This window comes from Hylobates moloch, unplaced genomic scaffold (assembly GCF_009828535.3).
Source record: "Hylobates moloch isolate HMO894 unplaced genomic scaffold, HMol_V3 SCAFFOLD_4, whole genome shotgun sequence".
Classification (NCBI taxonomy): Eukaryota; Metazoa; Chordata; class Mammalia; order Primates; family Hylobatidae; genus Hylobates; species Hylobates moloch.
Window position 1 is genome coordinate 48,740,959 of NW_026652279.1, and position 144,179 is coordinate 48,885,137.

A 144,179-nucleotide genomic window follows, 5' to 3' on the forward strand; every position below is an offset into this window, starting at 1 on the left:
AAACAGGATGAATGGGAGACAAGTAAGTTTGTAGGGTTGGTGTCAGAAAGTTGAGAGAGTTCTTATCTAAGGGTTCTGCTTTTTCTGGAATCCCAGAACATTCAGAGAGTAGAATTATTATAGAGTTGGGCATTTGCCTGGCAAACCTCACGGAAGTACAATGGGGTGAGGGAATTGAGAATGCTGGCAAGAAATGGACTGGGGACAAATAAAGATGAAGGTGGGGGTACTGATGAGAGAGAAGAGGGTGCTGGGGACTGGTGATTCAGTGCAGTTTAAGATCAGATTTATAGGGAGTAACCTGAGTAAGGAAGTTGGAAAATAGGAAACTATTGTCAGAAATGGAAATGTCTGAATTCATGATTTCAGAGAAGGAACAACTCTGGTTGATGGTAAGATTTGGGATATGGCTGGAGAGCGCATGCCTGCAGTGAGGTCGATATGAAGGTTACTGGAGATGAGGACACTAAAGGAAGTGGGATGATGGAGGACTTGGGATGGAGAGGAACCAAAGTCTCTAAGATGGCTGCTTCCATGAGGGGAAAAGTACATGAGGAAAACATTTCTTCCCCATCCTAGGGGTCCCTGACATCTTCCTAGTCATCCCAATGTAACATCCCATCACCTGTCTCCTTCAGGACCATGCCTGGTGGGAGCCCCTGCCCCAGGCCTGGAAGCAGCTCCCTTCTGCCTCCGTGCTCCCACCATGGCAAGGCTCATTGCTGAGGAAGTCCCAGCTCCCACTTTCCACATGGTGAGGAAACTAGTTCTAGTCAAGACAAGATCTGGACCATTGAAGTGAAAACACAGTGGAAAGAGGGACCAAAATGACCTTCCCCAAGCAAAGAAGGAGACCAAACCTCTAAAAACATTCCAGCTGACATCATCTTTGTTTTAAAGGACAAACCACATAGCATTTTTAAGAGAAATGGCTCTGATGTCATCTATCCTGCCAGGACCAGCATTTGGGAGGCTTTGTGTGGCTGCACAGTGAACATCCCACTCTGGACGGAAAGACCATATCCATCATTTTCAAGGAAGTCATCAGGCCTGGCATGCAGTGAAAAGCCCCTGGAGAAGACCTCCCTCTCCCCAAAGTGCCCAAGAAATGTGGGGACTTCATTATTGAGTTTGAAGTGATCTTCCCCTAATGGATTCCCCAGATGTCAAGAACTGTACTTGAGCAGGTTCTTCCAACATAGCTACCTGCATTCCCCAAGGACTAACCAGGAAGCTTTCCAGAGCTCAAGGATTTCTGGACCGTTCTCCAGTTGTGGACCATGAGAGGACAGGTGGGCCCAGGGAAGGCTTTCAGACTGCCGAATGTTTTCCATGGACTATATTACAATCTTTCAAAGTCATGCACTTGGGGGGGGGTGGGGGGAGGCTCCCACTTTGGCTTCCAGGGCTTGTTGGGGTGGAGGGTGACACAAGATGAGGAAAGATATGCTCCTGCTATCTTGCCCTTGACCATGGAAAGCACTTTTTTGTAGCAATCCTGGGATCCAGAGTTGGTCTCTATGGAACTGTTGGTAGGAATATTGTGTCTGGTTGCAGCAGAGTGGCTTTGGTGGGCTGGCCCTGGATCCTTATCATCATCCTTTACGTTAATTTTGTTGGAGAATGCATTCAGCTTCAAACAATGGACTTAGAAATGGCTTTTGTAAATTAGGGATTGTGTTAAATTGCATGCTGGCCTCTGAATACCTCAGAAAATAGATTGCTATCAACAGGTATTTTTTCTCTATGTTTCTATGAGGTTCTAGGAGTTGAGATAGGAGATGGATTGTCAACAATGATCCTTGCTAAATGAGCACTTTGTGTTTATAATTGAGATATTTTAACATTTGAAAAATAATATGTCATCTTATAGAGGTAATTTATGTTCACTGAACAATTCAGAAAATTAAAACAATAGAAAATAAAACTCTTCTGTATTCCCACTAACTGGAAATAACTATTATTAATATCTTAGCATCATTTTTTACTCTGGTTACACATCCCCATTTGCCCCTTTCCCAACTTGGAGTCATCATGTATATCCAGTTTTATTATCTCCTTTATTCATTTAATAAAATGTGAGCACTGTGGAGTCCTGTTAAGATGAGTAAGCAACAATGGAGAAGGGGTCCCATGTCGGGGAGAACAATTGTTCTAAGACAGCTAACCACGAACAACCGCTGGTACAACTACCTCGCTCTGCACGTAGCACCAGCAGTATGACCTTGTTCTACACATACCCCTTCCAGCACAACCCTATACAACTTTCCTCCAGCCCCTGCCTCTTTGCAGACAGCCCCTTCTCTGCTGTGCTGCCCATTGCACCCTTGCAATGTATCTTCGTACTTTCTCTAATAAACCTGCCTTTCTTTACCTATAACAGTCTTGGTAAATTCCTTTACCACCTGCAACACCAGCCCCAGCCAGTCAGACCTGCAACAAGCACTTCTCTGGGCCATTAAAAATTTCTTTCTTAAAAAATAATTGTAGCAAAGTCTTCTAGTTGTTCACTATTTTTTTCTTTCTTTCTTTTATTCTTTTTCTTTTTCTTTTTTTTTTTTTTTTTTTGAGGCAGAGTCTCACTCTGTCACCCAGGCTGGAGTGCAATGGTGCAATCTCGGCTCACTGTAACCTCCGCCTCCTGGGCTCAAGTGTTCCTCGTGCCTCAGCCCCCCAAATAGCTAGGATTACGGGCATGCACCGCCATGCTTGGCTAATGTTTGTATTTTTAGTAGAGATGGGGTTTCACCATGCTGGCCAGGCTGGTCTTGAATTCCTGGCCCCAAGTGATCCACCCACCTTAGCCTCCCAAAGTGCTGGGATTACAGGCATAAGCCACCAGCCTGACCTATTTCCTTCTTCCTGGGTATGCAACTGGACTATGTTTCCTGGCCTCCCTTGCAGTTAGGTGTAGCCAAAGGAACCTGAGTGAATATAATGAGTGTATTCCTGGACCAATGCTTGTAAGAGGCAGGTGTGTCCTACCTCTATGTTATCTGTTCCCCCTTCTTATAGCTGGATGCAGATGATGACAAGGCCCTAGGAGATTTCAAGGTCACAGGATGGGAACCTAAAATTTGAATAATCATGTGTTGAACAAGATGGGGAAAACAGGTGAGAATAAACATCTAATGTGTTTGATCCATTACATATTTTGGATCTGTTTGTTATAGCCATTTTGCTTACCCTGTTTTTCATTCTATGGGCATACCATAATTTCCAAGAGGAAATGTTTTTGTTTTGTTTTGTTTTTTGAGACAGAGTTTCGCACTGCTGCCCAGGCTGGAGTGCAATGGTGCAATCTCTGCTCACTGCAACCTCTGCCTCCTGGGTTCAAGCAATTGTCCTGCCTCAGCCTCCTGAGTAGCTGGGATTACCAGCGCCTACCACCATGGCCAGCTAATTTTTTGTATTTTTAGTAGAGACAGGGTTTCACTATGTTGGCCAGGCTGGCCTTGAACTACTGACCTCGTGATCCGCCTGCCTCAGCCTCCCAAAGTGCTGGGACTACAGGCGTGAGCCACCATGCCTGGTCAGGAAATGTTTCTTATTAAACTGTAGTAGGTTGTTAAAAATGGCCCCCAATGAGTAAATCACATCTCCCTGTGTCCATGTCTCCTTGTAATATTCTTGACTGCTTTCCCCAACAAGAGCAGGGGGTCTATTTCCTCATTCCTGGAGCCTAGGCTGCCCTTATGACTTTTTTGGCCAGAAGAATGTGATGAAAGTAGCATTTGAGGACTTCTAAGCCCAGATCCTAAGGGGCCTTGCAGCATCTGTTTTTGCTCAGGGTGGACCCCAGCCACTATGTAAAGAAGCCCAGATTATCCTATTTGTAGAGAGAGTCTGTGTGGAGAGATAGGTCCTAGAGGATGAGATATGTGGAGGCAGAAGCCACATGGAGGAGGACTCAAGCCCTACACACATGTGTGAGTCCAGGTAAAGCCACGAGAATAAAGATCCAGGCATCTCAGTCCACCCTCAGCCATTTGAGCCATCCCAGGAGGGATGCCAGACTTATAAGTGAAGCCATCTGGGAGTCTCCCGATCCAGTCAAGCCACCCAGCCAACATCATGTGGAGGAGGGACAAGCCACCTCTGCAGAGCCCTGCCCACATTCCTGACCCACAGTACTGTAAGCATTAACATAGTTATTTTAAGTCACTAAGTTATTGATTGTTAGCCAGCAACAGATAACTGAAACATGGATATTGTAGGAGAGGAAAGGCAGTATCTTTTCCTCACCCATTGCAAGGTTCATGACTAACACTCTGGAACAAAAGACAGATTAACCAAGGAAACATATAAAATTTATATTTAACCAAAGTTTTACATGACATGGAACCCTTCAAAAATGATGACCCAAAGACCCAGGGAAAACTGTGTATTTTTACGGTAAGTCCGATAAAAGAAGTGGATAGTTGTGGAGAAAGATGACTAGACAAAGGAGAGTATGACCTAACGGTAATAAACAGGGATTGTGGGGGAGAACTTAGCAAGGCCTGTTTGTTCAGATTCTTCTTTATGTCTTCCTTTATTTCCTCTAGATATAGAGCAGGACACCTGTGTTGTGATGTCTTATGGCCTACTTTCAGGGAGGTAGGTCAGATAATTCTTTTATGGCTGGCTCTCTTGCAGAACGGTGGGAGAAGATGAGAGAATGACCTTGCTTCTGTGGCTTTCTCAATTTCTAGGGTCCCACACTTTGAACCCCAACAGTATTTATATGTGTTCACATTTTTGTTACTGTAAATGATGGTGATGAACATCCTTGCCCTGAATTTCCTGTCCATCAAGAGACTCTATATTGTTGAACTTGTCTAAATCTGGAAACTAAGTAAGAAGTCATGTCTCTCCAGTTTGGTGCTCAAATCAAGTTCCTGGTTCCTTTTATATAGATGAAGTAATATTTTCATAGGCTGCGATCTATTTAATTCCTACAGACACTGTGATCAATTAGCCTCCACTAAAGTTCCTTGCTAGTCAAAACAGTCTGGTTACCATTTTGTTCTTATTGTCCATTATAGTAAATGCATCAACTGTCTCTTGTAATTAATCATTACCAATTGGTCTTTATCATTCTGGGATCCCATTGAAATCAAGGGGCCAATTTCAATGATGGTATCTTCTATCATCACTCCGACCTACAGAAGACAGCCATTGCATAACTTCATAAAGAAACTGATAGCACCTCATTAATGTATTTCTCAAGGACTTAGTGGAGGGTGTGACCTCTGAGCTCTCTCAGAAGACACATTTGGGGTGGGGTGGATGTGCAGACCACAGATTATATATCCATTCTAACATTCCAATTTTCCTAAGTCTTTGGATACCTCCTTTTACATTAATCCAGGAAAATTCTGGCATCTTAACCTCGTTGAATGTAGGTTATAGCTGGATTCAAGTTTCAATCATCAAAGAAAACTGTTAGATACACTTCTCACTGCAAGACTCTCTAGAAACTGTTATGATGACTCATATTGATACATTTGGTTTAGTCCAGTGCTTGATATTCCATCCTCTATGGTCTAATAACCTTAAAATCCAACACTACTTCAGTTTCTGTCACTAAAAATTAGCAACATTTTGCAACTATTTGAAATCTAAACTATTTCTTTCCATTTTAGACTTTGTACTTGTCCCCCTGGAGCAAACTGAGATCTGATTTTAGTTATAGCTCTAGAAGTAATGAGAAGTGGTTTTGGTGGGTCTTGAGGTTATTATAGAATCTTCATACAAGTCTCCTCAGACACAGGAAGGCAGACTGCTCACTTTCCGTAGGCTTTCCAGTGCACTCAGAAGCATCACTGCTACTGTAACAGTCGTGGAGTCAGGGGGCTTCAGAGGGCACTTCCTCACAGTCAGCTTCAGATGACTAAGTACGATGCTGCAGCACACCAAGGATTTCTAATACCCAATTTCCCCATCACTACTGTGTTTAAAGCTAAGGACATGGCCAAACCAACCACAGAATTTCATCTAGAGGGGCCGTTTCCTGGGACCACTTCTGGTTCCAAATATCATATCAGTCAGAGTCCATTAGTAAAACAGAATAATACCATGTTATATATTTTACCAGAAAGAATTTTCTTTTTCGAGATGGAGTTTCATTCTTGTTGCCCAGGCTGGAGTGCAAGGGTGCAATCTCGGCTCACTGCAACCTCTGCCTCCCGGGTTCAAGGATTCTCCTGCCTCAGCCTCCCAAGTAGCTGGGATTACAAGCATGCGTCAACACACCTGGTTAATTTTTTTTGCATTTTTAGTAGAGTGGGGGTTTCACCATGTGGGTCAGGCTGGTCTCAAACTCCTGGCCTCAAGTGATCCACCCACTTCAGCCTCCCATAGTGCTGGGATTACAGGCATGAGCCACCATGCCCTGCCACCAGAAAGAATTTAAGGAACATAAGGAATTGGTTAAATGAATGTTTAAGAACTAAGATGAAAAGATGATACAACACTGAAGTAACACAGAGGTAACTGCTAAAAGCAGTTACAATCCCTGGAACTGGAGAAACCAGGCAAAGAAATTTGGGGTTATCAGAATTTAGATATTTAGAGGAAGGGACTTACAGAATTGGGACCCAGACCTCTGAGGACAGAACACCATCCCAGTGCTGCTAGTACCTCTGAGGGTAGTTCTGGGCATGTGTCAAGAAGAGTCAGGGACTGGAACCAACTGCCGTTACCTGGAGTGAAGACAGTGTTGGGCAACACTGCCAGGGACAATGGAGCAGAGAAGAATCTTCTCTCCTGCTCTTGCCTTCAATCTCCCTCTAGTGGCCCATATTGGTGTATCTACCAGCTAGCCAAGTCCTTGCAGAGTCCCAGTCCCAGCATCACAGAGCAAATATAGAAGCATGGGATTAGAGCTGAAAGGCCATAGGTGAATAAGCCAAAAGGTATGTCTCTGAATATATTGTGCATACACATATCATGTGGATGCACAGACACAAACATCTTGGTACACAGCATTCTAGCATTAAAAATAATGTTTTTCTCCAGGCAAGTTGGCTCACGCCTGTAATCCCAGCACTTTGGGAGACCGAGGTGGGGGGGGGGGGAGTCACCTGAGGTCAGGAGTTCGAGACCAGCCTGGCCAACATCGCGAAACCCCGTCTCTACTAATAACACAAAAATTAGCCGGCCGTGGTGGGCGCCTGTAATCCCAACTACTCGGAAGGCTGAGGCAGGATAATCGCTTGTTCCCGGGAAGTGGAGGTTGCAGTGAGCCGAGATAGTGTCACTGCACTCCAGCCTGGGCGACAGAGTGAGACTCCATCTCAAAATAAATAAATAAATAAATAAATAAATAAAATAAGGAAATAAGTAAATAAAAATAATACATAATTTTTTCTCATTACAACAGCAATACTTTTTTTAAAATATAAAAAAATAAGCTCATAGAAGAAAAAAAATCTATCCTACTGCCAGAAAAATGACCATTGTTATAACCTTCATTTAGATCCTTCTAGACCTTTTCCTCAATGTATGGCTATGTATTTTTTTCAAGGAATGACATACAGTTTTCTGAACTGCTTAAAAAAATCTTAATGTATCATTAATAATTGCTCACATTAATACATATTTATTTACCACAGCAGGTTTCAACTGTTCTAGGAAATATCTTGCGCAAGTACCTCAGGAAACGGCCCTCAAAATTGCCTCAATGGGAAGGCCTTGCATTCCTCCATACATCCTTAACCACTGCAGTCTTGCTTTTATATATTTGTTTTACATAGTAGGTTTCTATATAAGATTTTGTGGGGAACAAAAAATTCCACTGCCAAAATATTAGAAAGTAATTGAATTATTGTGAGGATACAACGTCACTTTCCTTTCTTATGATTACAACAAAGGATAACTTTGCACCTAAATTTTTGTGTGAAGCCCTAGTAACACCAGACACCATGCTTTTTACTCTTTGTCTATTTGATAGAAGCTAAAAATTATTTTAATTTGTATTTCGTGAATTACTAATGAGATGGCCAAGGTTTTACATTTAATAGTCATTTGTGTCTGTGACAGCCTTTCTTTTTTGCAGTCTAGAGATTTGTTTACAGTATGGCCCTAAAGCCTTACTTCTAATGTACATAGCTTGTGCTTTTTCCATGTCCCCTGATTCAAGGAAGCTCAGATTTCAACATGCATTGCTCATCCAGAACACCATCTCCCTGCCCTCCTCCACTCTTGGTAATGATCTCAAATCCTCCTCCACTGAGAATCCAGAAGCTGTCCATCACTCCATCCCAAATAGATCCATATCTATACTATCTTTATTTTTCTTCCTGGCTCAGATAACAAAAGGTTTTGATATTTAGGTCAACTACTTTACTTCAGCACTTGATTCCATCCCTGCTTGTCTCTTCTGGTTCCTAGGATGGTGTCTGGCAAAAAAACTGATGCTCAGAAACTTTGTTGAATGAGTAATTGGTCTTTCTCCATCAATTCTCTCCTATTTTTTTTATATCCAGCTTCTTTCACACTTTGAATTCTTCCCTTTAGCCTATATATATGTTTGATCAAGTCATTTTCCATCTGTGATGGTCAGCTTTATGTGTCAACTTGGCTAGGTTGTAGTACCCAGTTATTCAATCAAATATTAGCTTAGGTGTTGCTGTGAAGGTATTCTGTAGAAGTGATTAATGTCTACAGCCAGTTGATTTTATGTAAAGGGGATTATTCTGGGTAATGTGGGTGAGCCGGATCCAATCAGTTGAAAGGCCTAAAGAATAGAACTTAGGTTTTCCTGAAGATGTGAAGAAAGAAGAAATTCCACCTGTGGACTTCCTCTTCAGCTCCTGCCTGAGAGTTTCCAGCCTTATGAATTTCAGACTTTCCTATCTGACCCCTACAATGGTATAAGTCAATTTCTTTCTGTAAATCCCTTTATATATCCTACTGTTTCTCTTTGGCTGGTGGAATCCTGACTGGTAAACTATCTTTAAAATCAGAACAAAACAAAACAATACTCTTCTTGATCCTGCATCTCTCTGTCACCAATAAACCCCATTTTCCCTTCTATCTAAGCTACTAAAAATATTGTTTTATGTTCACTGTCTCTACTTCATCCCTTTGCAATCACTTTTGGGCTATAGTCCCATTTATTCAACTGGTGAACTGCACATTTTCTCATGGATAGCCATGGACAATCTCAAACTCAGTATATCGAAAGTTATCTTATCACCCTTGCCACCTACCTAAATCTATTCTTCTTCTGAATGTCATATTTCAAACTTAAGGAGAAAATCTGGAACTCATTTGTATTAGTCCATTCTCACATTATTATAAAGAACTACCTGAGATTGGGTAATTTATAAATAAAAGAAGTTTAATTGACTCACAGTTCTGCAGGCTGTACAGGAAGCAAAACTGGGGAAGCCTCAGGAAACTTGCAATCATGGAGGAAGGTGAAGGGGAAGCAGGCACATCTTACATGGCCAGAGAAGGAGAGCGAGCGAGCAAAGAGGGAGGTGCTACACACTTGTAAACAACCAGATGTCCTGAGAACTCACTATCATGAGAACAGCAAGGGAGATTTCTGCCCCCACTATCTAATTGCATCCCACAAGGCCCCTCCTCCAACACTGGGGGTTATAATCCGACATGAGATTTGGGTAGGGACACAGACTCAAACCATATCATCATTCTAGACATGTAAATATGTAAATAAGTTGAGCATCTCTAAGCTGAAAATCCAAAATCTGAAGTGCTCCAAAATGCCAAACTTTTTGAGTACTGACATGATGATACAAGTTACCCTGAACACATTAATTTTCACTGTATTAATGGTATATCACTTTTTTTTACTATTAAGCACATATGTGTGAATAAGTAGAAGAAAATGGTTGCTTAACAGCAGCATATAGGCTGGGTGCAGTGGCTCACACCTGTAATCCCAGGACTTTGGGAGGCCAAGGCGGGCGGATCACAAGGTCAGCAGATCGAGACTACCCTGGCTAACACGGTGAAACCCCGTCTCTACTAAAAATACAAAAAAACATTAGCCAGGCGTGGTGGTGGGCACCTGTAGTCCCAGCTACTCGGGAGGCTGAGACAGGAGAATGGTGTGAACTCGTGAGGCGGAGCTTGCAGTGAGCCGTGATCACGCCACTGCACTCCAGCCTGGGCAACAGAGTGAGACTCTATCTCAAAAAACAAACAAACAAACAAACAAACAAACAGTAGCATATAAATTCAGAGTCAGGAATGATGTTGACACCAAACAACCACAGATTGTCCACATGGGTGATTGAGATGTACACAAACTCTGTTTCATGCACAAAATTATTAAAAATATTACATAAAATTTCTTCAGGCCATGTGTTTAAGGTAGATATGAAACATAAATAAATTTCATGTTTATACTTGGGTCCCATACCCAAGATATCTCATGTATATTTGCAAGTATTCCAAAATCTTAAAAAAATTGGAAATCTGAAACAATTTTGTTCCCAAGCATTTCAGAAAAGGGATACTCTCAACCCATGCTAGACATCTAAATAAGTCATACTATCTACATCCAGTAGAAATGCTTGAAGGTTTGGATCTTCATAATTTCTGGCATTAGCTTTTGTAATAGAACAGATGGGCCTGTTCTCCTTACTTCCAACCTCTTCCCTCCCAAATCCGTTCTCCAGAGTGCTCTTCTTCTGAGGCAAGGTGACAAAAATTGCTCTGCCTAAGACTCAGTGAGTGACTCCTTTATCACCTATAGCAAGGGCACATCAACCTAGAGCACCATCACAAAGACCTTTTCAAAACAGCCCTACTCAGAACTAATGAGTGAGAATTTTCAAGTGGGACCTGAAAATCTCTATTTTTAAAAGTTATCCAGGCAATTTTGATAATCAGCCAGGTTTCTGAACTACTGGTCTTCAGGTAAAAAGCCAAATTCTTCCCATGATCTGACTGACACCAGTATTCCCATCTCCATCCCTCAGCACAAATCATGTCCCAGCAGTACCACCTCAGGACTAGTGATTCTTCAAACCCATGCTGCTTAAAACCTCTCTATAGGAATATCCTTCTTCCTTTAACTGCCTAGGGAGTTCCTATTCATCCTTCAAAAACTCTATTCAATAAGCATCATCCAACCTCATATACAGCCAGCAAATATCTACTGAGGCCCTACTACATGCCAGGCTCTGAACTAAGCATTGAAATAGAAAGACCAGTTAGCTATGTCAGTGGTAGTTCTCGCTTTCAGTAGGTTCAGATGCCATTGGAGAAATAGACATGAAAGTAAACAAAGAAATATAATACAGCAAGGTAAATTCTGTGAGAGAGGCTGTGGTAGGCTGAATAAAGATCCCTCCACCTCCCACCCGAAGATGTTCAGATCCTAATTTCCATAATCTGTAAATATGTTACCTTGTACTGAGAAGGGATTTTGTAGATATATAACCTTGAGATTTCAGCTGCTTGAGATTTCAGCATCCCAGCATTTTTGTGTGTGTGTGCATGAAATAATGAAAATTTTGATCAGGCCCTTGCTTGCTTGTACATGTTAACCACTCGCTTTTTGCCCAGTATTCCTTGTTCCCACAATGTAATTATAAACTGCTGATGTACTGTTTCTTTGTCAAGCAGAAGTGAGAGGTGACAGTGTGCTGGCAGTCCTCACAGCCCTTGCTTGCTCTCGGCACCTCCTCTGCCTGGGCTCCCACTTTGGTGGCACTTGAGGAGCCCTTCAGCCCACCACTGCACTGTGGGAGCCCCTTTCTGGGCTGGCCAAGGCGGGAGCCAGCTCCCTCAGCTTGCAGGGAGGTGTGGAGGGAGAAGCGCTGAGCGGGAACCGGGGCTGCGCGCGCGCTTGCGGGCCAGCTGGAGTTCGGGGTGGGCATGGGCTTGGCGGGCCCCACACTCGGAGCAGCCGGCCGGCCCTGCCGGCCCCGGGCAATGAGGGGCTTAGCACCCAGGCCAGCGGCTGCGGAGGGTGTACTGGGTCCCCCAGCAGTGCCAGCCCACCGGCACTATGCTGGATTTCTCACCGGGCCTTAGCTGCCTTCCCACGGGGCAGGGCTTGGGACCTGCAGCCCGCCATGCCTGAGCCTCCCACCCCCTCCACAGGCTCCTGTGCAGCCCAAGCCTCCCTGACGAGCGCCACCCCCTGCTCCACGGCGCCCAGTCCCATTGACCACCCAAGGGCTGAGGAGCGCGAGCGCACGGCGCAGGACTGGCAGGCAGCTCCACCTGCAGCCCCAGTGCAGGATCCACTGGGTGAAGCCAGCTGGGCTCCTGAGTCTGGTGGAGATGTGGAGAACCTTTATGTCTAGCTCAGGGATTGTAAATACACCAATCAGCACCCTGTGTCTAGCTCAGGGTCTGTGAATGCACCAATCGACACTCTGTATCTAGCTGCTCTGGTGGGGCCTTGGAGAACCTTTGTGTCAATACTCTGTATCTAACTGATCTGATGGGGACATGGAGAACCTTTATGTCTAGCTCAGGGATTGCAAACGCACCAATCAGCGCCCTGTCAAAACAGACCACTCGGCTCTACCAATCAGCAGGACGTGGGTGGGGCCAGATAAGAGAATAAAAGCAGGCTGCCTGAGCCAGCAGCGGCAACCCGCTCGGGTCCCCTTCCACACTGTGGAAGCTTTGTTCTTTTGCTCTTTGCAATAAATCTTGCTACTGCTCACTCTTTGGGTCCACACTGCTTTTATGAGCTGTAACACTCACCGCGAAGGTCTGCAGCTTCACTCCTGAAGCCAGCGAGACCACGAGCCAACCGGGAGAAACGAACAACTCCAGACGTGCTGCCTTAAGAGCTGTAACACTTACTGCGAAGGTCTACAGCTTCACTCCTGAGCCAGCGAGAGCACGAACCCACCAGAAGGAAGAAACTCTGAACACATCCGAACATCAGAAGGAAGAAACTCCGGACACGCCGCCTTTAGAACTGTAACACTCACCGCGAGGGTCCACGGCTTCATTCTTGAAGTCAGTGAGACCAAGAACCCACCAATTCCGGACACAAGAGGAGGTAACTTCAGGGTCATAAGAATAGTTTGCAGAAGGAATGAATTCCTTGAAGGACATTGCAACCAGCTGCCATGTACATACGGCTGCACAAGGTGTTATCTGAAATGGAAGAAACACAGACGTTTCCCCTGGATTCCTTGAAACTCCCTCTCCATTACTCTCCCGCTTCGTAAAAACTCCCTGCTTCTTTTTTGTTACTGTGGATCTGAGAGATCTTGCTCTCTTGCCCTCTCACTTTGGTCAAATCGAATAAATATTTCTCTATCTCCAAGCACCAGTATCTCAATATTTGGCATTAGCTGCCCATCAGGTACATGAGCCTGAATTTGGAGTTCTAAAACAGATGTGATTAAGTTAAAGACTCTGAGATGGAGTGACTATCCTGATTATCTATGGGCTCAATGTAATCACAAGGGTGTTTTTAAGAGGGAGGCAGGCAGGAGGGTGAGAGAGACAAAGAGGAGGAGACTGAAAAATGTCATGCTGACAATGAAGGTGGAGGATAGTGAAATGAGCCAAGGAATGAAGGCAGCCTCTAGAAGCTGGAAAAGGAAAGGAAATGAATTCTTCCTTAGAGATTCCAGAAAGAACCAGCCCTGCCAACTTCAGTCCAGTGAAATTAATTTTGGACTTCTGACCTCCAGAAATGTAAAATAACTTCTACTTATTTCAAGCTATTAAGTTTGTAGTAATTTATTACAGCAGCAATAGAAAACTAATACATAGGTCAACATAGGGCACTGTGGTAATACATTAAAGGGGCCTCTGTATCAAGTTATGGAGTGAGGATGGGGTGTTTAGGAAGAATTACCCAACGTGACGACCGCAGAGCTGAGGAAAGGAGATTGTGTTTCCGAGGATGACCCAGGTATAGTAAGTAGATGTGTAAAGGTGCACAGAAAGAGTATGGAAAGTGTTTCAATAAAGTAAGACTGCTTGCATGAAATAGTAGTAATAACATCAACAATATTAACTATGGTAAATGTTTATTGTTTGTATGCCAGGAGTGCCTTGGCAGTTTACCGGTCTGTGAGACTGATACTATTATTATCATCTTCATTTTACCCACAGGGATACTAAGGTCTGGAGGAGGAGGTAAGTAAATTTCCTGAGATCACCGAGCTAGTAAACAGCAAAGCTAGAACTAGAACCTTGGCAGTCTGTTTCCAAAACTGTTTTTCTAATACGTAACTGTGGGAGTCTTAAAAACTTAAGGGGGCATTAGCACGGCTGAGGATAAATGAATTATTAGAAAGATATCAATGAGGTAAGGATCACTAGAGCTTGGAATATGATCTTGTCTTGGAGACTGACAAAAGTGGGAATGACAGACAGGTGTCTTCCAAGTTTTTTTGATGTAATCTCGGTTTTGCTGTGGTTCAAGACATAAAGGAGCCTTCCTTTACCACTCAAAGCAAATCACTGCTTCTTCGCTACAAATTCCATACCTTGCATAAACCTCTTCATTTCATTTCTTCCTTTTTCCCCTAATGTCTGAAGCAGAGTTGGGGGTAAAAGCACCAACTCAATTCTGGGCCTCATTTTCCATATTTGTAAAATGGCTATAAGTATTTAATAGTTCCAAACTTGCTTGTGCCTCCGAATCCCCTGCGCTAAGTTTAAATAAAATGCAGATTCCTCACCCCATTCTCAGAGATTCTGTTGGTTAGTATTGGGATGGGGCTTTTTTTCCTCCATGATTCTACGCGGCCACGTGTTGGTAACCAATGTACAGACGACTGGGTCCTTCCCAGTGCCACGCGTTTACTCTGTGAAGGCCGCCTCCGGCCCGGCTCCTGGCCCCGTCCGAGCCCCACCCCCTGCTCCCTTCCGGCCCGGAATGGGTCCCACCGCCTCACCTCCGGTCGCTCGACGTGCTCTCGCGTAGCTCCGCCTTTCTTAAGTCGCCCCGCCTCGCAACATGGCTGCGGTGCTGGCCGTCACGGAGCCGTGGAACCGTGTGAGAATCCCTAAGGCGGGGAACTGCAGCGCAGTGACGGTGCAGAACCCCGGCGCGGCCCTTGGTGAGTGAGGCGCCGGGCGAGGAGCGGGGGAACGTTTTCGGGGGAGGCCGCCAGGCCCGGCCGGCGCACGTGGGCGCGGGTGGTACCAGAACTTCCCGGCCCCGGGGGACGCTGGGAAGGGGCGCGGGGCACGTAGGGGTCGAGCGGTCCCAGCACTTTGCTGGTATAGCTTGTAGGGCCTCTGGCTTCGCATTCCTTCATTGAACCAGCTGTGCTAACGCAGGGCTTGGCTGGAGAGATGAAGGACCAAGGCTCAGCCGTGCGCTGAGGGGGCGGAGAGAGGTGGACTCAGCTGGTGCCGGGGAACAGTGCTGCCTGGGAACCGTTGCTCACCTGGGTCTTGGGAGTGTTGTTTACCCTTCCGTCCATTTCCCCTTTCCGTGTTTTTCCTGTCCCCGAGGAGCGGAGGACGTCACCTAAGTACTGGGACTCAAATTTTAATCTTTTCGGACCTCTATCTGCTTATCTGTGAAATGGAGCTAGTCCTCCTACTCCTCACAGGGGCGTTGGGAATATCTAATGATGTAATTTAGGAGACAGTGCGCTGTAAACGACAGTGTTTTACCACCTAAATGGATGGTATTTGTTAGGGTGAAGGGCGTATAGTAGGTAGGAGCCTGGCGCAGGAGCCAGGTTGTTTGGGTTTGAACACTAGCTCTACCCTTTGCTGGAGCTTGAGGGAGTCATTGAACCTTTCTGTGCCTCACTGATCTCACTTTCAAATGGAGGTAAAAGTAGTACCTTCCTCATAAGGCTGTTTGTGGGGGATGAAAGAGTTGATAATGTAGAGAAAGCATTTGGAACACTGCCTGGCATGGTAAATGAACACTCAAATGGAAGCTGTTATGAATGTTAAATCCGTAGCTCCGGGGCCCAAGGGAGAGAATACGGTCATGGGTTCTTTGTTTCTGGTTGGGCTGGTGAAGCCCTTTCCTTATCCCTCTTTTCACTAGAGACAAACTAAAAACCATGGCTTTAAGCTGCAAAAAGCCTAAAACAAAACAGAACAGAACAACAAAATAAGGCGGGTTGGACAAGCTTGACTTAGATCATCACATCCCCTTTCCCATATATCCATCCTACACACTTTACAGATTATCCCATCTATCCTTCCTACACACTTTACAGATTAGTATTCCCTCTTTCTCTATTCAAAAATTCTTTAACAACTCCTATTAGGCCTGGAAAATTCACCAACTCGCTACCCATCCCCAAGGCAGCCCATTCTGTCTTCAGGTAGTTGTTGGGACAGTAAGAAAATTCTCGTTAGGTAGCAACCAGCCTTTACTTCCATCTAGAATGCTAGTGCTGCCTTTAGAGCCATAAATAACACATGAACTACATCTTAGGGACTACTACAGATTTTCAGACTAGGAAGCATCTGCTGATGAGCACCCGGGGTTCAGTCAGGCGTTCATCAAATAATACGATTTCCGGTTACTGTGGTGGTTTTTCTTTTCTGAATATGTTTGTGTCTCTCTTAACGTGATATCCAAACACAGAAGCCTTGATTTTGAAGACTGTGAATTTATTCATTCTGTCTTGCTTTCAGGCATAGCAACATGGGGAGTTAGAGAATTATTACGCATGTTGTGACATGTGCCCCACCTTCAAGGTGGGGGCTTAAGTGTACACATGAGGCGTAAGTGTACACCAAATGACTGACAGCAAAGTATTCATATGAAAGATTATTAAATCATGATAAAATGCAATGTAAAGATATAGCTTCTTGTTTAACAGATGTTCTTTTAATGATTTCCTGGACTTTATATCATCTGTTACCATTTTCCAACTTCTCTTATACTTAGAATCCTTACGTTCATACAGTTGAGACTGATTACATTCGTTTTTGATTCCTTTAAAACAAATAAGGAAAGATGCTTTTTTTCAGTGTGTTTTTAATGTACTTAATGTAGAAATACATACTATATCTTATTAGATGTCTCTGCTTCAGACCTTTGCATTGCAGCTGTAATTAAAGAATGCCATCTCGTCACACTGTCGCTGAAGAGCCAAACCTTAGATGCAGAAACAGATGTGTTATGTGCAGTCCTTTACAGCAATCACAACAGAATGGGCCGCCACAAACCCCATTTGGCCCTCAAACAGGTGAGGAAGCCCGGTAGGTGAGACCCAACCTGTTCACTTGAAAATGTAGATCACACTGCCACTTACTATATTGCTATTTATGGAAATCTCGTGGAAATCTCAGAAAATTACTTGTGTTTTTATAGGCCTATAGCCTACAGTTACATGTGCACTTTTTTTTTCCTGAAAGCATTTCAGCATTTCAAAAAGTAACTTTTGTTAGAAAAGAAGTATGTTTAGATTAATTCTTTCCCAGTCTTGTTTCTAATAGGCAAGTAAACATTTTCTTCATTATATACAATCTATAACAACAGTGCCTTTGCCCAGCTCAAAGATTAAGTGATTTGAGCAAGACAGAATGTTGGACATTAAGAAACAGTTCCCTGGGCATAATCAAAATGCTAAAATTATTTTTTAAAAAAACTTGTCTTATTATGGGGTACATAATCTAATTGGTGGTATGTTAGAGTAAATGGGTACATAGCAAGTTGTGGTGTAAACTGGTTTCATGTAATGTTTGGAGCTTAAGACAAAATTGGGCCCTCCAGCTCAGCAGCTACACCATAGAGTAGAGCCTTTCTTAAGCTGGCTTCCTGATACGCTCATTCATTCATTCACTTAATTCTGCAAGTATTTTCTAGAAGTTCACAAGGCTATCCATTGTGTGACAGGGCTACCTTGCAAGTATTTTTGAACTTTCTGTGTGCCAGGCACTCTGCTTAGTGCCGTGTATAGAGGAGTGAAAAAGATAGACATAGTCTCTAACCTTATAGATGCATGCTTTCTGGTTAGTTTTCTACCCCTAGTACTTAAAGGGTGAAGATTTCATCAAAGAAAGATCAGGGATCATGGTCTTTCCCTAAATTTTCCATTCTACGGTGACTTTTATCTTTTTCGGAGTCTTTTTAATCCAAAAGCAAGCTTGCTAACCCTCAAAATGAATGTATTTCTCCTTCTAGCTTCTGGATTGTGAATAAAAATTTGGCATTCTCTAGTCTCTCTCTTTTACGTAGCTCTCCCATCCAGGCAGTCCGTAAGACAATACTTCCTCTGCATCTGGTCCCCTCTTCAGTTCTGGCTGCCATTTTCCTTTCTTAGACCTTGTCAACTTTTAGTTGTCTTACTATCATAACTGATGTTTCCTCCTTCAGTTTTTCCTAAGTTCTGGCATATTCTAAATATTAAAACCAGGTTACTCATCTGAAAACACAGCTTTGATTTTTAGTGGTTCTCCGTTGTGTCCTGAGTAAAGACCAAACTTCTTAGTTTGGCTTACAAGATCTGTGATCTGGCCTCTTCAGTCTTCTTAGTTCAGGCTTCTCTCTCGCATTCAGATAGATTATATTCCAGCCAACCTGGACTCAACACACCTGCATGCTCACTGTGTTTGTTCCTACTTCTGAATCTGCTTACCCGGTCCTGTATGTTTAGAATGCCCAGCCTCTCTCTCCATGTCTGCCTGTTAAAGGCCTTCCCGTCCTCTGAGTCCCATTTTAAGCCTTCCCAGCAGTGATAATCTATGTTATAGTAATCTCATTTTAAGTTGTATTTTTCTGATTATTACTGAAGTTGCTTTTTTTTTTTTTTTTAAATTCTTGGCTATTTGGGCCTTCTCTTTGTACTTGTCTTATAGCATTTAATATAGTCTGTGTCATGTCATGGTAAAGTTATTTGTGTATATATTTTATATTCTATGTGATCCCTGAAGTAGGAAACATGTTTTATGCTTATGTTACTGCTGCAGTTGCTATTACTACTTCTACTACTGCCTTACAACTGCTTAATATTTCACAGTTTTCAGAGAACTTTCATGTAAGTACTAGAATCGGCCTGTCTCTGAACATTCCCCTAAATGGAACACAGAAAATAGTTTTGATTCCTGTTCTGTGGAGTACATGTAGGGCATGCTGGGAGATAAAATGGTATTAGAAACTTCCCTATCTCTAGTTGCTAAAAATCTAGTAGTAAAAATAGGAAGACATGTAAAATATTTAATTAAATGCTAAAATAAAAACAGAACCTATTTAAAATTGCAATCTTCAGCACTCCCTCTCTGCCTTATTTTTCTTCATAGCACTTAACACCACCTGCCATTGATTGACTGCCTTTCTCTCCCAGCTCTAATGTAAGCTCCACAAGGGCAATGTATTTTGTCTCTTTTGTTTACTGCTATAATCCAGTTCTTAGAACAGTGTTCAGTAAGCACTCAATAGCATTTTTAATTTTTTTTAAAAAAAGCTAAGGGCCATGCATTGTACAAAATGCTGTAGGAATTCTGTAGTCCTCAGGAATAACACACAAAGGGCAGCATGAGACTGCATCTAGACAGATAGAAAAATTTGGATGGGCATTGATACTGGCAACAAGAGTATCTTGCCAGAGCTGCAAATATACTTCTAGAAATTGAACCAAGGTTATGGATTCTGTTTTAACAACAGTTTTCAGAACAATGGAGGGAACAATCCTTAAATTCTTTAGGGTTAGCTCCTATCTTTTTCAGTTTTCAAGTCTGGACACCATCCTTTGAAGGAGGTATTGACAAACCCAGATGATAAAGCACTTGGAAAACATAGTAAGTGAACTGTGGTTCAAAAGGAAACAAAAGAGAAAAAAACTCAAGAGAGAGAAGGGAGTAAGAGAGAAGATGCAGAGGAACATAAGAACAAGCTTCATCTACTCAAAGAATATATTTGTTCAGTGATTAAAGCCAATCATTTTCCCCATCTCTGTGGTACTTTATAGACTGTTGAAATGTAGTAGTTAATAATTTGCTATCTTAATAGTTTCACTGTTAAAAATCATGTTGTCGGCCAGGCGCGGTGGCTCACGCCTGTAATCCCAGCACTTTGGGAGGCCGAGGTGGGTGGATCACAAGGTCAGAAGATCGAGACCATCCTGGCTAACACGGTGAAACCCTGTCTCTACTAAAAATACAAAAAATTAGCCGGGCGTGGTGGCAGGCACCTGTAGTCCCAGCTACTTGGAAGGCTGAGGCAGGAGAATGGTGTGAACCCAGGAGGCGGAGTTTGCAGTGAGCTGAGATCGTGCCACTGCACTGCAGCCTAGGTGACAGAGTGAAACTCCATCTCAAAAAAAAAAAAAAAAAAAAATCATGTTGTCTCAGCAAAATTATAATCTTGAGAATAACCTATACTCGTTTTGGTCCCTTTTATAACATCAAGCTCATTGTGGCATACACTAATTTCTTAGGAGTCACCTGATTTTAAAAATGTGTTTGGCTGGTTAAATTCCAAATTTGTAACCAGAAGCAATTGCTTGCACTTTGGATTTCTCTACCCTGAAAAAAAATAAGGTATTCTGTGATACTTAGCATATTTCCATACTTTGAAAATCTAGAACTCTTTGCTTTCCTGGTCATAATTGGTGACCCTGTCTGCATTACATACACATGAATTTGAACTGCTCTTCTTCTTTCAGGTTGAGCAATGTTTAAAGCGTTTGAAAAACATGAATTTGGAGGGTTCAATTCAAGACCTGTTTGAGTTGTTTTCTTCCAAGTAAGTAAGTGGTCCAGTTGCTTTGTGATGTGGTAGGCTGGGAACTCAATGTCTTGTGATCTCCCTTTGGATTTCTCTATGCTTGCTGTTGGAATATAACCAATTATACCTCAGCTGTATAAATTTTCTTTTAATGTGGGGCACCTGGTGTTTGTGGTCATCTTCTGACATTGATCTGTGGGAGTGACTGGTGTGACATTGAAATCTGGGTCATGGTAGATTATATTAAAACATCAGTGGGCTGTTATTATGCATAACTACCTCAAATTGAGCTTAAACCAAGTCTTCACTTGAAAACTGCTATAGAAATGCTTTATATTTAAAAATGAAAGTAATGGGAGCTTGCACATAGCTGAACATGTGAAGGGTCGCCCAGGGAGGGGAAGCTCTGTGCTTCTTCTGCCATACCTTGCCCTATGCATCTCTTTATTTCAATCCTTTGTCATATCCTTTATAATAAAGTGGTAAATGTAAAAAAAAACAAAACCCCTTTTTTTTTTTAAAGTGAAAGTAATGTACGTTTTCTACTTTTTTCAAGTGAAAATCAGCCCTTAACTACCAAAGTGTGTGTTGTCCCCAGTCAGCCAGTGGTGGAGTTGGTGTTGATGAAGGTTTTGGGAGCCTGCAAGTTGTTGCTCCGCTTGTTGGACTGCTGCTGCAAAACTTTTCTGTATCCTTGAATATCTTGAAATATACCTTCTTTTGAATTGGAATTGTTTGGATATTTTTAACAGTATTTTTGTTTGAAAGTTAACACTCTGTAGGAGTTATAACCTACAGGAATTCTTAAACTTTTGCTTCTTGGCCTCCTTTTCTCAGGAATTGCCTGATGCGGCCATTGCCAGAGACTGCCTGTCACTGTTCAGCATGTATTATCCTAAGAGCATTGATAGCTACAAGTTCTTAATCTTAGAAACTAAACTTTAAGAACTAAATTTAATAATGGGAACTCTAGCAGAGTGTTTATTACCATATTTTAAAGTTTTAAATTCTTAAATAGAACGTGTTTTAAGGCTTTAATACCTTTTAAGAAAATTCTCTTTACTTCCAATATATTTCTTCATTCATGATTGTAACTTACAAAACCCACATTACTTTTTGTTTTCTACCTTAAATTGATTTTCCAGTTTGACTGTGAAACATCTAGGTTTGCAAGAGTTCATTATTTTAAACCTTGTGATGGTTGGGCTGGTGAGCAGGTTATGGTATGTACATATCTCTGACATCCTTCATTTCTTTCTCATCTCCTTTCAGCCTAGGTTTCTTAGTAGTTTTCAAACTTATTTTCCTATGGGGTTACGGAAGGTGCAGGTATTCTCTTGATTTGATCAGTTTTTTGGGGGTAGATTGGGAAGCTGAGTGCTGATGGCTTTATCAAAGGAGTCGGCTTTGTATCTCAATCCACGAGATCAGCTCAACATTGAACAACTAAAAAAATTGGGAGTGACTGGTGTCACATTGAAATCTGGGTCATGGTAGGTTGTAGTGAAACATCAGTGGGCTTTTATTGAACGTTAAAAAAATTAATGCCTACGACTGGGAATTGCATTAATAAAAAATTGTTGGCAGCAGTCATATTGCAACAGGCCGTTTAAAATGATGCTATTCCTGGGCTGGCTATGTCACTTGATTTTTTTCTGTCACTTGGTTTCTAATTTTTAATGGCAATGATAAATGCAATTTTTGACCTTCTTATATGCTAGACTCTTTTCTTCCATCTCAAACACCACTGCTTTTTTGAGCATATTTAGTTGATGTATGCTAGAATACTTGCAAACTAAAGAGACATTCTTTTGCATGTCTCTCAGTACATATTGTGAAACTGATCTGATGGATAATTAGAATTTGTCCATATCTGTAAAAAGGCCTGTTTTGGGCCATTTCAAACAATTAAGATTATTAGCTCTAATACGAATGTAAGAAAACATTGGATGGAGAAAAGAAAAAAAGTTTCTGTGTTTAGAGATTGAAAACCTTGCTTTGATACCTTAACCTGGATATCTCAAATACTATTTCCTATTGTTTTATTTTTTATTCTACTTAATCAGAGGTAACAATGTTTGATTACTAATCATATTATTTTAAAATGCTAAACCTTTGATACTCTTTTCTGTAATGAAAATAGCTTTAATTTCTGCTGATTATAATAATACATGCCTGTTTTAAGAAATTTAAAAAGAGAAATGTGAAGAACCTGAAATTTGTCTAAAATCTCACCATCTACCACACTTAAGACTTTCATATGCATCCTTTTGTACATTTCTCCATGTAGTACTTTTTGAATATATGTATATATTTCCTGGTAGACTGTCCTATAGTTTTTTGAGTAACACTTTATACTTGGATTTTTCTGTTGGGTTGGACTAATCTGGCTGTTTACAAGTGTGCACTATAGTGTTTTTTTAATCTGTGCTGGAGGACTTTGATAGCCATTTATTTTCAGCTTTCAATCTTGCAGTTTATTATGTAATCTGCAAATTGTAATTACTGGCTAATTAATGAGCTCCTATTTCTTTCTCTAGGGTTCTCTATAAAGGTGTCTTAAAAAGGTTGATTTTGTTATATGAGCCTTTGTTTGGATTGCTTCAAGAGGTCTCTACAATTCAACCAATGCCTTACTTCAAAGATTTTACCTTTCCTTCTGATATCACTGAGTTTTTAGGACAGCCATATTTTGAAGCCTTTAAGAAAAAAATGCCTACAGCTTTTGCAGCTAAAGGAATAACTAAATTGCTAAATAAACTGTTTTTAATAAATGAGCAGTCACCAGGAGCCAGTGAAGAAACCTTACTTGGAATTTCCAAAAAAGCTAAACAAATGAAGATCAATGTACAGAAGAATGTGGATCTTGGACAGCCAGTGAAGAATAAGAGAGTCTTCAAAGGTAATTTGTTTTGATACAGCACATACTCTAGTAAAACAAAAAACAAATAAAAAGAAACCTTTTGAAAGTAATAGGCATGCATTGCATAGAAAGAAATTCAACATCTCACATCTTAATTTTGACTCACATTGATTATCTTTAGAGAAGTATGGTAATACCTGTGCTTTCTAAGCTTGAGTACTTTGTTTCTGTAGTTGCTTCCTAGTTGTTTGCTTGCTTTATTCCTTTATTTATTTTGTGGTAATTTGGCAAGAAATGTGATGCACTTAAGAATTTGTTGTAGATTTGAAAATAGTATGCCTAAGGTTTTGTATCTGCAATTTTTCCACCTCCACAGAAAAGTCATCAGAATTTGATGTGAGGGCTTTCTGCAACCAGCTGAAACACAAAGCTACTCAGGTTTGTCTGGCTTCATTAAATTTAGCTTATGATTTCTGCTAATTTGTAGAGGATGCTTCTTACCAAGGGCAGAGATTGAATCTTCTCATTTTATCCCCAGCTCTAAGCTTAGTGCCTTCTTAGTTGTCAGTGTGTGCTTCTGAATGAGTAGAGGCAGGGGATTTTTAATATGTCTAGTTAATTCAGTTAATAGAGTACTTTCAGAAATATTTTAGTAGGAGTTTCTCTAGAATTTTAAAGTAATCGTAAGATCTGTCATTAAGTATGGATTGTACTGCAGCTTAAGAGTATAGGTTCTGCAGTCAGACAGTTGGTTTGAATCCTGGCTTTGGTACTAGCTGTGTGACCTTCTGTTGAGTTTCCTGATCTCTCCATACCTCTATTTTGTAATAGTAATATGTGCCTCATAGGGTTGCACTAGTTTTAATGCATGTAAAGCATTTGGCAGTCTGGAGTATGGTAAGCATTTAATTGGAGTTAGATGTTATTAGCCATTGTCATTTTGGTCATCATCCTCATCGTTTTGTCATGAAGCTATTCCTTTACTCTTGTTGAGGTTCAAGTTTTAACATGATTGATTAATGTCTGTAAATTCTGTTTGTTCTGGACCTAACAGCATATAAGTACATCAGCATTACTGTTTTACTCAGTAACTTGACTTTTTTTTTTTTTAACCCTGTCTTTGCAAAATGTCTTTACTTCTGGTATTTTTCATGGGTTAGTTTACTTCTTTTATTTAAGAATTCTTAAGCATACTTTCTTAAACTTTAAGGACTCCAGCTTCCATTGATGTTCTGTCCAATTTATGAATTCAGAGTGAGGAATAATACTTTCTGTGCCAGGCATTGTTCTAAGTGCTTTTATATGCACGAAGTCATGTAATTATATCACAAAAGCTCTGTGAGGTGGGCATGCGTATTACTGTTTTCATATTTCAGATGAGGAAATTGAGGCATAGAAAGGCCAAGAAACTTGGCCAGGCCACATAGTGAATAAATGGCAGAGCTGCGATTTGAATGCAGGCAGTATGGTTTCATAGTCTCTCTTCTTTACCATTCACCAGTCCCCAGAACAGTTTTTCAACTGTATCTCAAGAACTATGGCTCTTTGTGAGCCTTGAAACTTCTGCAGCCTGTGCACCTGTTTGTAGGTGAGCTGGCTTTGAAGTTGGTGGGTCAGCATCACCCTTATTCAAGACTAATTGCTACTATATTTTTAGCAAATAGCACTAACTTGCTTAGCTGTAAAGCAAACTACCTCTATTGATCACCAAACATAAACTATTGACCTGGGTCATTACTTTTATATTTTCTACTTTTTTTTAAAGTTCCTTTTGAGTGTAAGAAATTTGGAAGAAGGTAAGCTTTGAATGAAAGAGCAGATCATCTTGTAGGCAGCATATTTTCATAAAGAAATAGTAAACGTTAGTAAAATCCAGATGTGACTCGATATAGAAAGAAGGGGTTGAAGAAGTAAAGGTGCCTTGTCAGAAGATGGTTGAAATAGAATTGGAAATGTTGCTCAGTTGAACATTTTTAACAGATACTCAGCAGGCATTAACTGATTAATGGGCTTATTCTGCTGGGCGTTCTGCAGGGCCCCATATCTTCCCTGTTTTCAGAAACATTTCTAAATTGAGGAGGTTTGCTCAGGATATGGAAATAAGTGAAAAACAAGTTGTGATAATCTGGTGGTGTAGAGAAGAGGGGCCTTTCAATGATCCCCCAACTCTCTGCAATTAGGCTTTGACCAGTATTTAATCATGTGGGGTTTTTTTGTTGTGTATGTGAGATATGTGTGTTAGAATATTTATGTTAACTTTCCTATGTCAGTCTAATTCAGCTGCAGATGGGACCTGTCCTGGTACAGAGGGGGAACAAAACAACTTGTACTTGGAGCAGTGGAGAAAAATTCAGTTTTTAAAGAAATAAAGAAAGCTTAGTGAGCAAAAAAATTTCCTTAAAGATTGATAATTTTTTTTTTAATTTTTAGGTTTTGTGGGTACCTAGCAGGTATATATATTTATGGGGTACATAAGATATTTTGTTACAAGCATATAGTGCATGATAATCACAGGGTAAATGGGGTATCCATCACTTCAAGCATTTAGGGACTGATAATTCTAATTTTTAAATTTTGATTGTGAGCTAGCTTTCCCTGTTGTCATATAATTACAAGTCAGTAACATGTCCAATATTTTTCTTATCTTTCCACGTTTCAGGAGACCAGTTTTGATTTTAAATGTTCTCAATCCAGACTAAAGACAACCAAGTATTCTTTTCAGAAAGTAGTAGGAACTCCTCATGCCAAAAGTTTTGTGCAAAGATTCCGAGAGGCTGAGTCCTTCACACAACTTTCTGAAGAAATCCAGATGGCAGTTGTATGGTGCAGGAGCAAAAAACTCAAGGCTCAGGCCATTTTTCTGGGTAACAAACTTCTTAAAAGCAACCGGCTTAAACATCTGGAAGCTCAAGGTACTAGGTAGGTATATTGCAAAAATTATGTTACTTTACTTTTTCTGTTGTTGTTATGAGTAAAAGTATCTATTCAGGTCACTTTTCTTTAAAATGTGATGTCCAGCAGCTGCAGCGGGGCTAAATTGGGATGTACTCAAACTGCAATTGCATTTGCTGCTTTTGTTGTAAGAGCAAAGCTGTATCACTGGAGGAAGAAGATAAACAGGTTAATTGGACTTCAGTCATTTATGCTCTTTATCATTTCCATCTGCTCATTCAGGAACCATTAAGAATGTCTAGTGTGCTGAGCCTGAGGATACAACTGCATAAAGACATGACTTGGTTTTCAGGGAGTTCAGGGTCTTCTGGGAAAGGCAGCCCTTCTGCAGACAGCTTCAGTGCAGTGCAGTGGGATAAGGGCATGGGAGCAGAAGCAGAAGGTGCCTGCCTCCTGTGAGGCCCACGCAAGACTGCTGGGGTCTTGTACTGTTGCTCCTTGCTACTATTTATAGCAGCTGAACTCTCTATTTCTTTTCTGTGTTTTTATATTCAGAACTGTTTAAGGGTGCTTATCTTTGCTTGTGAACCAGTATTGCATGAAGTATTACATGAAGTTAGACGTTAGACACTTCAGGGCTTAATGGTAACAATTTCAGACACAAATATGTATTAAGAGCCTATTCCACCTTCACAGAGGCAATTATTCTGACCTGTTTTTTATTGTATTCTTTAAGAAATATCCTGTGCATGCCTCGTAATTTCTTATCCATAGTTATAGAGCTACTGAGGGATTTAAAATTCATTCCTGGGGATGAACCACATATTGAAAAGTTGTTAAATTTTCTTTTAAAATTAACATAAAATATATTCCTGTTTTAGAAAAAAATTAGTATACAGTGAGGGTTTTGTAACACATTTTGATTAAAAGCTATGGGAAAAGTGGTTGAATATTCCTAAGGGATGAAGTGCTTGAGGGGTTTTAACATTAAGATGGGTCCCCTAAAGGTCTGTAATAATCTAAAAGTGAGGTATCCTATGGCTGGAAATGCCTGAGATGGAGAGAAGCATTCTGTTTAAAACTGGGTTTAAAATCAAGGGTAGATGAGGCAGAGGTAACAACTAAAAGTTAATGAGAAGGGTAGCAAACTGGTGTTTATTGGTTAAACCATTACTCCGTACTTCCCCAGATATAGTGCTCTTTCATATATTGCCATTTTGCTGTTTCATTAATATATTTGTAGTAAACTTTATAATTTATTTAATGTCTATAATAACACTGTGAGGTAGACAGTATTATTCCCATTTCATAGATGGGTAAATGGAGGATTTTGCTCAAGGGATTAGATGTGGAACTCAGTTCAGGCCCTGTTTTCCTTTCAACTCTGAAGTACACCCACCTTCTCCCCACTTAAAAGCCACTGCTTATAGTAAGATAAGAAAAGGGTATGGAAGCACAGATCATGATTTACTTTATTATAATGGGCTTCCTCAAAGTTTTATATCCATGCCCATCTTTTAAAATCTATCACAAACAGTGAAACAATTCAGCAAGGCACTGATGAACCTTGTGGCATTGTACCCTGTGTGGAAGCAAAACACCTAAAATGATCAGCTGTTTGATTTCTGAATTTCCAAACTTGAAGATGACATATGAATCATAATTAGGGTAGCTTAAGGCTGTCTGTGTGTCTGGGCCAGAAGCCCTGTCTTCACATTCTTTATTATAAACCCCTCTTAGCCTTTATTCCTTTTTCCTTGTTCATTTCCTGCCCATAGCATGAAGCTGATTATCCAGATTCGGATTGATACTTACTGGCAGATTTTTTCATTTCTGATGTTTCCTCATGTCCACTCATTACATTATGAACAGATTAGCAGTTATGAGGGAAAAGCTCTGAGACTAAAGTACAGAGGTATCTCACTATTCAGCTAATTGCTAGTCAGCTGTACTTTTGAGAGTTTGAAAGCAAAATGGGGACACATTCGTCTACACTTCAGTCAGAGAGCATTTGTGCTCTGAAAAAACAGACTTGGGGTGAAACTATTTTTCGATGTGGTTCTGGGATTGTACACAGGCATAGGACTTGTAGATAAGTTGTGTATTTTTCTTTTCAGTTGGTAAATTAAGAGTGCTTGAGAATGTTTTTCTGCATCTTAAGCCCAGATTTTTCCTCTCTCTGTCTTTTAAAGTTTGCCAAAGAAACTAGAGTGCATGAAAACATCTATTTGCAACCACCTTCTTCGTGGCTCAGGTATCAGAACTTCAAAGCATCGTCTGAGACAGAGAAGATCACAGAATAAATTTTTACAGAGACAAAGGAAACCACAGAGAAAGTTGCAATCGCCTCTTTTAAGGGAAATTCAGCAGTTCTCTCAAGGGACTAGGAAGAGTGCTACAGATACCAGTGCTAAGTGGAGACTCTCACACTGTACTGTGCATAGAACTGATCTCTACCTTAACAGTAAGCAACTCTTGAATAGTGGAGTTTCAATGCCTGTCATACAAACGAAGGAGAAAATGATTCATGAAAACCTTAGAGGCATCCATGAAAATGAAACTGATTTGTGGACAGTGATGCAAATAAATAAAAACAGTACATCAGGAACCATTAAGGAGACAGATGACATTGATGATATTTTTGCTTTAATGGGAGTTTAGGTGTTCATATGTGAGACTTTTAAGTGATTAACAAGGCTAGTTCAGTGTTCTAAGTAGAACTGCTAAGATCTGGAAGTACCACTTGGACTCACAGAGGAGCTGCTTTAGTGCAGCATTGCACAGGAGTTCGTTTCAGTTCAGATCAGTCTACATTTAAAGTAGCACTGTGTCATTTCATCAACAAGTATTTCTTTTTGGCTTCAACTACATGTCAGGTGTTAATATGAAAAATCTGCCACAGCCTACCCTTGAGAAGCAGATGTAATTCCTTGAGTGAGGCTAGTAAGTCTCTGAAAAACTGAATAATTTTATGACTTACTAGGCAATTTAATAATCGTTTGCAAAAACCATTGTGTCTTGAGGTAAATGAGGAGGGAGGGTGGGGGATAGCAAGGAAACACCTGAAAGGTCACTTTGGCCTTATTGGCTCCATTGTACGTACATAGGTCCATCTCTGAATACTAAAGTTTGTAGCTCCTGACAGTTATACTGTCTTGTTTATATGTTGAAATTGATCATCAAGGTTTGCCACTGCTTGTATTACCAGGGACTGGTTACAACCATTATTTCTCTTCATTTGCTCAGCTTATCTCATATTAAAGTGAGTGGAGTTCTCCAAGAGGTTTTATTTATTTGGGTACCAGTGATTCATTCCAAATAAACCTTTTTACAAAAAGGATATAACGTGGTTTATGGTTACATATGAAATATAACAGGATAACAGGTAGATGAGAAAGTAAAATGAAAAAATCAGGTTAGGAGACACAAAGTAGACCCAGGAATGAGGCTAGAACATTTATAATTTGGTGTTGATGCTGTCATCTGATAGGGGATGTTGCTCATACTGTTGCTGTGAGGGGAGTACATCTTGAGTATTTTCAAATAATGATGTGAAGTTTGAGGTAGGTATCTTTCCAATGTTCTAACTTTACTAGAATTAGGTTACTAAGCTTCTCTAGTGCCCTTAACAGAAGTTAACTTTCCCTTCCATTCTTTATTTGGCTTTGTTCTTTCCCTGTCTGCCTTCTGCATTTTCTCAGTTCTCTCTACCAGGGGTTCTCAACCTTTAGACTTTTTGAGAATCACCTGGTGGGTTGCTAAAAGATGCAGATTAGCCCTTTCCCAGCGACTGATAAACAGGGGCCAGAAACTTGCATTTTTAACATGGAGCCCAGGTGATTTTGATCCAGGTGGCCCCAAATCCAGTTATATAAACAATACTTTAGCTTCTCTCCTGAAGCCTTAAGTAAACTTGTTTAATTCTTAATCTCTAGTCACTTTTCATATTCCTTTTGGCTTCCTACCAAGTGGTAGTATCCATTTAGTGCCTTAAACTATGGATAATACCAAGGAGATTTCATTCTAGACAAGTCTAGAAATGGCCATTAACTTCTAAGTGTCCTTGTGTTCAATGAATTTCCTTTACCTACTGGGAAATGGAAGGTAAATTAGTAAGAGAACTGGTGTATATATAGCTTTGTGGACCATAGGGCTTATTTGCTGAGAGTTGTCTATATTCATGGCACCCAGTCCCCTAAGTAGCCTCTTTTAAGACTTCATTTAGCAGATTCAGAAAAAAACTCCCTGGGAATTAGGAGATTTAAGGTTCAGTCTTGCTTCTTCTACTTGTGGCTTCACTGAGCTAGTCAGTTTCCTCTGGCTTAGGTTTCTGGATTTGAAGTGGAATTTTTTCAAGAATGAAACTTTTATAGCTGAAATAAACTTTGGAGCTTATCTTTCATTGGAAAAACCAGGGTGGTTCAGTGAGTTAAGGACAATACAGCATGGACTGGACCGCCAGTCTAGCATTTGTTTCTGAATTCATTCATGTTCTTTTGGAGTATCTTCATCTCCTCATTTTCCTATCTTCTGCCCTTTACTATTCTGGGAAAATGTCAAAAAAGCTTCACATGTGTCCACAAAATGACAATTTGTATGTTTATAAGGAATTTAGTATTTTATATGTTAGTTTTTCCAAATAAATCCAAATATTTAACATTTAAAAAAATGCAATCTAAAGTATACCAAACTGTAACTTACCTAGTAAATGAGATTAGAAACTATTGTCAGGGTCACAGTAGTGAATTATTATTATTATTATTTTTAAGACAGCCTTGCGCTGTTGCCCAGGCTGGAGCACAGTGGTATGATCTCAGTTCACTGCACCCTCCACCTCCTGGGCTCAAGCTGTTCTCCCACCTCAGCCGCCTGAGTAGCAGCTGAGACTACAGGCACCACCAAGCCCTAGCTAATTTTTAAAAAACTTTGTGTAGAGATGGGGTTTCACCATGTTACTTAGGCTGGTCTCAAACTCCTGGACTCAAGGGATCCACCCACTTTGATCTCTCAAAGTGCTGGGGTTGCCCACATCCTAGTACCAACTTTATCACTTCTGATGGCATTAGGACACACAGGCCATTTATAAGAGCAGTGTTTGAGACCTCTTGTGTGTCACTTCAAATCCTCTTGACCTTCATACTAAAGTCACTGCTGTGGCAACCAGTGACTGAACCTTGCCTCTTGCTCTGGGGACGTCTCACTTCCTGCCCCTGGGCTTCTCACCAGCTGCAGGAACTGCCTAGCATTTGGGTATGTACAACCCGGAAGAGGTGTGGGGCCATCCCATCCCCTCCTCAAAGAAATTCACAGGCACAGTATGAGGCTAAAGTAACTTCCATCTTGGATGCTCATCTACCATGCTGACTTCTGATAACCAGTTCCAGGAATGCCCTCTAAGATTTCCACTTTTATCTATTAAAAGCACACACACACACACACACACACACACACACACACACTGTAAATCCTGGCGTGAAGCAATCTATAGGCTATGTTGCAAACAGCATTCTTGCCTTTCCCTGAGGAGTTGACTTCAGTGTCTCACATGTTCCTTCTGAAGCATGTATACGCGTTTCTCTATGGCAGAAAAGCCCTGGGTCGGGGGGTAATTGCGGGGATCACTACCTGAGACATGGCTTCTGTGCATAGGTCCCTATTAAATGTTTCTTTCTGACAAACTGGATTTGTTGGCCTCTTTCTTTGGCATCTCAGCACTCTCAGCCTTTGGGGGTAGGTTGCATAGACATGCTCACTATGGAACACATATTTCCTAACACTTGTCACAAGTTCCCTCAAGAGCTAGCACTAGTGTCTATGTTTTGGCTAACTCAATGAGTATGTCGTTAATAGGCTTGTCTGTCATGTTTCATTTTGCCACTGTTCCCTGGGATCACTTCCCAAATTTACATATGTAAGCTTTTGGCTCAGGCTCTGCTTATAGGAGAACCAAGGATAAATCAAAGCAGTAAAGTAACACTGGCAGACAAAAAGATGACTTCTAAGATAATTCTTTTGTTACTATATATTTTATGAATGTCTATATTAAAAAATCTTTTTTTGGATGAAAACATTCCTGGTTAGATTAGACCAATTCCATCAACTATAAAACTGACAATATATTCAGATTGTTTTCTGAAAAAAAGGCATGAAGTTGGTTTACAGCTTTAATTTTTTATCCAGCAATACAGCTATAACCTTTTAATATTCAGCTTCGCTTTGAAACGCTAAGCCACTTATAGGAATAGGTCAGTGGCACCTTCACAAAAATCTTTTCTATTTACTTTAGTTCAAAGTCTTTATTTTTCCATTCTGAATCTTAAATGTAGCAGTCTAAACTGTCCCATCAGCTTTTTTCTCTTGCCCTTTGCAAATTAGTTTTCTCATTTAAAGCTATTTTTGTTTCTTGCGTTTTCACTAGTGAAAATGTTACTTCCCCCATGAAAGGACATTTCTTGTAATAAACCTACCTGTGAATTTTGCTATATTTCTTTTTTTTTTTTTTTTTTTTTTTTGAGACAAGAGTCTTGCTGTCGCCCAGGCTGGAGTGCAGTGGCACGATCTCGGCTCACTGCAGGCTCCGCCATTCTCCTGCCTCAGCCTCCTGAGTAGCTGGGACTACAGGCACCCGCCACCTCGCCCGGCTAATTTTTTGTATTTTTTTAGTAGAGACGGGGTTTCACTGTGTTAGCCAGGATGGTCTCGATCTCCTGACCTCGTGATCCGCCCGCCTCGGCCTCCCAAAGTGCTGGGATTACAGGTGTGAGCCACCGCACCCGGCCGAATTTTGCTATATTTCTTTGTTGGTTTGGCCTTACAAATATGTAGCTGTCATCTCACACGTTACCTGCTGTAAAACCATTCATTTTAATCTTAATGGCTTTCAAGGTTACAGTAATAAATGAATTTCAGAGAAATCAAGTGCAAGATCCAACATTTATAATAAACATCAGAACTAGAACTTGAATTCTTTCGGTTGTTTCCAACATGGACTAACACATTTTATCAAGAATGTTTTCAGTATTCAAATAAGGACTCAAAAAAATAGGCTTACATAGTAACATTTATCCATCAACTTACCTATCGATGCTTAACAGAAAAGCAGCCCCCTTTTACCTAGCCCATTTTAACATTTAAAAAAAATACACGTAGTAGACATATTCTTTAAAAGACAAAAGCCCAATAAAACGTCAGATCCTTCTGTACATAGTTGTAACAGGTTTTCATTTTATGGATGTGCTCTTGCTTGTCAGTTTGTTAAAACAGGGGAATCAGCTAGTAGCTGTTCTTATGAACACCGTAATTCAATTACTTACAAACTTTTTTCCCCCAGGCACAAATTCTTGTTTTGAGAAGGTGCAGGTTTTAAAGCTGAAGTGATCCTCCTGAAGTTACAGATGCACAACATTTAAAACAATGTTGAAATTCTTCTAGGTATTTAACTCCCAGTTAGCATAAAGCTTTTTTTTTTTTTTTGAATCTTCTGGGAACCATTAGTCAAGATTTCCTGTTATACTGGCTATAAAGCATCTCAACAGATGGATTCCAGAAAAGGTCACAGCACTGTGAAAAGAAAAGAAAAATAATTTTCTTCCTTTCCTCAGAGATAACATCTGAATTCATCAACTTAAAAAAATTTACAAATTCTTATGATTTCATGTATGAAAGCAGAACATCTTTTAACGTGTTCTAGCTTTCTTCTCTTCCCCCAACCCCTTCTTGTAGTATTCTAAAATCTGATGATCAATATTATCTGATCCATTTCCATCATGATTCCAAAAATTTCACTGTACCTTCTATTTTGCTTTGTTTTCCAGAATAAGTCTTGATCTCTTTAGTTTGTTCTTTTTGTAACAAATATTCAATTACCTTGTTAGACTTTTCAGGTTTTAAAAAAATTACCATCACCATTATTGTACATATTATTTATCTATCTGTCTTCCTATATCCATCTGTGCGTCCGTCCGTCCGTATGGAGATCAGCCAAAATGTTTCTCAGGTATGGATATATTACAGTTTTGGTTTTTTTTTTTTTTTTTGAGATGGAGTCTCGCTCTATCGCCCAGGCTGGAGTGCAATGGCGCGATCTTGGCTCACTGCAACCTCTGCCTGCCAAGCAGCTGGGATTACAGGTGTGTGTCACCACACCTGGCTAATTTTTTTTTGGTTTTAATTTTTCTAGAGATGGGGTTTCACCATGTTGACCAGGCTGGTTTTGGACTTCTGACCTCAGGTAATCTGCCCACCTTGGCCTCCCAAAAGTGGTAGGATTACAGGCATGAGCCATGGCACCTGGCCCTCAAATGCCTCTAGTTTTAAGTGACACTTTAAGAAACACTGATAATATTACAGGTTTTCAGTACATAAAGTTATAAAAACAATTCAACTAACAAGTGGATAAAGAAATTGTGGTATTTATGTACCATATACTACTACTCAGCCATAAAATAGAACAAAATAATGGCATTTGAAGCAACCTGGATGGAGGTGGAGACCATTATTCTAAGTGAAGTAACTCAGGAATGAAAAACCAAATACTGTATGTTCTCACTTATAATTGGGAGCTAAGCTATAAGGACACAAAGGCATAAGAATGATATAATGGACTTTGGGGATTCATAGGGAAAGGTGGGAGGGCTGAGCGAAAAAAGACTACACATAGGGTATAGTGTACACTGCTCAGGTGATGGGTGCACTAAAATCTCATAAATAACCACTAAAGAACTTTTCCATGCAACCAAAAACCTGTTCCCCAAAATACTGAAATAAAAAAAAAAACCCGCAACATTCTCAGATTACTTCATAAAAAAAACAAAAAACAAACAATTCAGCTCTTACCTTACAGGAAACAACTGAGGAAAACATCCTTGAGTTTTCGTGTTAACAAATTTCTGGATCTGAAGCACTTGTTTTAAAAGATGTCCCTTGGAAGATTTGTCAATTTTTGTTAATACAATCTATAAGAAAAATTTTTATGCATTGGAAATGAAGTGGTTCTTAATAATTTTACACATTTTAGCTATAATTTCTCATTTACAACTAGGTGACCTGTGCAAATTTATCTGTGTACCTATTTCCTCACCTATAAAATAAAAAGAATGACCCATAAAGGAGTAGCTGTGAAGATTAAATGAGCAAATGTGTGAAACACATCAAGTATACACTGTGTGTCTGCTGCTTAATAGTGCTTTAACCACATAGGGCCACAATATCTTGGAAAGATCAATGAGAAGGGTCCTGGAGTTATATTTGCAATTGTTCACATGATCACAATATACCTGATAGCTTAAGATATATAAATGAATATTGGGTTTATCTATATAAAATTGCCAATTTGTAATCATTTTTTGACCTATACTCTAAAGAAAAAAATCAGAAATCAGGCTATTTGTAGGTTGTATCTACTAGTTATATTCCAAGTTAAGTCCAGAATTCTACGTGTCCAGAGACAAGTATCATAGTGCAGAAAGGTCAAAGTATGGGTGATTATTACAAAAATCAATTAAAAATAAAACCTTAATCCACCAGGTATCCCTGGTGAGTTTCTGTAAAATTAAATTTCCTGGCAAATCATTTATGCTTTTTAGTCATAAAAGATGCTAATGGCAGGAGTATGGTGTCATGATACATACATTGGTTTACGTCCACGGTTCCTTTCTCAACTCCCATAGCCCTTGTCATGATCGTTTGTTATAATGTTGGATATGTTAGGCATCAGCAAACAAAATCTCTCTGACCTCCTGCCTTCCATTCATCTGCTCCAAGACAAGACTTGTAATCTTCTCTCACCTTTCTCATTGTGGTCATATGACCCTCATTCCAGAGAGGGTCCCACCTCATACCCTGGGGAAAGGGATGCTGATGTCATGAAGCTTCCATAAAAGCCCAGGAAGACTGGGTTTGGAGAGCTTCCAAATAGCTGAACACAGGGAGGTTCCCAAAGGGTGGCATGCTCAAGGAGGACATGGAGGTTCTGTGCATCTTCATTGTATCCTTTGTAATATACTTTATAATACCATCAAAAAACATGTTTCCCTGAGTTCTGTGAGCCACTCCAGCAATTAAACCCAAAGAGGGGGTAGTGGGAATCCCAATTTGAAGCCAGTCTAGATATTCTAGAGGTCCAAAATTGTGACTACTGTTTGAAGCCAGGTGAGAGGAGTAGTCTTGGGGACTGAATCCTCAATCTGTGGGATCTGATGCTATCTCTAGGTAGACAGTATCAGAATCGCATTTTCAGATACCCAGCTGGTGTCCACTGGTTGGTGAAGAAGAAAACCCCTATACATTTGGCCACAGAAGTCTTCTGTGTTAATTGTTGTGGTATGGGAGCAGAGGAAAAACAAGGTTCCAGTGTTTTTCCCATAGTGAGAAGCAGAAAGTGTGTGGTTTCTAATGACCTATGAATCCCTCCACAAATGGGAGTCTTTCCTCATAAAGGCAAATGTTCTGATATTTAAAAGGAGATACAGATATAATTTCTCTATTCCAATTCCTTTTCCAATGAAGAAGGTAATATTTCCTTTCAGTTAAAACTGAGGAAAATATATGATTTCATAAACTAGTATCTGTGATACCAAATAAGGAATACTATTATTTAGTTTGGCAACATTTAGGCATTTTTACTAGGTAGACTATCAATCATTTGACTCCTCATAACTATAAATTATCTCTAATGCTTCATAGGGCTTTTGCAGACCCCAAGAATTCCAAGACCCCAAGAATAAAACAAAAGTGGCTGACTAGTAACTTGGTCTGATTTGTACTAAACTCCACTGTTACATATTAGTGGCTTTCTGACATCTTTTTGAAAGCAAATTATAGTTATTGGGTTCTTCACTTTTCTTTGGAAAGAAACTTTAAGAGTGCTGTTTTATCTGGAAGTCTCACAAAGCAAAATTAATGTGGATACCAATCTACAATTCTGGTATTCTATTCTAGGTCAAAAGACAAAGAATACTGGTAAGAAATTCCCAGAATAAATTTTGTTTGCTTTAAAAATATTAAAATCCTACTTGTGTGTGCTGGAGGCTGCTATGTTCCTGGAACAATTTTAAAATTTTAAATTAGTTAAGCAACTTTTTAAGTTGCAGTTTTATTCACATTCTTGTAAGTACTATCTGCCAAGCTGCTGTTAAAGAGCTACTAACTTTTTCTGAACAAATGTTTATGTTGCTATAAAAAGAAAAAAATATGAACAGTATCTAGGAACATTAAATGAACAGCCTAACGAAACCTTTACTTTGCCTGTAATTTTCAAAACATAGCTGAGCGACACAAAAGAGAATAAAAGTGCCATAGAACTTCTTTTAATATTAATGGATGATTAATTGAAAAGATTATTCAAAAGGCACTCTCTTTTGAGGAGGCAACAAAAGCTCAATTGTTAAAAGGTGCATGTTCACACATATGCACGTAGAACTGATATTTCTAATTGCAACCATGATTCAAAGGAAGTACTTACCACATAAGGTAATGCAAATTCTTCACACATTTCTATGGCAATATTGTCTGTTTTTTGAATTCCAACAACACTATCCACTAATAAAAATGTTCTCTTCAAGCTATAAGCATGTAGAAAAGAAGATTAATGGCAATATAAAATATACCCATTCATTTATCCCCTCTTCCTTACTGTACTAAGAAATTCTCCTTTGAATAATTCTCAATCCAAACTTAAAACATTTCTTTAGGCAACAGGAATTCTCAATTTGCCAGAAGTTTATCCTGCAGTCCAGTAGGTCTCAATGCTATTTACTTTCAATAACTAAATCCACTAAATATTAATTTAAATCAATAAGGATATATTGGATATAAGACATTCTGCCTGGGACTTGATATATAATGAGTGAGTTCCCTCCTCTAAAAGCTTAAACTTGAGGAGGAGAAAGAGACACAAATCAAATTAGCCATAAATTACAGGTTATAAATTATAGAAACCATAACTTATAAAAAATTAACCATAAGTTATAAATTATTATTATTCTTCTTTTTTAGACAGAGCCTCATTCTGTTGCCCAGGGTGGAATGCAGTGGCACACTCTTGGCTCACTAACCTCTGCCTCCTGGGTTTTAGTGATTGTCCTGCCTCAGTCTCCCGAGGAGTTGGGATTACAGGCATGTGCCACCATGCCTGGCTGATTTTGTTTTTTTTTTTTTTGTATTTTTAGTAGAGTCGAGGTTTTGCCATGTTGCCAGGCTGGTCTCGAACTCCTGACCTCAAGTGATTCGCCGACCTCGGCCTCCCAAAGTGCTGGGATTACAGGCGTGAGCTGGTGTGCCTGGCCTATATGGGAATTTTTAAATATTACCCTAACACTAACAGATAACAAACCAGACACATTATATTTTGCATTTTCTTATGTAAATATTTGATTTTACCCTTTATGTAAAGCTACAACAAACAAGATATAAACATTTTTTTATTTCAAAAGATTAACATCAATTTTCTATATATTGTGCAATTCTTGAAACAGAACTATCACTTGATTACATAAGGAGACAAAAAAGAGATATCATTTGTAGCAAATGTGATGTCTGAAGTATTTTAAGAATGATCAGAATTTACTGGTTTTAACCAACAATTTTCATTTTCAAAATTAGCCAGGTAAGAGTTTGGTTTTAAAAAAAATTAACGGGCCAGGTGCGGTAGTTCATGCCTGTAATCTCACACTTTGGGAGGGCAAGGCGGGTGGATCACCTGAGGTCAGGAGCTCGAGACCAGCCTGGCCAACATGGTGAAACCCTGTCTCTACTAAAAATACAAAAATGAGCCAGGCTTGGTGGCATGCACCTGTAGTCTCAGCTACTCGGGAGGCTGAGGTAGGAGAATCACTTGAAATCTGGAGAAGGAGGCTGCAGACCCTAGATGGCATGACTGCATTCCAGCCTGGGTCACAGAACAAGACTGTCTCAAAAAAAAAAAAATGAAAAAAAAATATGCTGAAGTACTCTTTAGTCTCAATCTCAATTTGGGAAAACACTTAAATTTAATATTAAGGGTAAGCTAAACCAGAGACAGAAAACAAGCAAGCAGTATATACCTTGGTCCTAAATATTGTATTGTAGAATATTATGATAATAAAATGGACCTTATAAATCATTTGATAAAACTGAAGTGTTAATCATGTGTATAATACTCTACTGATGAAAACATGCTTTGGGGTTAAACGTATAACTATTATAAGAAAATCTTTTCCTTACTTCCTTCGTTCTTTTAGATACGTCTCTACCATGTCAACAAAATCTTCAGGTGCTCTATAGCCATAACCTGGCATGTCCACCACTGTAAAATGTTTTCCAACTTTGAAAAAATTCATTTTCTTTGTGTGTCCCTGATAAAGTAAATAGAAAAAGAAAAGCTGTCTTAAGATATGTCCTCCATCTACTTAATGATTCAAAATGTTTTCCAGTTAATCAACAAATATTTATTAAAAGCCAAGTATATAACCTTAACTATGCTGATGATGACACAGGAAAAGAAGACACAAGGGAAATGGCTGGAGATAAGTTTAGATCATACTACTTTTTGCTTCATTTTAAAAAAAGAATCTGTATGACTTAAGAAGAACTTTAGATTCCGTATTAGAAACATGTAAGCAAAATATTTTGGAGTCTTTCCTATTGCATTCACTCTTAGTGAAAAATTCACCCTGTTCTAAATTGTGACTGCATCAGTCAATATTCTCTGATGAACAATATATCTCCACTTTAAAGAGAAACTAATTATGGCAAGGATAGGTTAAAATGTTTACCATCAGTCACACACATTTTCATAAAACCTAGATCCAAAGTCTGATCGTTTCTTATAACTAGACTATTGCTTCCCTAAAATCAAGATGTTTTGCATGTTTTATTAGGTGGATTTTAGTGCTTTCATTAAACAATTTTTTACTGCATATACAACATAATTACAAAATATTTGTGCAACTAAAATTGATGCACAGATGATGAAAAGTGGTTTACTCAGTTTCGTGTCCACAGGACATATATTAATCAGAAAAGATAAGATTACGATAGGCAACTTTTTTTTTTTTTTTTTGGAGACAGAGTTTCACTCTTGTTGCCCAGGCTGGAGTACAATGGTGCGATCTCGGCTCACCGTAACCTCCACCTCCTGGGTTCAAGCGATTCTCTTGCCTCAGCCTCCCGAGTAGCTGGAATTACAGGAATGCACCACCGCGCCTGGTTAATTTTGTATTTTTAGTGGAAATGGGGTTTCTCCATGTTGGTCAGGCTGGTCTCCAACTCCCAACCTCAGGTGATCCGCCCGCCTCGGCCTCCCAAAGTGCTGGGATTACAGGCGTGAGCCACGCGCCCGGCAATTTTAAAGGTTAAGTCAATTATTTGGATCTTAGAACAAATATTATCAAAGGAAAGATTTTTATAAATGGTGATTTTTAAGTTCCCAGTCAGTTTATTTGTCTATAGTAAAATGATTTTAGAATTACAGATTGGGAATGTCAAGAATACATTTCCTCCATTGTCCTCTCACAAAAGGAAGGAGATCACTCTACTTAGAAGTGATCATTTAGCTGATTTATTTGGTGAGGCGGGGCAGGAGTAAGGATGGGAAGGTTAAGGAATGGAAAGAATCATTAGCGATGGAGCCAGAGAATCATTTTATGAAGTGAGGAGCAAGAAAAGACCTAGTGAAGTCTCACGGAAGGGTTCCAACTCAACGAAAGGGGTGTATGTGCGCTCACGCATGCACATACACAGGGATAGTGAACATTAGGGTTGGTGGAAAGGTTTACCATGGCCAGATAAGGTGAGAGAAAGTGGGGGTGATTTTGAAGAAAGGGTATCTTAGATATTGGCAGAGACTGCGTCGTTGAGAAGAAAGTAGAGGGAATTAGAAAATGACAGAAAGCTATTACAGCAGACTAGCTAGGAAAACAAGCATATAAGCATATGCCGAATGTGTGTGTGTAACTAATTCACGTACTTTATACCTTAAAAAAGATTATAGGAGGAAAAAAGCAAGAAAAACCTAAAAGCCCTTTACCATATAATCAGTGTAAAACTAGATGATCACTGTTACAGAAGGAAATATAGAATGACAATAAGATACTTTATTTGGCAACTCTGCAAAATTTGGATAAAGAAAGATTTTCTGAAGATACTGTCTAGACTACTAAAATAAATCCAGCTACACTTCCTTTTCTTGAGAAATACACAGGCATTAGGATGTCTTACTTTATTACTTTTTTGAAAGGAATCACTTCTCTAGGAACTTAGCAATTATGATTTCTTATACCTTCCAGCATTTATTATTCATATTAGTTAATCCAAGAGATAGTCCAAACATATTTAAAAACTTCAACATACTGGTTTTTTGGAGACTCTGACTTCAACCTCAGGGGCCAGTGAAAATAAAGCCTTGATCAGAGATGATTTTCCAACATTGCTTCTGCCGATAAAACACACCTTATACAAGAAAAAAGAAGTAAGTACTAGCTGTATATGCTATTCTGCATTAGATGCAAAAAACTTCAAATTCTAACATAGCTAATATTTATTGAATGAATTCAATGTGCCAGGTACTATTTTAAGCATCCAGCATATATTTTCTTATTTGTTTTTTTACAGCATCCTAGGAGATAGGTGATATTATCCTCATTTTACAGATGAGAGAACACAACTAACCCAAAATTATACAGCTAGAAAGTGAAGGAGTTGGGATTTGAACTCAGGACATGTATATCTAGAATCTGTGCTTTTAGTTTCACTACGCTACTCAAGAATATATGCAACTTTTATTAAGCATTTCATATTTACAAAGCTTTTTAGAGTAAAAACTAGATGCAGTTCAACAAAACTAGATGAAAAGTACAACTACATGTTTGGAAGCAGATTTTCTCAAGCACTCCCATGGTATACTGTAACACCACTGCAATTTAAAAACTTACTCTTTTCCCTTGACCTCTCTTGTTCCAATTAAGCTTTTCTCCTCTGTAGTGTGGAAAACAACAGAATATTCTTGATAATAACCATTAATACACATGGCTCTGCTTTTGAATATGGTATTGGGGGAGGGGGTACAATGCGAATCAGTTGTTCTAAATGACGGCCGTACTGCCCCTTGAGGGACATTTTGGAGATTATAAGGGCATTTTTGGTTATCAAGGCAATTGGGGGACATTTAGTGGGCAGGGGCCAGGGATCCTATTCTGGAAAATTCTGGTCAGTCCTTCAAAATTAATTGATCTGAGTCCTGCAAAAATTTTAAATGCTCTGCCAGAGCAAATCTAATGCTAATATGTAGATAAACTGAATTTTAAAAACGAATTACAAAAAAGTCCAGTAATTTAGAAGCTTAAATAAAAAAGCAATGGCTGTCTCAAAATCATTAAATAATTGAGGTACTCTTTGAATCCTGACTATAGTTCCACATATATTTAGATGAAATATCTCTGGACAATAGTGCACTTAGTGTAAATACATATGGAGAGTTGAGATGCCTTTTAGCAGGCTTAGAACAGAATATCATTAAATTGTAGGACATGCAAGAATGCTCACTCATGAAATTTCACTAATAAACGTTGTTATAAAAAACTTTCCACATTATTGCCATCTAGAGATAATTATTATTTTTGCACATAATAGGAAATTCAGATTAGGCGAAAGTTACTTATTGATACGGACAATCTCATTTGTGAAACTATTATTCGTTTCCTCTTCTTCACTGTCTGAATTCTAATTTGTCTGGCATGTTTTCCCTACTTAAATAGGAGACAAAAGGAGAGAGTTAATTTTTTTGAATGCTTAGTTTGGATTTGAAAAGCTTTTAAAGCATTTTGAAGTCTTCTATATTCATTCCCAAAATAATTTAAACTGTATACAGGCAGTCTCTGCTTACAGTGGGTCGACTTAACGATTTTTGACTTTACAATGGGTTTATGGGTATTGACTGCATTTTGTACTTATGATGGGTTTCTCGGGTATCCCCACGTGCATGGAGCATCGGCATATGCCTATTTAGTTAAAATAATATATGCGCCAACACAAAGCTAGAAAATACAACAGCAAAATCACCCGCGAGCCGGACGGCCAGGGCAGCGGTTAGCGCTGTGACGCCCGCGCGCAGGTGAACCGTTGAGAATCGCCTCACCTCAGGCCGCGGAAGGTCCGGGGCGTGGTCGATACGGACCGCGGAGCTGACGTAGTCGATGCGGTTCCGTTCAGTGGCCGTGAAGACGTTGTCTGCCCTCGCTATGTCCTCCGGGCTCGGGTCAAAGATACGCAGGTGAAGGTTTTGCCTCCCGTCGGGGGCGAGGAACCGCTCTACTTCCTGCAGCGGGTAGAGCAGCTTCCTCAGCTGCTGCTTCGGCAGCCGCAGCACCTCAGCAAAAGCTTGGGACGTGCTGTTAGAGCGGCTCAGTCGCTGTAGCACCGCAGGCATTTCAAAGAGCCTTTCCGCTCCCAGCCGCAGCCCGGGCGCCGCCATTCTCCCTTCCCAGAGACAGGCGGAGAGACTTTACTCCTGTGGCCTGGGTTGCGCGTGCGTGACTTCCCGCTGCCGCGACGCCTGCTGGGAGTTGTCTCCTCTGGCCTCGCTCGTTCCCAAGCTTTTTGCGTTCAGTGCGCGGGAGGAGGGTGGAGGCAGGCGGTGACCTGCGGGGAACAGCTGACTGGGTTTCTTTAACACCCTCGGCTTAACGATTATGTCTTACTGGAAGGATGTTTAACGGTTTCCAGAGGTGAAAGACCTACCTGGCCATGTGGCCCTTGAGTCTCAAACGAAGGACTAAAGTGTGAAGCTCTGATGCATTCCAGGAACGTTTCATTTTCACAGTTTTTGGCTATCTTATTAACTGTTGACATTTGTCATAAGTCCGCATCACTAGGATAAACACTTTTGCAAAAAAGAAAAGGGCTGGTGAGAAATGTGATTGTAATAGCACCACGTTTTCGTGGAAGGGACTGTTTGTATTTCCGCCTTCACTATAGCTGCAGGAAATGTCATTAAATTTTAGAGATTTCTTACAAAAACGGTTTTGCACAGATGTTACAGAATTGTTTCGTGGACGTTTCATAATATCATCTTATTTGAAAAGTTTGTCCCTAAAGTCGATCAGTGCTGAAATGGGAGATACAGGTATCATAATGATGAAATGAATAACTGAAAAATATTCATATGTTAAAAAAACTAGGTTTTCTAAAACATCAGCAGCCCAGAAAGGGTAACTCATGGTTTCTTGAGCTATTCCCCAGGTTGTTCAGTAACTAAATGAGACAATGCTTCAATAAATATGATACAAAAATTAATGAACAGAACCTGCGACTTTGAGGGCAGCCAATACGGCAGCCTGATGTGCTGCTGGCTGGCTAATTTTTTATTGCTCTTTGCATTAGGGTTTGGGGTGCCTTTCTGTTCGCTATTCTCTCTCCTCCATGTATAAAAGTGTATGTAACACTCTGTTATATACATCAGAAATTTGGGATTGTCATTACTGTGTGTTTCACCTGTCCGTGTGAAGAGATCACCAAACAGGCTTTGTGTGAGCAACAAGGCTGTTTATTTCACCTGGGTGCAGGTGGGCTGAGTCCGAAAAGAGAGTCAGCAAAGGTGGTGGGATTATCATTAGTTCTTACAGGTTTTGGGATAGGCGGTGGAGTTAAGAGCAATGTTTTAGGGGCAGAGGGTAGATCTCGCAAAGTACCTTCTCAAGGGTGGGGAGAATTACAAAGAAACTTCTTAAGGGTGGGGGAGATTATAAAGAACATTGATCAGTTAGGGTAGGGCAGAAACAAATCACAATGGTGGAATGTCATCAGTTAAGCTATTTTCACTTCTGTGGATCTTCAGTTGCTTCAGGCCTTTTGGATGTATATGTGCAGGTCACTGGGGATATGATGGCTTAGCTTGGGCTCAGAGGCCTGACACTGTGTATGTAATATACTTTGAAAGTGCTTTTATACATGCCATTTTGTTTTCAAACCTTGGAACCCCAGGTTTGGAAATAAGAGCATAAAAGAGTTTTGGCAATTCTTAGAAAGGTTTTAGAGGTATTCCAGGATTAATAGACGTTATAGTATTCATTTAATAATCATTCATGTTTCTGAATTCTAAATCGTTTTGGATTTCACTTGCTAGGACAAATCATTTTAGAATTATTTGACAGGACAGTTTTTGCAACAAATTATCTTGTCATACAAAGCTTGAAGGATCAAACAGTCTACTGGAAAGAAGCATGACTAGTAAAACCACTTGACAATGTATATATTTTTTTCTCTTTCACTTCATCTTTTAAAAGCATCTGTGTAAACAAAGCATATAAAACTTCAGAAGGATGATTTAGAGTTAATAAGACACTATGTTTTCCTTCAACATGATTAAACTCTTTCCTAATTTGCAGAAGTTCAATATGAAACATACATCGCAGTGAGACCTACTAGTGAGACGGGCGAAGGCTAGAATTGGGAGGAATTAGTTTATAATAACCCCATTGTAGGGCTGTAGTGGAAATCATCTGGTCTACAGGGAATTATCAAAGCCCAGGAAAAGAGGCTCACACCTGTAATCCCAGCACTTTGGGAGGCCAAGGCAGGAGGATCGCTTGAGCCTGGGCAACAAAATGAGACTGTCCCTAAAAAAATAAAAAATAAAATTAATATTGAAGGGAATCAAGTTTGGTGGATAGGATGTTGTGACAGGACTTTCTGGGTTCTGGCAATAGTACTGTGAATCTGTTGTTGTTGGCAGCATCCTGGTTTCAGGTGGTCTTTTTGTGTGTGGAGTAGGAGCTTAGCCAATAAGTGTAGGTTGGGAGTCAGGATCTAGCCTGCTAGATCAGGGCTAGGTCAGGGCTAAGATTCAGAATAGGGTTTTAGTCCAAGTAGGGAAAAGAAGGACTGTAGATTAGAAAACCTTGCTGTCTACTATGCGCCTGCCATTTACTAGGTCCAAAACAGAATTTCTAATATTCTCTAATTGTCTCCTAATCTGTAAGAGACAATGGCACCTCCATTCCTCCAATTGACTTAGCTGAAAATCTTGGGAGAAAATTCTGGACTCCTTTTTCTGTTACCCTAAGTCCAAGTTGTTAGCAATCCTCTTGGCTTTACCTTGAAAACATATCCTGAATTGGATACTTTTTAGCACATCCACTGCTACCACCCTGATACAAGCCACCATTATCTCCCACCTAGATTATTGCAGTAGCTTTCAAATTGATCACCCACCTTTGCCCTTTGCCCCCTTCAGTATATTTGCAACATGGTGATAGGGAAGCGGGGCAGGGAAGTGCGAGGAGAAGGGCAGGTCCCTGGCTAGAGCTCCACCCCTGGCCTGTGCCCATGGACCTAGGTGAGGACAGGCACTTCTGGCTTTGTGCCCAAATGTTGCATTTCCCAAAGCCACCCACGTCTGCCACACCCCCATCCTGTGCCTATAAAACCCCCGACACCTAGCAGGCAGACACACAAGTGGTTGGACCTTGAGAGGAACATGTCGGTGGAAGAAGACATGAGCTGCTGGATGTCAAGAGGACGTCGAGGGGAGCAGGCTGCCCACCAGCAGGCCATCCACCAGTAGAATGATGCAGTTTGGGCGGGGCGGTTGGAGGGCTGCTGAGTGGCTGAACTCCTGGGGAAAACCATCTCCCTTCTGGCTCCCCTATCTGCTGTGAGCTACTTCCACTCAAAACCATGCACTCATTCTCCAAGCCCACATGTGATCCGATTCTTCCAGTACACCAAGGCAAGAACCCAGGATATAGAAAACTCTTTGTCCTTGTGACAAGGTAGAGGGTCTAATTAGCTGGTTAACACAAGCTGCCTATAGATGACAAAACTAAAAGAGCGCACGGTAGCAGATGGTCCACTGGGGCTTCAGGAGCTGTAAACATCCACCCCTAGATGCTGCCGTGGGGTCGGAGCCCCACAACCTGCCAGTCTGTATGCTCCCCTAGAGGTTTGAGCAGTGGGGCCCTGAAGAAGCGAGTCACTCCCTGTCACATGCCCTGTGAGGGGAACAAGAGTACTTTTCCCATTTCAGTGGCAGCAACCATGATCCTGTTAAAATATAAGCTAAACCTCCAAGAGCTTCCTGTCTCACTCATAGAAAAAGTTCTTGCACTAACCTAAGAAAAAGTGCCTTCTGTTTTGATAATGAGGAGGTAGTTTACCACAAAGTTAACAAGGTTTTAAAAATTTAATATGACTTTTACAGGTGTTACATACTTTATACATCATCCCCAGAATCAGCTTTTATTGCTAAAATTCATCTGCCCTAAAAGTCATAGTTATACTCTGTCATGCTCAGCTAAGAATAGAAGGAAGATAGGTAGGACAGGATCCTCTCAATTGTTCTTACTGTGATGTCTGCCTCTATAGTGAATGGCCATTAGGTCCAGAGTGATCCCAATTTACGTCCAGGTCCTATAGGTTTCAAGCTTATGAAATCCATCTAAGACATGAAGAAGGTAAACTTTGTAGGCCTAGATAGGTAGGGGACACTGGGGACATCAGAGAACTCCCATCCTAAGTTAAACATGATTTGAATGTCCTGACAGAAGCAAGAGCAGGGACTCTAGCAAAACTTACTTCTAGAAATAGAGAGAGGGAATGGATTAGGTCTCAGTGTCTGACTTCCACTAGACCTTTCTTACCCTGACTTTTCCCCTTGTTTTAACAACAATAATGAACATTTATTGAGTGTCTGCTATGCCAGGAGTTTATCTGAGTACTGATAAACTATGAGAAAGACCTGGTTACATTCAAATTGGGATATCAAACTCTTTTTTTTTTTTTAATTATACTTTAGGTTTTAGGGTACATGTGCACAATGTGCAGGTTTGTTACATATGTATCCCTGTGCCATGTTGATTTCCTGCACCCATTAACTCGTCATTGAGCATTAGGTATATCTCCTAATGCTATCCCTCCGCCCTCCCCCAACCCCACAACAGTCCCCGGAGTGTGATGTTCCCCTTCCTGCAAACTCTTGTATTAGGAAGAAAATATTGGGAGAAAGGAAGATGAAAGAGGCTTTATATGAAGTAGCATGATATGGAAGAACCTTCCACATAAATTACTTAAATTGTGATAACTACTATTTGAATGAATGATTTAAATTTAAAATACAATTAATTATATTTTTCTCAAGTTTTCTGTGCAACATTCATTTTAAATTTTTACTTTAGATATTACCTGACACATTGACACAAATTTGTGGCACAACAAGTTTGATTTGTTCACCTAATTTCTTTCTTTTTTTTTTTAGAGACAAGGTCTCGCTCTGTTGCCCAGGCTGGAATGGGCACGATCGTGGCTCACTGCAGTCTCAACCTCCTGGGCTCAAGTGATCTTCCTGTCTCAGCCTCCTAAGTAGCTGGGACGACAGGCACTCAACCACCCTTGGCTAATTTTACAAAGTTTGTGTGTGTGTGTGTGTGTGTGTGTGTGTGTGTGTGTGTGTGTGTTTTTGGAGAGACAGAGTCTCACTATGTTGCCGAGGTCGGTTTTGAACTCCTAGCCTCAAGAAATCATCCTGCCTTAGCCTCCCAAAGTGCTGGGATTACAGGCATGAGCCACCACACCCAGGCTTAATTTCTTAATTAGGGCATAAATTATTATTCTTGAGATTTGTTATTTTACTATCATTCAAGAACCAATAGAGACCTATTTTCCATGATCTTAGTCTTTGGAGCTCATGAAAGCGTTGAGTTTTTTGAATATCTGATTAATGTATCTTTAGAGAATATATCTAAATTTAGAGAATTTTTTTCTTTTTCAGAGAAGTTGTTTGAGCTTTCTTTTAAGGTTGTGCCTACTGCACTGACAGATTTCTCTAAAGAGATCTGGAGATTAACCATCAGATGGTACTCATATGTAGGAGGTGAGTTTGTAGAATTATTTGGATTCTGGAGGAGGAGTAAAGGTTCACTTCTTTCAAGGTTGTTTTAATCAATAGAGAGAGAAATGATTGCTTTAAGTGGTCTTAATTTTTTTCATTCGTAATTTTGCATTTAGCTCTGTGCCATACAAGTGCTATTAAAATAATTTGGAACACTACCGTATTCAAGTTGTGTTTTTATATCAGTAACAAGCTCAGAGGGTTTTTTTTAATTGTTTTTGGAAAATAGTATGGATTTTGCTGTTCTGACTGATTAATTCGTTAACATTTTAATTCTTGTGTGTTAAGCAAGGTTATTTTAGTGGGCGAGTTTACTTTGTAGTACACATCTAGTTTATATCTCGTTGCCTTGTTGGAAGTGAATGGAATGTTCTCTAACACCCTGAGGAGATGAGGCAACATTCACAGACAGATATATTGATATATATTCAAATTTTTAACTTATTCATAGGTAGAGTATGTCAGGTGTTCCCAAGACTAGCTCCCAAATGAGGCGAACAAGGATGCACAGAACTCAGCATATAGTTGTACTTATGCCTATAACTTACCACAACAAAAGAATACAAAGCAAGCCTGGCAAAGGGAAAAGGCACTCAAAGTGAAGTTTGAAGGAAGCCAGGCACAAGCTTCTAATCGTCCCCTAAGTTGTACAGGATGCAATTAATTCTGCCAGCAATGAGTTTTAACAACATGTGTGAAATGTTGTCTACTAGTAAAGCTCACCTGAGCCTAGGAGTCCAGGGTTTTTACCGAGTGCTGTTCATATAGGCATCTAGTGCCTGTGTGACTGACTATAGTCACTGAAAGTTCAGATTTGCAGAAGGAAAGCAGCATCAGTATGTACCACTTGTTTGTACAAATAGTTTAGATACAGTGAGCCACTCATCATGAATAGAAAGTTGGCTCTGTGCCATGCAAGGAAACTGTTTACCAGTCAAGTTCTCAAATGTCACCCCAGTGCCAATCTTGTAAACAAATCTTTCTAAGGGTAGCAGCCACAGGCCTGCTATATGAACTGTTTTCTGCACATAGATTAAAAGATAAAAACATTTAAAAATGAGAAGTTTCTCACCTGCACTTATTGTGAGATTGTATACTTGTAGGAAAGATGTATTCCAGGTTCTGCTCTAAATACAAGTGATTTCTCTGGAGATTTTTGAGAAAAGTGGGACAGACCTTCTCTAGTCATTTTAATAGGATATGGCAAAACTAGAATTCTTCCTGTGGAAGGAGGTCATAATCAAAGCTGCTGTCTCAGCCACCTGTAATAAAGTATGGGGCCTCTGGAGAGGAGTGCAATGAATTGGTGATTCAACTGGTATGAACATCAGGTTTAGCTGGAGTTGAGTGCAGCAATGTCCTTGAACATTCCCTCCAACATCCTTACCCATCCTCCTCTAGGGGCTGGACAATCAGATTCAAACAATGTTTTGTGATTACTCTCTAGAAAGGAATAATGCCTGGTGTAGTGGTACTAGGTGGTTACCTAATAGGCAGGATCTCGTGGGTGGCAGGAGCACGAATGGTTGAGCCCAGAATGCTGTGATATATCTCTCTTCTGCCTAGACTAGTGCAAGTCAGAACCTAGCCTTTCACTCCTCTCTCTAGGTATCTGTTATTTACCAAGATAGCTGATTTTTTTTTAAAAGATAGCTGATTTTACCATAATAGTATAATCTCATGAACTCACATTATGAACCCACAAGCAATGGAAGAAAAAGTAAGAAAAAGATAATTCATTCTAGAAGTAATCAGAATGATTGAACTTGGTGGACAAAGAATTTAAAATAAAAACAGAAAATATCCTCAGAGATAAGGGAATATATGGCAAACATGAAACAGGAAGCTTCTGAGAAGTACCAGTTGAACATATTAGATATGAATTATATTATTGTTGAAGTAAATTTCTCAATGGATATGTTTAACAGTTGAATAATATTATCAACTCAAAGAACAAAATAGTGAGCAGGATAATTAGATTGGAGAATATTCCAATAAATATTAGGAAGGGATAAAAAATATAAAGAATTTAAAATTAAGAGCTGTGAAGGTGAAAAGAAGAAATTTAAATAACAATATTATAAGAGTTGGGCATGGTGGCTCACTCCTGTAATCCCAGCACTTTGGGAGGCTGAGGTGGGCAGATCGATTTGAGGCCAGGAGTAGGAAACCAGCCTGGCTAACACGATGAAACCCCTTTCTCTACTGTAAATGCAAAAAATTAGCCAGGTATGGTGTGCATGCCCGTAATCCCAACTACTTGGGAGGCTGAGGCATGAGAATTTCTTGAGCCTGAGAGGCAGAGGTTGCAGTGAGCTGAGATTACACCACTGCACTCCAGCCTGGGTGACAGAGCAAAACTCTGTCTCAAAAAACAAAACAACACAAAACAAAAGCAAACCAAACAATATTATGGGAGTACTTGAAAAAAATGAAGTAAAAGGAGGAAATTTGCTGAAGATTTCCAGAATTAAAGATACTTTGACTAGGAAGCAGAGCACTACTTCATACAGGTTTAATTGCTTTATCGTATTTATCCAAGTAATAGATAGAAATATTAAATCAAAAAAGATCTTATCTACTTCCTTTTCTCAATACAGAACATTAAACATTCAAACGTTTTCAACGGTTTCATATTTCCTACTTCTTCTTTTCCCAAGGTGAGATAATCATAACAGTATTCTTTAGAAAATTCCCCTACACACATTTTGAAATCACATTAAATCACTCCAAGTTATTGGTAGTATATTAATAAGTAAAAAGAAAGCATGTAAGAAAGAAAGATCACTAGTAGGAAAATAGTCATAAAAACATAACTTAGTTGTCAATGGAACATAAATTATTTTAAGAAAAAAGCCTTAATATAGGCCTTCAGACTTTTAAAATTCTTAAATTTCCTGTATGGAATATCTGAGCTTTTATGTTTCAACAACATAATCAATGCCACAAGTGACCAAAATAAAAATGACTTTAATAAAATGCATTTCAGAAAGTTGTGGTAAAATGGAAGCAGTCACGAAATACAAATGTTCTGTGGCTTCTGATGTCTGTTTACCTTTTTGCTGCTGCCCACAAGTTAAATGATAGTGTTTTAGTTTTAAAAACCATGCTTTTGAAGCTGTAACTGCATCCTTCTTTTTCTAATCCAGTAGAGTGGAGATGATGTGAAATGGTCAAATTCAGGAAACATTTTAAAGTAGAGACCAAAAAGACTTGTTGATAGATGAGGAAAAGCAAAGAATCAAGGGATGGGACTTTTACATCAGGTGATTCAGACTAAGAAATTTAGATTAGTCTTCCCTCTCAAGCCAACTAGAAAATCTAGACATAATCATTTTAAAAGTCTGCTGGATGGCAGATCAGTGACCTAGCAAGGTAATGAAGAATTACTTCACCAAGATTCAGAAAAAGAAAGAAATACAGATTGATGAAACTGGCATTGGAACTACTTTTACCCTGGGGATGTTTACTGATTGATATACAAGAGCTAGTTGAAAGGTGAACAGTGCCTTTGGTAGCCTCTTGAAATGAGAATGAGTGGACAATAAAATCACCCCTTATATAGTGTGTTAGGCTGTTTTGTGTTACTATAACATAATACCACAGAATGGGTAATTTATAAAAGAAATTTATCCCCTACAGTTCTAGAGGCTGGAGAGTCCAAGTTTGAGGGGCTGGCATCTGGTAAGGGCCTTCTTGCTCATCATAACATGGTTAAGGGTATCACATGGTTAGAGAGGAAGATTGTGCATGTCAGCTCAGGTCTCTCTTCCTCTTATTAGAAAGCCACCAGTCCCATCATTGGGGTCCCAACCTGATGACCTTATCTAATCCTGCTTACCTTCCGAATGCTGTACCTCCAATCAACATATGAGTTTGAGGATTAGTTTCCAACATGAAATATGGAGGACACATTCAAGCCATAGCACATAGACTGCAACCTACCTTTGAGTCATCTGATTGCACAGAAAATTCTAGTCCTTAAAACTGGATTAAGGTGATTCCTGATTGCTACTGTTTATGGACTCCTGGCAGAAGCAAATGAAAATCTTCTCCAGAGGAAGACAACATTTTGCAGGGCCTCAAATAATTTCCAGTTTTTCTGCAATTTGAGAAAGAAAACACAATACCTGGCACATGAGGAGACCAAACATCACAGAAAGAACCAATAGAGATTTACCCACAGTTACTACAAATATTGGAATGATCAGACAGAGACTTTAAAATATTACTTTTATGTTTCAGGAGACAAAGGACTAAAAGTTTTGGTGGAAAACTAAAGTTATAAAAATGGTAGCAGATTTGAAAAAAGAATCAAATAGCATCTGAGAACAGAAAAAAAAAACAAAAACAAAAACACAGTAACCCAAAACTAAAAGGCTGAACTGAAATTTGAACCCAGAAAGTTCAACTTAGGAGCCATAACCTTAACAGCTACTCTCAAAATTAGATAAAAAATTGTGACATTCTTAAACTCCAACTGTAACTAATTAGAGTTTAGCCAACTTCAACTATTTTTCAGTTATTCACTGAAAACATTACATTATCTTATAAAAGATAGATAGGATGGTCAAATATGCAATTTAGGGACAAAATTTTTAAGCCATTGATAAAACCATGATGGATCAACAGAACATTTATCATTTCCTTGAGAAAGGCCCAATAAAATTTGAATAAAATTTCAGGCAAATATAAGCTTCTATGACTGATATAATTTTCATGATTCATATTCTTTTGTTAGAAAGTTATATAGAACTAATTTACTTATCAATTAATATTGTCTAGACATTTAAGGTAAACCCACTTGGCTCAGTCTAGAATATTTCTTTTTAAAATGTTCTGCTCTTCTTGACTTTAGTATTAGGGTGTTCTGGAGATCAGATGATACTTGTCTGTCTTCAGCATGCTTTGCCTTGATGTTAGTTTTTAGCCAAGGTATATGATTGGGCTTTTCCTTTAAAAAATTTATTTCCATATCTTCTGGATTTCTCAGTTGACACTTACAGATGAAAATTACCTGACTGCCTCAGGTAGGAAATATCTTAATGCAGAGCTACTTCAAGGTTATATTTTTGACAAGATTTTCCATTAATTTGGTTTCTTGGGAATGAAAGACAATTGGCTGAGTGGAATATCATTGCATTTGAGACTAGAATTAGAGTAGATTATTTTCCAACATTTATTCAATTAGCAGACAAACACTGTGGGGTACCATCAACCCCCTTCAGTGAAGGACTTTGTTGCTCCAGTGTTGATAGTGTTTTCCACAGTTCAGGGATCGGCCTCTTCATGGATTTCCTTACCCAAGGTCATGGTCCTTCCCGTGGCTATAATAAATGACTCATAGATGCAGAAGTGTAAAGATCTGCCCATTTCAGGACAACAGAGAACAACTCTAAGGGGCAGTTTCAGCTCTATAGCTCCCCAGAGGGTTACCTGATTCTGGTGTGGGCCTACCATACAGTGTGATTCCCTATGCCCACATCAGTTTCTGTTCCTTCTTATCCCCAAGTGATGATCTGAGGTTACTCCTTAATATAATAACAATTCTTCACATTAAACTCCGTCTTGGAGATTGCATTCCAGGGTACCCAAAGGTGACAATCTTTGCAAATTTTCATGCAATGAGATAGGGAATCCATCTTCCATCCATCCATCCATCCATCCATCCATCCATCCATCCATCCATCCATCCATCCATTTATCCATTTATCCATTTCTTTACACTGCTGCTTTTAAAACAATTTTTAAATTTTATAGAGATGGGCTCTCACTATGTTGCCCAGGCTCATCTCAAACTCCTGAGCTCAAGTGATCCTCCTGCCTCAGCTTCCCAAAGTGTTGGGATTACAGGCATGAGCCACCATGCCTGGCAGCACTGTTGTTTTATTAAACCATCCTGGCAACTAAAAGATTCATTTTTGTTTTTTTCAGCAACATTTCTTCAAGGTATAATATCTGTACTATCCATCAGGTAGTCATTTGTTATGTTTCAGCAGTTTCCAAAAGATGTAAATTAAATGTATAACGTTTAGGCATGTTAGCACACTTTGTGATCAAAATCTTAATGTGAAGCTATTTTTGAATTTGCTAGATAAATTTACAAAAATCTTAGCATTGGTTTCACCTAATTATCTCCAGGGGGCAGCAGAGAGTAATCTTAATGCAAATAGATGATTAGAAACAGCACAGGGTTTGCTTATTTATTTAAACAAAACAGACCAATTTTGAGAAGGTAAGGAAGAAAGAGTGAATTAATACATAAATAGAGTCAGTAGGGGTTAGGAATGTGGGGGATGGATTGGAGACAAAACAGAGTTACCACCTTCAAAAAAGTAGATAGTAAAGGAGAGACTAGTTAGCCACATAGCTTAAGAAGTAGACTTTGGAGTGAGATTTTTTGGGCTTGAATCTTGTTTCTATCACTTATCAGCTGTGTGGCTTTTGACAATTTACATTATCTCTCTGCTTTGAGTTTCCTTAATGGTAAATGGTATTTACTATATAGGATTGTTGAGATAATTAAAGTAGGTAATATTTATAAACTGCTTAGAAGAAGACCAGGGTGTTAAGCTTAGGGCTTGACAAATATGTGCTATGGATCTGACCAGTGAGATTCACAGTTGATATTTAGCTAAATATACAATGTGGTTACTAATTTCTCTACTCTGATTTTGCTTATTTTGATACTGCACATATTTGATTTTCAAACATCTATTTCTCGATTTTCCTTTTTGTATAATCTGTAAAGTTATAATGAAAAAATAATCATTAATTCCAATATGATATATTTTTTCTAACTTTTTAAGAAGAATTTTTATACATTGATGTAGATCAACCATATATTAGGAGTAAAAATTTTCAAGAAAAATCAATATAATAGTATGTATAAAAATAGAAATATGCATTTTTTGAGGCTCTTTTAAGTTACCGTTTAGTCCATTTAATGATTGTCCATGGAGGAAGATACAGGATTTCAGATGAGTCTTGAGAGCATGGGTCAATGAAGGTTACAGAGAGGTGAATTGGAAAATAGAAAATGGAATATGGCCAGGAAAGCAGTCCTTTTTATGCAATTTTATGTTGAATTATAGCATTTCTGTGGTAATTCATTAGATTCAAATCTGTAGTTATTGTACAAGGGAGCAGAGAGGAAGTAAAGAGTGGAGTGCTGTAGAGTTTGAGTCCCTTGAAATTCTTTAGACTATTAGGTATTGTTCTTTTTACCTCTGTGAAGTTGGCATGTTACCACTTGGCTAGCAGTAGGACAGAGTAGATTGAGGGAATTAGGACTAAGTGTTTAGCCAGTATATTTGTGTGAGCGTGTGTGTGTGTGTATGTTTGTGTGTGCACACATGCATGTGTATAGAAGGGTAAGTCAGGCCAGATATCTAAGCCAGAGAGTTCACCAAAAGTAACAGTGACAAGGCAAGTAGTTATTGGCACATTTTGCAAGAATGCACATCCAGAAAATTCAGCTATGGGAGGAAGGGCAGGCAGGTGCTGAAGTTCTCAGCAGCCAAGACTCAAATATAAGAGGTGAATGAGTAGGTAATGGTACTGGTGAACAAAGGGTCCCGGGAACAAGAAGTCAGGAATAAAAGTCCATAGAACTTTGTAGTAAGTATTCAAGAGCCATGCAAATCTTCTACATAATGGGGAGGAATCCCAAGAGCAAGACTGCAACATTTCATCTTAAATGGTTTCAGTGTGGCTAAGTCTGAATCTGACATTGGAGAGAAAGATATACACCTGATTGGAAGAAGTTTACTTCAACAACATTTATAGGTACGTACATCAATTTTCAGTTTATTGCAATTGATAAATTGAGTAAACCAACCATGCTGGTTTGGGGGCATTATGGCCTAAAGTAGTTCTAATTTACTAAAGCTTCTAAGTCTTTTTGTTTTGGCTACAAATTAATTGGCATTACATTGTCCTGTTTGTTTCTCTTATGCTATGATTCTTAACTGGTATTATTGAAGGAGAATTGGAAAACTGGTAGAGTAAAAGGTTTGGGTTTCTGGCTTGAACGACACCTGTTTCTTGATCCTTTTTCACTCTTTTGCTTTGCTTCCTGGGTCCTGTGCCCAAGGGCCCCAACCAGGGAGAATTTGGGGCCTTTAGATTTTTTAGAAGGTGCATTTACCAGACACATCTTTCTCTTATTATACTGACTTTCATGGCATGTCTTTAGTGGATGATTATGTTAACAAACTTTTAGTCCCTTTATTGTTTTAAACATTCATGGTCCATAAAAGGTAGAAGGTGGGAGTTGAGAGGTTACTGGCATGTGGTTTGGGGGTGGAGAGGATGAGGGACCAGGGAGAGAAACTGTCATCCTATCAAATCTACTTTGTGAATTTTATGGTTTTTGATACCCATCACTTGATTCTTAAACTGTTGATTGCAGATTGTGGTCTGACCTCAGGTAAGTGCATTGGAGTGTGTCTATGAAAGTTGTTGCCTGAAATTTCAAAGTAGAGGAGTTGAGTGAAAAGAACACAGGGCTACAAAATATAACACATTTTATTCCCAGCTGTGCCAACAAGTCGCTTTGAGGCCGTAGACCATTTAGCCCTTCTGTGGTTTAGTTTTGGCTGTGTCATTGAGCAGATATTAAAATAAATGATCTCCAAGAATTTTTGATGACATGAGAAAAAGCTAACGTCAATATAATATAAACAGATAGAGACTTGAGTAAGGAACTTTCCCAGTATCACTGGACTAGTAATTGCACAACAGAGACTTAACCCTATGTCTATCTGTATCCTAAACCAGTGTGAATTTTAACTTTAACTTCTCTCTGCTCACTGCAACCTCTGCCTCCTGAGTTCAAGCGATTCTCATGCCTCAGCCTCTCAAGTAGCTGGAACTACAGATGAGTGCCATCACACCTGGCTAATTTTTTTTTTTTTTTTTAAGTAGAGATGGAGTTTGGAGTTTTGTCATGTTGTCCAGGCTGGTCTCGAACTCCTGAGCTCAGGCAATCTGCCCACCTCGGCCTCCCAATATGCTAGGATTGCAGGCATGAGCCACTACTCCCGGCCAACTTTAACTTCTATGTGGTGGAAAACCAGAATGTTATCTGTATTTTAAATCATGTATTCTCACTAATTTTCCAACACCTGGTGAAGCATTAGACAGAAGAGAAGACATTTTTGTTATGGTCTTCCCATTGTCATAGCTCGTACCCTCAAGTGTTCCATGCCCTCAAGGACCTGATTTCACAGTCTTCATCAAATTAATTAACTGGAAAAAAAAGCTTGAGAAGGGAAAGGGGGGAAATACTTATAATGTTTGGCAAGAAGGAAGATGAAACTGCTAACTGAGAAAAAAATGCATGCTGTTTAATCTTTTTCCTGTTTGCAATGTTTTCTTCCCCTTCCTGTACAGTTTTGCCTTGGGGTAGAAAATTCTTAGCACATAGAAGATTTTTCCCTCTCTCAGACATAATTTAAAAGCATAGTAACTAGCAACATTAAGGAAGAGTTTTTTTTTTTTTTTTTTTTTTTTGGTGGGAGGGAAGTCTGAATTCCAGATGTGTGGCAACTAAAATAAGGGTGATTATTTGTAATCTGGTTAAAATGATCAGTCTAATTCTCCAAAGGTGAAACTGAATGGCAATAAGTACTGAGTTCTGATAAACAGAATGCCTTCACTCCCAACAAGGTAGATACCTATGTCTGAATTACTGAAACCTGTGAATGTTACCTTGTGTGGCAAAAAGGACTTTGCAGATGTGATTAAATTAAGATCTTGAAATTAGGAGATCATGTTGGATTATTTGGGTGGACCAAAAATAATCACAAGGTCTTTATAAAAGGGAGGCAGAAGGGTCACAGTCAGAGAAGATGTGACAGTGGACCAGAGGTCCGAATGATGTAGCTACAAGCCAAGAAATGCAGGCATTCTCAAGTCGCTGGAAAAGGCAGGGAACAAATTCTGCCCGAGCCTCCAGATGGAGTGCAGCCCTTCCAACACCTTGATTTTAGTCCCCTAAGATCCATTTCAGACTTCTGATCACCAGAACTGTAAGATAATAAATGTTGTGTTGTGTTAAGCCACTGAGTTTGTGGTAATTTATTACAGTAGCAATAGGAAACTAATACACTTATGATGTTTACAGGGTTGTGTGTTGACTCCCTTTATAGACAGGAATTTCACAAAATAATTTTCAAGAAAAAATATTGTATTCCAGACTCAAATACTAAGGCCATAAAGCTCTTCAACCTGGATAAAGCCTCTAAAAGTTATCATAATTGGGAAATTTACAAGGATGGGCCAAAGTCGATCAATATTCTGTTTTACTTTTTGGTGCAAGTTTAGACAAATCTGTTTATCTTGGACACGTTCAATGCCTTACTGTGAAGTTTATCTGTGTACAGCAGAAGTGAGAGGAGAACCAATGAGCTGAGAGATAATTCGATCAATCTGCTTCCTCCGTCTTTGCTTCAGGGCTTCATACAGGAAATCTATTGCTGTGTCAAGTTCCAGAGAAAAGCTTCTGTTCGTCCAAGTTACTAATCAGGCTAAACCACATAGACGTGAAGGAAGGGGCTAGAAGGAAGGGAGTGCCCCATTGTTGATGGGGTAAGAGGATCCTGTACTGAGAAGTTGACCAGAGAGGGTCTCACCATGCGCACAGTTCCTTCTGTACCTGTGTGGAGGAAAAGTACTGAGTGAAGGGCAGAAAAAAAGAAAACAGAAATGCTCTGCCCTTGGAGAACTGCTAACCTAGGGCTACTGTTGATTTTGACTGTCTTCTTAGTGGCTGGTAAGTTTGAATTCTCTTTGAGAGAACAGTGAGAAACCTGGTCTCAGCTCTTCCTGAGTTTATTTTTTGTCTTTCTTCTGGGGCAATGCAAATCAATTGCAATAATAGATATAGGGGGTTGCTAAATACGGGTCACTCCCATGTCTAGTTTACTTTATCATCCTTTTTTCCAGTGTCTTGCTTATTTTACTTTGTATAATATACGTTGTAAAATACATATACTTTGTATAATATACAGATCTCTATAATTTGTCTTACTGCCCACTTCCTTATTTCCTCTTGTTTTTTTGAACAAGGCAGGATAAATCAAATACATACTAGCAGCCATCAAAGTCAGTTAGGTTCTCTTTATCTTATTCTCTGCCCCTACTCCCTTTTTTGAGACAGGGTCTTGCTCTGTTGCCCAGGCTGGAGTGCAGTGGTGCAATCATAGCTCACTGCAGCCTGTAACTCCAGGCTCAAGCAATCCTCCCACTCAGCCTCCTGAGTGTCTAGGACTACAGATATGCACCACTATGCTTCGCTAATTTTTAAAATTTTTGATAGAGATAGAGTCTTGCTATATTGTCCATGCTGGTCTTGAGCTCCTGGCTTCAAGCAGTTCTCCCACCTCAGACTCCCAAAGCATTGGGATTACAGGTATGAGCCACTGCACCCAGCCTCTTCTCGCTTATTTATTTATTTATTTTAATAAGAACCCTAACTCATTTAGGTCCACATTGCCAGTAGCATAGATTAGGACAGTTTATTGCTTTCTGTCACTTTCGATGATTAGGCACTTCAAAAATAAAATATGCTTACAGTTACAGTGGTGTGTCTGTGATGTATGTCTGTATTTATCTTCAAGATGTGTGGGCTGTAAGAGACACTACGAGTTAGAGAACAGACTCTTCAACATCTAGGTTCCTATAGAAGTTATAGAGAACTTGGGCCACTGTGTGGGTGTCCTGGTTTCACTGTAGAAGGTTGGTAGGAGTTGGTGTGGGAGGGAGTTTTCAGGTTTCACTTTTAGTAGACAGAGCAGCTGCAAGGGAAGAGCGTAGTTGGTTTTAAATGTTATAATTTGATAATTGAAAGAAGAAAAGGTATTTTTCCTCATTTCTGAATGACTTTAAAATGCTGCTTATCTTCCAGCAAAAAATCTGCTTTCCACATGTTAATCTTACTAGTGAGCACATGCAAAATAACTATACTCTATGACTGTACCTTTCTATTGAGAATTTTCACATGCTTTTTCCTCTTTGATCTGCACAGCAACCCAGTGAAGTAGACATGGAAGACACCTCTCCATTTTACAAAGGTAGAAATGGAGGCGTAGAGAGGTGAAATGATTCGCCCAAGGTTAGATATGACTAGTATGTGGCAGAATCCCAATCAGTAATGATATACATCAGTAAGCACCACTAAACATTTGAGTGGGCAATTTTCCTCATTATTTAACCATTGTGCTTTTCACTGAAGAGCATCAGTGAAAAAAGTCAAGCCAATACTTAGTTTTAGCCTTAATAGACTGTTACTCACCTAAAAAAGACAAGTGATCTGAATCTTTCAGTAGTTCAGATCTTGTTGTAGAAAGCTCTTATAGAAACTTGTGCAGGACCCAGCTTGGCTGGGGCAGCCAGATAGGCAAGGAGCTGTTTATGTCAAATTGCACTGTTACTTCTGGGAAAAGGAAAAAACATGATTAAAACATAATTTATAATTTCCAATTTTAAAGGTTGAAATGTTTAAATTTTAAAACTATTTCTGCACACAACTAGGAAAGACTACATATATCAGATCTATGAAGTCTATGCTTATGTTATTATAAAGTTATTAAATGTTTAAAATCAAGATGTAAAAAAGCATATTACTTTACATGTAGTGATTTGGTGTCATAGATTTACCATGACATGATTTAGAATAATGAGAAGCATATTACTTGGGGAAATATGACTTTATGTCTTTATTGCTAAAACTGCTATGTTATTAATACTGCCAAACAGAAAGAACTCGCTTTGTACAAGAGAAGTTCACAAAGGAACAAGGGAGCTAATGACTTAAATGTAAAACATAGTATTCATTTTGTTTCCTTATTTTCTTTTTGTTTACTTATTTGCTTGTAACTTCAAGCAGCTTGGTAGTTAGTAAACAAGATTTATCCAGAAAAAACCTGAGGGGAAAAATAAAAACAACCTGAATTGTGCACATCAGAGCTATATTCCCAACCTTGTACCTGGTCCCATTCCCGGGCACTCCCCATACCCTGTACCACTTCATCCTCCTTTTTTTAGCCCTATTGTCTTCTAGATTTTTGTGTGTGTTCAAATTATATTTTGGTGTTCCAGTTAAAATTATTCCATCTTTTATAAAAGTTATTGATTTTGTGATTTTGAGTTACTAAAAAGGAACCCTTCACTTCTTTCCTTCTTTGGGCTAATTTTATTCATTTATTGTTGTCTTCCACTAGAGGACAGGCAGTAACAACAAGAGGAGATAAAAATCGAGACAGGGCTCTAAGGTAGCTTTGGCAGATTTGCAAACAATGGAAAAAGATTCAAAACAATTGTGCAAAAGAAGGGTTTTGTCCTTATTAATAATTTTAGTCCTATCTTCCTTTTCTAGTTTGCGGTATTTGTGAATTTACATTTTATAATAATTTATAGGTGTGTTTTTCTGTAAATGTTCATGCTTAAGCAACTAATAAATTAAAGTCCTTATTAATGTCTCTGTGTGTGTGTGTGTGTGTGTGTATGTGTGTAGAATAGTGCCTAAAAGTTATTAGTAATCTAAATTAGAAAGACAAAGGTAAGATGAAACAATTGATGAACATTTAAAATCAGTAAATCTTGAAATTGTATATGAAACTAGTACAAATCTAAAGGAGGGAGAAATTACAGTGAGTTGGAGTTGAGGAAGATTTTATGGAGATGGGTCTTGAGCTAGACTTTGAATGACAGGTTTGGATAAATGGGGAAATGCAGAGAAAGGAATTGGAAGGATGGGATGTGTAGCATGTGCAAATGCAAGGTGCTTCAGAGAGAGAAAGAGCTGTAGCTTGCACGGACAGAGATTGTGTGTTAAACAATAGTAGGAAATAAGGCTGGATTTTGGGGGGTCCTTAATAGCTAAATAAAAGAACCTGCATATTAGTCAGTAGACAATGAGGAACCACTTGTTCTTTGGTGAACAGGAAAATTTATAATTAAGTAGGATTTTTGGAGAATAATGTGGTAACAGTGTCCCACTGAGTGGCGGTGGCACTAGGTAAAATATTTATTTTGAAACATGAGTCAAGAGCTTCTACCCTGGGGTTCTCATTTGAAAAAAGTTCTGTGATGCCGCTGAGGTATATATGTGACTGAGAAGGGAGTTTCGTTGTGGAGGAAGATATTAAGTTCAGTATAGGAAGGGAGGAAAAGTAGGAGGAAAATTCCTACAGATACTTGGAAATACAGTCAGCCCTCTGTATTGCATCCCTGGATTCAACCAACTTCAATTGAAAATATAAAGGGAAAAAATAGATGATTTCATTAGTACTGAACATGTACAGATTTTGTTCTTGTCATTTCCTAAATAATTCAATATAATAGCTACTTATGTATTATTTACATTGTATTAGGTATTATAAGCAATCTAGAGATGATTAAAAGTATATGAGAGATTGTACATAGGTTATATTAAATACTACACCATTTTATATTAGGGATTTGAGCATCCTTGAATTTTGCTATCTCTGGTGGTCCTAGAACTAATCCCCCCAAGGACACTGAGGGATGACTCTATAGAAAACTCTAGTGTTTGTGAATCATTCATGAAGTAGATGATCCATCCCACAAACAGAATAAACATACGGACAAAAACAATAGAATAAGCACTAGAGATATTTGAATTTGGGCTCTAAGAACCATACTTATCTCTTTCCAGTCTATAAAAGATAGGAAGATCTGAGAAGAGACAGGAAGGGAGCCAAAGTGGAGTATCAATTGAGTGCTTAACCTCATGTAGGAGGAGATACTCTTCTGAAATTGAGGATTAAGATGAGACATTAGATATAGGGATGCTAGTAGGTTGAGGATGGCAATAAGGTAATGGGAACAAATGAGAGAGTTTACAGTAGATAAATTTCCTCCCAATAAGGTCATGAATATTTCAATTAATGGTGTTTAGTTAATAAAATGACCCAGTTGTTGTTTGATTTTATGTTGTGTCTGAAAAATTAACCTATACATTGATTAAAATGTAGTAGCCATCAACATATTTTTACCTCTTCTCCCTTATTATCACTCACATACATTTGTCAATTGCTGACTGGGATTTGGGAGCAGATCTGTGGTTATAAAATAGCTTTGGACTATGTGATGCTAGTAGGCCCTAAGAATCAAGTTAACAATCATTACTTTTTAAATAATAATAGTAGTGATAAATATCACTGATTTATATAATTCATATAATAGACACAGTCACAATCAGCTTTTTTTCCCCAGGAAGAAATGACATTGTTTATGCATTAACACTAAGCAACAACTTCAGAGTTTTTCTAGCTAGAATTTATATGCCTAGACCCCATTCTAAGACCAAAATCTTTAAGGAAAGCAATAACAAAAAGTTCCAGGATTAAAGCAGGGCTAAAAGTTTTTCCATTTCTTTTCTGAGACAGGGTCCCACTCTATTTATCACCCAGGCTGGAGTGCAGTGGTGCAATCATGGCTTACTGCAGCCTTGACCTCCCAGTCTCAGGTGATCCTCCTGTTTCAGACTCCCAAGTAGCTGGGACTACAGGTGTGCACCACCACACCAGGCTAATTTGTTTTTGTATTTTTTGTAGAGACAGGGTTTTCACATGTTGCCCAGGCTGGTCTTGAACTCCTGGGTTCAAGCAATCCTCCTGCCTTGGCCTCCCAAAGTGTTGGAATTACAGGCATGAGTCACTGTACCTGGCCAGTTTTTCCACTTTTGAAGAAATAATTTTCTTCAAAAATCTCTGCTACTTTGAGTTATTGATGCTGTTGCAGGTTCTCTTGGAAATTAGACTCTGAGATAGAGTTCTGTGTACAGGATGCTTGTGAGCAGAGGGAGAAGTCTACCTGCAATCTCAACCAACTGACACCCTCACTGACCCCACAGGGAGCTCAGGAGCTAGAGTGGCCTAGAGAGGCCCTGCATTGAATAAAAATGGCTGGTCCTTTATATCTCCATCTAAATCAGTCATTGGATATGGGCTCCCCTGGAAAGGGTCTGACTTTGGTCAAAGTAACTGAAGTCATCCCTGGAGAGGCTGAAAACTGAAGACTGTCTGTTGACAGTGATCCTAGTGGCAGGAACAAAAAGTCAAAGGCAATTGTTGGTGGCACATACTATGTCCACTCTAGTTGTCACTTCTGATACTCTTAATTCCTTCTTGAATTTCCAAGTTTCTACCTGGTATTATTTTCTTTCATCCTGAATAATTTCTGTTATTGTTTCTAGTAGTGTAGGTCTGCTAGTGAGTTCTCTTAGTTCTTAGTTCTCTTTTTATATGTATTTTCCTCAATATCTTGCCTTTCTGTTCTTTTGATTGAATAATTTCTATTGTATATATTCAAGTTCACTGATAATTACAATTTCCTTTCTCCTCTCCATTCTTCTGTAAAACCCTAGTTAACATATTATTTTAGATATTGTATTTTTCAATTTTAAGATTTCCATTTATTTGTTAAAAGTTTTTTTCTCTGCTGAGATTTTTCTGTGTTTTTATTCATTCATTGTGAGTATATTTTTCTTCATGTCACTAAGCATAGCTGAATGTTGCTGTAAGACTCTTGTCTGAGAATTCGAGTGTCTGGGTCAACTTGAAGTTGTTAGTCTCCCTTAATGTATTTTCTCCTAAGAATAGGCCACATTTTCTTGGTTCTTTGTAAATTAAATAGTTTTATTTGGGTTTTGAATGTTGGACAGATTCTGTTATATTGCTGTGTTGATATTTTACTTGTTTGGACTCAAACTGCAAACTCTGCCCTTTGGACAGCATCTCAAATCTCAGTTCTTTTACTGGTAGTTAATCTGCTTTGACCATGATCTGCAATGTGTGGTTTACAGTCATCAGAGATATGGGTAGAGTGTATGCAGAATTTGGAACTCTTTTACTCTGACTCTGTCACTTCTCAGAGAGTAAGGTTGCCCTAAAATCTACCTGCTGGTTCTTCAGAAAACTGTGGGCTTTCTATTAGAGTTTTAGCTGCCTAATGTGGTATCATCTGCAGCCTTCTGTGGGACTAACATCAGTAAAAATGGGGAAATAATGGGAACCTACACCCACAACTCTGAGCCCCTATTTCCTTCTTCCAAGCATTGACACCCTTCAAGAATTTTTCTGCTTCCTCCACTTTCCAGTAATCTCAGGTAGTTGTTTTTATATTTTGTCCCAATTTATAGTTCTTATCTGTGGAAACTCACTGGCCCATAAAGAAGTGAAACTTTCTTCAAATATACATATTTTAAAATATTATTGTATTTTTACAACTAATATTGACTTAGTGGTTATATTGTCTTGGATGTTAAGATTGAATACATTATTATGCCTTTTTGCTTTCTAAATTTTATCCATGCATTGAATGTTTTGGTACATTTCACTTTTCTCAATAAAATTTCATTCTTTCCCACAATTTCTAGTAAAATTTCTAGATACTAATTTAGATACCAATAGATACCAATTTCTAAATACGAATATAACACTGTATTGGGTCTAAAGATCAGTTATGTAATTCTAACCACTAGCTGTTTCATCTTTAGAAATTGCTTAACTTCTTTTGACAGTAATTTCCTCATTTGTGAAATGAAGGAGATGTATGACACTATTAAGAAGTATAAAGCCTTCACAAAGGAAGTACTTTAGAAACCTTCAAATTAAAAACCTTTCATTTTATACATGGGGAAAATAAAGCCCAAGTGTGTACGTGGGATTGCTAATCATATCAAACAGCTTTCTGGGGTGTGAGCTGAGTTTTGAACACCTTCATAGTACAAAAATTAGAGGGGAAAGGGATGGGGCAAGTGTGTGGGAGAAAATCTATGACTTTTATATGTGATACACTTGAAATGACAGCAAGTACTCAAGTGGGGACAAATTTCAGCTAAATGTTTGAGATTCTTGCTTAGGAAAAACAAATCAAAGCTAAAATGTGCATGGCTTATTCTGTTAGCCAGTAATTTAGAGTGTCTGTCATGTATCAGTCACTGTGCTTCATGCTGTGGACATTTGACCAAGACAGACATAGGTCCTGCTCTCATGGAGTTTAAATCTGGCGGGAAAGATAGATATTAAATCAATTACTGCAAATAATTAAACAATCCGCAAGTGCATAAGGATAAATATAGGGTGACATAGAAATGTGTAATTGGTGAGTCTAATCTGGTTTGAGGATCAAGTTAGGCTTCCCCAAGCAAGTGATGTTTAAGATGAAGATGAACAGAAACAGCGAGGTAAGAAGAGTTGAGGGATGAACATTCCAGGCAGGTCAAACAGGCTTAATGAAGGACAGAGGGAGCTAAACTATGACTGGAGTGGTGAAAACAAGAGGAAATCACCTGTGTAGAGATCTAGTTGAAGTTCAAGGGGTTGAGGAGCAAGAGGAGAGAAAGTGTAAAGAGAAAAAGCAGCTGAGACTTTGATGAATACTGACATTACGATGCCCGAGGAGAAAGATAGCTTGTAGAAAAGATATGGGAGGAGGCAGTGAAGATAGGGAAGGAGACAGGGAAGGGAATGCATGGGTGTAGTGGGAAGGTTAGGAAAGGGGTTTTAGAAGGAGAAGAAAGTGGTTAATTGTATTAAAATCCACCAACAACTTAGGAACAAACGCCAGCACTGAAAAGAGGCCAAAATCTTGACTATAAAAGGGCTGGTGACCTTGAAAATTGCAGTTTGAGTAGATAGACGTGGGAGCAGCAAGATTGCTGGTATTGAGGAGGGAGTGGGTGGGAAGGAAATTGAGGCTGTGGGCACAGACCACTCGTTCTAGAAGTTACGCAGCAAAGAAGGGAGAAGGGATCCTAACTAGAAGGGGAAGTAAGCATCTAATAAAGTTTTTTTTTTCTGCCAACATAGGGGAAACCTGAATGTGTTTAAAGGATATTATTTGAGAAAATTCAGTGATTTGGAAGAAATATTTTTCCAACCAGTGTGTGTTTATGTAGTTTTAAGGTGTTTAGTAATTTCTTTTCTTTTTCTCTGCCATTTTGTTACTTTACCATGAATGCTACCTTTTCCTAAAGGTTTATCCATTACGTAATATGAGAATATCTGGTTATATGATTCATTTTGTGGTGCCGATAATTTCTTGAAAAAAATGTCCAAATGGTAAATGTTTACAGATCCCCAATAATAAAATCTAGCTATTTTTGTTCTTCACAAAACTATCCTACTTATCTTTCATTGGCTCTTCCCTAGTTGTTCTCCAGGGATGGTTCTAAACCAGTGATTTTAAGGTAGTTGCCATACGGAACTCCCTATAGAGCCTAAAATTGCCTATAGAGCTTAAGCCTGTTTAATCAGACTTTTCCAGTGTATAGGGATCTAGACTTTCACAAGTCTTTTCAGGGTATTCTGATGGGTGCCAGGGTTCAGAACACTGCTCTAGGTCTTTCCTAGTTTCCTCATCACCCCAACTATCCTCATTTCCTTTGCAGACAGCTGCTCACCTCCTGATTTACCATTGTTCAGTGTGGACTTCTTTAATGTCCATAGATGGTAAGGTTTCTGAGAGCAAGAACCTTGCCTCATTCAAGCTGCCATTCCCTGAGCTCTGCCGAGCTACTTGCCACTAAGTAGGTACTAACAAGTGTTTGTTAACCTGCTTCCTCAAAATGTTTCTTGTGTCTGTAATAATTCTTAACCTTTCTGTTCCCCTCTCAGAGGTGAAATATCAATCTTTTCAAAAGCAAACCTGCTTTTTGTCTCATTCCTTCTAGTACCTCTGGGATCCTGCTTGACCAGTTAGCTTCCTCATTCTAGTAACTTCTGGCTCTCCCTCTTTCTGTGTACAGACGTGCTGTGTTCCCCTCTATTATTAAATATCTTTTTTTTTCTTTTGAGATGGAGTCTTGCTCTGTCACCAGGCTCGACTGCAGTGGTGCGATCTCAGCTCACTGCAACCTCTGCCTCCTGGGTTCAAGCAATTCTCCTGCCTTAGCCTCCCGAGGAGCTGGGACTACAGGCATGCACCACTATGCCCAGCTAATTTTTGTATTTTTAGTAGAGATGGGGTTTCACCATGTTGGCCAGGATGGTCTCGATCTGTTGACCTCGTGATCCGCCTGCCTCAGCCTCCCAGAGTGCTGGGATTACAGGCGTGAGCCACCATGCCTGGCCTGTTAAATATCTTCTTGATCCCTCATAGCTCCTGATATTGCCCCATCTCTCTCTCTTTCAAGTTTAACATGAAAGGATGAAACCAGTCTCATTTCTCCCATTCTTTCAAGGTCAGCATTCTTGAAAGACTAAGTCTACATTTGTTGACTCCGTTACCTCTGATCAGCCCCTTTCAATCTGGTTTCCACTTGTACTTCTTTGTTAAACTTACTCTCTTTCAGATCTTAAGGTCACTGATGACCTTCTTGTTACCAAATCACAAAGCCTCTTAATTCTTAGGTTAAGACTGTTCTGCATATGATTTAATCTTGATTCTTCCTGTCTTGAAACCTCCTCTTTACTTGGTGTAGTAGTCCATTTTCACACTGCTGATAAAGACATACCTGAAACTGGGCAATTTACAAAAGAAAGAGGTTTAATGGACTTACAGTTCCACATGGCTGGGAAGGCCTCATAATAACGGTGGAAGGTGAAAGGCATATCACACATGGCTGCAGACAAGAGAAGAGAGCTTGTGCAAGGAAACTCCCATTTTTAAAACCATCAGATCTCGTGAGACTTATTCACTATCACAAGAACAGCATGGGAAAGACCTGCCTCCATGGTTCAAATACCTCCCACTGGGTCCCTCCCACAACACGTGGGAATTTAAGATGAGATTTGGATGGGGACACAGTCAAACCATATCATTCTGCCCCTGGACCCTCCCAAATCTCATGTCCTCACATTTCAAAACCAATCATCCCTTCCCAACAGTTCCCCAAAGTCTTAATTCATTTCAGCATTAACTCAAAAGTCCACAGTTTAAAGTCACATCAGAGACAAGGCAAGTCTCTTCTGCCTATGAGCCTGTAAAATCAAAAGCAAGTTAGTTACTTCCTAGATACAGTGGGGGTACAGGCATTGCATAAATACAGTCATTCCAAATGGAAGAAATTGGTCAAAACAAAGGGGCTACAGGTCCCATGCAAGTCCAAAATCCAGCAGGGCAGTCAAATTTTAAAGTTCCAAAATGACCTCCTTTGATTCCATGTCTCACATCCAGGTCATGCCAATGCAACAGGTGGGTCCCTATGGTCTTGGGTAGCTCTGCCCCTGTGGCTTTGCAGGGTACAGCCATCCTCCCGGCTGCTTTCATGAGCTGGCATTGAGTGTCTGTGGCCTTTCCAGGGGCAGAGTGTAAGCTGTCAATGGATCTACCATTCTGGGGTCTGGAGTATGGTGGCCCTCTTCTCACAGCTCCACCAGGCAGTGCCTCAGTAGGGACTCTGTGTGGGGGTTCCAACCCCACATTTCCCTTCCATACTGCTCTAGCAGAGGTTCTCCATGAGAGTCCTGCCCCTGCAGCAAACTTTCTGCCTGAACATCCAGGCATTACTGTACATCCTCTGAAACCTAGGCAGAGGTTCCCAAACCCCCATTCTTGACTTCCATGCACTGGTAGGCTCAACACCACATGGAAGCTGCCACAGCTTGAGGCTTGCACCCTCTGAAGCCATGGCCTGAGCTGTATGTTGGCCCCTTTCAGCCATGGCTGGAGCAGCTGGCACACAGGGAACCAAGTCCCTAGGCTGCACACAGCATGGGGACTCTGGACCTGGCCCACAAAACCATTTTTTTCTCCTAACCCTCCAGGCCTGTGATGGGCGGGGCTGCTGTGAAGGCCTCTGACATGCCCTGGAGACATTTTCCACCTTGTCTTGGGGATTAACATTCAGCTCCTTGTTACCTATGCAAATTTCTGCAGCTGGCTTGAATTTCTCCTTAGAAAATGGGATTTTTTTTTTCTGTGACACTGTCAGGCTGCAAATTTTATGAACTTTTGTGCTCTGCTTCACTTATAAAACTGAATGCCTTTAACAGCACCCAAGTCACATCTTGAATACTTTGCTGCTTAGAAATTTCTTCTACCAGATAGCCTAAATCATCTCTCTCAAGTTCAAAGTTCCACACATCTCTAGGGCAGGGGCAAAATGCTGCCAATATCTTTGCTAAAACATACAAGAGTCACCTTTGCTCCAGTTCCCAACAAGATCCTCATCCCCATCTGAGACCACCTCAGCCTGGATTTCATTGTCCATATCTTTATCAGCATTTTGGCCAAAGCCATTCAACAAGTCTCTAGGGCGTTCCTAACTTTCCCACATTTTCCTATCTTCTTCTGAGCCCTCCAAACTGTTCCAACCTCTACCTGCTACCCTCCAAAGTCAGTTTGACATTTTTGGGTATCTCTTCAGCAGTGACCCACTCTTCTGGTACCAATTTGCTGTATTAGTCTGTTTTCACACTTCTGATAAAGACATACTTGAGACTGGGCAATTTACAAAAGAAAGAGTTTTAATGGACTTACAGTTCTATGTGACTGGGAAGGCCTCACAATAATGGTGGAAGGTGAAAGGCATATCTCACATGGCAGCAGACAAGAGAAGAGAGCTTGTGCAGGAAACTCCTGTTTTTAAAACCATCAGATCTTGTGGGACTTAATCACTATCATGAGAACAGCATGGGAAAGACCTGCCCCCATGATTCAAGTGCCTCCTACTAGGTCCCTCCCACAACACGTGGGAATTCAAGATGAGATTTGGGTGGGGACACAGCCAAACCATATCACTTGGCTTTATGGCATTGCATTTACATCCTACTTTCTTCACTGTTTTTGTAAAGTGCAATGCCTCCAAGAGATCTCTAATTATAAATGTTTTCAAGGCTCTAGTTTTGGCCTTTTCTCTAACATCAGAGACTGTAGTTTGGCAGCCCATGGGTTATATCTGGCTTGCAGACACTTTAACTGATACATGTAATTTTTTAAAAAAAAATTAGCTGCCAATTAATAATAAAATTTGGAGATTTTACCTATAATCCCTGACCTAGTGTCTGGGGTGGCAATAAGGATTAAGCCCAATGATGCAGGTAAAGTACTTAGCACTGCATCTTCATTTATAAGCATTCAAAAATGACAATTTAATGATATTTTGTGGTTTTCAAAGCTCTTCTTATATATTATTTGATAACATTTATTTAGCCCCCTACAGACCAGCTTTTTGGTTGTTTTCAGTTTTTTAAAATTACAGTTTCAAAACCGTGTCAGATTTTTTGGAAAACAATGCTAGAATTAGTATCCTGGTACATATATCTTTGCATATGTTAATATGCATATGTATTCAATGTCTACATATCCATTGAACGTGTTGTGCTTTATGATCAGTGATACACACTTACACAACATCTGCCTTAGGTTAGGGAACATGTTTGTCTTCATTAACTAGTTTTGGAGTTTGTGACAGTAATTGCCTCAAAAAAATACTCCCAAAACCAAAAATTAAAACCCAAAAAACAAAACAGGCCAGTAAGATGGCTTTTATTAGCAGTACACCCTAATACCTGCCACAGACTTTATATTGCCTTAAAAAGTAGGGCCAAATTTATTAGCATAATACTTACTGCTCTCTAAATTTTGTCCTTCCATCGAATTCATTATTGAGTTGTTGTTTTGAAACTTCCTACTTTTCTAAACACTTCTCACCTTTCTTTTTATAACCCATCTGTATGTTTTATTTTTATCCCTATGTTGTACCTAAAGAGTAGAATTATAATTACTACTTCATCTTTAACATATTTAATCTTTTGTCAGCCTGTTCATACCTTTTCCCATTTTTTCAGTTGAGTTGTCCATCTCTTTTTTTATTGGTTCATGTGTTTTCAGCATATTTTTTGAAGAAAATTAATCTTTGTTTGTTTTAAATGTTGCAAGCATTCCCCAGGTTTTTGCTTGGCAACATTATTTTATGTATTTTTCTTTTTCTTTTTTGTCATACAGAAGTTTTAAATTCTCTCTAGAGTCAGACTTCTCAATATTTTTCTTTATGGTTTGCATGTTTTATATCAGGATTAGAAAGATTTCTTAATTGAAGGTGAAAACCTGCCTCAATTTGCCTGGAACTTTTTTCCTAGTTTTAGCATGGAATGTCCTGCATACCAGGAAACCTCTCAGTCTGGCAAACAACGATGTTAGTCAGGCTGTCTCTTTTAAGATTAAAAAAACAAAAACAAAATTACTCATATTTTCTTCTAGTACTTTTGTTTTTGTTTCTTATGTTTAAATCTTTTATTTATTTTATTTTGGTATGAGAAGTGAAATAAGAATCTGATTTTGTTTTATTTTCCCACATGGCTAGCTAGTTCTCATAATAGTATTTATCCATGACGTGAATAATCATCTTTCCCTCCAGGAATTTGAGTGGCAAGTGGTATCAGATACTACATTCTCATATATGTAGATGAAGCAACTGGGGTTTAGAAAGTAACCCCTGCAAGATTCCAGGGGTAATAAATGAAAGAGCCAAAATATTAGTCACTTTTCTTATTTTAATTTTGAAGTTTTTTTCTATAATTGTCTCTGCCAGAACTTTGAGTTTTCACCGCCCCCCCCTTTCTTTTTTTTTACTGAACGTCTAATTTGGTGTTGTCTGCTACTAACTAGATGTCTTTAAAAATTAAAATCAGTTTCATAAAGTGTCAGAACATGAAACATACAGCATAATCAATTCTTCAAATTGTGTTTTAAAATGCTAAAAATAAAAAAGTAAGTACTAATCTGTACTTTTTGTATTTCTTTGTACTTTAGTTTTATATAACATAAAATATAATTGCATATGATTTACATACATTTTAAATAATAATTATACTGTGAATACCTATGTCAGTTAAGAATAGACTACTGCCAATTCCTCCCCAATTATATCCCCCAACCTCTGCGTTAAACGTAGTCATTATCCTTTGGGCTAATCATTCCCTTTGAGGTATAGTTACTCCCTGCTTTTCTTTACATTTTATCATGTGTGTGTGGAATCCCAAACAATAACATTTATATTGTCTTTTTTTGGTATTGGTGCAGAAATGAAATCATACTGTGTATATTATTTTATAACTTCTTTCATTTATTCGTTATTTTTGAGATTTATCCATGTTTAAGTTTGTATTTGTTGTTTCTTAATATAAATAACTTTTATCCTAAAATTTCAAATGTCTGCAAAATAGTTTGTCCCCTAGAAAAATTCTGGTTCATAAGTAACAAACATGATTTTACGAAACAAATCTCATATTTACGATTTCAATTTATTTCCTTGTTGGAAGAAAGAACAATTAAGATAATATGCTGTGAGACGTGTGAAGGAGAGTGTTTTCATTTGAAAACCATGTTGCATTTCATATTGTTACAATGGCAAACATTAATTTTCCAGGAAATTCATAGTAAAATTTCTGTGTTCTATTGACTTTACCATACTGGTGATGAGAAAAAAGCCATATGCTTAGTATAGCTACAGAAAAGTTACTCTTGGCAGCCTAATTTGAATTTCTGAATCTGTTTATGATTAAGATCTCAGTTACAAAGTTGCATTCATTTAAAATGAAACCCTGAATCTTTAGGAGAAATATATACTGTGTAATTACAATGGGCTTAAAGCTTCAGTTTGTAATGTACTTTGCATACCTTTCATGAGTAATTCCTTATTTTTAAAGTGAGTAAGAATGATAGTACATGTTTTGCTGAAGGGAAAATGAGAGCATATAATTCATTTAGTTATCTAAAAAGATTCAAGAAAGAAGCAAGAAAGGAAGAAGTAAAAGTCATATTTTCAAACCATTAGAAATTGTTTAATGCTTAATCCATGCATAATTCTGAGTGGTTCATCTCTACATTCATTATAATAACTTTGAAGATTTATTGAAGTTTGAAAGAAACTTTGAAACTTTGAGACTTAGTTTGAACTTTGAAACTTAGTTTGAAAGAAAATAGACTTCAAGGGCCTTGACTCACCAAATGTAGAGTAAAACAATTTTATTTGGTTTTCCTCAAGTAAAATGCCAGGATATTTTTAGATTTCAATGCATATTTATTATGTGTTCTATTTGTTGAAGTACTGTAGTAAATTCATTAAAATTTAAATAACACTAAAATTTATAATAAGCAATTAGAATGAATTCTACTTAGCTCAGTACCAGCTCAGAGGCCCCAAGTCCTATAAAGAAATGTCCATAGAAATGTCAAAATAAACCATTATACACTATTGTCTTTTGCAGCTAATATGGTTATCTGATAAAGTCATAGCCACATTCGTTAGTCCACAGTTTTGCCTGAAGTTGAGTTTTAGTTTGAAGTTCATTTATCAGACTCCTAACTTATCTGTTGTATTCTTCCAGAAGACCTGCAACTGAAGGAAAGGGCAGAACATCTTTTTTATTTTCCATCTCCATACATTAGAAATAATACATGAATATTAGCAACAATGTTAACTATTTAAGTATGGTATAATACTTGCTGTGTTTTGATTAGTAATAGTTACCAAATTAGGGGTTTTTAACAGGAATGGTGACGTTGCAGAAATGTCTATCTCTAAGTTTTTTTAGAGAGTAGAGCATGCAGAGCATAGCATTTTACATTAAATAAAAACTGCTTAACTTGACAAGAAAATCATGTGCTGTTTCTGAGAGCCTTTTTTTTTTCTTACTGGAGGAAACCTCCATGAAGTATGGGTTTGCAGCGTCATGCCTGTTTTTATGTGTGGGTGTATATGCTTGCTCAGGCATATGACGATGATGATTTGGGAAAGGAAACTTCTGGTGCTCAAAGTGAGTAAGAGGTTTCACTAGTAGTAAAATCACAAAAACATTCTTCCTTCTGCTGATGATTTTGACTTAGATAGAAATATTTTTTAAAAAAACATTATTTTCAGTATGAAAGATCTTTGTTCATATTTTGTTTTGTGTTTATTTGTGTGGATGCATATTCTAATGTTATGTGTGTTAAAATCTAATGTTTCTGATGCTGTTTTTAATTCTCTCCTTTCAGCTTTATGGAAGAATAATTTATGTACAATTAATTGCATCAATTTAAAACATGTAATTTAATAAATTTTGGCAGTTGGATATACCTGTGAATCATCACCACAAACAAGATACAAAACATTTTCATCATTTTCCAAAATATTTCTCATGTATCTTTAGTCCATCCCTTCCTTCACCCTCATTTGCAGGCAATCACTGATCTGTTCTTTGTCACCAGAGATTGCTTAGCATTTTATATTAGTAGCAGTATTTTCTGTAGTATGTAGTATGCATTCTTTTGTGCCCATCTTGTACTTTCAATTAGTAGAATGAATTTGAGATTTGTCAATGTTGTGTTTTCCTTTTTGCTATTGAGTAGATTCCTTTGTATAATTGATTGATTTAACTGTTAATTGACCTTTGAGTTGTTTCCAGTTTTGGCAATTTTGAATACATATTTGCAAATAAGGCCACTGCGAACATTCATGCATAAGTCTTCTGTGGACATGTTTTCATTTCTCTTAGATAAATACAGTTGGAATGAACAGGTAATATGGTGGGCACATGTTTGAATTTTGAAAAAAAAATCTGCTAGAAATTTACCAGTGTAGTTTACATTATTTTGCATTCCCACTAGTAATGTATGAGAGTTTTAATTTCTCCATGCTCTTGCCAGGATTTATTATTGGTCTTTTTAATTTTAGCCGTACTTATAGGTGTGTAATCCTTATCTCACTATGTTTTATATCTGCATTTACTTTATTATTACTAATATTGAACATCTTTGCATGAATCTATTGGCCATTTTAATATCTTTTTATTTTTCTTGAGGGGTCTGTTCAAATCATTTGCCCAGATTTTAATTGATTTTTAAAGTTATTGAATTGTAACAGTTCTTTACATATTCTACATAGCAGTCCTTTGTTAGCTATGTGTATTGCAAATATTTTCTTTTACTCTGGTGTATCTTTCATTATCTTAATGATATCTTTCTCAAAGCAAAATATTTAAATTTTGTTAATGTCCAATTTATCAAATTTTCTTTCATGGCTTGTTCTATTTATGTCCCAATAAATATTTGCCTATGTCAAAGTCAGAGATGCTCTTATATATTTTCTTCTAGGGGTATTACAGTTTCAGCTTTTACATTTAAGCCAATAATCCAATTATAGGTAATTTTTTTGTATATGTGTAAGGGTTGAAGTTCATTTTTTTGCATATTTATAACCAGTTGTTCCATCATGTGTTGTTGAATAACTTGTAGTTCTTTATAAAATTGCCTTAACACTTTTATTTTAAATCAGTAGATTGGTTGGAGGGTGGAGCACGAAGGTGGAATAGGACTCTTTAGCAATCATTCCCCCATATAAACATCAATTTGAAGAAGTATTTGCATACTGAAAATACCTTAACAAGAGCTAAAGAAACCAAGTGAGAGAACACAGTGCCTAGTTATAGGTATATTAATAAGAAAAGATATATTGAAGAGGAGGTCAGTTTTAAATTACTTGTGTCACCTCTTACTCAATTCTAGACAGCACAGTGTGATGAAATACGGTCTACTTGGGGGAAAGAGGGGAAATAAACATAGAACTTTGCCTTGGACCCCAACACTGGGCCCATCAGAGTAAAATCCACCACTGGAAGACTCCGATGACCCCTGACTGCAGGCTGGTGCCTATGGACACCAGACCCACCCCAGCACCAGGTGGGAAACTATAACCCATGTGAGGCAAACTCAGCACTGTGCATCACTGCCAGCTGACTACAGTGTCCTTGGTCTCTGAACAAACCTCAGAGGTAGGCATGCCTCAGTGGCTACATGGCACTGGGTGCATTCTAACACTAAACCAATCTCGTGGCCAAGGGATTCCAGCCTGGCCATAGTAGTACTAGGCTTAGGATGCTCCTAGTGCTCCAATGGCCACAGTGATCTGGGGCACAGGGATCATGCCAGTAGGTCTTCCCAGGATCTCTGGAAAAGCTTACTGTTGGAAAGCATTCCCACACAGAGTCAATATATGAAGTGCCTACTTCTTAAAATGCAAAGACATTGAGCATGGCCACAAGGATCAAGAACCATCAGGGAAACATGACATCACCTGAGAGACAAAATAAAGTGATACTGACCAACCACAAAGACATGGAGATGTATGAATAGCCTGACAGAGAGCTCAAAATAACTTTTTAAGGAAGCTCAGCAAAGTTCAAGAAAACACAGAGAAACAATTCAATGAAATTAGGAAAATGTTAAGTGGCCAGAAAAGGAAATATAATAGAGAGATTGAAATAATTTAAAAAAAAAAACAGAAATCCTAGCACTGAAAAATACAATGAAAAAAATGAAAAATACAATGTAGAATATCAACAGTAGAATTATCAAGCAAAAAGAAGAATCTGTGAACTTGAAACAAGTTATTTGAAAATATATAGTCATAGGAGAAAAAAAAGAATGAGAAGAAATGAAGAAGGCTCACAGGATTTGTGAGACAGCATCAAAAGGCAAAATGTTTGAGTCACTGGCGTTCAAGAGGGAGAAGAGAAAGATAAAGGGATAGAAGACTTACTTAAGGAAGTAACAGCAAAAAACTTTCCAAACCTGAAGAAAGATAAAAATATTCAGGTAAAGGAAAATCAAAACTCTACAATCAGATGCAATCCAAGTAAGACTACCCCAAGACATATTATAATCAAACTGTCAAAAATCAGAGGCAGAGAGAAGATCCTGAAGGCAGCAAAAGAAAAGAAGCAATAACATAACATAAAAAGGAGCTCAAATGTGCCTAGAAGTGGACTTCTCAGCTGAAACCTTATGGGCCAGAAAAGAGTAGGATCATATATTTAAAGTACTGAAAAAAAAGAAAAACCCTACCAATGATGAAGACTTTAACTAGCAAAACTGTCCTTAAGAAATGAAGCAGAGAGAGACTTTCTCAGATAACAGAAGATGAGGGAATTTCTCACCACCAGACCTGACTCATAAGTAGTGGTGGGCACCTGTAATCCCAGCTACTCGGGAGGCTGAGGCAGGAGAATCGCTTGAACCCAGGAGGTGGAGGTTGCAGTGAGCCGAGATCATGCCACTGCACTCCAGCCTGGGTGACAGAGCGAGACTCTGTCTCAAAAACAAAAACAAAAACTGTGAAGAGAGACAAAAAAGTCTTCATATAATGATAAAGAGGTCAATTCAGTAAGAGCATATAACAATTGTAAATATATATGTACCCAACATTGAAGCACCTAAATATAAAAATCAAGTATTAATAGATCTGAAGGGAAAGATAGACTGCAAGACAATAACATTAGGGGACTTCAGTACCCCACTTTTAGCAATGGACAGACCATCCAGGTGAAAAATTCAATGAGACATCACATTTAAACTACCTTGTAGACCAAACGGGCCTACCAGACATATACAGAACATTCCATCTTTCAGCTACAGAATTCACATTTTTCTCAACCACACAGGAAACATTCTCTGGGATAGATTATATGTTAGACCACTTTGTGAGTGGAAAAACAACTCAAATTGTTTTTCCTTTGCTCTCACACCATAACAATTAACACTGATGAGTTCTGTGACCAAAAGTTTGTTTGTTTGTTTGTTTGTTTCTACACACCAAACAATGAATTCTGCAGTGGACACCAGCTGGTTGTATCCTGATTCAATTCAATTCTGATGCTATTTACTTGAAGGAAACATCAGATTCCAAGCCTCAGGTTATTTTGCCTGTGCTTCTGACTGACTGGCTATAAGTTTGGGTTCCCATGACCCCCTCCTTGCGTTCAATTAATTTTCTAGAACAGCTCACAGAACTTGGCGAAATACTCACTTATATTTACTAGTTTATTATGAAAGATATTACAAAGGATACAGATGAAAAAGTGCATAGGGCAAGGCATGTGGGAAGGGGTGCAGAATTTCCATGCTCTTTCCAGGTACACCACCTTCTAGTAACCTCCATATGTTGAGCTATCTGGAAACTCTCTGAACCCAGTCCTTTGGGTTTTTATGGAGGCTTCATCAGATAAGCATGATTTATTAGTCATTGGCCACTGGTGATCAACATAACCTTCAGCACCTTTACCCTCCTCAGAGGTTGAAGGGTGGGGCTGAAAGTCAACCCTCTAGTCATGCCTTGGTCTTCCCAGTGACCAGCCACCATTCTGAAGTTACTAACCACAAGTCAACTAATGAGCATACACAAAAGACATCACTTTGGAGACTTTAAGGATTTTAGGAGTTGTATGTCAAGAAACAGGGTCAAAACCCAAATGTATATTTTACAATATCACAGGCAAAAAGCAAATTTTTAACAAATTTAAGAAAATTGGTATCATATCAAGTATCCCCTCCAACCATAATGATATAAAGCCTGAAATTAATAACAGGAGGAACTTCACAAATACATGGAAATTAAACAACATACTCCTGAACAACCAATTGGCTAATAAAATTAAAAGAGAAATTAAGAACATTTCTTGAGACAAATGAAAATGGAAATACAACATACTAAGACCTATGGGATACAGCAAAAGCAGCTATAAGAGGAAGATTTATAGCAATAAATGCCTACATTAAGAAAGAAGAAAAATCTCAAATAAACAACCGAATGTTGAACGTAAGGAACCAGAAAAACATGAACAAACTGAGCCCAAAATTAGTAGAAGGAGGCAAAGAATAAACATCAGAACATAAATAAATAAAATAAAGACTAGAAAAACCATGGAAAAAAATTAATGAAATCAGTTGCTTTTTAAAAAGATAAATAAAATCAACGAACTGTAGCTGATAAATTAAGAAAAAAAGAGAGACTCACATCCATAAAATGAGAATGAAAAAGGAGACATTACAACTTATACCGTAGAAATACAAGGGATCACAAGAGACTGTTAAAAACACAATTGTATGCCAACAAATTGGATAAGCTAGGAGAAACGGATAAATTCCTGGACATAGACAACCTACCAAGATTTAATTATGAAGAAATAAAAAAATTGAACAGCCCAGTAATGAGTAAAGAGATTAAATCAGTAATAAAAAATCATCCATTAGAGAGAAGTCCAGGAGCTGTTGGCTTCACTGCTGAATTCTACCAAACATATAAAGAAGAATACCAATTATTTTCATTCTTCCAAAAATTGAAGAGGAAGGAATACTTCCAAAGTCATTTTACGAGGCCAGAATTACCCTCACACCCAAATAAGACAAGGACACTAGATAAAAAGAAAACTACAGGCCAATATCCCTGGTAAACATAAATGCAAAAAATCTTTAACAAGACGCTAGCAAGCCAAAATAAATAGCAGATTAAAAAGACCATTCATCATGATCAAGTGGACTTCCATCCCAGGGATGTAAGGATCAACAGACACAAATCAATAAACATGAGACATCACATGAACAGAATGAAGAACAGAAACCAGATGATCATTTCCATAGGTGAAAAAAAGCCTTTAAAAATTCAATATCCTTTCATGATAAAAATTCTCAATAAATTAGGTATAGAAGGAAAGTACCTCAGTACAATAATGATTATACATGAAAAACTCACAGCTAACTTCACACTTTATGGGGGAAAATGGAAAGCCTTTCCTCTAAGATCAGAAACAAGACAAGGATGCCCACTCTTGCCACTTGTATTCAACATGGTACTGGAAGCATAAAGTTGTTAATAATATTTCCTCATAATGCTGGAAGTTCTAGCTGGAGGAATTAGGCAAGAGAAAGAAATAAAGGGATCCAGATAGAAAATAAAGAAGTCAAATTGTTCCTGTTTGCAGACAACATGGTCTTATATATGGGAAACTCAAAGACTCCATGAAAAATTCTTAGAACTAAAAAATGAATTTAGTAAAGTTGCAGGATACAAAATCAACATTAAAAATTAGTAGCTTTTCTACACACTAACAGTGAACTATCTGAAAAAGAAATAAAGAAAATCCTATTTTTAATAGCTACAGAAAATAAAATACTAAGATAAATTTAACCAAGGAGATAAAAATCAATAAAGTATATATGTGTGTGTCTATTTCTGGATTATGTATTATATTCCATTGACATATGTGATTATCTTTTAGCCAAGACCAGATTGTTTTGATTACTGTAGCTTCAGAGTGAAGCTTAAACTTAAGTAGATTTTTCTCTCTTTTTTTGTTATTCTTTTTAAACAAACAGCTTGGCTATTCTAGGTTTGCATTCATATATAAATTTTAGAATTATCTTCTCAATTTACACAGAAAAGACTACTACATTTTGATTGAGACTGTTGTTGAGGAGAATTGACATCTTAATAATATTGAGACTTTCCATTATATAGGGTTTATCTAATTTACCTCAGCAATATTTTATAGTTTTCAGTATACAGGTCTTACACAACTTTTATTACCTTTTTTTCTTAGGTTTTTTTTTTTTGCATTATTGTAAACATTTAAAAAATTTCATTTTCCAGTTGTTTGTGCTAGTATAGAAAAATGTAATTGTTTTAAAATATTAGTATTTTATATTATTACTTTACTAAGTTCATTTAGTTCTAGGAAGAGAACTTCCTCAAACTGTTAAAGTGCATCTTTGAAAATTCTATGCCCAATATTTTACTTCTTACATAGTGCAAGATTTGATTTGTTAATATTTTGTGAAAAAATTTTGTATCATTTCTAAGTGTTGCCAGTCATTGTTTTTTAATTTGTAATGTGTTTGTATAGTTTTGATATATGGTTAATTCTACCTTCATAAAATGAGTTAGAAAGTGTTCTCTCCTTGATTTTCTAAAAGGGTTTGTACGTAAAATTAATATTACTTCTTTCTTACATGTTCGCTTAAATTTGTCAGTGTAGCCAATTTGATAGAAGGCTTTTTATCAACAAATTCAGTTTTTTAAAGATATAAGACTTTTCAGTTTTTTTATTCTTAAGTAGGTTTCAAAAGCTTTGTCTTCAATGGATTTGTCCATTTCAACTGTTACTGAATTTGATTAGCATAATATTATTAATAATATTCCCTCATTTTTCCTTTCACGAATGTAAATCTATGTGAATGACCCTCCTTTCCTTTCTGATATTAGAGATTTGTGTTCTTTCTATTTTTTTCTTGATCAGTCTAGTTGTTAAGTTTATAAATGTTGATGATCTTTTTAAAGAACCAGCTTTTGATTTCCTTAATTTTTTGCATTGCTTGTTTCCTATTTTATTGATTTCTGCTCTTACATTTATTATTGTCTTTTCTCTCTTTTGTTTCTTGCTTCTATGGGTGAATTTTACACATTTCTTCCTTTAAAATTAGCACTTAAAGGTATTACTTTTCCTAAAACCACTGTGTTAGCTGCTTATTTCAAATTTTGGCATGTTGTATTTTCATTATCATCCAGTGAAAACTTGAATTTCTTCATGAATTTCTTCTTTGAGCAAAGGGTTGCTTAGAAGTGTGTTTGATTTCTAAATATTTGGTATTTTCTCAAAAATCTCATTGTGATTGATTTCTAATTTAATTCTGTTTTGGTTGGAGGACATCTTTTATATGACTTTAGTTTTTTTTAACGTTTTTGAGACTTGTGGCACAGAATGTGGTCAAACTCAGTGAATATATGATGTGCACTTGCAAAGAATGTATCCTGCAGATGCTGGGTTAGGGTTCTAAAAATATGAATTAGGTCAATGTGGTTGATAACTATATTAGTTGTTTATAACTATGTAATCAATTACCCCCCAACTTAGCAGCAGATAAGAAATATGTATTTTGAAAGATAAAAATACATCTTAAGTTGATATTGATACTTTGCATTAAAATTTAGGACTGAGGGTTTTTTTTTTTCCTTTTTTCTTTGACGGAGTCTCACTCTGTCACGGAGGCTGGAGTGCAGTGGTGCGATCTCAGCTCACTGCAACCTCTGCCTCCCGGGTTCAAGCAGTTCTCTGCCTCAGCCTTCCAAGTAGCTGGGATTACAGGCGCCTGCCACCACGCCTGGCTAATTTTTGTATTAAACTTACTTATTTTACATCTATTATCTTCTTTCTTCCTCACTATAAAATTGAACAATACCAACATACAGACATACCTATCTCTCCACAACCTCACCCAACAGTGTATGTTCTCAAACTTTTGGATTTTGCCAGTTATAGATGAGAAATGGTATTTCCAAATACTTTTAATTTGGATTCCTCTTACCATGACTGATGTGAAATATATTTTCATATGACTAAGAGACATTTTTACTTCTTTTTCCATAAAATTTCTGTCCATATGTTTAGTCCGGTTTGCTATAGGTTTGGGTTGACCTTTATTTTTAATCCAGCGTTATCTAGCCATGTGCCAGAGAGCTGTGCAGGCCACTATTCTAAGCCCATGAATTCTGACAATTATCTCTTCCCTAACTTAACTATTCCCATTCAGATCTAGAATTCATAGTGTCTGTGTCCAGATGCCTTTGTAATCCTGATTTTATGGACTTGTCATTCGATCTGCTTTTTTAAAAGTTTGTCTCTCAGTGCTTTTGCAATAACATGGCTTAAACTCACTTCAGTTTGGGTTAATTTGGGTTGTGTATGTATCCTAGCATATTTCTTAGGCTGTAACCCTTGATTTCTACTCATAGCAGTAAGGCTTACTTGCACTAAGATTCATAATTGGGTAACTGAAGCAGCTTACTAGCCAGGTAGTCTTGGTCAAATTGCTTAAACACTTAATCTACATTTCTTTATCTGTAAAATGAAAATAATATCTGCTAGTTATAGAGAGATGGACATAAAGAACATAGGCAAATTACCCAAAATCTATTCCTATTATACTCATTCAATACATTATCTTAAAAGAACAGTTTGTTAAAATGTTAGCTGAAAGGGGCACTAGATTCAAAATTTTTCCAGAAAAACACTGAGCGTTAAATTTTACTCTAAATGGTGTCTCTTTGCTAGTCAGATACACTCACTATAGATAAGCTATGAGTGTATCTTTTCCTTGTGAGCACATTCTAGGAGCTTTGTGCCTTGCACAGTTAGAACCTGCCAATATCCAGCCTCAACTCCAATTACACATCCAGGTTTTCTCACTTCATGGCAATACTAAAATATTTATAACTCTTGTAAATTTTTATCTGGCTTTGTACCTCCTTTAAATGCCATTATTTTTGTTTGCATTTTCCCTTCTGTCTTGCTGGAAAACTCCTCATGTACTTAGATCCAGCTAAAAAATTACTTATTGTAGGAAAGCATGCCCAATCTCTTACTCCTGTTTTCCTGGAATTTAAACATCTCTTCTTTTAAACTTCTATACATCACATGCAACTTCGATCATTGCACTGAAAACTGTGCATTATAATTGTTTCCCTAGCTACTGCCTCTCCTGGATCTTAAGCTCTTGGAAAAAAGGGGATATTGTTTATTATGATATCTCTGTGCCTAGCAGGGTACTTTGCCAAAAATTGCTGCTTAAAAGATGTGTACTACGAATTCTCACTAAGAGCTTGCCCTGCAGAAATGTGAACTTAATTGGCCATTGTCTATATCACGGGTCCCCAACCCTGGGGCTGCAGACTGGTACCAGTCCTTGGCCTGTTAGGGACTGAGCCGCACAGCATGGGGTGAGCGGCAGGTGAGTGAGAATTGCGGCCTGAGCTCCACCTCTTGTCAGATCAGTTGGAGGCATTAGATTCTCGCAGAAGCATGAACCCTATTGTGAACTGTGCATGCCAGGAATCTAGGTTGTGCATTCCTTATGAGAATTGAACTAATGCCTGATGATCTGAGGTGAAACAGTTTCATCAGAGATCCATCGTGCTCCCTTCCCCCTTGTCCGTGGAAAAATTAATCTTCCTTGAAATGGGTCCCTGGTGCCAAAAAGGTTGGGGACCTTTTTCCCATCATAGATTCTATGATGTGATTTCAACAATGCTTAGGAAAATCCTTTTATTCCATACCAGCATCCAATCAATAGTCCCCAATAAACTTTTTTTACCTCCTCATTGGTGCTTGAAAAGCCTGTAGAAGATAGTAAACTAATTTCTTCCACACTCAGAGATAGACTAAATGCATATAAGCCTGGAAGAAGACTTGAATATAAAGCAAGAGGGGGGTGATGGGCACTCTGGGCTTAAAGCAGGACTATGCCAGAGTCAGGAAGAGCAAGTGAAAAGTTTATACTGGGACAAATTTTGCCAAGACTTTTGCTTGGCTGTCATAATTTAGATATTCATTGGCAAATGCAATATAAAAATAGTCTGAAGAATGTGAAAAATATTATTTTAACTAGGAGTCAGATCTATTAATGCATATTTCTCTCTCTACCCCCTATGTCTTTTTCAAAATGCATATATTCAGAAGCGGAGGGTGCTGTTCAACCAAACAACTCATTAATGCTGCAAACTAGCAAGGAGAATCATGCTTTAGGTAATGTCTATCTTTTAATAATAATTCTAGTAGGGGAGTGCTTGATGTCCATATAGGTTTTACATTTTTGGATCTTGAATTGTCTCATGCATTATCTGTGTTATCTAAATGATATTATATTTAAGAGTGTTAATAAATTTTTCATTCTGAAATTATTTCTATACTTATTTAGTACTTATTTTAAGAATGGGATCACTAAACAAAACCAATGGCCTCTTCAAAAAAATTTGTTATTCAACTTTTGAAACCTAGATTATTATCCCAGAGCTCTTTTTAATAAGCAGATCTTAATAGGTGTTAATGATTTATTTTCTATATCCTCTCTCAACTCTATTGTCTCCAAAATTTTTGCTTGCCATTTTAATTAACATTGAAACAGAAAAGAAAAGTTAATAGACTTTATATTTTTAGAGAAGTTTTAGGATCATAGCACAACTGAGTGGAAAGTACAGAAATTTCCCATATAACCTCTGCCCCCACACGTGCAAAGCCTCCCCCATTATCAACATACCTGACTAGAGTGGTACATTTGTTTCAATTAATGAACCTACATTGAAACATCATCATTATCACATTATCAAAGTCCAAAGTTTGCATTAGGGGTCACTCTTAGGGTTGAATGTGAATGTTTTCAGGCAAATGCACAATGACATGTCTCTACCATGATAATATTTTACAGAGTAATTTCACTGACCTAAAAATCATCTCTATTCTACCTATTCATCCTTCCCTGCCGGCTAACCCCAGGCAATCCTGGTATACTGTCTCCATAGTTTTGTCTTTTCCAGAGTGTCATATAATTGGAATGTTACAGTATGCAGCATTTTCAGACTGGCTTTTTTCACTTAATAATATGCATTTAAGTGTTCCCCTGTGACTTTCCATGTCTTAATGGCTCTTTTTTTTTAGTACTGAATAATATTCCATTGTTCGACTATACCACAGTTTATTTATTTGCCTGGTAAAAGACATCTTGGCTGCTTCCAAGTTTTGGCAATTAAGAAAAAAGCTGCAATTAACACCCATGCACAGGTTTTTGTATGGAACTAAGTTTTCAACTCTTAGGGTAAATACCAAAATGCATGATTGTTGGATTGCATGGTAGGAGATTGCTTAGTTTTGTAAGAAACTGCCAAACTGTCTTTCAAAGTAGATGTACTACTTTGCATTCCTGCTACCAATTAATGAAAGTTCCTGTTGCTCCACTCCTCACCTTTGGTGTGTAGTGGTTCTTATTGTTGTTTTAATTTGCCTTTCTTTGATGACATATGATGTAGACCATCTTTTCATATGCTTATTTTCCATAAATATATACATTTTCTTTTTTTTTTCCTTTTTTTATTATTATACTTTAAGTTTTAGGGTACATGTGCACAATGTGCAGGTTTGTTACATATGTATCCATGTGCCATGTTGGTGTGCTGCACCCATTAACTCATCATTTAGCATTAGGTATATCTCCTAATGCTGTCCCTCTCCCCCTCCCCCCACCCCACAACAGTCCCTGGAGTGTGGTGTTCCCTTTCCTGTGTCCATGTGTTCTCATTGTTCAATTCCCACCTATGAGTGAGAACATGCGGTGTTTGGTTTTTTGTCCTTGCGATAGTTTACTGAGAATGATGGTTTCCAGTTTCATCCATGTCCCTACAAAGGACATGAACTCATCATTTTTTATGGCTGCATAGTATTCCATGGTGTATATGTGCCACATTTTCTTAATCCAGGCTATCGTTGTTGGACATTTGGGTTGGTTCCAAGTCTTTGCTATTGTGAATAGTGCCACAATAAACATATGTGTGCATGTGTCTTTATAACAGCATGACTTATAGTTCTTTGGGTATATACCCAGTAATGGGATGGCTGGGTCAAATGGTATTTCTAGTTCTAGATCCCTGAGGAATCGCCACACTGACTTCCACAATGGTTGAACTAGTTTACAGGCCTACCAACAGTGTAAAAGTGTTCCTATTTCTCCACACCCTCTTCAGCACCTGTTGTTTCCTGACTTTTTAATGATGGCCATTCTAACTGGTGTGAGATGGTATCTCATTGTGGTTTTGATTTGCATTTCTCTGATGGCCAGTGATGATGAGCATTCTTCGTGTGTTTTTTGGCTGCATAAATGTCTTCTTTTGAGAAGTGTCTGTTCATGTCTGTCGCCCACTTTTTGATGGGGTTGTTTGTTTTTTTCTTGTAAATTTGTTTGAGTTCATTGTAGATTCTGGATATTAGCCCTTTGTCAGATCAATAGGTTGTGAAAATTTTCTCCCATTCTGTAGGTTGCCTGTTCACTCTGATGGTAGTTTCTTTTGCTGTGCAGAAGCTCTTTAAATTAGATCCCATTTGTCAATTTTGGCTTTTGTTGCCATTGCTTTTGGTGTTTTACACATGAAGTCCTTGCCCATGCCTATGTCCTGAATGGTATTGCCTAGGTTTTCTTCTAGGGTTTTTATGGTTTTAGGTCTAACATCTAAGTCTTTAATCCATCTTGAATTAATTTTTGTATAAGCTGTAAGGAAGGGATCCAGTTTCAGCTTTCTACAAATGGCTAGTCAGTTTTCCCAGCACCATTTATTAAATATGGAATCCTTTCCCCATTTCTTGTTTTTGTCAGGTTTGTCAAACATCAGATAGTTGTAGATATGCGGCATTATTTCTGAGGGCTCTGTTCTGTTCCATTGATCTATGTCTCTGTTGTGGTACCAGTACCATGCTGTTTCGGTTACTGTAGCCTTGTAGTATAGTTTGAAGTCAGGTAGCGTGATACCTCCAGCTTTGTTCTTTTGGCTTAGGATTGACTTGGTGATGCGGGCTCTTTTTTGGTTCCATATGAACTTTAAAGTAGTTTTTTCCAATTCTGTGAAGAAAGTCATTGGTAGCTTGATGGGGATGGCATTGAATCTATAAATTACCTTGGGCAGTATGGCCATTTTCAGGATATCGATTCTTCCAACCCATGAGCATGGAATGTTCTTCCATTTGTTTGTATCCTCTTTTATTTCATTGAGCAGTGGTTTGTAGTTCTCCTTGAAGAGGTCCTTCACATCCCTTGTAAGTTGGATTCCTAGGTATTTTATTCTCTTTGAAGCAATTGTGAATGGGAGTTCACTCATGATTTGGCTCTCTGTTTGTCTGTGATTGGTGTACAAGAATGCTTGTGATTTTTGTACATTGATTTTGTATCCTGAGACTTTGCTGAAGTTGCTTATCAGCGTAAGGAGATTTTGGGCTCAGACGATGAGATTTTCTAGATATACAATCATGTCATCTGCAAACAGGGACAATTTGACTTCCTCTTTTCCTAGTTGAATACCCTTTATTTCCTTCACCTGCCTGATTGCCCTGGCCAGAACTTCCAACACTATGTTGAATAGGAGTGGTGAGAGAGAGCATCCCTGTCTTGTGCCAGTTTTCAAAGGGAATGCTTCCAGTTTTTGCCCATTCAGTCTGATATTGGCTGTGGGTTTGTCATAGATAGCTCTTATTATTTTGAGATACATCCCATCAATACCTAATTTATTGAGAGTTTTTAGCATGAAGCGTTGTTGAATTTTTTCAAAGGCCTTTTCTGCATCTATTGAGATAATCATGTGGTTTTTGTCTTTGGTTCTGTTTATATGCTGGATTACATTTATTGATTTGCATATGTTGAACCAGCCTTGCATCCCAGGGATGAAGCCCACTTGATCATGGTGGATAAGCTTTTTGATGTGCTGCTGGATTTGGTTTGCCAGTATTTTATTGAGGATTTTTGCATCAATGTTCATCAAGGATATTGGTCTGAAATTCTCTTTTTTGGTTGTGTCTCTGCCAGGCTTGGGTATCAGGATGATGCTGGCCTCATAAAATGAGTTAGGGAGGATTCCCTGTTTTTCTGCTGATTGGAATAGTTTCAGAAGGAATGGTACCAGTTCCTCCTTGTACCCCTGGTAGAATTTGGCTGTGAATCCATCAGGTCCTGGACTCTTTTTGGTTGGTAAGCTATTGATTATTGCCTCAATTTCAGATCCTGTTATTGGTTTATTCAGAGATTCAACTTCTTCCTGGTTTAGTCTTGGGAGGGTGTATTTGTCGAGGAATTTATCCATTTCTTCTAGATTTTCTAGTTTATTTGCATAGAGGTGTTTGTAGCATTCTCTGATGGTAGATTGTATTTCTGTGGGATCAGTGGTGATACCCCTTTATCATTTTCTATTGCGTCTATTTGATTCTTCTCTCTTTTCTTCTTTATTAGTCTTGCTAGTGGTCTATCAATTTTGTTGATCTTTTCAAAAAACCAGCTCCTGGATTCATTAATTTTTTGAAGGGTTTTTTTGGTCTCTATTTCCTTCAGTTCTGCTCTGATTTTAGTTATTTCTAGCCTTCTGCTAGCTTTTGAATGTGTTTGCTCTTGCTTTTCTAGTTCTTTTAATTTTGACGTTAGGGTGTCAATTTTGGATCTTTCCTGCTTTCTCTTGTGGGCATTTAGTGCTATAAATTTCCCTCTACACACTGCTTTGAATGTGTCCCAGAGACTCTGGTATGTTGTGTCTTTGTTCTCATTGGTTTCAAAAAACATCTTTATTTCTGCCTGCATTTCGTTATGTACCCAGTAGTCATTCAGGAGCAGGTTGTTCAGTTTCCATGTAGTTGAGTGGTTTTGAGTGAGTTTCTTAATCCTGAGTTCTAGTTTGATTGCACTGTGGTCTGAGAGACAGTTTGTTATAATTTCTGTTCTTTTACATTTGCTGAGGAGAGCTTTATTTCCACCTGTGTGGTCAATTTTGGAATAGGTGTGGTGTGGTGCTGAAAAGAATGTATATTCTGTTGATTTGGGGTGGAGAGTTCTGTAGATGTCTATTAAGTCCACTTGGTGCAGAGCTGAGTTCAATTCCTGGGTATCCTTGTTAACTTTCTGTCTCATTGATCTGTCTAATATTGACAGTGGGGTGTTAAAATCTCCCATTATTATTGTGTGGGAGTCTAAGTCTCTTTGTAGGTCACTCAGGACTTGCTTTATGAATCTGGGTGCTTCTGTATTGGGTGCACATATATTTAGGATAGTTAGCTCTTCTTGTTGAATTGATCCCTTTACCATTATGTAATGGCCTTCTTTGTCTCTTTTGATCTTTGTTGGTTTAAAGTCTATTTTAACAGAGACTAGGATTGCAACCCCTGCCTTTTTTTGTTTTCCATTTGCTTGGCAGATCTTCCTCCATCCCTTTATTTTGAGTCTATGTGTGTCTCTGCACGTGAGATGGATTTCCTGAATACAGCACACTGATGGGTCTTGACTCCTTATCCAATTTGCCAGTCTGTGTCTTTTAATTGGAGCATTTAGCCCATTTACATTTAAAGTTAATATTGTTATGTGTGGATTTGATCCTGTCATTATGATGTTAGCTGGTTATTTTGCTCGTTAGTTGATGCAGTTTCTTCCTAGCCTCGATGGTCTTTACAATTTGGCATGTTTTTGCAGTGGCTGGTACCAGTTGTTCCTTTCCATGTTTAGAGCTTCCTTCAGGAGGTCTTTTAGGGCAGGCCTGGTGGTGACAAAATCACTCAGCATTTGCTTGTCTGTAAAGTATTTTATTTCTCCTTCACTTATGAAGCTTAGTTTGGCTGGATGTGAAATTCTGGGTTAAGAATGTTGAATATCGGACCCCACTCTCTTCTGGCTTGTTGAGTTTCTGCCGAGAGATCAGCTATTAGTCTGATGGGCTTCCCTTTGTGGGTAACCCGACCTTTCTCTATGGCTGCCCTTAACATTGTTTCCTTCATTTCAACTTTGGTGAATCTGACAATTATGTATCTTGGAGTTGCTCTTCTCGAGGAGTATCTTTGTGGCGTTCTCTGTATTTCCTGAATCTGAATGTTGGCCTGCCTTGCTAGATTGGGGAAGTTCTCCTGGATAATATCTTGCAGAGTGTTTTCCAACTTGGTTCCATTCTCCCTGTCACTTTCAGGTACACCAATCAGATGTAGGTTTGGTCTTTTCACATAGTCCCATATTTCTTGGAGGCTTTGTTCATTTCTTTTTATTCGTTTTTCTCTAAACTTCCCTTCTCACGTCATTTCATTCATTTCATCTTCCATCACTGATGCCCTTTCTTCCAGTTGATCACGTTGGCTACTGAGGCTTCTGTATTCTTCACGTAGTTCTCGAAACTTGGCTTTCAGCTCCATCAGCTCCTTCAAGCACTTCTCTGCATGGGTTATTTTAGTTATACATTTGGCGAATTTTTTTTCAAAGTTTTTAACTTCTTTGCCATTGGTTTGAATTTCCTCCTGTAGCTTGGAGTAGTTTGATCGTCTGAAGCCTTCTTCTCTCAACTCGTCAAAGTCATTCTCCGTCCAGCTTTGTTCCGTTGCTGGTGAGGAACTGCGTTCCTTTGAAGGAGGAGAGGCGCTCTGCTTTTTAGAGTTTCCAGTTTTTCTGCTCTGTTTTCTCCCCATCTTTGTAGTTTTTTCTACTTTTGGTCTTTGATGATGGTGATGTACAGATGGGTTTTTGGTGTGGGCGTGTTTTCTGTTTGTTAGTTTTCCTTCTACCAGACAGGACCCTCAGCTGCAGGTCTGTTGGAGTTTGCTAGAGGTCCACTCCAGACCCTGTTTGGCTGGGTGTCAGCAGCGGTGGCTGCAGAACAGCAGATTTTCGTGAACTGCAAATTCAGCTGTCTGATCGTTCCTCTGGAAGTTTTGTCTCAGAGGAGTACCCGGCTGAGTGAGGCGTCAGTCTGTCCCTACTGGGGGGTGCCTCCCAGTTAGGCTGCTCGTGGGTGAGGGACCCACTTTAGGAGGCAGTCTGCCTCTTCTCAGATCTCCAGCTGCATGCTGGGAGAACCACTACTCTCTTCAAAGCTGTCAGACAGGGACATTGAAGTCTGCAGAGGTTACTGCTGACTTTTTGTTTGTCTGTGCCCTGCCCCCAGAGGTGGAGCCTACAGAGGCAGGCAGGCCTCCTTGAGCTGTGGTGGGCTCCATCCAGTTCGAGCTTCCTGGCTGCTTTATTTACCTAAGCAAGCCTGGGCAATGGCGGGCACCCCTCCCCCAGCCTCGCTGCCACCTTGCAGTTTGATCTCAGACTGCTGTGCTAGCAATCATCGAGACTCCATGGGCGTAGGACCCTCCAAGCCAGGTGCGGGACACAATCTCCTGGTGTGCCGTTTTCCAAGCCCATTGGAAAAGCACAGTATTAGGGTGGGAGTGACCCGATTTTCCAGGTGCCCTCTGTCACCCCTTTCTTTGATTAGGAAAGGGAACTCCCTGACCCCTTGCACTTCCCGAGTGAGGCAATGCCTCGCCCTACTTCGGCTCACGCACAGTGCGCTGCACCGACTGTCCTGCACCCACTGTTTGGCACTCCCTAGTGAGATGAAACTGGTACCTCAGATGGAAATGCAGAAATCACCTGTCTTCTGCGTTGCTCACGTTGGGCTACATTTTCCATATGTATCTTCTTTGGTAAAGTTCCTGTTAAGATTTTTGACCTGTTTTTTAGTCTGGTTGTTTGCTTGCATATTGCTGAGTTTTAAGAGTTCTTTGTGTGTTTTGGATAACAGTCTTTTATCGGATATGTCTTTTGCAAATACAGTTGGCCTTCTGTATCCACGGCTTTCATATCTGTGGATCCAACCAACTATGGATTGGAAATATTTGGGAAAAATTCCATAAAGTTCCAAAAAGCAAAACTTGAATTTGCCTTACTACATAGAATCCACAGGATGTAGTGATATACAGGCAATGTATTAGGTATTATAAGTAATCTAGAGATGATTTAAAAAATACAGGTGGTTATATGCAAATACTAAGTGATTTTATACAAAGAATATGAGCATCTGTGGATTTTGGTATCCATGGGGTGATGGAATCCCCCAGAGGTAACAAGGCATGACTGTATTTTTTCCTAGTTATGTGGCTTGTCTTTTCATTCTCTCTCTCTCTCTTTTTTTTGAGACGGAATCTCGCTCTGTTGCCCAGGCTGGAGTGTAGTGGTGCGATCTTGGCTCACTGCAAGCTCCGCCTCCCGGGTTCATGCCATTCTTCTGCCTCAGCCTCTGGAGCAGAGTAGCTGGGACTACAGGCACCCACCACCACGCCCAGCTAATTTTTGTATTTTTAGTAGAGATGGGGTTTCACTGTGTTAGCCAAGATGGTCTCGATCTCCTGACCTCATGATCTGCCTGCCTCGGCCTCCCAAAGTGCTGGGATTACAGGCGTGAGCCACTGCTCTTAGAAATTTTTCACAGAGTAGAAATTTTTAATTTTACTGAAGTCCAGCTTATCGATTTTTTATTTCATGGATTGTGCCTTTACTGTGGTAGCTAAAATGTCACTGCCAAACCAAAGATCACTTAGACTTTCTCTTATGTTACCTTCTAGGAGTGTTTTTAGTTTGCATTTTTATATTTAGGTCACTGATCCATTTTGAGTTTATTTTTGTGAAAGGTGTGAGGTCTGTATCTAGATTGAATTTATTTTTGCACGTGGATGTCCAGTCGTTCCAACACCATTTGTTCAAAAGACTCCAATGTATTGCCTTTGCTAGTTTCCAAATACAATATTTATGTGAGCCTATTTCTGGGCTCTCTGTTTGGTTTCATTTACTTGTTTAGCTCTTCTTTTGCTAATAACATTCTGTCTTGATTATTGGAGCTTTATCGTAAATCTTGAAGTCGAATAGTGTCAAGCCTCAAACTTTGTTCTTCTTCAATAATGTGTTGACTATTCTGAGTCTTTTGCCTCTCTAGATAAACTTAAAAATCAGTTTGTTTATATCCATAAAATAACTTGCTGAGATTTTGATTGGGATTGTGTTGAATCCATAGATCAAGTTGGGAAAAACTGGTATTTTGATAATGTTCATTCACCCTATGTGAATGAGGTCTCTCTCCATTTACTTAGATTTTCTTTGATTCTTTTCCATCAAAGTTTTATAGTTTTCCTCATATAGATGTTGCACATATTTTGTTAGACTTATACCTAAGTATTTCATTTTTGGGGATGCTAATATAAATGGTATTGTGTTTTTAACTTCAAATTTCACTTGTTCATTGGTGACTTATTGGAAAGTAATTGACTTTTGTATGTTAACCTTGTATTTTGCAACCTTGCTACAATTTCTTATTAGTTCTAGGAGTTTTTTTGGTCAATTCTTTCAGATGCTTTACATAGATAATTATGTCATGTATGAACAAAGACAGTTTTATTTCTTCATTACCGATCTCGATCCCTTTTATTTATTTTTTCTTGTCTTATTGCATTAGTTAGAAATTCCAGTTGAAAAGCAGTGGTGAAAAGAGTCATCTTGCTTTGTTTCTGATGCTTTGCTTTCTCACCATTAATTATGATGCTAGCTGTAGAGTTTTTTGTAGATATTTTTTAAGTTGAGAAAGTTTCTCTTTTTCCCAGTTTACTGAGAGTTTTTAAAAAACCATAAATGAGTGTTAAATTTTGTCAAATGCTTTTTCTGTATCTATGGAAATGATCATATGATTTTTTTTATTTAGCTCATTGATGTGATGGAAGATATTAATTCACTTTTGAATTTTGAGCCAGGCTTGCATATCTGGAATAAACCCCACTTGTTCATGGAATATAATTCTTTTAATACATTCTTGAATTTGATTTACTAATATTTTATTGAGGATTTAAAAATGTATATTAATGAGAGATATTGGTCTGTGGTTTTCTTTTTTTGTTATTTTTTTTCTGGTTTGGTTATTAGGATAATGCTAACCTTATAGAATGAGTTAGGAAGCATTCCCTCTGCTTCTGTTTCTGAAGGAGATTAAAGAGAACTGGTATAATTTCTTCCTTAAATATTTAACAGAATTTATCAGTGAACCCATCTAGGCCTCGTACTATCTGTCCTGAAAAGTTATTAATTATTGATTCAATTTATTTAATAGATATAGTCCTGTTCAATTTGCCTATTTCTCCTTTAATTTATTTATTAGATATAGTCCTGTTTAAACTGCGAAATTGTTTTGGCAGGTTGTGTCTTTTAAAGAATTGGTTTATTTCTTCTGTGTTATCAAATTTGTGGGCATAGAATTCTTCATAGTATTCTGTTATTATCATTTTAATGTAAATGGCATCTGTGGTAATGTCCCCTCTTTCATATCAGATATTAGCAACTTGTATCCTCTCTCTTTTTTTCTTGGTCTGGCCAGTGACTTATCAAGTTTATTGATCTTTTCAAAGAACCAGGTTTTAGTTTTATTGATTTTCTCATTTTCAATTTTATTGTCTTCTGTTCTAATTTGTATTTTCTTTTCTTCTGCTTAATTTGGATTTAATTTCCTCTTCTATTTTCTAGTTTCATAAAGTTCGAGTCTGGGTGATTGATTTTAGACCTTTTTAATTTTCTAATACATGCATTCAATGCTATAAATTTCCCTCTAAAAACTACTCCTGCTGCATCCACAAATTTTGATAAATTGTGTTTTCATTTTCATTTATTTAAAAATATTTTTAAATTTCTCTTTAGGTTTCTTTTTTCACCTATGCATTATTTAGAAGTATGTGGTATAATCTCCAAATATTTTGGAACTTTCCACTACCTTTTTGTTTTACATTTCCAGTTTAATTCCATCATGGTCTAAAAGCAGGCATTATGTAATTTCTATTTTTTTATATTTGTTAAGATGTATTTTATGGCTCAGAATGTGGTCTATTTTGGTACAAGTTTCATATGAGCTGGAGAAGAGTGTGTATGCTGCTCTTGTTAGAAAAAGTCATCTATAGATGTCAGTTATACCTAGTTAATTGATGCTATCACTGAATTCAGCTATGTCATTACTGAATTTCTGCCTGCTGGATCTCTCTATTTCTAATAGAGGAGTATTGAAGTCTCCAACAATTATAGCAGATTCATTTATTTCTCCTTGCTGTTCTGTCATTTTTTGCCTCATATATTTTGATACTCTTTTGCTAGGTACACATATGTTAAGGATTATTATTTCTTTTTGGAGAATTGACTCATGTATTATTACGTAATGATAACACATCATTATGTAATAACTTTTCTTGCTCTGAAGTCATTGCTGTTTAAAATTAATATAGCTACTTCCATTTCCTTTTGATTAGTATTAGCATGACTTATCTTTATTCATCCCTTTTCTTTTAAACTACATATATATATATATATATCTTTAGATTTCAAGGTTTTTTGTAGACAACATATAATTGGTCTTGCTTTTTGATCTACTCTGACAATTTCTTTTAATTGGTGCATTTAGACCATTGATGTTCAAAGCGATTACTGATGCTGTTAGATTAATATCTACCACAGTTGTTACTGTTTGCTTTTAGTGCCTCTGTTCTTTGTTCCTATTTTTGTCTTCTACTCTTTTCCTGCCTTTTATGATTTTACCTGAGCATTTTATATGATGCCATTTTCTATCCTCCTTAGCATATTAGTTATATTTCTATTTTTACTTTTTTAGTCATCATTGGAGCTTGCAACATACGTTTATAATGAATCCAAGTTAACTTTCTTTTTTTTTTACTCCCACACATCAGCCTATCAAACCAACCATTGTCTTTACATGGTAGTGATGGGATAATACTATATACTGTTTCATGGGTAGTGTGAATACCTTGCAATAACAAAATAATCCTAGTTCCTTCCTTCCTGTTCCTTGTATCATTATTTTATTCATTCTTCTTATACATAACACATACATAATCAAATACATTGTTACTATCATTATTTTGGACAAAGTGTTATCTGTTAGATTAATTAAGAATAAGAAAAATGCAAGTTTTAATTTTACCTTCACTTGTTTGTTTTCCAGTGTTCTTTTTGATATAGATCTGAGTTTTTGACTGATATTATTTTACTTCCCTCTAAAAAAATTTCTCTCAGCATTTCTTGGAAGGCAGGCCTACTGACAACAAATTCCCCCAATTTTTGTTTGTCTGAGAACATCTTTATTTCTCCTTCAGTTTTGGAGGATAGTTTTTGCAGGACATGAAATTCTAGGTTGGTAGTTTTTTTCCCTCAACACCTCAAATATTTTACTTTGCTGTCTTCTTGCTTGCCTGGTCTCTGAGGAGAAGTTGGGTATAATTCTTTTCTTTGCTTCTTGGTAGGTAAGGTGTTTTTCCCTTCTGGCTTCTTTCTGAAGTATTTCTTTACATTTGATTTTCTGTAATTTGAAAATAATACATCTAGGTGTAGGTTATTTTTGGCATTTATTCTGCTTGGCGTTCCCTGAGTTTCCTGGATCTGTGATTTAGTGTCTGAAATTAATTTGGGGAAAATTCTTAGTCATTATTATTTAAAGTATTTCTTTTTTTCATTTTTTTAACTACAATATAGCAACTTTTCAAAAACAAAATTTGAAATAGATTAAAACTATTGTGATTGTGAAAAATTCTACAGAACTCAAGGGAAGGAATGCATGTTGATCTCAGAAATAATGGAATTAGAAAGTTGAACTAGATGAGGACTCTCTCTGTTCCTCTCCTGCTTCTGCTTTACTTATTTATATTAATTTTAATTGACACATAATAATTGCACATATTTATGGGGTACATAGTAATATTTTGATACATACAATTTGTAGTAATCAGATCATGGTAATTGGCATATCCTTCACTTCAAACATTTCCTTGTGTTGGGAACATTCAATATCCTCTTCTAGCTCTTTGAAAATATGTAATATATTATTGTGAACTATAGTCATCCTACAGTACTATAAAACAATAGAACTTGCTCATCCTACCTTGCTATAATTTTGTGCCCTTTAACAAATTTCCTCTATTCCCCCCTTTCCCCTACCCTTTGTAGTCTATAGAAGCCTGCGTTCTGCCTTTTACTTCTGTGAAACCAACTTTTTAAACTTCTGCATAGAATGAGAACATGTGATGTTTGGCTTTTTGTTCTTGGCTTATTTCACTCAATATAATATCCTCCAGTTCCATCCATGTTGCTGTGAATGACAATATTTCATTTTTTATGGCTGAATAGTATTCCATTGTGTATATATACCACATTTTCTTTATCCATTCATTTGTTGTTGGGCATTTGGGTTGATTTCCTGTCTTGGCTATTGTGAATATTGCTGTAATAAACATAGGGGTGCAGATATTTCTTTAACATATTTATTTCCTTTCCTTTGAATAAACGTTTACTAGCAAGATTGCTGGATCATATGAAATTTCTATTTCTAATTTTTTTAGGAACTTCCATACTGTTCTTCATAGAGACTGTATTAGTTTACATTCCTATCAGTGGTTTATAAGAGTTCCCTTTTCTTTGCATCCTCACCAACATTTATTTGTGTCTCTTTGATAATAGCCATTCTAACTGGGGTGAATGAAATCTCCTTGTGATTTTAATTGACATTTCCTTGATGATTAGTGATGTTGAGCACTTTTTCATATATTTGTTAACCATATGTATGTCTTCTGTTCAGAAATATCTGTATCAATTACCCATTTTTAAGTTAGTTTTTCTGTTATTGTAGAGATATTTTGAATTCCTTGTATATCTGGATATTACTCTTTTGTTGGATGAGTATTTTACAAATATTTTATCCCATTCTGTAAGTTTATTCATTCTGTTTATTGTTTTGCTGTGCAGAAGGTTTTTAGTTTTATATAATCCCATTTGTTTACTTTTGCTTTAGTTGCCTATGCTATTGAGGTCTTATTCTTAAAATTATTTCTCAGATCAGTGTCCTGAAGTATTTCATCTATGTTTTCTTCTAGCAGTTTTATAGTTTCTGGTCTTATATTTAGGTCTTCAATGAATTTTGAGTTGATTTTTATATAGGGTGAGAGGTAGGAGGTCTAGTTTCATTCTTCCGCATATGAATATTCAGTTTACCCAGTGCCATTTATTAAAGAAGGTGTCCTTTCCCCAATGTATGTTCTTGACAACTTTGTCAAAGATCAGTTGACTGTACATATGTGGACTAATTTCTGGGTTCTCCATGCTGTTCCATTTTTCTATGTGTCTGTTTTTATGCCAGTACCATGCTGTTTTGATTAGTACAGCTTTATGGTATATTTTGAAGTCTGTTAGTGTGATGCCTCAGCTTGTTTTTTTTTGTTTGTTTGTTTGTTTTGGTTTGTTTGTTTTTTGCTTGTTTGTTTGCTTTTTGCTCAGTATGGGCTTTGGCTGTTTGGAGTCTTTTGTGGTTCCATGTAAATTTCAGGATTTTTTTTCTATTTTTGTTAAATGAAATGACACTTCATTGGTATCTTGATAGTAATTACATTTATTCTGTAGATTACTTTGGGTAGTATGGGCATTTTAACAATATTAGTTATTCTAGTCCATGAATGTGGGATGTCTTTCTATTTTTTGTGTCTTCTTAAATTTCTTTCTGCAGTGTTGTATGGTTTTACTTGCAGAGATCTTTCATATCCTTGGTTAAATTCATTCCTAGATATTTTATTCATTATTTATTTCTGTAGCTATTGTAAATGGGATTGTTTTCTTGATTTCCTTTTCATCTGGTTTGTTGTTTGTGTATAGAAATGCTACTAAGTTTTGTCTGTTGATTTTGTATGCTGCAACTTTATTGAATTTGTTTATCAGTGTTAACAGTTTTTTGGTGCAGTCTTTAGGGTTTCTCTATATAAGATCATGTTATCTGGAAACATGGACAATTTGACTTCCTGCTTTCTAAATTGGATGTACTTTACTTATTTATTTTTCTTGCCTAATTTCTCTGGGCCAGACTTCTTGTACTATCTTGAATAACAGGGGTGAGAGTAGGCATTTTTTCTTCTAATTCTTCTTCTAATTCTTAAAAGCTGAAAGCTTTTCCCCATTTAGTATAATATTAGCTACACAGCCTATAGATGGCCTTTATTGTGTTGAAGTACTTTCTTCTGCACCTAATTTATTGAAAGTTTTTAATGATGTAGGGATGTTGAATTTTATAAAATGCTTTTTCTGATCATATGATATTAAAATAATCACCTAGTTTTTGTTCTTGATTTTGTTGATGTGATGTATCACAAATATCGATTTGCATATGTTGAACCATCCTTGCATCTCTGAGGTGAATCTCACTTGATTATGTGCCTGATGTTTTGATGTGCTGTTGAATTCATTTCCTAGTATTTTATATATATGTTTATTAGTAATATTGGCTTGTACTTTTCTTTTTTGCTGTGTCTTTTCTGGTTTTTGTATCACAATCATACTGGGCTTGTCAAATGAGTTTTGACATTCAATGACATTCAAATGAGTTTTACATTCAATTTTTTGGAATAGTTTGAAGTATTTCATCTGTGTATCAAGGACTGGTATTAGTTCTTTAAAAGTTCGGTAGAATTCAGCTGTGAAGCCATTTGTTCCTGGACTTTTCTTTGTTGGGAGACTTTTCATTACTAATTCAATCTCATTACTCATTATTGGACTGAGGTTTTCCATTTCTTGTTGGTTTAAAGTTGTTAGGTTGTCTGTATCCAGGAATTTTTCAGTTTCCTCTAATCTTTTGAATTTATTCGTGTGTAGTTGTTCATAATAGTTTCTAATGGTCTTTTGTATTTATGTAGTCTCTGTTATTATTTCTCTTTTTTGTTTCTGATTTTATTAATTTAGTTTTTTCTCTTTTTTTCTTTATTCATCTAGCTAATGGCTTGTCAATTATGTTAATCTTTTTACAAACCCACAGCTCATATCATACTGAATGGGCAAAAACTAGAAGCATTCCCCTTGAAAACTGGCACAAGACAAAGATGCCCTCTCTCACCACTTCTATTTAATGGTATTGGAAGTTCTGGCCAGGGTAATCATGCGAGAGAAAGAAACAAAGAATATTCAAATAGGAAGAGAGGACCTCAAGTTATCTTTGTTTGCAGATAACATGATTCTATATCTAGAAAACCCCATCATCTCAGCCCAAAAGCTTCTTAAGCTGATAAGTAACTTCTGCAAAGTTTCAGGATCCAAAATCAATGTGCAAAAATTGCTAGTATTCCTATATACCAACAACAGACAAGACAAGAGCCAAATCATAAATGAACTCCCATTCACAATTGCCACAAAAGAATAAAATACCTAGGAAAACAACTAACAAGGGAAGTGAAGGACCTCTTTAAGAAAAACTATAAACCACTGCTAAAGAAATCAGAGATGACACAAACAAATGGAAAAACAGTCCATGCTCATGGATAGGAAGGATCAATATTGTGAAAATGGCCATACTGCCCAAAGTAGTTTATCAATTCAGTGCTATTCCCATTAATCTGTAATTGACATTGTTCACACAATTAGAAAAAAACAATTTTAAAATTCATATGGAACCAAAACATAACCCAAATAGTGAAGGCAATCCTCAGCAAAAAGAACAAAGCTGGAAGCATCATGCTACCTGACTTCAAACTATATTATAGGGCTACAGTAATCAAAACAGCATAGTAGTTGTACAAGAACAGACACATAGACCAATAGAACAGAATAGAGAACCCAGAAATAACACCACACATCTACAACCATCTTATCTTTGACAAACCTGACAGAAACAAGCAATGGGGAAAGGGTTCCCTATTTAATAAATGGTGCTGGGACAGCTGGCTAGCCATATGAAGAAAATTGAAAGTGGACCTGATATGGTTTGGCTGTGTCCCCACCCAAATCTCATCTTGAATTGTAGTTTCTATAATCTCCATGTGTCCTGGGAGGGACCTGGTGGGAGGTAATTTAATCATGGGGGGCAGTTACTGTCATGCTTTTCTCATGATAGTGAGTGAATTCTCATGAGATCTGATGGTTTTATAAGGGGCTTTTCCTCCTTTTGCTTGGCACTTCTCTTTGCTGCTGCCATGTGAAAAAGGACATGTTTGCTTCCCCTTCTGTCATGATTGTAAGTTTCCTGAGGCCTCCCAAGCCATGCTGAACTATAAGTCAATTAAACCTCTTTCTTTTATAAATTACCCAGTCGTGGGTATGTCTTTATTAGCAGCATGAGAGCAGACTAAAATACCTTCCTTACATCATGTACAAAAATCAACTCAAGATGGATTAAAGACTTAAACGTAAAACCCCAAACTCTAAAAACCCTAGAAGAAAATCTAGGCAATATCATTCAGGACATAGGCTCAGGCAAAGATTTCATGATTTCATGACAAAGATGCCAGAAGCAACTTCAACAAAAACAAAAATTGACAAATGGGATCTGATTAAACTAAAGAGCTTCTGCACAGTCAAAGAAACTATCAACAGAATAAACAGACAACCTACAGAATGGGAGAAAAGTTTTATAATCTATTCATCTAACAAAGGCCTAATAACCAGCATCTACAAGGAACTTAAACAAATTTACAAGAAAAAGGAACCCCATTAAAAAGTGGGTAAGGAACATGAATAGATAATTCTCAAAAGAAGACATACATGCAACCAAGAAACACATGAAAAAAAGCTCAACATCACTGATCATTAGAGAAACGCAAATCAAAACTACAAAGAGATACTATCTCACACCAGTCAGAATGGTGATTACTAAAAAGTCCAGAAACAACAGATGCTGGCGAGGTTATGGAGAAAAAGAAATACTTTTACACTGTTGGTGGGAGTGTAAATTAGTGCAACCATTGTGGAAGACAACGTGGTGATTCATCAAAGACATAGAGGCAGAAATACTGTTTGACTCAGCAATCTGATTACTGGGTATATACCCAAAGGAATATAAATAATTCTATTATAAGGATACATGCCTGTGTATGTTCATTGCAGCACTATTCACAATAGCAAAGACATGGAGTCAACCTAAATGCCCATCAATGATAGACTGAATAAAGAAAATGTGGTACATATATACCATGAAATATTAGGAAGCCATATATGGATGAGTTCATGTCCTTTGCAGGGACATGGATGGAGGTGGGGGTGATTAGATTATCCTCAGCAAACTAATGCAGAAACAGAAAACCAAACAGTGCATTTTCTCACTTATAAGTGGGAGCTGAATGATAAGAACACATGGACACATGGAGGGTGGAAACACACACTGGAGCCTGTCAGTGGGTAGGGAGTGGGAGGAGGGAGAGCATCAGAAAGAATAGCTGATGGATGCTGGGCTTAATACCTCGGTGATGGAATGGCCTGTGCAGCAAATCACCATGGCATACATTTACCTAATTAACAGACCTGCACATCTTACCTATATACCCCTGAAGTTAAAATAAAAGTTGGAAACAGAAAAACAAAACAAAACTTTTTTGTTGTTGATTTTTTGTGTTTCTTTTTAGGTTCAGTTTCATTGAATTCTGCTCTGATCTTTATTCCTGCTACTAATTTTGGGTTCGGTTTATTCCCGCTTTTCTTCCTTAATATGTGCTGTTAGGAGTTAATTTGAAATATTCCTACTTTTTTGATGTAGGCATTTATTGCTATGGATTTGCCTCTTAATGCTGCTTTTGCTGTATCCCTTAGGTTTTGGTATGTTGTGTTTCTATTTTCATTTGTTTCAAGAAATTGTTAAACTTCTTAATTTCTTTCTTTACTCATTTGTCATTCAGTAACATGTTGTTTAACTTTCATGTATTTGTATAGTTTCAAATGTTCCTCTTGTTATTGATTTCTAATTTTATTCCACTGTGGTCACATAAGATGATATGATTGTAATTTTTAAAAATTATTTGAGACTTCTTTTGTGACCTAACATATTGTCAATTCTGGAGAATATTCCATGTGCTGGTGAAAAGAATGTGTATTTTGCAGCTGTTATATAAAATGTTCTGTAAAGGTCTGTTAGGTCTGTTTGATTTATGGTGCGGTTTAGATCCAATGTTTCTTGATTTTCTATCTAGATCATCTGTCTAATGCTGAAAGTAGGGTGTTGAAGTCCTCAACTATTATTGCTTTGAGGTTTATCTCTCCCTTTAGCTTTAATAATATTAGCTTTATATATCTGGGTGCTCCAATGTTGGGTCCATATATATTTCAAATTGTTATGTCGTCTTGCTAAATAAATTCATTTATTTTTACATAATGTTCTTTTTTATATAGCCTTTGTCTTAAAGTCTGTTTTATCTAATGTAAGTATAGCTACTCCTGCTTGTATTTGGATTCTGTTTGCATATCTTTTTTCCACTCCACTTTCAGTTTATGTGTGTCTTTACAGGTGAGGTGAGTTTCCTGTAGGTGGCATATAGTTGGATCTTTTTTTTTTTTTTTTTTTTGAGATGGAGTTTTGCTCTTGTCACCCAGGCTGGAGTGCAATGGCGTGATCTTGGCCTCTGCTTCCCCGGTTCAAGCAAATTCTCCTGCCTCAGCCTCCCGAGTAGCTGGGATTATAGGTGCCTGCCACCATGCCCAGCTAATTTTTGTATTTTTAGTAGAGATGGGGTTTCATCATGTTGGCCAGGCTGGTCTCAAACTCTTAACTTCAGGTGATGCACCCTCCTTGGCCTCCCAAAGTGCTGGGATTACAAGCGTGAGCCACCGTGCCCAGCTGGGTCTTATTTTTTTAAATCCACTTGGCCAGTCTATATCTTTTAATTGGAAAACTGAATCAGTTTATATTCAAGGTTATTTGATAGAGGAGAACTTACATCTGTCATTTTATTGATTTTTTTTTTTCTGGTTGGTGACGGTCTTGCCTTTATTTCTGAAGGATAGTTTTTCTGGATATAATATTCACTGACAGTTATTTTCTTTCAGTACTTTGAATGTATCACTCCATTTTCTCTTGACCCGTAAGGTTTCTGATGAGAAATCTGCTATCAGCATAATGGGTATTCCCTTATATTTGGCTTGATGCTTTTCTCTTGCGTGTTTTTATCATTCTTCCTTTGCCTTTGCCTTTTGATAATTTGACTATAACGTCCCTTAGAGAGGATGTATTTGGGTTGAATCTATTTGGGAAATTTTGAACTTCTTGGATCTGGATCTCTCTCTCTCTCCCAAAACTTGGAAAGTTTTCTGCTATTATTTTATTAATATGTTTTCTATGCCTTTTTCTTTCTTTTCTCCTTCCAGAATTTTTATAATGTGAATGTTTTTTGCTTACTGATGTCTCCTAAATCCTGTAAACTTTCTTTATTGTTTTAAAATTCTTTTTCTTTTTGTTTTTAAAATCCTCATGTATTATTTCAAAAGACCTGTTTTCAAGTTCAGAAATCCTTTCCTCTACGTTTTCTATGCTGTTGTTGAAAAATCATATTTTTTATTTCATTCATTGACTTTTTCAGCTCTAAAATTTCTTTTTTTATGATAGCTATCTTTTTGTTGAATTTTTCATTTAAATCACAAATTGTTTTCCTGATTTTATTGAATTGTTTATCTGTATTCTCTTTTATCTCACTGAGTTTCCTTAAGATTATTATTTTGAATTCTTCTTCTGGCATTTCACATATTGCCTTATAATTGGTTCTGTTACTGGAGAATTACTGTGTTCATTTGGGGGGGTCTATCATATTTTCTTGCTTTTTCATGTTTGATGTGTTTCTATGTTGATACTACATATCTGGTGCAATTGTCGCCTCTTCTAATTTTATGGTGTAGGCTTCTTAAGAAAAAGCTTATTCATATATAATCCATTCTAGTGATGTTTGCAAGTGTCCCTATGACCTAGGTGGTGAGAGTTTGTGGCAGCAGTGGCACATCTTTGCTGGGAGTTGGTTTGCCAGCCTGCCTTTCAGGTCATGGGTGCTTGTGTGCACATGGTGGGTTACTCAACTTGGCATCTGGCTTGCTGGGTTTGGGACTATGGGGCTCTGAATGTGGCCAGGGGCACAAGCACATTGTTGCTTGGCTATCCTCAGGGCATGTCTGACGGGTGGACCCACTGGGCTGTTTCTTAGGTTCTGGAGTGGGTGGGCAGCCACTCAGCCAGTCTGGGGGCATGTCTGCTGGGAGTGAGCCCACCAGATTATTTCTCAGGCCCTAGGCACAGGTCCCCACATGCTCAGCTGGTCTGTAGGTATGTCCACCAGGGGTATGCCTGCTGTGCTGTTTCTCAGTCCCTGGGGGTGAATGCATAATCTGTCAGTCTAGGGTTGTGTCCAGGGTAGGGGCCTGCTGGCTGTTTCTCAGGCCCAGGACATAAGCATGCAGACACTCAGCTGGCCTGGCTGAGTTTCCACTAGTGGTGGATCCACTGGGTTGTTTCTTAGGCTCTCGTTACAGGCATGGGGCCACTTGGTAGGTCTGGGGTTATGTTTGCCAACAGTGAACTTGTGGGGCTGTTTCTCAGGCCCTGGATGTGATCTTGTGACTGCTGGGCTGGCCTGGGGGGGATGTCCACTGGGAGTGGATCTGCCCTGCTGTTTCTCAGGCCCCGGTTGTGGGTATGGAACTGATGTGTAGGTCTGGGGATGTGTCCTCTGGGAGCGACACCCTTGACAGTTTCCCAGATCCTGAGTGTTGGTGTGGGCTGCTGATTAGTCCTAGGGGTGTGACTGCCGCATGGAGTGCTCACAGGGCTATTTCTCAGGACTTGAGTGAGGGCATGGGCCTCCTGGGGAGGCCTGGGGACATGTCTGTGGCCATGTTTGTTGGGGAGGAGTCACAGGACTGTTTCCCAGGCCCTGGGCGAGGATGCATGTACACTCAGCTGGCGTAGGGTTATGTCAGCTGCTGGGTCCTCTCCCTTTCAGGAGAGGGCATGCAGTGGTTTGGCCAACTCAATGGCAGGTTTGTCCTGGGTAGGACTGCCAGACTGTTTCTCTGGCTGGAAGTGTGGGGAGAGGGGATTGGTTTCCCTACTGTGCAATCCAGAGCCCAGACTCCATGCAGCATATGTCACAGCCAATCCTGAGCCCAGGCTCCAGGCAGCAAACGTATAGCCAGCTGGAGGGCTGGAAAGGTACAGTGGCTACTAGTCCCCAGGACACAGTGTACTTCAAAAGTGGCTCTAGTCCATGGTGGCCCCTTGCTGCAGCAGCTTGGCTCACAGAGGGTGGGTGGGAGGTAGCAGGTGCACACATTGTGCCCCTTATCTGGAGCAATGCGGCTGTATGAATTCCTGGTAGCACTCCAAACTGGGCTCAGGGCTTGTGAGGACTGTGAAATTCTCTTGAAGTAACTCTTTCAGTAGCTATAGGGGCTGGTGAGATTCTTCTGCTTATGTTTTCCCTGCAAGAGGAAGTCCCTCCTGAGCCTGGGCCAATCCAGGAAGAGGATGTGGAAGGATGGGGTGCCAGAAGCAGGGTGCTTTTATGCTTCCCTCCTGAGCTTCTGATGACCACAAGCACCTCTCCACTCCTTTTCTGCACTCCTGCACTCTCTCTTTGATACTCTAGTAGAATCTTTGCTGTCTATTGCTTGGTCCTTTCTTTTGGAGGAGATGTGCACCAGGGCCATCTAGTCAGCCATCTTGCTGACATTTGCTTCTGCTATATTTTTCCCTTTGTACTCTAATAAGTAGAAAAAAAATGAGAAAGGAACAGAGACGGATGGACCCTTCTCAGTTTTGCTTCTAAAATCCTTGAGAAAGGGCACTGCTGTATTCACCTGGGTGAGGTGCCCAGCATTGGACCAAATAACTTTGATTGGGAAGTGGTAGCTGAAGAAAGGGATATAATTGGACCAGCTCATATGAGATGCTCACATGGACCAATCTCCCTGGCTGAGGAAGAAGGATGCAGTAGAGGCAAGTTTAACTTTTTCAAAATATTTCAAAACAAGGTGTATCATGAAAGAGAAATTATTGATTAATCACTTATAAGTATAATTTTCAAGATATTAACACATTTTGTCCCCTAATGATGTCATGACTTCTAATTTCTGTTTTACAATGATTTTTGTGTAATTTTAATTATGGTTAACTGATTGCCTATCATGTTGAATAAGACTTTGTGGAGAGATACTGGCTTCCACTCTGAGTACATAAAATTGATTTCATTTATTCTTCTCTAAATATTTTCTAGCTTCAAACAGTTTATGTATGGATGAAAAACAGATTACACAGAACTACTCAAAAGTACTCGCAGAAGGTAATATGCTTCCTTACTAGTGGCCAGCACTGAGGGATGGAAAGTTGAACTTTCTTAGAAATATTAGCTAATGACCTGACTGGAAGCCAGCCTTATGACTACTTGCAGAACTTGGTGATCTGAGTACTGTGGTATGAGGGATCCTGAATGACCCAGCCTCTAGTTGTTCTCCAAACAAGCCATGTTCTTGCTTGTCTCTGAGCCTTTGCTAAGGTGGAGTGACGGAAGGAGCATGGATTTAACTACCTCTCAGATCTATGTTAAAGTATTACCTTTTTCTTCATCTAGTTATGTACTTATTAATTTGCTGTGAAATGCAAGGGCTAGAGTACAAACCACATAAGAGACAGGTGACACCAAAACAGGATAGGAGAGATATTAAATGCAGGGTTTAGCAAAAACATCCTTTACCCACATAAAGGTTTGCCCCTCTATAGCTGATTCTGCTTATGCTATAGTGATGAAATCACTGACACTCACCTTTGTTAGAGGTGAGTAGTGACAAATACTTTGGTGGACTAATCACCTCTCAGTAAACCCTTACCAAGTCACTGACACATTGTGTCGATTTATGGGATGTGTGAGGTTCTATCTTGGAAGACTCTTGTAGGATGCAGGACTTAATTTTTCCTTTAAATGATGGACAACAGGGATCAACTTACGCCTTTAGTGTTGATAATTGGATTGAATATACAGAAATAAAATCTGTGAGCTAACTTCACATCTGAACTATCTGAAAGTGTATGTGTGACTAAATAGGAAGGAATGAAAACTCATCCAAAGGTTACCTTTGATAATGTCATAAATTTGCAATAAAATATTTTTTATAAAAAGTATCTAAAGGGAAATAAATCTTGTTTTTTAAAAATTATATATCACATTACATTTTCACAAGAAATAAATATTTCTAAGCATCTCTTATCACTAGACATTATCATTTTTCATTTTTATGGGATGGCTCAACTGGTGAAATAGGTTTTTTTTTAAAGATCTGTGGGTTTCACTGACTTTCTGATTCTTTTTAAAAAAAAGAACAAAAAAATTTCTAGCTAGTTCAACCCAAATGCCATATTAGTTACTTTAAAAGAAAGCACTATATATTAATACATACCACATTTATGTTTGTCTGAAACAAAAACCTTAGAGATAGACTTTTTTGTGCTCACCAAAGCTGAGGAGGAGACAGCCACATCACTAATTTTTCCATTTTCTTTCCTGTGGCACATAAATTGCGTGATAAAGGCAATAGTCTCTACCACCTAAAGATTAGATGTAGAACATTGCCTTTGTTGTTTAATTTACAATTCTCTTTGTTTCTAGATATTAAAACTCCTGAATTAATATTAAAACTCCTGAATTAATATCAAAAATTCTTTATTATATATCATATTTCTAATAATACATAATACAGGAGAAAATTGGTTAATCTCTAGATTGGGTTCAATATATTATTTATATTTTGAGAATTTTAATTTTTTATGAAGGTCTAATGTTTTTGGAATAAGATCACCAGCAAAGTTATGTTCTAGTGTAACTTCATATGTTGTGGATAAATGCAACACATGAAGTTCCTTATCAAGCTTTTCTTTTATCATTCTCTTTTCATGTATGTGTCCAGTTAACACTTCATGGCCTGTACAGATGGCTACAAATGCTGTGCTTTGTTGCCCTCCTATCGCATTCGGAGATTTGATCATAATAACATGGGAAATAATCCTGAGAGGCCAGCCTTCCTGCACAAAAGCCTACAGGAAAGAAACAAATGAGACCAAGGAAACCAACTGTACTGATGAGAGAATAACCTGGGTCTCCAGACCTGATCAGAATTCAGACCTTCAGATTCGTCCAGTGGCCATCACTCATGATGGGTATTACAGATGCATAATGGTAACACCTGATGGGAATTTCCATCGTGGATATCACCTCCAAGTGTTAGGTAAGGAGGTATTTCATATCACCAGATTTGTGACGGAAACAAATGTCTCTCTGAATTCCATATGCTTTATGTGAAAACCGAAGCATTTTTTCCCCCTTTCCTCTCTGCAGTTACACCTGAAGTGACCCTGTTTCAAAACAGGAATAGAACTGCAGTGTGCAAGGCAGTTGCAGGGAAGCCAGCTGCGCAGATCTCCTGGATCCCAGAGGGCGATTGTGCCACTAAGCAAGAACACTGGAGCAATGGCACAGTGACTGTTAAGAGTACATGCCACTGGGAGGTCCACAATGTGTCTACTGTGACCTGCCATGTCTCCCATTTGACTGGCAACAAGAGTCTGTACGTAGAGCTACTTCCTGGTCAGTAATTCTTTTAGTTTTATTTTTGATTTTTTTCCATTCTTTTAAAGGAGTTAAGAAAAAAAAGGTGTGCAAATATATTTTGTTCGAGGATGCTCTCTCCACTCTTCATTTTTATCTCTTCCCTGACCAAAATAAAGAGATGAGTTTAAGAGAATAGTACAGAAATTTGCTGTAAAAAGCCCTTTTTTAGAATGCAGTTTAATTCTACTATTAATGTTCACTTCTATGCTAGTAGTTAATTAGCATGAGTAGTATACTTTTAAAAATAATACTTATGGCTTATTGAAAGATAAAGTATACTCCGAAGCACATAATTACGGTTTTATTAGAAGGATACATTCACTGAAAGTTGCTTTTATGAATTTTTAGTTTGTTGTAATTTTGTTTTCTGGATTTTTCACCATTGAATTTCTTAAATGTCTTATAATAACATCTATGATTCATTTAATCACTGTTTATTTACTCTCTGCTCTCATCCTACTCTCATTTCTTGTTATTTAAAAACTATTAAATATCAACAAACATATTTAAAGTGCAATTGTTCTGTAAGGTTTCATGAAAAACATTAGCCCTACCCCTGTCTTTCCAACCCAATTGCCATCTCCATTAAACTCCCCACAGTTAGGTACTTTCAAATTTCTCCAGTGTTTCTTCTAGTAATTAGTGCCATTTTTATACAACATGCTCATACTGCTTTTTCTGACTGTATCAAATTTAGACATTATGTAATCGCAACTTCTTATGGTAGATGAGGATTTCACATTACCTTCTTCCTTTCCTTCAAACTTCAATTGAGGTAATGCAATTTTTCATTAAATAGCCTATGTTCCCATTAATTAGAATATTTAAGTACTGTTAAGTGCTGAATCAAGAAATACATTCATGCTTTCCCTTTCAAATGACTTTTTGTCTTGGACTTCATAAGTGCTTTACCTTTTTTGTTTCCTTAAGAATGTATGTACCTATTGTGAACTATCACTAAGCCTATTGACAAAACTAGAGAACCCCTTAGTAATATTTTCCACATGGTCAGATTTATTAGGTAATCTCTTAGTTCTATTTTTTCTCAAAGTCATTCCTTCTTGAGTTTTTGTATATGCTTGGTCTAATCTCTCCTGATTGGCCTCTAGATCTGCTGTACAGCTATTGTCCTGGACACTCTCATCGCCTCAATCCTCTACTTAGCCTGTGTCTATTTAATCTGAGTTTCTTCTGTCTTCTATACATTTGTTTGTTTTTAACTCTTTCTTTCATATGAGACTTTTCTTAACTCTTTGGTAATCCTTGGGTATGGATTCATTTTGAAGTGAGTACTAATGAGCTACTTGGAAGCTCTACTAGTTAATGGTTGGATTTGTCAACTAGTTAGCTTCAGTACAGTGAAAAGAAGCTAAGTGATTTTTTTAATAACTAGAGATTTGCTGTGTATCTGGGGCTGTTCAGGCTCTGCAGAAATTAACTCAGCAGTTTCTGGCCTTGGAGAGATAAGCCTGACTACCAATGTTTGGGAAAGGAGGGAGCAGTGTGTGTATGTGTGTGAGTGTGCATGTGAGTGTGCCACTGCTGAGAATCAGACTTTCCTTTATACTTCTCTTCAGTCTGGTATTTCATTCTCACCCTCCCTGATGTCTGGATCCTTGACTTTGGAGTCTCTCCAGGTCATCTTCTCTAGGCCAATGTGCCAATCTTCCCTTTTTCTGCCAGTTGGGAAAGGTGTGCTACATAAGATGGGGCAGGAGACAAGGGAACCTGCCTGTTCTCAAGACAAACTTTCAAAGAAGCTCTCAACTTTTAGCCCCACACTTCACCCCTCCACATACTTCTTTTTCTATATTTGATGCTTCCTACTCTAGAGTTTTCCTGGAGTTTTGTGTATACTAAGGTTTGTATTTATTCTATGTTGTAAATCATTAGCCAGTTTTCTATTCATTTCTCACTTAAGAACAGTTGGAAATCTTTCGTCTGTTCTTGTCTTCATCCCTCTTCTCTTTGTCTTTGCAGATCTACACTAAAAAAATTCTTTTTACCAACATTTTAGTAAGTTTTAATGAGGGAGAAGAGAAAATCTCATGTGTTGAAACCACCTTTTTTTATATCTATCATTTAAGTCATATGTGTAGGTTTTTTTGAGTTTAGCAGTATTTACTGAAAAGAGCAGTTGTGCCTTGGTTATGTATGAAATATCACCATTTCATATTATAATATGATGTCAGATTTATAGTGTCTCAGAATTGAAGGGAACTTCTCATTCAAATTCCTATGTAGTGCAGGGATCTCCTTTATGTCTTCCTTGCACGGTGGATCTTCAGCTTCTGCTAGTACAAATTCAATGAGAGAGAGCTTAGTAGTTTGAAAGCAAGGGTTTTAAAAAATTTTGTTTTAAACAATGTAACCAAACATTTCATTTTCATATAACATATGGAGAAATTCAATATTTAAAAACATCAACTGTGGAAGAAAGGTGGAAGGACCAGATGCCAGCCTGCTCAGTCTCCACTTCATCTTCTGCTGCCCTGAGCTATATTTGTGCAACACCAGGAGCATAGTTTGCAAATCACTGCCTCTCAGGCCGGCAATTCCTTTGTTGACTTGCACACTTGTCAGATAGAGTTTTGTATTGCTGCCAGCAGCTAATAAATAGAGTTCCTGCTATGTATTCATTTTAGTTTCAATGCCCTGGGAGAAAGATGACTTCAGAATTAGGGTTACTTTTCCAAGTATGTTCCTTACAATTGCCCATTTAGTTGGAGGGGAGAAACACTCTGCTATAACAGAGTGGTAGGAATTCACCACCAATGAATCTTTAAAGCAACAAAACCCTGATATAAGGTGATGTCTTGCTGAAAACTCTGGAGTCTGTATTGAAAAAGCAGTTTTATTTTAATAATTCTCAAACTATTAATGGGTCAGAGGTGTTGAAAATGAAACTACAGATATGAATTTCATGTATTGGGAGACATTATTGAATGATCTATATAGATAGATAGATATGGATATAAATATAGATAACTTTATTTTTAGTAGATATTAATTTTTAGAGCAGTTTTACGTTCACAGCAAAATTGAGTGGAAAGTACAGAAATTTCCCATATAACCCCTGCCTTCGCCCATGCCCAACCTCTCCCACCTACACCTGCACCAGAGTGTTACATTTATTAGAACTGTGGAACCTCCATTGATACAACATTACCACCCAAAGTCCATACTTTACATTAGAGTTCATTCTTGGTGTTGTACATTCCATGGGTTTGGGCAAATGTGTAATGACATGTATCCACCAGTATAGTGTTATACAGAACAGCTTTATTGTCCTACACAATCCTCCTTGCTTTCTATTCCCCCCTCCTTCCTCACCACCAGATAATCAATAATTTATTGACTATTCCCCTAGTTTTGTCTTTTCCGTAATGTCTTACAATTGGAATCATACAACATGTAACATTTCCAGATTGGCATGTTTCACTTAGTAATATACATTTGAAATTCCTCTATGTCTTTTTATGGTTTGATAGCTCATTTCTTTTTAACATTGAATAATAAGATAGTACATTATTTGGATTGTACCACATTTGAACCATATATTTTTGTGTCTATAGTTCCAGGTGCCAAAAAATCAGCAAAATTATATATTCCTTATATCATCCTTACTATTATTATTTTGACCATCGTGGGATTCATTTGGTTATTGAAAGTCAATGGCTGCAGGTATTGACTGATGAATGTTTTTTTCTTCTTCAGGTTTATTAGGCTAGAAAAGAGTCAGAAATATGGAACTGACTGTATTGGGTATATTAGGATGTTAACATTGAATCTCCCATAATCAAATCTTGAAGGTGTTAGACTTGGACTACTCTGAATGATGAGAGAGACTTTGTTAGATTGCTTTGGCATAGAAGCATGGAAAATTAGGCCATTTAGGGCAGGATCTTGGGAGAGAAAGTGCATGTTAATTTTTACATTTGGGTAAATAATTACAATTCCTTCATGTACCAAAGAGGAGTTGTTACATGCATTCAATTGCATCAAGCTTCTATTGCATAATTTCACTTTTTCAAAATCCGGAATATTCTTATTTGGGGACATTAACCACGAGCAGTATTCTTCACTTATTTCTAGTAGTTTCTTTCTGATTTATTATGGCTTCTATCAAAATTAAACACAATTGTCAATAGTATACTGTCTTATTTTCCCATTTTCAATCTAAACAATGATGTTTCCTCCATTCACTTCAATTTATTTTATTTTTATAGAAAATATAAATTGAATAAAACAGAATCTACTCCAGTTGCTGAGGAGGTAAGATAAGATAAAAAAGACTAATTGCAAACTTAAGCCAATAGTCTGAAAATCTAGCAACATAATTTGTAGTTTGTATCAATATTAGTGTTTTCGTTTGAAAAACTAAAACAATTCTGACTTACTTACAGTGCTTATATGTGTGATTACTTTGTTAAGTATCTATCAAATACTATTTATACATCACTCTGAACCACATTTTCACTTCATGAACTATATTCTAACACACATGATGTTTGGCTCCTTTGGACTGTAATCTTTAGAGGAAATGAATTGGTGTTTCTTGTCACCAATTTAAAAGCATCTCTAATTCCTGACTTTTCCTTTTCAATACTATCATTATTTTTCTCTTACACAAACTTAAAACATATCCTGCTCCTTCATCTCTTATTATAAGTAGCTTACTAAGTCTCCAAAGCTCTCCTTTGGAGTACTTCTCATATCACTTCATTCATCTCCATTCCTACTTTCACAGAGCCATTATCTCCACACAGAAACTTATGTAGTTAACAAATACTTTTTGATAATATGTTAGAACAAAGCCTGCTCTTATGTTTATATAGGCCCAGAAACACAATTATAAGCACTCTTGAGCACCTGTTAGAAATACTAAAGCTATGGGCAACTGTTACAAAAATACAGATAGTTTCTATAATGATTTTTTGAATTGATTTTAACTTTGAGTTCTTTCTTAGGATGAAATGCAGCCCTATGCCAGCTACACAGAGAAGAACAATCCTCTCTATGATACTACAAACAAGGTGAAGGCGTCTCAGGCATTACAAAGTGAAGTTGGCACAGACTTCCATACTTTATAAGTTGTTGGACTCTAGTACCAAGAAAACAACAAACGAGATACATTATAATTACTGTCTGATTTTTTTACAGTTCTAAAATGATGACTTATATTGAAATTAGGTTTTCCAAGGTTCATAGAAGACATTTTAATGAATTCTCATTCATACCCTTGTATAATTGGAATTTTTGATTCTTAGCTACTACCAGCTAGTTCTCTGAAGAACTGATGTTATTACAAAGAAAATACATGCTCATGACCAAATATTCAAATTGTGCAGGACAGTAAATAATGAAAACCAAGTTTCCTCAAGAAATAACTGAAGAAGGAGCAATTGTGAACAGTTTCTTGTGTATCCTTTCAGGATATTTTAATGTACATATGACATGTCTATATGCCTATGGTATATGTGTCAATTTATATGTCCATTTACATATACATACACATATCTTTGTCATGGCACCAGTGGGAACAATACACTGCATTACTGTTCTATACATATGAAAACCTAATAATACAAGTCTTAGAGATCATTTTATATCATGACAAGTAGAGCTACCTCATTCTTTTTAATGGCTATATAAAATTCTATTGTATAGTTATATCATTATTTAATTAAAAACAACCCTAATGATGGATATTTAGATTTTTTTAAGTTTTGTTTCTTTAAGTTTTGTTCGTGATATAAACAATACCACATAGAATGTTTCTTGTGCATATATCTCTTTGTTTTTGTTTGAATATATCTGTAGGATAACTTTCTTGAGTGGAATTGTCAGGTCAAAGGGTTTGTGCATTTTACTATTGATATATATGTTAAATTGTGTCAAATACATATGTCAAATTCCCTCCAACATTGTTTAAATGTGCCTTTCCCTAAATTTCTATTTTAGGAACTGTATGATTCCTGCTTCTACAGTTGCCACTTTCTCTTTTTAATCAACCAGATTAAATATGATGCGAGATCATAATAAGAATTATACTGTTTAATAAAAATGGATTTATATTTTTGGTCATGTTTGTAAGAGAGTGAATGCACCTATGAGAACATTAGCTTCTTCTGAACTCATTATATCTCTACAGAGGTGTTGATACTTGATGCCCAACAGTTTTGCAGATGTGCTACATTGGAATTGTGTATTTTTATGGTGTACATTCTATTGTGGTATATTTATTGAATAATTAATGTTTATTGACCATATAAGCAGCAAAAAATGCACCAGAGAGGACATGGGGTATTTATATATAAAATATGAGCTACATGATAAGCGAGTGGCCATGGGATGGCATGACCCTCCCCTCCATATTTTTGTGAAGCAAAATATTGGCAATGTTTATGTGAATCATTTTTAATATCATGAAATTTTTTAAATTAAAAAATAAGTCTACTTGCTTCATAGCAGAAAAAACATTAAAAGTTTTTTCATCATGATAGAAATTTAAACAAAATATATTCATTCTTTAATCATGCCATCCGAGACTTTTAAGACAGCTATTTTGTCTTATATTTTTCTCCCTCTAGACATTTCAGTTACTATGGATTTTGTCCTTAAAGGGACTTTTAGTCTATTTTGGATGTAAAGCTAATCTAATGACACTTGGCACATGATATTTTGATCAAGCCATTTTGACTTGGCCAAAAAGCATTGTCCATTAGGTTTCTGCATCTAAACATTACCAAGCAATGTTCACAATAGACATCATTACACTGTCCTTGAAATTCATTAATTCTTCATCCAACCCTTGTTGAGCTGAGGCTCATAGTTAGGTTCAAGACTGTTTAAATATTACTGAAAAACAAAGTAAGACAGTACTATGCTTACCTCTTAACTTGATAATGTCAAAATGGGCATGTTAAATGACATCATAGAAAAGACTTCAAGATAATTTATACAAGTTAAATCATATTGTATAGGAAATAATTGTATGAAAATCTCTACTATGGGGCTGGAACATGGTTGAACATTAGAATCATATAAAAAATTATATATATTCTCCAAATCCACGCTACACCTTTCAAATTAGAGAATCTAGAGATTAGACCTGGTGTGTCAGCAAGGTCATCCAGGAAGCAGAGGCTGAGACGGAGTTAGGTGTGATTACTTACATAGTCAATTACATTTTACAAATAACATTTTATATGTCTCATTTACTGTGCTTTCTCCCCATCCCATTTTGTATCTTTTCCTTTGCTTTGCTAGATTTGTCAATTTTCTCTCTCTTTCTCTGTCTCTCTCTCTTTCAATATCTCTAATAATTTGAAAGTAAGTCATCGTTATTAAACATCTATTGGGGTTATGCTTCACTTACAAACTTCTGAAAACAGCTTTACTGAGATAGAATTGATATATTTAAGTGTACAGTTTGTTAAATTTTGCACATATTTAAAATGTGGACTTTGGTAAATGTTGACATAGTTTTACCTCTGTGAAACCATCAGCATAATCAAGATAATAAACCTGTTTATCACCCCCCAAAATTTTCTTGTTTCTTTGTGAGCCTATCCCTACAGTCTTCTTGTTCCTCCTCATCCCCCGCTCCCCAGGCAACCTCTAATCTGCTTTCTGTAACTATGTATTAGTTAGCATTTTTTAGAATTTTCCGTAAATAAAATCATACAATACTCTTTTATTTTTTTTGGTTGGACTTTTTTTTTCTCATTATAGTTATTTTGAGATACATCCACATCCACACAATGATACTTCATTCTTTTTATTCCAAATAGTATTTAATTTTCTAGCTATACCAGTTTGTTTATCCATTTGCCTGTTGGTGGACATTTGTGTTGTTTCCAGTTTTGAGCTATTAGAAATAAAGCTGTTATACACATTATTTTGCAAGTATTTTTGTGGACATATATTCTTATTTTTCCTGAGTAAATACTGATGAGTGGATTGGCTAGATCAGATGATATGTAAATGTTTCACTTTTAAAAAACTTGCCAATCTTTGTTTCTTTTCTTTTTTTAAAAGAATTTTTAAAGTAAACTTTTAATTTCAGATTAGTTTCATTTATTACTATTATTATACTTTAAGTCCTGGGATACATGTGGAGAAGGTGCAGGTTTGTTACATAGGTATACATGTGCCATGGTGGTTTGCTGCACCCATCAACCCATCATCTACATTAGGTATTTCTCTTAATGCTCTCCCTCCCCTAGCTCCCCACCCACCAAAAGGCCCCAGTGTGTGATGTTCCCCTCCCTGTGCCCATATGTTCTCATTTTTCAACTCCCACTTATGAGTGAGAACATGTGGTGTTTGGTTTTCTGTTCCTGTGTTAGTTTGCTGAGAATGATGGTTTCCAGCTTCATCCATGACCCTGCAAAGGACATGAATTCATTTTTTTTTTTAAATTAGGGTACATGTGCACAACGTGCAGGTTAGTTACATATGTATACATGTGCCATGTTGGTGTGCTGCACCCAGTAACTCGTCATTTAACATTAGGTATATCTCCAGATGCTATCCCTCCCTGCTCCTCCCACCCCACAACAGGCCCTGGTGTGTGATGTTCCACTTCCTGTGTCCATGTGTTCTCATTGTTCATTTCCCACCTATGAGTGAGAACATGTGGTGTTTGGTTTTTTGTCCTTGCGATAGTTCGCTGAGAATGATGGTTTCCAGCTTCATGACATGAACTCATTTTTTACGGCTGCATAGTATTCCACGGTGTATATGTGCTACATTTTCTTGATCCAGTCTATGATTGATAGGAACTTGGGTTGGTTCCAAGTCTTTGCTATTGTGAACAATGCTGCAGTAAACATACATGTGCATGTGTCTTTATAGTAGAATGATTTATAATCCTTTGGGTATATACCCAGTAATGGGATTGCTGGGTCAAATGGTATTTCTGGTTCTAGATCCTTGAGGAATCGCCACACTGTCTTCCACAATGGTTGAACTAATTTACACCCCCACCAACAGTGTAAAAGTATTCCTATTTCTCCACATCCTCTCCAGCATCTGTTGTTTCCTGACTTTAATGATCACCATTCTAACTGGCATGAGATGGTATCTCATTGTGGTTCGGTTTGCGTTTTTCTAATGACGAGTGATGATGAGCTTTTTTTCATATGTTTGTTGGCCACATAAATGTCTTCTTTTGAGAAGTGTCTGTTCATATCCTTTGCTGACTTTTTGATGGGGTTGTTTTTTTTTTCTTGTAAATTTGTTTAGGTTCCTTGTAGATTCTGGATATTAGCCCTTTGTCAGATGGATAGATTGCAAAAGTTTTCTCCCATTCTGTAGGTTGCCTGTTCACTCTTATGATAGTTTCTTTTGCTGTGCAGAAGTTCTTTAGTTGAATTAGATCCCATTTGTCAATTTTGGCTTTTGTTGCCCTTGTTTTTGGTGTTCTAGTCATGAAGTCTTTGCCCATGCCTATGTCCTGAATGTTCTTGTGTAGGTTTTCTTCTAGGGTTTTTATGGTTTTAGGTCTTAGGTTTAAGTCTTTAATCCATCTTGAGTTAATTTTTGTATAAAGTCTTAGGTTTAGGTTTTAGGTCTTAAGTCTTTAATACATCTTGAGTTAATTTTTGTATAAGGTGTAAGAAAGGGGTCTCATTTCAGTTTTCTGCATATGGCTGGCCAGTTTTCCCAACACCATTTATTAAATAGGGAATCCTTTCTCCATTGCTTGTTTTTGTCAGGTTTGTCAAAGATCAGATGGTTGTAGATGTGTGGCATTATTTCTGAGGCCTCTGTTCTGTTCCATTTGTCTATGTATCTGTTTTAGTACCAGTACCATGCTGTTTTGGTTACTGTAGCCTTGTAGTATAGTTTGAATTCAGGTAGTGTGATGACTCCAGCTTTGTTCTTTTTGCTTAGGATTGTCTTGGCTGTATGGGCTCTTTTTTGGTTCCATATGAAATTTAAAGTAGTTTTTTTCCAATTATGTGAAGAAAGTCAATGGTAGCTTGATGTAGATAGCATTGAATCCATAAATTACTTTGGGCAGTATGGCCATTTTCATGATATTGATTCTTCCTATCTATGAGCATGGAATCTTTTTCCATATGTTTGTGTCCTCTCTTATTTCCTCGAGCAGTCATTTGTAGTTCTTCTTGAAGAGGTCCTTCACATCCCTTGTAAGTTGTATTCCTAGGTATTTTATTCTCTTTGTAGCAATTATGAATAGGAGTTCACTCATGATTTGGCTCTCTGTTTGTCTATCATTGGTGTATAGGAATGCTTGTAGTTTTTGCACATTGATTTTGTATCCTGAGACTTTGCTGAAGTTGCTTATCAGCTTAAGGAGATTTTGAGCTGGGATGATGGGAGTTTTCTAAATAGACAATCATGTCCTCTGCAAATGCAGACAATTAGACTTCCTCTCTTCCTATTTGAATACAGTTTATTTCTTTCTCTTGCCTGATTATCCTGGCCAGAACTTCCAATACTATGTTGAATAGGAGTGGTGAGAGAAGGCATCCTTGTCTTGTGCTGGTTTTCAAAGGGAATGCTCCCAGCTTTTTCCCATTCAGTATGATATTGACTGTGGGTTTGTCATAAATAGCTCTTATTATTTTGAGATATGTTCCATTAATACCTAGTTTATTGAGAGTTTTTAGCATGAAGGGGTGTTGAATTTTATCAAAGGGCTTCTCTGCATCTATTGACATAATCATGTGATTTTGGTCGTTGGTTCTATTTATGTGATGGATTACATTTATTGATTTGCATATGTTGAACCAACCTTGCATCCCAGGGATGAAGCTGACTTGATCGTGGTGGATAAGCTTTTTGATGTGCTACTGCTGGATTCAGTTTGCCAGCAGTAATGTTATTGATTCAGTTTGCCAGCAGTAATTTATTGAGGATTTTAGCACCAACGTTAATCAGGGATATTGGCCTGGAATTTTCTTTTTTTGTTGTGTCTCTGCCAGGTTTTGGTGTCAGGATGATGCTGGCCTCATAAAATGAGTTAGGGAGGAGTTGCTCTTTTTTTATTGTTTGGAATAGTTTCAGAAGGAATGGTTCCAGCTCCTCTTTGTACCTTTGGTAGAATTTGGCTGTGAATCTGGATGGTCCCAGGCATTTTTTGGTTGGTAGGATATTAATTACTGCCTCAATTTCAGAACTTGTTATTGGTTGATTCAGGGATCTGACTTCTTTCTGGTTTAGTCTTGGGAGGGTGTATGTGTCCCGGAATTTATCTATTTCTTCTAGATATTCTAGTTTATTTGTGTGGAGGTGTTTATAGTATTCTCTGACGGTAGTTTGTGTTTCTGTGGAATCAATGGTGATATCCCCTTTATCATTTTTTTGTGTGTATTTGATTCTTCTCTCTTTTATTCTTTATTTTGTTAATCTTTTCAAAAAACCAGCTCCTGGATTCTTTTTTTTTTTTTTTTTTTTTTGTGTCTCACTGTCTTGCCAGGCTGGAGTGCAGTGGCACGATATCGGCTCACTGCAACCTCCACCTTCTGGGTTAAACCGATTCCCTGTCTCAGCCTCCTGAGTAGCTGGGACTACAGGTGTGCACCACCATGCCCAGTTAATTTTTGTATTTTTAGTAGAGACAGGGTTTCACCATGTTGGCCAGGATGGTCTTGATCTCTTGACCTCATGATCTGCCCACCTTGGCCTCCTAAAGTGCTGGGATTACAGGGGTGAACCAGTGTGCCCGGCCTGGATTCACTGATTTTCTGAAGGGTTTTTTGTGTCTCTGTGTCCTTCAGTTCTGTTCTGATCTTAGTTATTTTTTGTCTTCTGCTAGCTCTTGAATTTGTTTGCTCTTGCTTCTCTAGTTATTTAATTGTAGTGTTAGGGTGTTGATTTCAGATCTTTCCTGCTTTCTCCTGTGGGCATTTTAGTGCTATTAATTTCCCTCTTAACACTGCTTTAGCTGTGTCCCAGAGATTCTAATACGTTGTGTCTTCACAATTTGGTATGTTTTTGCAGTGGCTGGTACCAGTTTTTTCTTTCCATATTTAGTGCTTCCTTCAGGAGCCCTTGTAAGACAGGCCTGGTGGTGATAAAATCTCTTAGCATTTACTTGTCTGTAAAGGATTTTATTTCTCCTTCACTTATGAAGCTTAGTTTGGCTGGATATGAAATTCTAGGTTGAAAATTCTTTTCTTTAAGAATGTTAAATATTGACTCTCACTCTCTTCTGGCTTTTAGGGTTTCTGCTGAAAGATCCACTGTTAGTCTGATGGGCTTCCATTTGTGAGTAACCCGACCTTTCTCTCTGGTTGCCCTTAACATTTTTTCCTTCATTTCAACCTTGGTGAATCTGATGATTATGTGTCTTGGGGTTGCTCTTCTTGAGAAGTATCTTTGTGGTGTTCTCTGTATTTCCTGAATTTGAATGTTGGCCTGTCTTGCTAGGTTGAGGAAGTTGTCCTGTGTTTATGTCTGTCTCCAAATTCCCTCTTTATATAAGGATTCCAGTCATACTGGACTAGGGCCCACCCTAATGACTTCATTTTAACTTGATTTTCCCTGAAGTGACCCTGTCTGAAGTATTAGGGGCTAAGACTTCAACATGTAAATTTTAGAGGAACACAATTCAATCCATAACAAATGTATTGCCTTTCCATTTCTTTTAATTCATTATGGCAGCGAACACTTTTCTCCCAGCTATAAATTTACCATCACAGATCCCGTTTTATGTAAAGAGATTATCTCTGTGACTATTGGTTTGGAGCAAATATTACTAAAAGTCACAATCCATGGATTTGAGGGTAGAGGAGGTATGCTGATTTTGTATTCTGCAACTTTATTATACTCATTTATTAGATCTAACAAATTTTTTTTTGGTATGTGTGTAATCTCTAGAATTTTTGTAATACATAAAATCATGTCATCTGCAAAAAGGTACAATTTAACTTTTTCCTTTCTGATTCGTATGTCTTTTCTTTCTTTTTCTTGCCTAATTACTCAGGCTAGGACTTCTAGTATTACACTGTATAGAAGCAATAAGTGTGGACATTCTTGTCTTGTTCCTGATCTTAGTGGAAAAGCCTTCAGTTAATCACTGTTAAGTATGATGTTAGCTCAGGACTTTTCTTTATTACCTTTATTATGTTGAGGTACATTCCTTCTACACCTAATTTGTTGAGAGTTTTTTATTGTGAAAGAGTGTTGAATTTCATTAAATAATTTTGTTTGCCTCTATTGAGATAATCATGAGATTTTTTTTAACCCTTCATACTGTTAATTTGGTATATTACATTAATTGATTTTTGTATGTTGAACCATCCTTGAACCACAGGGTTAAATCCCAAATGGTTATGGTGTATGATTCTTTTCATGTACTATTGAATTCAGTTTATTAGTATTTTATTGAAGATTTTTGCATCTATCTTTATCAAGGATATTGGCGTATAGTTTTGTTTTCTTGTGGTGTCTTGTTCTGGTTTTAATATCAAGATAATGTTGGCCTCATAAAATGAGTTTGAAAGCGTTCCTTCCTATTGAGTATTTTGAAAGAATTTGAGAGCAATTGATATAAATTATTTATTAGATGTTAGGTAGATCTTTCCAGTGAAGGCATCAGGTCCTGGGCCTTTCTTTGTTGGGAATTTTCTGATTCTGGCTTCAATCTTATTAGTTATAAGTCTTTCTGTTTCTTCATGATTGAGTCTTGGTAGGTGATATGTTTCTAAGAATGTATCCATTTCTTGTAGGTTATCTATCTTGTTGGCATAAAATTGTTCACAGTAGTCTCCTGTATCTTTTTATTTCTGTGGCAACAGTTGGAATGTTTCCCATTTAATTTCTGATTTTATTTATTTATTTGTCTTTTCTCCTTTTTTTCTTAGTCTAGCTAAAGGTTTGTCAATTTTATATTTCAAAAAGCCAACCTTAGTTTCATTGATGTTTTTCTATTGTTATTCTTTTCTCTGTCTTGTTTATTTCTGCTCTAATCTGTATTATTTCCTTCTTCTGATAACTGTGGGTTTAATTTGTTATTATTATTCTAGTTCCTTGGGGTGTAGAGTTAGGTTTTTTATCTGTGGTTTTTCTTCTTTTTAATGTAGGCATTCATTGCTATAAACTTCCCTTTTACCACTATTTTTGCTGTATCTCAGGAGCTTTGGTATGCTGTACTTTCATTGTTGTTTGTGTCAGGTGTTTTTTATATCCCTTTTTGATTTTTTTTCACCCACTTGTTTGGAAATGCGTTATTTAATTTGCACATATTTATGAATTTTCATCAACGTACAAAAATCAGTTGTGTTTCTATATACTAATAACAAACTATCTGTAAAGGAAATGAGGAAAACAATCCTATTTACAATAGCATCAAAAAATACTTGTTTAATAAGCTTAACTAAGCAAATGAAATACTTGTTCACTGAAAATTACAAAACATTGATGAAAGAAATTAATGAAGACACAAACAAATGGAAAGACATTCTGTGTTCATGGATTGGAAGACTTAATTGTTACAATGTTTATACTACCTGCTATGGTTTTCATGTTTGTGTTCCCTCCAAAATTCATGTTGAAACTTAATCCTTAATGCAATGGCATTAAGAGGAGGGCCTGTCAGAAGTGATTAAGCTATAAAGGCTTCACCCTCATGAATGAACTACTGACTTAATAAAGAGGCAGACGGGCAAGTTTACCCCTTTTGTCCCTTCTGTCATGTGAAGACACAACATACTTACTCTGCAGAGGATTTAGCAAGAAGGCATCATCTTTGAAGCAAATAGTAGCACTCATCAGACACCGAGTCTGCTGGTGCCTTGATCTTGAAGTTCCCAGCCTTCAGAGCTATGAGAAATAAATTTCTTTTGTTTGCAAATTACTCAGTCGGTGGTATTTTGTCACAGCAGGAAAATAGGCTAAGACACTACAAAGATCTACAGATTCAATTCAATTCCTATCAAAATTCCATGACATTTTTACAGAAATAGAAAATCAATTATAAAATTCATATGAAACCACAAAAGACCTTAAACAGCCAAGAATAAACCTGGAGGCATTACACTTCCTTATATCAAAATATACTACCAGGCTACAGTAATTAAAACAGTATGCTACTGGCATAAAGACATCTATAGACCAGAGTAAGAGAACAGAGATCCCAGAAATAAATTCATGCATATATGGTCAACTGATCTTCAACTAGGATTCCAAAAATACACAATGGGGACAGGAGAGTCTCTTCGACAATTGATATTGGGGAAACTGAATAACCCTAGGCAAAAGAATAAAATTGGGCCCTATCTTATAGCCTACACAAAAATCAACTCAAAATAGAGGGTGGGCAAGAAATAGAGGATAGAATTTCTTTGTTATTTCACTAAAAATCCCAAATTCACCTTCAAATGTGTTGAGGAATTATCTATCTGGAGACAAGAATCTGATCCTGGTGATAAATCTATAGTATAGAAAGTTAACAAATGTGCACAATTATATCCATCTTTTTCATACAAAATTATCACTAACCATTCCTTTTGCCTAGCCAAACTGAAACCAGTATGAACCATTGGAAGTGGGTGGGGCGAACGCACAGGAAAATCCAAGGGCAGGATTATTGTGTGGTCAGGAAGATGTAAGGAGAATTTATGGGCAGAAACTTCAGCCTACTGGTCAGCACTCTCTATCTTTAATACCTTTGCAACCCATGTAGCAACCCTGAGTTTGCAGAAGGAAAGAGCATATCCTAAATTGCTTCAGCCAAAAAACAAACTGAACAGAGATGAAAAGAGATATTAAGTAAATATTATGAAGTAGAAGAGGCTAATACAATAATTTAGGTGGAGAATTATTTGTATTATGATCTTTTTGAGCACGTTACTTTTAAATACTTTCTGCCTCAGTGAATTCTATGTTAAAGTGCATATCCCTGGAAGGAGAGATTGTGTGTAACTTCTCTCATAAACCACACAACAAAATACCAAAAAATATACATAGACACACATACAAAATGCAGTACAAGGTAAGGAAAATTACTTATGAAATGGCCTTTCTTTCTATGCTGGTTCTTCTTCTACTGTATCATTAATTGACTTAGGATAAGTTTCTTAACCTTTTCGAATCTCAACTTCCTTATCTATAAAAGTAAATATAACTATACATGCCTCATAAGAATCATTTTGACAGTATCTGGGACATAGCTCAATCAATTACAATTGGATCTGAATCATGGGTCAAATATACATGCTTCTCTTGAAATAAGTAAATGTATAAAAGCACAAACCAGAAAATTCAGTCATTATCACCTCAACTGTGCAAACAGGAAATGCTTCTTTTTAAGTGGCTCATGAGCCAGAAATACAACCATCTAAGAGAGCAGGGGATTTCTCACCAGTGCTAATGGAGCAGAGCAAGAGAAGTAAACTACCATAACTAGGCCTATTATACAGCAGAAGAAAACATAGAGACAAAGATAAGAAATAAAATAGAAATAGCTCCCTTTGGAAGATGGCTTCAGCTTTTGGGATACTGTTCACATTTTTTTTTTTTTCATAGCTCGTGAGTCTGTTGGTCAAGTTGCGGGGACACTGAGGGGTGTTGGGTGAAGTAGAGAGGAAACCATAATTAGAAAAATACACTAGAATATTTTTCCACTAGAGTTTTTCCATGTCCTGTAAGATGCTCAGTTTAAAATAGCTCAAAGAGTGAAAATGCTGCTTTTATTTTAATCACTGTTTTAAAAAAGAAAGATAATGTCCTAATTACTTATATTTCTGCCAAAATTATCTTTGAAAAAACATTTCTTAATAAAAAATAAAGAAAAAAAATGCCACAGGATTTTAAACACAAATGGAGATTTCTAGTTTGACATGGTGAATTGAATAGATGTATTACGTCTATTCTCTCCTGAATGCCTATTAATATGACAATAATAATATTTAAAATATATAGGCCTAAAAGAATCAAAATGACAGGAGAGAAGACAGAGGGGGTTAGGAAACATCAACGTATTTTGGAGGATGGAAAGCTTGATCACCCAGGAGAATAGAGGAAGCTGAACGTGTTTCTTCAGAAGAAGGAAAGAGAACCAAGCTGCAAAGGCTCAAGAATTGGGTTTTGCAGAAAGTGAGTGTGAAGCCCAGGTCTGGAATTAAGAGAATTGTTTGAAATTCTGTGTAAGAGGTGGTTAGACCCTGAAAAGCCTCAACATTCCCTTCCAAATTCTCAGACTTAAGATTTATTCCTTATAGAACATGAATCACAAAGAATTTAGGCTTACAGACAACAGGAACAGAAAGATTCAAGAGGAGATATGGGGCTGAAAATAGGTGGATTAAGTGGAATCTATATATTTATCAGAGAAACACACCCCCAATCCCTGCCAGCCCTCCTTCCCTGTCCAGGTCCCCAAATACCCCCAGACAGGGACACATACCTCCTTGGGACAAGATTTTGAGCAACTTTCAAGGCAGAAACTGAATGACCCTTGAGAATATGCTACAGATTCAAAGAAAATTTCAGGCATGTAAAGTCTCAAATAGGGAGAAAACCAGTAAAGAAGCTAGGATTCTGGAAACATGGGCTTCAATAGAGAAGACAGCTGAGGAGATTTCCCAGGTAAATATCAAAAGAAAGTGCCAGAATAAGAAATCATAACATGTAAATAGAAAGCAACCAGTCAGGATTGGAGCAGGAGAGTAAAGATTTCTGGAAATAAATTTAAAGTGGAACTCAGATTAGTTGGTAACAGATGACTTTTTATTATTCCCCTGAATATCATTTTCTTCCACTATGCCTCTTCATAATCAGCTTGTTATATCAGTTCAAATGCAACATTGCTATGCCTCTGTTAGTATCATCTCTTCACAAATCCTTCAATTTCTCCAAAATTATATTTCTCAGGAAATTCACTTAATTGTAATAACTTCTGTACATAGTTCTATTTGTGGAGAATGCAGTGACTGTAGCAAAGCTGTCGGAGTAAAAACAAGACAATGGTTAGCTTACTAATTCTTGTACCTGTAACTCCCAGAATTTTATAGTGAATTTCTTTTAAAATCCTCCGCTTGAATACCTGCCCTCATCTCTGAAGTTGTCTGCATCTAGTACAGGAAGCACAGAAGGGAGAAAGGATAGATAACATTGTGTTAATTAAGATGTATCATATTGGGCTGGGTACATTGGCTCACACCTATAATCTCAACATTTTGGAAGGCCAGGGCCAATGGATTGCTTGAGGCCAGGCGTTTGAGACCAGCCTGGGCAACATAACAAGACCCTGTCTTTACAAAAAATAAAAATAAAAGAATTAGCCGAGCATAATGGCCCATACCTGTGGCCTAGTTACTTGGGAGGCTGAGGTGAGAGGATTGCTTGAAACCAGGAGTTGAAAGGTTACGTGAGCTATGATTGTGCCACTCCACTAAAGCCTAGGTGACATGGTGAGACCTTGTTTCTAAAAAAAAAGGTACCATGTTGATATAAAAATAAGGTAATGATAAATAGTTGATATATAATAGAAATAATTAATATTTAAAAAATTAAACACAGAAACAAGTAACTAAAAGAATTTCTCACATACCAACAGCCAGTATAGCGGTACTTTGGCAATATTTCTATTATTTTAGAGAGATAGATTGTCTCTATATACTATTTACATAGACAAAATTTCAGGTTTTAGATACCAAACAATTGTTGTTATTTAATTTTTTCACTGAATCGACTCTTGGTGATATATAAACATCATTAAATTTGCTCCACTTTTCATACTTTTTTAGTTTAGTTTCATGCATAGTGGGCTTAAATTAGCTGTGTGTATATGCTCATTCCTATAAAGCAATTGATACTGAAAAATTAAAATTTTACTCAACCATTGATTGACTTATAACAGTTCTTTTATTATATACCTTATAGCAAAGCTGTCCTTGAGCAAAGTGGATGCTCAATATATATTTAATTGATTTTTAAAAATTTGTTTAGGGATGTTGGTACCTAGAAAATGGTAAACTACAGGGAAAATTGTACAAGCTAGTTGTACATATATCATGTAAGAATAATTTTTCGTAGAATGACTTGTTTTTTTCTGGGTAGATACACAGTAGTGAGATTCCTGGATCAAATCGTAGTTCTACTTTTAGTTCTTTAAGGAATCTCCACACTGCAATTGCAAAAATATGGAACCAGCCTAAACGCGCATCAATGATTGGATAAGGAAATTGTGATATATATATACACACACACACACACCATGGAATACTACTCAGCCATAAAAAGGAATGAATTAATGGCATTTGCAGCAATCTGGATGGAACTGGAGACTATTATCCTAAACGAAGTAACTCAGGAATGGAAAACAAACATTGTATATTCTCACTCATAAGTGGGAGCTAAGTTAGCAGCATGCAAAGGCATTAAGAATGATACAATGGACTTTGGGGACTTGGGAGAAAGTGTGGGAATGGGGGTGAGGAATAAAAGACTACAAATTGGGTTCAGTGTATACTGTTCAGGTGATGGGTGCACTGAAATCCCACAAGTCACCACTAAAGAACTTACTCATGTAACCAAATACCACCTGTTTTTTCAGAAACCTATGAAAAGAAAAAATTTTAAAAAGAAAAAAATAAAATGCTCAGTTTTATCCTTCTGTTTCTTGTTTTTGTGGCTAAGAAGTTTAGAATAGTCATTGGGTGGGTGCCTAGTGTTCTGCATTTCTAACAGGCTTCCACGTGATGCTGCTGCTGCTACTGATGATCTGCCAAGCACACTTGAAATAGCAAGGCTTTAAGGAAGTCTTGTTATTTGAAAAGAGAGTCTTGTGACTTTGTGATAATTCTTAGAGCAAGTCTTTGCACCACTGAAAAAAGAACGTTGGCTTCATACCCAGGATGCAAGGCTGGTTCAACATATGCAAATCAATAAATGTAATTCATCACATAAACAGAACTAAAGACTAAAATCACATGATTATCTCAAAAGATGCAGAAAAGACCTTCAATAAAATTCAACATCTCTTTATGTCAAAAACTCTCAATAAACTAGGTATTGAAGGAACATACCTCAAAATAATAAGAGCCATTTATGACAAACCCATAGCCAATATCATACTGAATGGGCAAAAGGTGGAAGCCTTCCCCTTAACTGGCACAAGACAAGGGTGTCCTCTCTCAACACTCTTATTCAACATAATATTGGAAGTTCTGGCCAGAGCAATCAGGCAAGAGAGAAAAATAAAGCATATTCAAATAGTAAGAGAGGAAGCCAAATTATCTTTGTTTGCAGATGACATGATCCTATATCTAGAAAACTCCATTGACTCAGCCCAAAAGCTTCTTAAACTTATAAGGAATTTCAGCAAAATTTCAGTATACAAAATCAATGTGCAGAAGTCATAAACATTCCTACACACCAACAACAGACAAGCAGAGAGCCAAATTATGAATGAACTCCCATTCACAATTGCCACGAAAATAATAAAATACCTAGGAATATAGCTAACAAGGAAGTGAAGGGCCTCTTCAAGGAGAACTACTGAAGGAAATCAGAGAGGACACAAGTAGATGGAGAAACATTCCATGCTCATGGATAGAAAGAATCAACATTGTGAAAATGGCCATACTGCCCCAAAGCAGTTTATACATTCAATGCCATTCCCATTAAACTACCATTGACATTCTTCAAGAATTAGAAAAGACTATTTTAAAATTCATATGGAACCTAAAAAAAGCTCATATAGCCAGGACAATCCTAAACAAAAAGAATAAAGCTAGTGGCATCATGCTACCCAACTTGAAACTATACTACAAAGCTACAGTAACCAAAACAACATGGTACTCGTACAAAAACAGACACAAAGACCAATGGAACAAAATAGAGAATTCAGAGATAAAACCACACATCTACAACCATCTGATCTTCCACAAACTTGACAAAAACAAGCAATGGGGAAAGGATTCTGTATTTAACAAATGGGGCTGGAAGTACTGGCTAGCCATATACACAAATTAACTCAAGATAGATTAAAGACTTAAATGTAACCCCCAAAACTATAAGAACCCTAGAAGAAAATCTAGGCAATACCATTCAGGACACAGCCATGGGCAAAGCTTTTGTGATGAAATTGCCCAAAGCAATTGCAACAAGAGCCAGAATTGACAAATGGGATATAATTATACCAAAGAGCTTCTGCACAGCAAAAGAAACTATCATCAGAGCAATCAGAAAACCTATAGAACGACAGAAAAGTTTTGTGATCTATCCATTTGACAAAGTTCTAATATCCAGAATCCACAGAGAACTTGAGCAAACTTATAAGAAAAAGCAAACAATCCCATTTAAAAGTGGGCAAAGGATATGAACAGATGCTTCTCAAAAAAGGCATACATGTAGCCAACAAACATATGCAAAAAAGCTCAACATCACTGATCATTAAAAAAATTCTTATCAAAATTGCAATGACATACCATCTCCTGCCAGTCAGAATGGTGATTATTAAAAAGTCCAGAAACAAAAGATGCTGATGAGGTTGCAGAGAAATAGGAACACTTTTACACTGTTGGTGTGAGTGTAAATTAGTTCAGCCATTGTGGAAGACAGTGTGGCTATTCCTCAAAGATTTAGAACTGAAATACCATCTGACCCAGCAATCCCCTTACTGGGTATGTACTTGAAGGAATATAAATCCTTCTATTATGAAGATACATACACACATATGTTAATTGCAGCACTATTCACAATAGCAAAGATAGAATCAACCCCAATGTCCATCAGTGATAGACCACATAAAGAAAATGTGGTACATATATACCATGGAATGCCATGCAGCCATAAAAAGGAACGAGATTCGTGTAGATGCTGCTGATCTGGAACAACTCTGAGAACCACTGATTTAGTCCATCCCTTCAGGTAGAGTTTTGTAGATAAGAAAATAAAGGCAAGATGGCCGACTAGAAACAGCGATGATCTGAGGCTCCCATCAAAAAGAACAATAATAAGCATATGAATCCTTCACCGGCAACCAAGACATCCAGGTTCTCTCATCAGAACTGACTAGGAGGCTGGTGTGATCTACAGACAGGAAGGAAGAGCAGTGTGGTTTGGTGGCCCACCTGAGAGCCACATGGGGGAGAGAAGCCCTCACCCCCCAGCCAAGGGAGGCAGTGAGTGAGCATGCTACCCAGCTGGGGAAACCGTGCTTTTTCCATGGAACTGTGCAACCCACAGATCAGAAGATTCCACTCGCGAACCCACGCCACTGGGTCCTACTTCCTTTCATGGTGGATGAGGATTCTACATTATCTTCTCTCCTTCCCTCATCCTTCTTTTCTTCCCTCATCCTTCATATGCTGTAATACAGCAATTTTTCATTACACAAGATAGCCTGTCTCCCCATTATTTTGAATAAATATTCGAAATACATTTTACTTGATACTTATAGTATAAGTATTATTAAGTACTGAAACAATAAATAAATTCATACTTTCTTTTTTGAATAACCTTTTACATTTTTTTGATTTTATAACTGCTTTATTTCTTTTTTCCTTAAAAATGTATGTACCTATTGTGAATTATCACTAAGCTCATTGACAAAACTAGAGAACCCCTTACTATTTTTTTTCTTCAACTTTCAAGTTCTGGGGTACTTAAAAGTACCACATGTGCAGGATGTGCAGGTTTGTTACGTAAGTAAACATGTGCCATGGTGGTTTGCTGCATAGATCAACACATCCTAGGAATTAAGCCCAGTATCCATTAGCTATTCTTCCTGATGCTCTCCCAACCCCACTACCACCCCCTGACAGGCCCCAGTGCATTTTGTTCCCCACAATGTGTCCATGTGTTATCATCGTTTACATATAAACTCCCACTTATAAGTAAAAACATGCAGTGCTTGGTTTTCTGTACCTGTATTAGTTTGCTGAAGATAATGACCTCCAGCTCCATCCATGTCCCTGCAAAGGACATGTTCTTGTTCCTTTTTATGGCTGCATAGTATTCCCTGTTGTATATATATCACATTTTCTTTATCCAGTCTATCATCAATGGGCATTTGGGTTGATTCCATGTCTTTGCTGTTGTGAATAGTGCTGCAATGAACATACGCATGTATATATCTTTATAATAGAATAATTTATATTTCTCTGGGTATATACCCAGTAATAGGATTGCTGCTTTGAATGGTAATTGTTTTTAGCTTTTTGATGAATCACCACACTGCTTTCTGTAATGATTGAACTAATTTACAACCTTATCAACAGTGTATAAGCATTCCCTTTTCTCTGCAACCTCACCAGAATCTGTTACTTTTTGACTTTTTAATAATAGCTATTCTGACTGGCATGAGATGGTATCTCATTGTGGTTTTGATTTGCATTTCTCTAATGATCAGTGATGTTGATCTTTTTTTTTCATGTCTTTGTTGGCTGCATGTATATCTTTTGAGACATGTCTGTTCATGTCCCTTACCCACTTTTTAATGGAGAACCCCTTAGTATTATTTTTCACATGGTCAGATTTGTTATATAATCTATGAGTTGCATTTTTTTAAGACATCACTTCTTGCACTTTTTCATGCTTTTGTCTAATCTGTCCTGGTTGGTCACTATACTTGCTACACAGTATTGTCATGGACATTCTCTTTGCCTTGATTCTTTGATTCTGTGCTTGTTTAATCTGACTTTCATCTGCTTTCCAGATATTTGTTTATTTTAGTCTCTTCTTGTGTATGTAAGAGTTTTATTAACTCTTTGGTAATTCCTGGGTATGAATATATTTTATTTTATTTTACATTTTACTATGAAACTGCCTTAGACCACATACTCTGGAAATGCTTTAAAATGCAACAGCATGTGATGTGAAGACACGAAGAACAGAAAGTGCACACACAGTGAAAAATGGCTATCATAGAACACACTGTGAGTGAATAAAGAGTTCACATCACTTCCACCCTTTACCCAGTAACAGAAGGCATATTAACTCTCCTGCTGTTCTATGGATTCATTTTAAAGTGAGTACTAGTGAACTTATTAGAAGCTCTACTTGCTGATGATGGAGGTTTTCAACTAGTTAGCTTCAATATAGTGAAAAGGAGCTAAATGATTTTTTTATAATTGGGAATTTGTCATGTATCTAAAGGCCTGTTCTCTGGGAATGTTTAGGGTCTGCAGCAAATAACTCACCAGTCTCTTCCCTTGGAGAGATAAGCCTGATCACCAGTGTTCTGGGAAGGGAGAGAGGAGTGTGTGTATGTGTGTAAGTGTGCCACTGTTAAGAACTGAGACTTTCCTTTAGTACCTCTCTTCAGTGTAGCACTTTATTCCCACCCTCCATGATGTCTGAATCCTTGACTCTAGCGTCTCTCCAGAAATCTTTCCTAGACCAATCTGCCAATCATTTTTTTCTGCTGGCTGGGGAAGGTGTGCTGCACAGGGTGGAGCAGGAGACTTGGCAAACTACCTGTTTTCAACACAGACTTTCAAGGAAGCTCCCAACTTTTACCCCTACACTTCAGCCCTCCACATACTCCTTTTTCTATAGATACTTCCCACTCTAGAGTCTTCCTGGAGTTTTGTGGGCACTAAGATTTTTACTTATTCTAGTTTATAAACCATTTGCCATTCTACTGTTCATTTTTCACCCCAAAGAAGTTTAAAAGTCTTTCATCTGTTCTTGTCTTCATCTCTATTCTCTTTATCTTTGCAGGCTTATACTTTAAAACATTTCTTTACTAACATTTTAGTAAGTTTTAAGAAAGAAGAGAAAATCTCATATTTTGAAACCACCGTTTCCAACAGATTTTTCAATATCCATTCTTAAAGTGATATTGTTTTTTGAAAAAAAGAGTTTAGCAGTATTTACTAAAAAGAATAATTGTGCTTGATTATGTATGAAATCTCACCATCTGGTATTACAATATGTCTTATTTATAGCATCTAAGAACTGAGGGGATCTTCTCATCCAAATTCCCGTTAGTGCAGGGATCTCCTCTGTGTCTTCCCTGCACAGTGAACCTTCAGCCTCTGCCAGTACAGCTCCAGTGCAAGAGAGCTCATTAGTTTGATAGGGAGAGTTTTGAAAAAAAATTTTTTAAACAAAAAACACAAATTTTTATTTTTCAAACAAACAGATGGAGAAATCCAATATTTAAAAACATCAACTGTGGGAGGATAGTGTAAGGACCAGATGCTAGTCTGCTCAGTCTCTATACTTCCTCCTTCTGCTTCCCCTGAGTCATATGTATGCAAGACCAGGCGCACATTTGTAAACTATTGCCCCTTAGAGCTGAGAATTACTTTGTTGATTTGCACAGTTATCAGATAGAGCTTTATATTGCTCCAGCAGCTAATACATAAAGTTGCTGCTATGAATTCATTTTAGTTTCAGTGCCTTGGAAGAAAGGTTATTTTAGAATTAGGATTACCTTTCCAACAACCTTCCTTATAATTACTCATATACTTATGAGTGTTGGAGGTCAGAAACACTCTGCTGTAACAGAGAGATCTAAGTTTCACATCTCTTGTATAGGAATTCACTGCTCATGAATGCCTAAAGCAATGAAATCTTGATGTCATGTAATGAAAACTCTCAAGTCTGGATAAAGCTTTAGAGTCTCTGTATAAAGCTTTATCCATAAATTGTATGGATAAAGCAATTTTATTTTAAGAATTCTCAAACTATTAATGGGTCAGAATTGTTTAAAGTAAAATTACAGAAATGAATTTTATGTATATATATGTAACTTTTAATTTTTAATAGATTTTATGTTTTAAAGCACTTTTAGGTTCATGGCAAAATTAAGTGCAAAGTACAGAAAGTTTCCACATAATCCCTGCCTGTACCCAAGTACAACTTCTCCCACTTGCGTATCCTGCAACACAGTGTTGTATTAGTTACTATTGATGAACCTTCACTGACACATCATCATCAGCCAAAAGTCATAATTTACTTTAGGATTCACTCTGGTGTTAAACATTCTATGAGTTTGCACACATGTATAAAGACATGCATGTGCCATTATAGTATCCTACAGAATAGAATCACTGCCCTAAAAATCCTCTATGCTCTATTCATCCCTCCCTCCCTCTTTCTCAGTTGGCAACCACTAATCTTTTTACTGTCTCCCTAGTTTTGCCTTTTTCATAACGTCATATAGTTGGCATCACACAGTATGTGCCTCTTCAGACTGGCTTCTTTCACTTAGTAGTATGCATTTAAGTTTCCTTCATGTCCTTTCACAGCTTGATAGTTCAGACATTTTATTTTAGCACCAAATAATATTTCATTGTTGGAATGCACCACATTTGAATAATATATTTTTGTTTATAATTACAGGTACCAAAACATCAGTAAAACTATGTATTCACCCTATTATTTTTATTATTTTTATTTTGATCATCGTGGGATTGCTTTGGGTTTTGAAAATCAGTGGCTGCAGGTATTGACTGATGAATGTTTTTTCTTCTTCAGCTTTATTGCACTAGAAAAGAGCCAGAAATATGGAATTGACTGATAAATTAGAATGCTAACATCAAATCTCTCATAATCACAGAATATCCTGAAGATGTTAGACTTGACCTTGACAGATGTGAGTGATTTTGCCAGGTTGCTCTGGCATGCAAGCATGGCGAATTAGGCCATTTAGGGCAGGATCTTGGGAGAGATAGTGCATGCTGATTTTTAAATTTGGGTAAATAATTACAATTCTTTTCTTGTACCAAAGAGGAGATGTTACATATGTTCAATTGCATCAAGCTCCTATTGCATAATTTCACTTTCTTTTTCAAAATCCAGACTTTTCTTCTATGAGTGTATTAGCTACAAGCAGTATTCTTCACTCATTTCTGGTAGTTTCTTTCCGATTTATTATGGCTTCTATAGAAATGAACCACAATTGTCAATAGTACACTTCTTTTTTCAATTTTCAACTAAATAATATTATCTCCACTTACTCCAGCTTTTTTTTTTTTTTTTTTTTTTTTTTTGAGATGGAGTCTTGCTGTGTCACCCAGGCTGGAGTGCAGTGGCATGATCTCAGCTCACTGCAACCTCCGCCTCCCGGGTTCAAGCAATTAGCCTGCCTCAGCCTCCCGAGTGGCTGGGACTATAGGCATATGCCACCATACCCGGCTAATTTTTTGTATTTTAGTAAGACTGGGTTTCACCGTGTTGCCCAGGCTGGTCGCAAACTCCTGAGCTCAGGCAATCCACCCGCCTTAGCCTCCTAAAGTGTTGGGATTACAGGCGTGAGCCAAGGTGCCCAGCCACTCCAGCTTATTTTATTTTTATAGAAAATATAAATTGAATAAAACAAAAGCTACTCTAGTTGTTGAAGAGGTAAGATAAGATAAAAAAGAATATTTACAAACTTTTAAGTCAATAGTGTGAAAATATAGTAACATAATTTGTAACATGTAGCAATATTAGTGTTTTAGTTGAAAAACAAACAATTCCGATTTACAATGCAAATAGATGCAATTATTTTGTTAATTATCTATAAAGTACTATTTATAGACCACCCAGATCCAGATTTTCATTTCATGAACTATGTCCTAATACACATGATGTTTATCTTTTTCGGACTGTAGTCTTTGGAGAAACTGAATTGGCATTTCCATTCACAGGAAAGCATCTCTGAACCTGGACTTTTATTTTGCTCTTACCCTGGCTTAAAACATATACTGCCCTTGAATCTCTTTTGTCAGTAGCTTACTATGTCTTTGACTCTCTCCTTTGGAATACTTCTCATATCACTTCATTCATCTCTATTCCTCCTTTCATGCAACCATCATCTCTCACAGAGACTTAAGTAATTAACAAATATTTTTCAATAAAATATTAGAACAAAGCCTTGCTCTTATGTTCACTTGAGCCCAGAAACACAAATATAAGCACTCTTGGTAAATACCAAAAGCTATTATAAAAAAACAGGTAGTTTCCATAATGATTTCTGCCCTTTTTGAACTGATTTTGACTTTGGTTTTTTTCTTAGGATGAAATGCAGCCCTATACCAGCTATGCAGAGAAGAACAGTACACTCTATGATACTACAAACAAGGTGAAGATGTCTCAGGCATTATAAAGTGAAGTTGATAGCACAGACCTCCATATTTTATAAGCTATTGTAATCTAACACCAAGAGAAATGAATCAGGATACATTACAATTATTACTTTAACTTTCTTACATTTATAGAACAAAATACTCATATTGAGTTTAGTTTTTTAAAGGTTCTTAGAAGCCAAAAACATCCTAATGGATTTTCATTCAGATTCTTGTATAATTGAAATTTTAGATTCTTAGCTACTACCAGCTAGTTCTCTGAAGAACTGATATTATTAAAACAAAGAAAATACATGCTCATGATCAAATACTTAAATTGTGCAGTACAATATATAATGTAAACAATTTCCTCAAGAACTAACTCTGCAGAAGGAACAATCAACAGTTTCTTATGTTTCTTTACAGAAAAATTATATTTATATATGACATGTCTATATGCCTATGGCATATGTGTGCATTTATATGTCTGTCTGTCTGTCTATCTATCTATCTACCTATCTATCCATGATGTATATATCATGATACCAGTGGGAGCATCCTGTAATGCTGTTCTGTACTTATAAAAAACTAATAATATAATAGATATTTTCATGTCTTATAACATAAGATATTAAAATATATATATTTCATATCTAATTTTATACCTAATAATATACTAGATCTTTTCATATCAACACAGCCGTGCTACATCATCCTTTTTAGTGGCTACATAAAACTCTGTTGTATGTTTATGCCATAATTTAATTAACCACAAACCTAGTGATGGACATTTGCAGTAAGTTTTGTTTGTGGTATAAAAAATGCCACATAGAATGTTTCTTGTGGACATGTCTCTTTGTATTTGTTTGAGTATATTTTTAGGGTAATTTTCTTGAGAATTGCCAGGTTTGATAATATTATGACATTATGATAATGTCTATGATAATATGACAGATACTATCACATCTATGATAATAAAGGCACAAAAATGCATTTGTGTATTACTTTAGATATGTCAAGTTGTGTCAGTTTACATTCCCTCCAGCACTGCTTGAATGTGCCTTTTTCTGTACACTTATTTTAATATTTGCACAATTCTCACTTCCATAGTTCCAACTTTTCCTTTTTAATTAACCATTAGCTAGTATGACAGAAAATTATAATAAAAACTATATTATTTGGTAGCAAGATGGCCCAATAGAGGCCTTTACTGATCATCCTCTCTGCAGGAACACCAAATGGAACAAATATTCACACAAAAAAGCATCTTCATAAGAATCAAAAATCAAATGAGTGATCACAGTACCTGGTTTTAACTTCATACCACTCAAAGAGGCACTCAAGAAAAAAGGATCTAGTTTCATTCTTCTACATATAGACATCCAGTTTTCCCAGCACCATTTATTTTGAAGAGACTATCCTTTCCTCATTGTGAGTTCTTGGCACCTTTGTAGAAAATGAGTTCACTGTAGATGTATGGTTTTGTTTCTGGGTCTCTATTTGGTTCCATTGGTTTATGTGTCTGTTTTTATGCCAGTACCACTGCACTATATGCCAACAGTGAACAATTTGAAAAAGAAATCAAGACAGTTATTCCATATACAATCACTACAGATAAAATTTGTAGGAATTAATTTATCCAAAGAAGTGAAAGATCTCTACGATGAAAATTATAAAACACTGATGAAAGAAATGGAACGAGAATACAAAAAAAAGAAAAGCTGTTCCATGTTCATAGATTAGAATAATTAATATTATTAAAATGTTCATACTATCTAAAGCAACCTACAGATTCAAAGCAATCCCTATCAAAATACCAATGACAGGCTTCACAGACGTAGAAAAAAAGATCCTGAAATTTATATGGAACCATGAAAGACTCAGAATAGCCAAAGCTATCCTGAGCAAAAAGAACAAAACTGGAAGAATCACATTACCAGACTTCAAAGTACACTATGGAGCTTGAGGTGAATGCGGCCAGACCTGGAACTCTCCCTTCGGGGGCAGATGGTTTCCCTTCTGGCCTAGGGCAGGTCTAGAAATGCTGTCCAAGTGCCAAGGCCAGGAATTGGGGACCCCAAGAGCCTGCTTGGTGCTCTAACCTACTTTGGCCAAGCTGGTACCAAAACTGCAAAACAAAATCCCCATCACTCTTCCTCTGCTTTTCTCAAGCAGAAGGAGTCTCTCCTTGTAGCCACCATAGCTGGGAATGTGCTGAGTCACACCTGAAGCCAGCAATTCTCAGTCTCTCCCAAGCCCCACAGCAAGTACTGCCTGGCTACCACTGTGAATTATTCAGGGCCCAAGAGCTGTTTAGTCAGCAGGCGATGAATCTTGCTAGGACTGGGTCCTTTTCTTCAAGACAGCAGTATAATTATTTTGAGATACATTCACACATGAATACTTCATTCCATTTATTGCTAAATAGTATTTAATTGTATAGATAAGCCAGTTTGTTTATTCGTTCACCTGTTAATGGACATTTGAGTTGTTTCTAGTTTGGTTTTATTAGGAAGAAAAAGATGCTATACACATTCTTGTGTAAGTGTTTTTTGACATGTGCTTCTGTCAATCCTGATGAGTGAATTGGCTGGATCATTCGGTAAGTGGATGTTTAACTTTTAAAGAAATTGCCTAACTGCTTCTCTCTGTGGTTGTACCATTTTACATTCTCCCCACCACTGTATGAGACTTCTACCTCTTTCATATTCTTATCAACCCTTGATATAGTCAGTCTTTTTAATTTTAGACATTTTGATAAACATATGTTACTATCTCATTGTGGTTTTAATATATATGTCCCAAAAGACTAATGATGTGGACCATCTTGCCATACAAATTAAAATTTAACTGTCGATTAAAGAATTGTTTAGTTTGTTTCTTAATTGACTTTTGAGAATTCTTCATATATTCTGAATGCAAGTTCCTTTCATTCAAGATAGAGTGTCTTTTGAAGAAGAGATGTTTTTGATTTTGATAAAGAGCAATTTATCATTTTGTTTTCCTTTTTTTGTACTGTGCTTTTAGTATAACATCTGAGAAATGTTTCCCTAACCCAAGATCACGAATGTAATCTTATATTTTTATTATAGAAGTTTTATAGTTTTAGGTTATACACTTTGGTCTACGATCCATTTTGAAGTAATCTTTATACATGGCATGAAATATGGATTTAACAGTTTTTTGCATACGAATATCAATATGGATATCCCAGCAACACTAAATTACCTTTTAATCTTTGTTGAAAATCACTTGTACCTCTATTTATAGGTCTACTTGTGGACTTACTGCTTTGTCTTATTGAACAATTTGTTTGTTTTTATGCCAATGTCACCATTTTGTAGCTTTATATGTCTTAAAATTAGATAGTGTTAACCCTTCAACTTTATACTTTTTCAGAATAGTTTAGGATATACTGGCTTTGCATTTCCACATGAATCCTAGAATCAGTTTGTCAATGTCTGCAAGAATGTCTGCTTGTATTTTGACTGAAGTGTCTTGAAGCATATATCAATTTGAGAGGAATTGATATCTTAGCGATACTGAGTTTTCTAATCCATGAGCATAGTAGATCTCCCATTTACTTAGGTCTTTAATTTCTCTCTGTAATATTATTTTATACCTTTTTATGTACAGCTCTTGCACATCTTTTGTCAGATTTATCCCTAAATATTATATTTCATATTCTTTGATATTATTGTACATTGTATCATTTTGTTTGTATTTTGAGACAGAGTCTCACTCTATCACCGAGGCTGGAGTGCAGCAGCACAATATCAGCTCACTGCAACCTCTGCCTCCTGGGTTCAAGTGATTCTCATGCCTCAGCCTCCCAAATATCTGGAATTACAGGCTCCCACCACCACGCTTGGCAAATTTTTGTATTTTTTGTAGAGATGGGGTTTCACCACGTTGGCCTGGCTGGCCTCGAACTCTTGACCACAAGTGATCCTCCTACCTCAGCCTCTCAAAGTGCTAGGATTACAAGCATGAGCCACCATGTCTGGTCTCATTTCTTAAAATTTCAATTTCTAATTTTTCCTTGATATTATATAAAACTACAATTGCATTTTACATATTGACCTTGTATCCTGCAACTTTGTTGAATGTATTAACTGATTCTAATCATTTTTTTTTGAAGACTCTCTCAGATTCTCTACATAGACGTTCACAACATCTGTGAATGCAGACAGTTTTAGTTTTTCCTTTCCAATTTGGATGACTGTTATTTGTTTTACTTACTTATTGCATTGGCTAAAACCTCTAGTATATGGTTGATTAGAACTAGTGAAAATGGACATCCTTGTCTTACTCCTGGTCTTAGGGGGAAAGCATTCAGACTTTCACCATTAATATGATGTTAGCTGTTTTTTGTTTGTTTGCTTGTAGGTGCCCTTCATTGGGTTGCTGAGGTCTCTTTTTATTCTAAATTTTTTAGGGTTTTTAACAGGAATGGATGTTAGAT

General features: G+C 37.6%; 3 protein-coding genes across 7 annotated transcripts; 2 read left to right on the forward strand and 1 right to left on the reverse strand.

Moving 5' to 3' along the window:
- Positions 1 to 14,903: 14,903 nt before the first annotated feature.
- NEPRO (nucleolus and neural progenitor protein) lies at positions 14,904 to 29,647 on the forward strand. Of its 5 annotated transcripts, none has more exons than XM_032150165.2 (9): positions 14,904 to 15,011; positions 16,966 to 17,120; positions 20,538 to 20,617; positions 21,156 to 21,287; positions 21,745 to 21,822; positions 23,140 to 23,501; positions 23,839 to 23,900; positions 26,122 to 26,381; positions 28,547 to 29,647. In XM_032150165.2, exons 1-9 carry the CDS (start codon positions 14,909 to 14,911, stop codon positions 29,013 to 29,015), a joined length of 1,701 nt encoding a protein of 566 aa, XP_032006056.1. In that variant the 5' UTR covers positions 14,904 to 14,908; the 3' UTR covers positions 29,016 to 29,647. The 5 variants fall into 5 exon arrangements, with proteins under 5 accessions (XP_032006056.1, XP_032006057.1, XP_058293490.1 ...); XM_058437507.1 differs by lacking the exon at positions 14,904 to 15,011 and adding an exon at positions 15,112 to 15,739 and having other exon boundaries at positions 16,951 to 17,120; XM_058437506.1 differs by lacking the exon at positions 14,904 to 15,011 and adding an exon at positions 15,112 to 15,739.
- A 3,749-nt stretch (positions 29,648 to 33,396) lies between these two features.
- On the reverse strand, positions 33,397 to 43,879 carry GTPBP8 (GTP binding protein 8 (putative)). The gene is made up of 6 exons (XM_032150171.2): positions 43,465 to 43,879; positions 41,682 to 41,780; positions 39,555 to 39,685; positions 37,816 to 37,915; positions 35,190 to 35,308; positions 33,397 to 33,914 (listed from the first exon to the last, which is right to left on the reverse strand). Exons 1-6 carry the CDS (start codon positions 43,798 to 43,800, stop codon positions 33,845 to 33,847), a joined length of 855 nt encoding a protein of 284 aa, XP_032006062.1. The 5' UTR covers positions 43,801 to 43,879; the 3' UTR covers positions 33,397 to 33,844.
- Positions 43,880 to 56,936: 13,057 nt separating this feature from the next.
- Positions 56,937 to 119,338, forward strand: CD200R1 (CD200 receptor 1). The gene is made up of 10 exons (XM_058437509.1): positions 56,937 to 57,000; positions 59,671 to 59,989; positions 86,454 to 86,522; positions 109,344 to 109,409; positions 111,028 to 111,345; positions 111,456 to 111,704; positions 115,304 to 115,412; positions 115,958 to 116,003; positions 116,699 to 116,764; positions 117,693 to 119,338. The coding sequence occupies exons 2-10, from the start codon at positions 59,923 to 59,925 to the stop codon at positions 117,768 to 117,770; spliced, it is 1,068 nt and encodes a 355-aa protein (XP_058293492.1). The 5' UTR covers positions 56,937 to 57,000; positions 59,671 to 59,922; the 3' UTR covers positions 117,771 to 119,338.
- Positions 119,339 to 144,179: the final 24,841 nt, after the last annotated feature.

Coding starts and splice junctions, on each gene's coding strand:
- NEPRO (XM_032150165.2), top strand. CDS start 14,909: ATGGCTGCGGTGCTGGCCGTCACGGAGCCGTGGAACCGTGTGAGAATC. Junction 17,121..20,537: donor CCCATTTGGCCCTCAAACAG/GTGAGGAAGCCC, acceptor TTCTTCTTTCAG/GTTGAGCAATGTTTAAAGCG. Junction 21,288..21,744: donor TGCTGCTGCAAAACTTTTCT/GTATCCTTGAAT, acceptor TTGATTTTCCAG/TTTGACTGTGAAACATCTAG.
- GTPBP8 (XM_032150171.2), bottom strand. CDS start 43,800: ATGGCGGCGCCCGGGCTGCGGCTGGGAGCGGAAAGGCTCTTTGAAATG. Junction 37,916..39,554: donor TATCTAAAAGAACGAAGGAA/GTAAGGAAAAGA, acceptor ACATGCTTATAG/CTTGAAGAGAACATTTTTAT. Junction 33,915..35,189: donor CCTCAGTTGTTTCCTGTAAG/GTAAGAGCTGAA, acceptor TTCTTTTCACAG/TGCTGTGACCTTTTCTGGAA.
- CD200R1 (XM_058437509.1), top strand. CDS start 59,923: ATGCTCTGCCCTTGGAGAACTGCTAACCTAGGGCTACTGTTGATTTTG. Junction 115,413..115,957: donor TTGAAAGTCAATGGCTGCAG/GTATTGACTGAT, acceptor TTATTTTTATAG/AAAATATAAATTGAATAAAA. Junction 116,004..116,698: donor CTACTCCAGTTGCTGAGGAG/GTAAGATAAGAT, acceptor GTTCTTTCTTAG/GATGAAATGCAGCCCTATGC.